At 49.5% G+C, this 121896-nt stretch overlaps 2 protein-coding genes across 5 annotated transcripts; one reads left to right on the top strand and one right to left on the bottom strand.

Annotated features, from left to right (window-relative positions):
- Window positions 1–1866: 1866 nt before the first annotated feature.
- Window positions 1867–7515, bottom strand: LOC144592306 (beta-1,3-galactosyltransferase 5-like). 4 transcript variants are annotated; one of them, XM_078396835.1, is made up of 2 exons: window positions 7412–7515; window positions 1867–4032 (listed from the first exon to the last, which is right to left on the bottom strand). In XM_078396835.1, the coding sequence occupies exon 2, from the start codon at window positions 3064–3066 to the stop codon at window positions 2071–2073; it is 996 nt and encodes a 331-aa protein (XP_078252961.1). In that variant the 5' UTR covers window positions 3067–4032; window positions 7412–7515; the 3' UTR covers window positions 1867–2070. The 4 variants fall into 4 exon arrangements, with proteins under 4 accessions (XP_078252961.1, XP_078252958.1, XP_078252959.1 ...); XM_078396832.1 differs by having other exon boundaries at window positions 7374–7437; XM_078396833.1 differs by lacking the exon at window positions 7412–7515 and adding an exon at window positions 7316–7394.
- Window positions 7516–21251: 13736 nt separating this feature from the next.
- On the top strand, window positions 21252–108369 carry ggt6 (gamma-glutamyltransferase 6). Its single transcript, XM_078396831.1, has 4 exons — window positions 21252–21400; window positions 83422–83636; window positions 101314–101427; window positions 107114–108369. The coding sequence occupies exons 1-4, from the start codon at window positions 21264–21266 to the stop codon at window positions 108367–108369; spliced, it is 1722 nt and encodes a 573-aa protein (XP_078252957.1). The 5' UTR covers window positions 21252–21263.
- The last annotated feature ends 13527 nt before the right edge of the window (window positions 108370–121896 follow it).

Here is a 121896-nt window from a genome sequence, read left to right as displayed (position 1 = left end):
GAGTTTCTGCCTCACAGCGCCAGAGACCCAGGTTTGATCCTGAGTACGGGTGCCGTCTGTATGGAGTTCCCACGTTTTCCCAGTGACGATGTGGGTTTACTCTGGGTGATTCGCTTTCCTCCCATACTTCAAAGACGTACAAGTTTATAATTTAATTGGCTTCCGCAAATTGTAAATCGTCCCCAGCGAGTCGGGTAGAACTCGTGTACAGGGTGATCGCTGGTCGGCCCGGACTCGATGGGCCGGCTTCCACTCGATATCTCTTGTTTAGTTAAGTTTAATATCATTAAACATTGTTTTGCGTCCTTCTCCAAGCAAATCATACCACACAGGATTACATCAGATAGGGCAAGAGAGTACAGAATGTCACGTTACGGCTACTGGGAAAGTTCAGATCAGACGAAAGTGCCAAGGGGCACAATGTGGTACATTGGGAGATCAAGAATTTAGTTCAAAGATAGACACAAAATGCTGGAGTAACTCAGCGGGTCAGGCAGCATCTCTGGAGAGAAGGGATGGGTGACAAGAAATTTAGAAGGATGAGAGATCTTATCGAAACATATACGATTATTAAGGGGTTGGACACGTTAGAGGCAGGAAACATGTTCCCAATGTTGGGGGAGTCCAGAACAAGGGGCAACAGTTTAAGAATAAGGGGTGGGCCATTTAGAACTGTGATGAGAAAAAACTTTTCAATCAGAGAGTTGTAAATCTGTGGAATTCTCTGCCTCAGAGGGCAGTGGAGGCCAATTCTCTGAATGCATTCAAGAGAGAGCTAGATAGAGCTCTTAAGGATAGCGGAGTCAGGGGGTATGGGGAGAAGGCAGGAACGGGGTACTGATTGAGAATGATCAGCCATGATCACATTGAATGGCGGTGCTGGCTCGAAGGGCCGAATGGCCTCCTCCTGCACCTATTGTCTATTGACGTTTCAGGTCGAGACCCTTCTTCAGACTAATGTCAGAAGAACGGGCGGGACAAAGATAGGATGTAGTCAGAGACAGGAAGACCAGTGGGAGAACTGGGAAGGGGAGGGGATAGAGAGGGGAAGCAGGGACTATCTGAAGTTAGAGAAGTCATGTTCATACCGCTGGGGTGTAAACTACCCAAGCAAAATATGAGATGCTGTTCCTCCACTTTGCGCTGGGCCTCACTCTGACAGTGGAGGAGGCCCAGGACAGAAAGGTCAGATTGGGAATGGGAGGGGGAGTTGAAGTGCTGAGCCACCAGGAGATCAGGTTGGTTAAGACAGACTGAGCGGAGGTGTTCAGCGAAAAGATCACTGAGTCTGCACTTGGTCTCTCCGAAGTAGAGAAGTTGACACTTGGAACAGCGGATACAGTAGATGAGGGTGGAGGAGGTGCAGGTGAATCTCTGCCTCACCTAGAAAGACTGTTTGGGATGGAATCGAGGGGGAAGTAAAGGGACAGGTGTTGCATCTCCTGCGGTTGCAGGGGAAGGTACCTGGGGAGGGGTGGTTTGGATGAGAATTTAATTCAGTGTAGTTTATTGTCACGTGTACGAAGATACAGTGAAAAACTTGTGGTTGCGTGCTCTCCAGCGGAAAGATTATACATGACCAAGTGGACCTGTTGTGCCCAAACCTCTCCTGCATTGGTGCAGCACCCTCTCCTCCCCCCTTCCCCCTCCCTCACCCCTCCCTTCCTTGGAGATAGATTTAAACTTTTAAATGTGAATAACTTAAAAAATATAACACCGATTTCAATGAAACTTCTTCCATTAGCACCAAAGGGACGACGGTGAGTAAGGTGGGCCTAAAATTGCCAGGCTATCGTGTACCGTTTTGGTTGTAGTTCAGGAACAAACAAACAAACAAACGAGAGTTTTAGTATATAGATATCTCGAAATGGAACATGTTATAAACAAACAGTAATAGTGCAAAGACAAACGCGATGCCCCCAAGTCAATGTTATTCAGAACCCATTTGGAGATTGTAGTGTTTAATAGCCTGACGTTTGTAAGGAAGAGGCTGCTCCTGAGCTGCTGGGTGACCGACCCGCTGAGTTCCTCCAGCACTTTGCTGGAGGTCCCCAACCTCCGTCTCCGCCCTCAGCGCCAGGTGGTGATGTTGGCGCTGTGCGGGCAGGCGGTCCAAGCCCGCACCATCCTCTGGTGGGCCAGCTGCTGCTGGCTGGGGCTGAGGTGGTGGATGACCATCAGGTACCTATAGTTGCACACCCTCCAGCTCACGTTGTGCTTGGCGAAGCGGGGACTGGCCAGCGGGGCGACGCCGGCCGCTTGGGCCAGGATCCCCACGTAGGCGTCCTCCACGGGAATGGGGCGGGTTGTGGCCGCCTCCTCCAGCAGGGCGTGCGCCACGTCCAGGCTCAGCACGTAGCCCACCCCGCTGGTGTAAGGAGGGTAGACCTCCCGGCCGTAGTCCCGCCAGGGCACGTACCACTTGCTGGACGGGTCGCGGATCACCTGCCTCCGCTCGGCCGGGAAGAGGGAGCCCGCGTAGAGGCCGGTCCGGACTGGGTTGTCCCGGACCAGGAAGCCGGGCAGCCGGTCGGTGTTGACGAAGCAGTCGTCGTCGGTCTTCAGCAGGTAGGCGGGGCGGCAGGCGGCGGCGGCCCACCTTAGGCCGTGCATCACCTTCAGGGTCAGGTTCCTGTAGGTGTCCAGGTAACCCCCCAGCAGCAGGTCACCGAACTCGCCCTGCTCCGCCCGGAGGAGGGCAGCCGCCTCCTCCCCCGCGGGGGGACGTCCGACTAGGAAGACCACCTGCCAGGAGAAGGGGCCGGGCAGCCGGCGTCGAGCCCAGGTGCCGCGGATGGCCTCCCGGCGCCCGGCGTTGGACGGGGCGGAGGTCACCAGCACCATCAGGTCCTGCCCAGGCCGGCAAGGCGGCGCCTCCCCCGCCCCGCTGAGCAGCCCCGCAAAGTCCACCCCCTCGATCTCCCCTCCCCGCCCCGGGGTCTCGACCCTCGCCCGTCCACCGGGCCTCCCAGGATCTCGGAAAACCAGGACGAGGAAGGCAGCAGAAGCCGGGAGCAAGGCCAAGACAAAAGCCTTCAAGCACGTTCTTAGCCTCATCGGTCCCATACCGTGCAATGAGAGGGGGCGACCGGTCACATCACAGTGGCCTGGAAGCTCATTTGAAGAGTTATATCTGGAGGCACAATCTTCAATCCTATCAACGCGGCCCGGGGGGGCCTGTAGTCATAGCACGACGGCTCTTAATAGTTCTTCGAAGAGAGCTGATATCCAGAGACACCGGTTTCAAACACCACCAACGATGGGAGTGGGCGTGGAGTGAGATGTATCCAACAGTGAGAGAGTCCAGGGCCAGAGACGGTAGTCTCAGAATAAAAGGATGCACCTTTCGTACGTGGTTGAGATGAGGAGGAATTTCTTCAGTCAGAGGGTGGCGAATCTGTGGAATTCGTTGCCGCAGGCGGCTGTGGAAGCCGTCATTGGGGATTTCGAATTCGTGATCAGTCCGGGTGTCAGGGGCTGAGGGGAGAAGGCAGGAGAATGGGGTTGAGAAGGAGTGATAGATCGTCCACGAATGAAAATGGCCGGTTAGGCTTGATGGGCCGAATGGCCTAATTCTGCTCCTGTAACCTACGAACAATGCAGCCGAGGAGAATGCATTTTAAGTGGCTGATAATTCAGTCGGAGAGTTCATTTCCAGGGGGTAAATATTTCAGTCCCACCTATGCAGTCACAAGAGGAAGATGCGACATATCTTCACGATCGCGGTTCACTTGAAGAGTTGCAATCCAAGAGGGCTAAGTTTCAGTCCCAAATCAGCTTGGAGGTCCGATCTAAGTAATTTTCGCGAAGGCTGGTAATAATGCATCATCACGAAGTCCTAGCAGGAATACGGAACCTTTGTCCTTGCCGGATAGTTGCCTCCTCAGTGTGGGGGCAAATATGGATGGACATTGAAGATTGAAGTAGCTGTAGCCGTCCAGTCTTTGGTCCGAGCCTCCACTCCAACTCGAGGAACCCCAAACGAGCCCGCATCCGAAGAAAGTTGGTCGACAAAATCCAGAGGAGGGAGCACTTATGCAAAGGAAAGGGAAAGTTTCATTTAGTTTCTAGACACAGTGCGGAAAGAGGCCCTTTCGGCCAAAGGTACTAGAGGAACAAGATGGACCACCCCATTGAAATCGCCTACACTGAAGTGTAGCACGCAAAGGAGCCATTTTAGTAAGCAAACCCAGCCGTTCGCCCTGCCTCTCGCAGTGTAATCAGCGTTGTGGGGGAACAGTATGTGTGATGATACCATTAAGATGCAGAATATATCTCTTCTACCGATTCACAGATTTTTGTCATTTTTCTTTTTAAACGTTTCTGCAAGTTTCTGCCTACCAAAATGGTGTCGTGACATACTACGGTTTTTAGGGTCGAGTGGTCTATCTTGTTCCTCTAGGTTCACCAGATTGATTCCTGGGATGGCAGGACTTTCATATGAAGAAAGACTGGATCGACTCGGCTTGTACTCGCTGGAATTTAGAAGATTGAGGGGGGATCTTATAGAAACTTACAAAATTCTTAAGGGGTTGGACAGGCTAGATGCAGGAAGATTGTTCCCGATGTTGGGGAAGTCCAGAACAAGGGGTCACAGTTTAAGGATAAGGGGGAAGTCTTTTAAGACCGAGATGAGAAAGTTTGTTTTCCACACAGAGAGTGGTGAATCTGTGGAATTCTCTGCCACAGAAGGTAGTTGAGGCCAGTTCATTGGCTATATTTAAGAGGGAGTTAGATGTGGCCCTTGTGGCTAAAGGAGTCAGGGGGTATGGAGAGAAGGCAGGTACAGGTTACTGAGCTGGATGATCAGCCATGGTCATATTGAATGGCGGTGCAGGCTCGAAGGGCCGAATGGCCTACTCCTGCACCTATTTTCTATGTTTCTATCTTTGCTTTCAGCCCATCGAGCCTGCGCCGACCAGCGATCCCCGTAATATTAATTAACACTGTCCCACACACACCAGGGACAATTTTTTTAACATATTTACCAAGCCAATTAACCAACAAAGCTGTACGTCTTTGGAGCGTGGGAGGAAAGCAGAGATCTCGGAGGTCACGGGAAGAACGTACAAACTCCGCACAGACAGCACCCATGGTCGGGATCGAACCCGCGTCTCCGGCGCTGTAAGTGCTGGAAGGCAATACCTTTACGCCACCGTACGGCCAAATAAAAGGTTATTGTTGTCAGCTTACTATTGTCACGATACAGTGAAAAACGTGGTTTTGCGTCCTATCCAGGCAAACCATACCATGCAGGAGAACGTCAGGTAGGGAGAGAGTGCAGAATATAACGTTACAGTTACAGATTTTTTTTTAAAGTGCAAGGGGCGCAATGAGGTAGATTGGGAGATCAGAAATTTAGTTCAGTTTATTGTCAATTGTACTGAGGGACAGCGAAAAACAAACAAACCTCCCTTCCATTGACTCCATTGAATTAACATTTTGTTCAAGATGGCCGCGCCGTTGTGTTTGGCTGCCTGCCACTGTATGTTTCTTTTTTTTCCTAGTCAGATGTGCAGCACTTTGGTCAACGTGGGTTGTTTTTAAATGTGCTATACAAATAAATTGACTTGACTTGACTTGACACCTCACGCTGCCTTGGCAAGGCCAGCAGCATAATCTAGGACCAGTCTCTCCTCTCCCATCAGGCAAGAGGTACAGAAGTGTGAAAACGCACACCTCCAGATTCAGGGGCAGTTTCTTCCCGACTGTTATCAGAGAACTGAACCATCCCATCACCAACTAGAGAGCGGTCCTGAGCTACCATCTACCTCATTGGAGACCCTCGGACTATCTTTGATCGGACTTTGCTGGACTTTATTTTGCACTAAACGTTATTATCCTGCATCTTTACACTGTGGACGGCTCGATTGTAATCATGTATTGTCTTTCCGCTGTTTGAATAATAGGCAACAAAAGCTTTTCTCAGTACCTCGGTACGTGTGACAATAAACTATAACGAAAGTAATGTGCGATCCAGTCCACTCCTGCAGAAGCTGCACTCTCCCAGTACCCTCCCCCACTCTCCCCCAGCACCCCCCCCCCCGCACACTCCCAGTACCCTCCCCACTCTCCCCCAGCACCATTCCCCACTCTCCCAGCACCCTTCCCCCACTCTCCCAGCACAATCCCCCAGCACCCTCCCTCCACACTCCCAGTACCCTCCCCGCACTCTCCCAGCACCCTCCCCGCACACTCCCAGTACCCTCCCCGCACTCTCCCAGCACACTCCCAGTACTCTCCCCGCACACTCCCAGCACCCTCCCCCACTCTCCCAGCACCCTCGCACACCCTCCCAGCACCCTCCCGCACTCTCCCAGTACCCTTCCCGCAGCTCCTTCCAGCAGAATCCGCACTCCCCCAGCACCCTCCCCCACACTCCCAGTACCCTCCCCGCACTCTCCCAGCACCCTCCCCCACTCTCCCAGCACCCTCCCCGCACTCTCCCAGCACCCTCCCCCACTCTCCCAGCACCCTCCCCGCACACTCCCAGTACCCTTCCCCGCTCTCCCAGTACCCTTCCCCGCTCTCCCAGCACCCTCCCCACTCTCCCAGCACCCTCCCCGCACACTCGCACACCCTCCCCCACACTCCCAGCACCCTCCCCCACTCTCCCAGTACCCTTCCCACAGCTCCTTCCAGCAGAATCCGCACTCCCCCAGCACCCTCCCCCCACACTCCCAGTACCCTCCCCCCCCACTCTCCCAGCACCCTCCCCCACACTCCCAGTACCCTCCCCACTCCCCCAATACCCTTCCCACAGCTCCTTCCAGCAGAAACCACACTCCCCCAGCATTGCTCTCACAGAATCCACACCCTCCCAGTGCCGCTCCCCACAGACATAGCAGGGTTTATAGGACGAGCTGCCAGGGGAAGTGGCTCAGGCTGGGACTGTCACAACGTTTACCAAACAGGTAGACGGGTGCGTGGATAGGGCAGGTTTGGAGGGATATGGACCAAACGTGGGCAGGTGGGACTAGTGTAGCTGGGACATTGTTGGGCCGAAGGGCCCGTTTCCACATGTATGACTCCCGCACTTTCCCAGCATCGCGCCCGCAGAACCCGCATATTCCCAGCTCCGCTCCCCGCACACTCCCAGCACCCTCCCCGCACAGTCCCAGCACCCTCCCCGCACCCCTCCTCCTCCCCGCACAGTCCCAGCACCGCTCCCCGCACACTCCCAGCACCCTCCCCGCACTGCTCCCGCAGAACCCGCACATTCCCAGCACCGCTCCCCGCACACTCCCCGCAAAATCCTTACCCTCCCAGCACCCCGCACACTCCCAGCATCGCCCCGCAGACCCACTTGCCCCACCTGCTCCTGCAGGAAGCCGCTGGGGGAGCGGCGACCAGCAACGTCTCCGCAAACTCACCAACTCTCCGCCCTTCCACCAACTCTCCGCAAACTCACCAACTCTCCGCTCTCTTCTCCTCCCCGATCGCAGTAGCTGCAGCCAACCAGTGGACCAGAGGACCGGGGCGGAGGCGGGTTCGCTGCCACCCTGGGCGCTGGGAACACACTGAGTCCACTGAGACCCAGCCTCAACTCACTTCAAATGAAAGTCACGCTCGGATTAAAGAAACCTATTGTCATGTTCCAGTCTCCCACAAAGCTGGGCTTTGACACTCCTGTCGCATACTTGCTTTGAAAGAATGGTGTTAGATTATTTTTTTTTAACTGGAATCTGATCTCAATTCTACACAGGCTGAATATTTTAGATTTGGGTTCGCTTTGTAAATAATCTCAGCACCGCCCTTCCGAAAAAAAAAGTATAACAACGCCAACCCACCGACAAATTCCACCACAAATTCACGAAGAAACCGCACGACAAACTCTGCAAACGCACTCAAACTCAGTTAAAATCGCTCAGGCAAGCCCCTACAAATGCCCAGAAACTCAAAGAAAGAAATAGACAATAGCCAGTCTGAAGAAGGGTCTCGACCCGAAACGTCACCCATTCCTTCTCTCCCGAGATGCTGCCTGACCCGCTGAGTTACTCCAGCATTTTGTGAATAAATCGATTTGTACCAGCATCTGCAGTTATTTTCTTATAAGAAAATATCAAACTCAGTTAAAAGGTTTAATTTCAGGTTTATTACTGTCACGTGTATCGAGGTACAGTGAAAAGCTTTCTTTTGTATGCTGTCCAAACAGATGGCATTCCTTGGCGGCAGTGGTAGAGTTGCTGTCTTGCAGCGCTTGCAGCGTCGGAGACCCGGGTTCGATCCGGACTACGGGTGCTGTCTGTACGGAGTTTGTACGTTCTCCCCGTGACCTGCCTGGGTTTTCTCCGAGATCTTCAGTTTCCTCCCACACTCCAAAGACGTACAGGTATGTAGGTTAATTGGCTCGATATATAAGTAAAAATTGTCCCTAGGATTGTGTGTAAGATAGTGCCTTTGTGCGGGGATCGCTGGTCGGTGCGGACTTGGTGGGCCAAAGGGCCTGTTTCTGCGCTGTAGACTGTGGAACAGCATCCCTCTCCCCATCAGAACTGCCCCCTCCATCGACTCCTTTAAGTCCAGGCACAAAACCTATTTCTACTCCCTAGCGTTTGAGGCCCTCTGAGGGGGTGTTGTGAATTGTTTATGTATGTGCTGTTATGTTTGTGTGCCATTGTATGTTCGTTCTTAGTACCTGAACTGACGTACAGCACTTTGGTCAACGTGGGTTGTTTTTAAATGTGCTGTACAAGTAAAATTAACTTGACTTGACTAAACTAAACTAAAAACTAAGGTCAATATATAATGCATAAATACAATCAAGTCAACCTCAAGTTCAGTAGGTGTAGCAAAGGGGAAGATACAGAGTGCAGAATATAGTTCTCAGCATTGTAGCGCATCAGTTCCACAGACAAAGTCCAATGTCCGCAATGGGGTAGAGGTGAATCGGACAGTACCCCAGCTTATGGAAGGACCGTTCAGAAGCCTGATAACAGAGGGGAGGAAGCTGTTCCTGAGTCTGGTGGTGCGCGCTTTCAAACTTCTGTACCTTCTGATGGACGGGAGCGGGGAGACGAAGGAATTTCCGTCTGAAGAAGGGTGTCCTCCTGAAATGTCGCCTATCCATGTTTTCCAAACATGCTGCCTGACCCGCTCAGTGTCTCCAGCACTTTGTGTCTATCAACATTAAGTTTGCGTTTCCTTCTCTCCACAGAAACTGTCTTGCTGGAACATTTTCTGCATTATTTACTTTAGTCTTTTAGCATTACTTTAGACTTTAGAGGTACAGTGTGGAAACATGACCCTTTGGCCCATCGAGTCCACGCTGACCATCGATCACGATACGATGCGATACGATAGAACTTTCTTTACCCCAGGAGGGAAATTGATCTGCCAACAGTCATAAATACACAGAATACATGAAACATGAAATTAAAGAGACGAGTGGAAAAGATTGGGGATGTGGAAAGATTGGGGGAGCGGGGGAGTCAGTCTCAGTCTCAGTCTATCCCACGACAGAAGGGGGAAGAGTTGTACGGTTTGATAGCCACAGGGTAGAAGGATCTCCTGTGGCGTTCTGTGCTGCATCTCGGTGGGACCAGTCTGTTGCTGAAGGTGCTCCTCAGGTTGACTAGTGTGTCATGGAGGGGGTGAGCTGTATTGTCCAGGATGCTCCGCAGTTTGAGGAGCACCCCCCCCCCTCCAAGACCACCTGTCATGAACCGAACTCCACCCCCAGCACGGCGCCAGCCTTCCTGATGAGTTTGTTGATCCTATTGGCGTCTGGGGCCTTCGCCCTTCTGCCCCAGCGCACGGCAGCGAAGCAGATGGCACTGGCTACCACCGGCTGATAGAACATCTACAGCATCTCACTGCAGACGTTGAAGGAACGGAGCTTTCTCAAAAGGTACAGCCGGCTCTGCTTGTACCGCGCCGACCAGCGATTCCCGTCCACTAACACTGACCTACACACGAGGGACAATGTATATATCTTTTTTACTGAAGCCAAATTAATCTACAATCCTGTACGTCTTTGTTGAGTGTGGGGGAAAACTGGAGCACCCGGAGAAAACCCACGCAGTCACAGGGAGAACGTACAAACTCCGTGCAGACAGCACCCCAGGTCAGGATTGAACCTAGGTCTCTGGCACTGTGAGGCAGCAACTCTACCGCTGCACCACCGTGCCACTGCTGGTAAACTCAGAAAACAAACATCAAACTCAGTTAAAACCCCTCGGGCAAATGTAGCAAATGCTGATAAGCTCAGAAAAAAAAGCTCAGCTGCAAGCAACTGGCAAAAAAACACTTTAGACAAACTTAAAAAAAACCTCTTATGCTTAATTAACGACCTTCAGACAAACCTAAGCAAATGCCCACAAATTCCAGGGAAAAAAAACACAAGCTCTGCAAAAGCACAACAAAAAGCTTCAGACAAACTCAGTAAAAGCTTACAAACTCCTCAGCACATGCCCACAGATTTCAGAAAAATAAAACCGAAAGACAAACTCTGCAAAAAGTCAATAAAAACTCCCCTCGAACTCAACTAAAAACCTGAGAAAAAACAGGAAGCTCCCAGAAGCAAAAAATACTCATGCTCTGTAAATTCCCTGCTAAAAAAACTCTAGACCAGCCAGTGGAAACCCAGAGAAAAGCTCAAGCATAAAGTTTCACACAAACTCTGCATCGACCCAGCTGAAACTACAAGACAAGTCCAGCATGAATTTGCCGACAAGTCCCAACACATTGAATACGTTGATGAAACCAAGCAACGCAGTCAGATAAAGCACAAAGACATTGCCGCACCCTGCCTGACCTGGCACGGAACGAGCGAGATGTTAGCATCAGGAAGGGGCCCCGAGTTGTTACAAAGGGTCAGTTGTACCGGGCCCTGGTGAGACCGCACCTGGAGTACTGTGTGCAGTTTTGGTCTCCAAATTTGAGGAAGGATGTTCTTGCTATGGAGGGCGTGCAGCGTAGGTTCACTAGGTTAATTCCCGGAATGGCGGGACTGTCGTATGTTGAAAGGCTGGAGCGATTGGGCTTGTATACACTGGAATTTAGACGGATGAGGGGGGATCTTATTGAAACATATAAGATAATTAGGGGATTGGACACATTAGAGGCAGATAACATGTTCCCAATGTTGGGGGAGTCCAGAACAAGGGGCCACAGTTTGAGAATAAGGGGTAGGCCATTTAGAACGGAGATGAGGAAGAACTTTTTCAGTCAGAGAGTGGTGAAGGTGTGGAATTCTCTGCCTCAGAGGGCAGTGGAGGCCAGTTCGTTGGATGCTTTCAAGAGAGAGCTGGATAGAGCTCTTAAGGATAGCGGAGTGAGGGGGTATGGGGAGAAGGCAGGAACGGGGTACTGATTGAGAGTGATCAGCCATGATCGCATTGAATGGCGGTGCTGGCTCGAAGGGCTGAATGGCCTACTCCTGCACCTATTGTCTATTGTCTATTGTCTATTGTCCCTACACAGGCAGCAGCGATTTGGTGGGGGGGGAGCAGGGGAGTCAAATGTTGCATTCCTAGGCGAGGACATCTCGGATGAGGCCTCTCGACTGGGGCCCAGCACACAGATATAATCGTGAAGAAGGCTCACCAGTGTCTCTCCGTACTTATCGGCGGCAGGACAATATGTGCAGGAGTAGGCCATTCGGCCCTTCGAGCCAGCACCGCCATTCAATGTGACCATGGCTGATCATTCTCAATCAGTACCCCGTTCCTGCCTTCTCCCCATACCCCCCTGACTCCGCTATCTTTAAGAGCTCTATCTAGACAATAGACAATAGACAATAGGTGCAGGAGTAGGCCATTCAGCCCTTCGAGCCAGCATCGCCATTCAATGCGATCATGGCTGATCACTCTCAATCAGTACCCCGTTCCTGCCTTCTCCCCATACCCCCTCACTCCGCTAGCCTTAAGAGCTCTATCCAGCTCTCTCTTGAAAGCATCCAACGAACTGACCTCCACTGCCTTCTGAGGCAGAGAATTCCACACCTTCACCACTCTACGACTGAAAAAGTTATTCCTCATCTCCGTTCTAAATGGCCTACCCCTTATTCTTAAACTGTGGCCCCTTGTTCTGGACTCCCCCAACATTGGGAACATGTTTCCTGCCTCTAATGTGTCCAATCCCCTAATTATCTTATATGTTTCAATAAGATCCCCCCTCATCCTTCTAAATTCCAGTGTATACAAGCCTAATTGCTCCAGCCTTTCAACATACGACAGTCCCGCCATTCCGGGAATTAACCTAGTGAACCTACGCTGCACGCCCTCAATAGCAAGAATGCTAACTCTTGAAAGCATCCAGAGAATTGGCCTCCACTGCATTCTGAGGCAGAGAATTCCACAGATTTACAACTTTCTGACTGAATTTTTTTCCCCTCATCTCCGTTCTAAATGTCCTACCCCTTATTCTTAAACTGTGGCTCCTGCCTCTGGACTCCCCCAACATTGGGAACATGTTTCCTGCCTCGAACGTGTCCAATCCCTTAATAATCTTATATGTTTCAATAAGATCCCCTCTCATCCTTCTAGATTCCTTTTCTGCATAGATGCTGCCCGACTCGCTGAGTTGCTCCAGCGTTTTGTGTCTATCTTCGGTGTAAACCAGCATCAGCAGTTCTTTCCTACGTATCCCGACTATTGTCGTAAATTGTCGTTACGGAGTTTGCACATTCTCCCTGTGGCTGCGTGGGTTTTCTCCGGGTGCTCCGGTTTCCTCCCACCCTCCAAAGACTTGTAAGTTCATTGGCTTTGGGTTAAAATTGTAAATTGTCCCTCGTGTGTGTAGGTGTGCGGGTATCGCTGGTCGGCATGGACTCGGTGGGCCGAAGGGCCTGTTTCCACGCTGTATCTCTAACGTCTAAAGTCTAAGTGATTCGGTACAGTCAACGAATATTGTATTAAACATCTGCAGATGCAACACGGAAAATACCCTGGCTGGTGGCATCACTGCCTGGTACGGGCAATTCCAACGCAAAGAACGCGAGGCCCGCGGAGGGTGTTGGACTCGGCCCGGTCCATCACGGGCACAGCCCTCCACAGCATCGGCAGCATCTACACCAGGCGCTGCCTCAAGATGGCGGCGTCTACCATCAAGGATCCCCACCACCCGGGCCTGTTAGCCCTCGTCTCACTGCTTCCGTCGGGCAGGAGGTACAGAAGCCTGAGGTTCCTCACCACCAGGTTCAGCAACAGCCGCTTCCCTGCAACCATCAGGTTCCTGAACTGACCCGTACCACCCTAATCCCACCTCAGCAACGGATCCCCACACACCACCTCTCGCACTGCCCCGTGGACAAGGCCGAAACAGGCCATTCAGCCCATCGAGTCCACTCCGCCATTCGATCATGGCTGATTGAACAAACATATAAGATCATTAAGAGATTGGACACATTGGAGACAGGAAACATGTTCCCAATGTTGGGGGAGTCCAGGACCAGGAGCCACAGTTTAAGAATAAGAGGCAGCCAATTGAGAACAGAGATGAGGAAAAAAAAATTCAGTCAGAGAGTTGTAAATCTGTGGAATTCTCTGCCTCAGAAGGCAGTGGAGGCCAATTCTCTGAATGCATTCAAGAGAGAGCTAGATAGAGCTCTTAAGGATAGCGGAGTCAGGGGGTATGGTGAGAAGGCAGGAACGGGGTACTGATTGAGAATGATCAGCCATGATCACATTGAATGGCGGTGCTGGCTCGAAGGGCTGAATGGCCTACTCCTGTATCTATTGTCTATTGTCTATTATCTGGTTTTCCCTCTCAATCCCATTCTCCTGCCTTTTCTGAAATCTTTCACATCCTTACCAATCAGAACCCATCAATCTCCATTTTAAAAATTGCCTGTGGCAATGAATTCCACAGATTCACCACCCCAGAGCTAAATAAATTCCCTCTCCGTTCCATTCTAAAGGTTATTGTTTCCTAATTGTGTTTTTACATTAATGGCCTTATTTTATTTCAGTCTTTTTCGTTTCACTGTCCTAAGTATAATTTATGTGTTCTTGTGTTTGGCTGAGTTTCTGTGCATGTGCCTTGGAATTATAGTCGTATCGTGTAGAAACAGGCCCTTCGGACCAACTTGCCCACGCTGACCACCATGCAATAGACAATAGACAATAGGTGCAGGAGTAGGCCATTCGGCCCTTCGAGCCAGCACCACCATTCAATGTGATCATGGCTGATCATTCTCAATCAGTACCCCGTTCCTGCCTTCTCCCCATACCCCCTGACTCCGCTATCCTTAAGAGCTCTATCTAGTTCTCTCTTGAATGCATTCAGAGACTTGGCCTCCACTGCCTTCTGAGGCAGAGAATTCCACAGATTCACAACTCTCTGACTGAAAACGTTTTTCCTCATCTCCGTTCTAAATGGCCTACCCCTTATTCTTAAAATGTCGCCCCTGGTTCTGGACTCCCCCAACATTGGGAACATGTTTCCTGCCTCTAACGTGTCCAACCCCTTAATAATCTTATATGTTTCGATAAGATCCCCTCTCATCCTTCTAAATTCCAGTGTATACAAGCCTAGCCGCTCCAGTCTTTCAACATACGACAGTCCTGCCATTCCGGGAATTAACCTGGTAAACCTATGCTGCACGCCCTCAATAGCAAGAATGTCCTTCCTCAAATTTGGAGACCAAAACTGCACACAGTACTCCAGTTGCGGTCTCATTATGGCCCTATACAACTGCCTAATCTAAATTATTCTCATCTGCCCGTGCTTAACGTTGTGATAGTACCTGCCCCAACTATCTTCTCTGGCAGCTCGTTCCATGCACCCACCACCCTCTGTGTAATAAAGTTACCTCTCAGGTACCTGCTAAATCTTTCCCCCCTCACCTTAAACCTATGTCCTCTGGTTCTCAATTCCCCTACTCTGGGCAAAAGACTCTGTGCATTTACCCGCTCTATTCCTATCATGATCTTGTACACCTCTATAAGATCATCCCTCATCCAATTCAAGGGTTAAAGTCCGAGGCTGCTCAACCTGTCCCTGTAGCTCAGGTCCTCGAGTCCTGGCAACATCTTCGCAAATCTTCTCTGCACTCTTTCCAGCTTGACAACATCTTTCCTATAACATGGTGACCAAAACTGAACACAATACTCTAAATGTGGCCTCACTCTAAATGTGTCTTATGCAACTGTAACATGACCTCCCAACTTCCATATTTAATACTCTGACTGGTGACAGCCAGTCACCAAAGTGCAGAAATCCTTTTTTGACCACCTGTGATGCCACGTCCAAGGAAATATGTACCTGCACTCCTAGATCTATCTGTTCGACAACACTCTCCAGAGCCCTGCCATTCACTGTGTAGATCCTGCTCTTGTTAGACTATCCACAATGCAACACCTTGCACTTCTCTGTATTAAATCCCATCAACCAATCCTCAGCACACCTGCCCAGGTACATTTTCATTACATACGACAATTAAATACTCTTGACTTCTCACTCTCCTGGCTCAATTCCCCCTCGATCTTTCAAACATTTTATAGGGCGGCACGATGGCTCCCCGATAGTGTTGCTGCCTTACAGCACCAGAGACCCGGGTTCGATCCAGACTCCGGGTGCTGTCTGTGTGAAGTTTGTACGTTCTCCCCGTGACCTGCGTGGGTTTTCTCCAGGTGCTCCGGTTTCCTCTCACACTCCAAAGATGTACAAGTTTAAAAGGTTAATTGGGTTTGTAAAATTGTAAAAATTGTCCCTAGTGTGCGGGGATTGCTGCTCAGCGCTGACTCAGTGGGCCGAAGGGCCTGTCTGCATGCTGTCTCTAAAGTCCGGCTCCTATTTTCCTGAATGACTTTGTCTCTGAGAGTGCACCACTCCCTCCGCACAATCCTGAGTGATCAAGTAACTGCAGATGCTGGTTCAAATTGACAGTATTCACAAAATGCTGGAGTAACTCAGCGGGCCAGGCAGCATCGCAGGAGAGAAGGAATGGGTAACTTTTCGTCACCCATTCCTTCTCTCCTGAGATGCTGCCTGACCCACTGAGTTACTCCAGCATTTTGTGTCTACCTGAGTGATCAAGTGCTCCAGTGCCTGGTGTGAAAGACCTACTGGGCAAGCTTTTACACTTTTTAACAGGTACCAAGGGACTGGAAAGTGACACCTGTTCAGCTTGATATCACAGCGCCACAGATTACATTCCAGGAAGGCTCAAGTCACAGATGGAACTAGACCAAGTGGACCAGTTGGGCCCAAACCTCTCCTGCATTGGTGCAGCACTCTCTCCTACCCCCCTCCCCCCTACCCCCCCTCCCCTCCCCCTCCGCCCCCTCCCCTCCACCCCTCCCCCTCTCTCCCCCTTCCCCTCCCCCTCACTCCAATCCCCTCAACCCCCTTTATCCTCCTCCTCCCTCCCTCCCTCCTCCCTCCCTCCCTCTCCCCCTCCCTCCCACCTTCCTCCCCCCTCCCTCCCTAGGAGATAGATTTACCCTTTAAAATGTGAATAACTTAAAAAATATAACACCGATTTCAATGAAACTTCTTCCATTAGCACCAAACGGACGACGGTGAGTAAGGTGGGCCTAAAATTGTCGTGCTATCGTGTACCGTTTTGGCTGTAGTTCAGGAACAAACAAATAAACAAATGAGAGTTTTAGTATATACATAGGTGAACATTGTGCTAAAGAAACCTATTCAAAATCTTCCATGTATTAAAGGCAATAATTAGTAGGCAGTTCACATGTAAGGAAATCTAGCCGTGACCAGCAAAATGTATTGAATTCTTTAAGCATCTGAGGGACTTAATGGAGAGGATAATGCGTTGGGTGTTGTATATCTTGACTTTCAAAAGCCATTGATAAAATACCTCGCCAGGGACTTGCGGCTAGAGTGGAAGCTGCAGAGATAAAGGGGGCTGTAAATTGGATAATGAATAGGTTAAATAAAAGGCTGCAAAGCCCGGGGATCAATTGCACTTGTTTTAATTGGACAGCTGCAGCTCGAGCAAGCTTTTTGTTGCAGTGGGTAATATGTCACTGCTTGCAGAAATGGCCCTTGCTCTGCCTGAAAACCTCGATAGTGGAGAATGCAGAGAGCCAGATAAAATTCACTGCATTAAAGCAAGCCATGCAGGCCGTTTGGCCCATGCTTCACATTCACCTCCTCCGACGCTTCAATTCTCTTTGATCAATATATCTTTGATATTGGTATGGGTTTAGTACTACTGTTTTACTTGCTTTATAGACTTCTAGAGATATAGTGTGGAAAGAGGCCCTTCGGCCCACTGGGTCCAAGCCGACCAGCAATCACCCCAATCAGGGGTGCGCCGACAACAAATCAGGGTTTCTGGGGAGAAGGCAGGAGAATGGGGTTGAGAGGGAAAGATAGATCAGCGATGATTTGAATGGCGGAGTTGACTTGATGGGCCGAATGGCCTTATTCTGTTCCTAATGAACTTATGAACCTTGTACATTGGCACTATCCTACACACTAGGAACAATTTACAGAAGCCAATTATTAAACCTACAAACCTGTACATCTTGAGTATGGGAGGAAACCAGAGCACCTGGAGAAAACCCACGCGGTCAGAGGAAGAACGTGCAACTCCACCCAGACAGGATCAAACCCGGGTCTCTGGGGCTTTAAGGCGGCAACTCTACCACTGTTGGCATGTTAGTTTTTATTTAGTTTATTGTCACGTGTAATGAGGTACAGTGAAAAGTTCATGTGTACCAAGATACAGTGAGAAACATTGTTTGCACGCCATCCAAACAAATCATACTATATAGATACTTACGTAATAGTTACGTCCCGTGGACCCTTGCGCAAATCAGGTGTTATGTAAGTCAGAAATGGTCGTGTTTCTGCGCACATGTAAATTTACTGTTTGATGAGGAGACCACGGGGGAGCTCCGAGGTGGAGACCAACCACGGGGGAGCTCCGAGGTGGAGACCATGGGGAGCTCCGAAGTGGAGACCAACCACGGGGGAGCTCCGAGGTGGAGACCACGGGGGAGCTCCGAGATGACCACGGGGGAGCTCCGAGATGACCACGGGGGAGCTCAGAGGTGGAGACTAACCACGGGGGAGCTCCGAGGTGGAGACCAACCACGGGGGAGCTCCGAGGTGGAGACCAACCACGGGGGAGCTCTGAGGTGGAGACCACGGGGGAACTGTGACGCTGATACCACGGAGGGATCTCTGACATGGAGACCACGGGGGAGCTCTGATGTGGGGACCACGAGGCAGCTCCGAGGTGGGGTCCTAGTGGCAGCTCCGAGGTGGAGACCATGGGAGAGCTCCAAGATGGAGACCAAATGGACGTCAGTGAGCTTATAGAATTGCTTACATAGGTGCGAGTTTACATAAGTGGCCTAGTACGCAGGTCGGGGAATTCCTGTACATGAGTATAATCAAGCCACATAAAACAAGGAGTGCAAAGAGAAAAAGAATACCAGAGATCGAGAGATCGGGAGATCGGGAGATCGGGACTATCTGACGGGAGGTCCGTTCAGTTGTCCGATAACAGCGGGAAACAAGCTGTTCCTGAACCTGGTGGTGCGCGCTTTGAAGCTTTTCTACCTTCTGCCGACGTGGGAGGGGAGAAGACGGAAATGGCTGACATGGACATGGTGGGCCGAAGGGCCTATTTCTTTGTTGTATGGCCTCTGACAGCCAGCAAAGGTGAAATAATTCAAGTCAGAGACCAGAAGAGGGCAATGCTGAGGTTGCTGGACTTCAGGAATAGAGGGAGATGCTGACGTGTGTTAATTGATGCTTGGGCATTGCACTGTTCATCCCAGACTGTACCAGATATATGTCATCATAATCTGAATGTTCTGGGAAATATTAATCCTGTTATGGTTTAAAAAAAACACCAAAGCACTAGATAGAACCAAGGTCATTTAGCTAGACTGACAAAATTAAAATCACAGAATAGGGAAATTATGTGGGTCATAGTCAAAACATTTGTTCAGGAACAATTGAAAACGTGTTCAGAACTGGTTATTTCATAGACCATAGATGGGTGGCACGGTGGCGCAGCTGTAGAGTTGCTGCCTCACAAAGCCGGAGACCCGGGTTCGATCCTGACTACGGGTGCTGTCTGTACATAGTTTACACGTTCTCCCTGTGACCTGCATGGGTTTTCTCTGAGATCTTCGATTTCCTCTCACACTCCAAAGACGTGCAGGTTTGTAGGTTAATTGGCTTGGTATAAGTGTAAAATGTCCCTAGTGTGTGTAGGGTGGTGTCAATGTGCGGGGTTCGCTGGTCGACGAGGACTCGGTGGGCCGAAGGGTCTGTTTCCACGCTGTATCTCTAAACCTAAACCATTTGCCAATTTGGAGATTGAGCAGTGTGAACAGTAACAAATATATATATATATTAAAATAATTCTATGGTGGTTTAGTTTGGAAGATTAGGATAAGAAGATTCAACTGTTAACTGCTATCATGTTACAGTGTCACTCCAAATGAAAGACACATGACAGGTCTGGAGCAAGCCGAAGAAGGGTTCTGACTCAAACTGATTCCCGTCCATTTTCTTCACAGATGCTGGCAAGCATTTGTGGCGCAGTGGGTAGAGCTGCTGCCTCACAGCGCCAGAGACACAGGTTCAACCCTGACCTTGGGTGCTGTCCAGGTTCAGGAGCAGTTTCTACCCTACAACCATCAGTCTATTAAACACGGCAACGTCCAAATAGGCCCCGAACCACATAGGCTTTCTTGGCATTATTTTTTACTTTGTACCATTATTCTTTATTTATTTGTCTGTTTTTTAAATCGATATATATTGAACTTTTTGTTGTTGTTTATTATAGGTTTCGCAGAGTACCATGTTTATATGTCTGTGATGCTGCTGAAATTACTTACTTACTTACTTACTGCCCATTATGCCCCCTGGCACGTAGGGCAACAACAAAGATCCTCATCAGTAGTGTTGATTCCTTCAGTTGTTGACAACCAGAAAGCACTTGATTTAAGGCGTTGGGAAAAGAACCAAAGCATAATGAGAATTGTGCCTTTAAAAATCAGTCGATGGGATTCACTGCTTGGAAGGGTAGCGGAGTTCCACCCAAAGGAGAATTGGTGATTGATACAAAAAATGTGCTTATTTATACATCTCCGCCATTTCCTCTGGCGCCAGGAATAAAATTCCCTCCTTGAGTGCACCTATGTTGAGTAGTCCAAGGAAGGGTCCCAATGATTCATTTCAATGGTTCTTTATTATCAAAGATAGACTCAAAGTGCTGGAGTGACTTAGCCGGTCAGGCAGCATCTTTGGAAAAAAAGGATGGGTCACGTTTCGGGTCGGGACCCTTCTTCAGACTGAAAGTAAGAAGGTCGGGGTGGGGGGGAGGTGAAGAGCTGGAGGCGAGAAAAGAGAATCACATGTACAGGCATACAGTGAAATTCTTTTCTGCATTAAATAGACAATAGACAATAGGTGCAGGAGGAGGCCATTTGGCCCTTCGAGCCAGCGCCGCCATTCACTGTGATTATGGCTGATCATTCACAATCAGTACCCTGTTCCTGCCCTCTCTCCATTCCCCCTGACTCCGCTATCATTAAGAGCTCTAACTCTCTCTTGAAAGCATCCAGAGAATTGGCCTCCACTGCCTTCTGAGGCAAAGAATTCCACAGATTTACAACTCTCTGAGTGAAAACGTTTTTCCTCATCTCCATTCTAAATGGCCTACCCCTTATTCTTAAACTGAAGAAGGGTCCTGACCCCAAACATCACCAAATCGCGTTCTCCAGAGATGCTGCCTGACCTGCTGAGTTACGCTAGCACTTTGTGTCTTTCTGTGTTCACCAGCGTCTGCAGTTCCTTGTTTCCACAAAAAAAAGTTTTTGTTCACGTTGGTCATCTTGCATAGGGGGGACAGCATATTCAGATTACAGGGCGGGACGTTATCATATATGCAGGTGACGGGGCGTGTTGGGACGGCGGGTGTTGCGTCGTATCCAGGGGGCAAGGCGGGGATAATGCAATATCCAGGTGACGGGGCGGGGCTGCTTAAGAAATGCGCGGGGCGATGAGTTATACAGGTGGCGGGGCGACGATTACTCAACCGCCGGGGGGCGTGCGAGTATTATGCGACATCCATGTTGCGGGGCGTGCGTTAATGCGGTATCCAGAGGATGGGGCGACTTGTCCTGCAGGTGCGGCCTGTGTCACCTGTCGGAGCCTCTCAAAGCCACCACAAAGTTTACTAATCGACAGGAGAGGGCGGAACTAAGCGACAGTGGACCCGAGGGAGAGGGGGGGGAAGAGGGGGGGAAGAGGGGGGGAAGAGAGGGAAGGGAGGGAAGGGAGGGAAGGGAGGGAAGGGGGGAGAGATAAAAGGGCCCAGGCTTTAAATGGCGGCCGGAGCGACGAATTGGGCCTCAGGGGCACGTTATCAAAAGATCCCAGCCAAGGACTGGAGCGAGGAGGAGGAAGAAAACGAAAAAGAAAAGGAACAGGAACAGGAACAGGTGTCCATTTATCTGCACACGTAAGTAGTTGTTGCTGAAATAACCAAACAAAAAAAAATGGTCATGGGCTTTAAATTGTTACAAAAGGGACAAACCTTCCTGGACCTTAAACTTTCACCGCTTCAGTTACTCCCTCTTCTCCCTTCTCCCATCAGGCAAGGGATACAGAAGTCTGAGAATGCACAACTCCCAATACAGGGACAGTTTCTTATCAGGCACCTGATCCATCCAATAGAGAGCAGTCCTGACCTCCCATCACCCTCATTGGAGTTTAGTTTAGAGATACAACGTGGAAGCAGGCCCTTTGGCCCACTGAGTCCGTGTCAGCCATCACTCCCCGCACATTAACACTACCCTACACACGCTAGGGACAATTTTGCATTCATACCAAGCCAATTAACCTATGGAAAAAGCCGGAACGGGGTACTGGTTTTGGATGATCAGCCATGATCATATTGAATGGCGGTGCTGGCTCAAAGGGCCGAATGGCCTACTCCTTCACCTATTTTCTATGTTTCTAAACCTGTACGTCTTTGGAGTGTGGGAGAAAACCGAAGATCTCGGAGAAACCCCGCACAGATCACGGGTAGAATGTACAAACTACATGCAGACAGCTCCCGTAGTCAGGATTGAACCTGGGTCTGGCACTGTAAGGCAGCAACTTGACTGCTGTGCCGCTGGAGACCCTCAGACTATCTTTAATCGGACACTACTGAACTTTATCTTGTGCTAAAGATATTCCCTTTATCCTGTATCTGTATATTTTGGACAGCTTGATTGTAATCATGTATAGTCTTTCCGCTGACTGGATAACATACAACAATAAAGCTTTTCACTGTGCCTTGGTATGTGACAATAAAGTAAAGTAAACTAAAACACTTTGATTTAGAAAGTGAAAATCAAATAAAGCCATGGATTGATTGATTTATGGGACGATACAGCATTGGAGCGTACCCTATGGCTGAGTCTGAGCTGTCCATAGATCTACCATTTATACTAGTTCTATGTTCTCCCATTTTCACGTCCACTCCCTACACATTTGGGGCAATTTGCAGTGGGCAATTAACCTACAAATCCACACATCTTTGGGAAGTGCAAGGAAACTGGAGCACCTGGAAGAAACACACCTGGTCACAGGGTGAATGTGCAAACTCTGCACTAACAGTGCACAAAGTCAGGATTGATTCTGGGTCTTTGGTTCTGCTCTAAATGCTGGAAATCTGAATGCTTGGAATATGTGGCAGGGCAGGCAGCATCTGTGGAGACAGAAACTGATTCAACGTGCCTCTTTCTATGGACGATGACAAATTTGCTGAATGTTTTCTGTTTTTACTTTATTTAGGCAGTGCTTGTGTTCCGCGTGTATTTCTGAAGCATATTATTGTATCTTTCAAGTCGGGTTTATTGTTTTATGCTGAAGTATGGTGAGGTGCACGTACAATGAAAATATTTTGTTTCCACTAGCACCCCAGGCACATAGACTCAAACACACATACAATAAATTATGCAGAAATTGCACAAAATTGCACATTAAGTTATAATCTAAAAACCACAAAGGATGAAAATCTGAAAATGCTAGAAATTCCCAGCATCAAATAGCGCAAAAGTATGGTGAATGTACTTTTGTGGTTGTGCAAAATAATTTCACTGTGCTGAGCATACGTGACAATGAAGAACCATTTATATCCTGTAGATCAGGCAACCTCTACGAAGAGAGAGTTACACAGAAAGAAAGAATGCTGTGCAAAAACAAGACATTTTTGCAAAAACATAATTAGAACACATAAAATAAGTCCATGCAGTGCCAGAGGTGAACCTTGGTGTTCCGTTGACGAGGTAGGATTAGTGTTGTGACTGCTCATTTAGGCTGACCCACTTTTACCACCATTCCTTACTGTTCTAATTCAGGAAATGTGTTAGCCAAGATTAATGAACATCATGGTGCCACAAACAGCAGTGAAGAAAATTACCTGTTTTATTAAGTTATGATCTTAAAAACTACAAAGGATGGAAATCTGAAAAAACCCCAGAAAATGTTGGAAACATCCCGCCGCATATCAGGCAACCTCCAAGAGAGAGAAATGGTGTTAACAATTTTGATATGATGATCCTTTATCAAATTTTCTGTCTAGATTGGGAGAGGCAATGGTTTAAAAATGGCGGTGCAGTAAATACTTTTAGTTTAGTTTAGAGATACAGCATGGAATCAGGCCCTTCGGCCCACCGAGTCCGTTCTGACCAGTGATCCCCACTCATGAACGCTATTCCACACACACTAGGGACAATTTACACTTATACCAAGCCAATTAACCTACAAACCTGTCCGTCTTTGGAGTGTGGGAGGAAACCAAAGATCTTGGAGAAACCCCATGCGGTCACAGGGAGTACGTACAAACTCCATACAGACGGCACCCGTAGTTGGGATCGAACCCGGGTCTCCGGCACTGCAAGCACTGTAAGGCAGCAACTCTACCACTGTTCCATCGTGCTGCCCGTGGATGGACACGAATATGGGTGGCACTAAATGTTATGAATACAAGCCCACCACCCATTTTCTAGCTGCTGGTGGTCCGGTGCCTCCTTTAATCTGGACAACATCATGAGAGTGCACTTGAAATCCCCCCTCGAACTGACCCCGGAAATGCGACGCCTAGGACAGATGAGGTGGTGAGCTCGACCTCATCAACTCTTGGCGAGTCAAATTTGCCTCCTAAGGCCATGGCTCTGAAACTCTGGCCCTGCTGGAGCCGACAGATCCGTTCTCATAGCCGATTTCCGCAGCCGATCGGCGGGTCAGATTTTCTCCCGTGGCCGGGGCTGAGGATCTCTGGTCCGAGCTGGATAGAGCTCTTAAGGATAGCGGAGTGAGGGGGTATGGGGAGAAGGCAGGAACGGGGTACTGATTGAGAGTGATCAGCCATGATCGCATTGAATGGCGGTGCTGGCTCGAAGGGCTGAATGGCCTACTCCTGCACCTATTGTCTATTGTCTATCAGTTCCCTATGGCAGACGTCCAAGGCCGACATTGCCGGCTGGTATCTCGGTCTTTCTTAGGCCTAGGCGGACTGTTCCGGTACCATTGGACTCCTCTTGGAGGCCATGACATCTGTCGATTCGGAATAACGGATAATCTAGAAAGTGTCTGGAACCAAGGATTGGTGGTGGATCTTTATTGGATTTGCAGGTGCCCGGCTCTCTGCTCTTGTCACCGTTAGAAGAGATAGTTCAGACAAATTCTTTAAACTATATCCTCGGTATTCTCCTGGTGGGAATGGGCATAATCTTCAGATTTCTCGGAACATAAACTAAATCTTGATTTTTTTTTTCAGATTTTGCTTTTGGTTTATTTCAGAGATTTGTCTTGGTAATTAACCCTGAAAAGATCAGATATTTGAAATGTCTTTATTCTCACGCAATATTTTTCAGTTAAGAAACTCAAATTCTTGGTTAGTACGGGGGTTATGGCGAGAAGGCAGGAGAATGGGGTTGAGAGGGAAAGATAGATCAGCCATGATTGAATGGCGGAGTAGACTCGATGAGCTGAATAGCCTAATTCTGCTCCTATGACTTATGAAAATGAGTGGCACAATGAAGCATTTGCTGCTCCTACTGTATGGTTTCAGTGACCAATGTTCACTCCTGACCTTAGGGTGTGGAATCGTCATTGTTTCTCTCTGACAGCATGGTTTGCTTGGGTTTCTTCCTGCTTCGTGAAGATGAATTGGTACATTAACTGGTGACTGTAAATTACACTTAGTGCAGATGTGTGTCAGGAGAATCTGGGGATGGGGCGATCGACAGTGGAGTTGAAGGCATCGTGAGAGTGAATAGGTTGCAATGATATAAGAGGAGGAATACGCTTGTGAGGCTGGCATCAATCTATGGGCCAAATGGCCTCTTTTGTTGAATGAAATATGAAATATTGTTAATGACATCCAACAATTACATCCAACAATGACGTTCTCTGCTGCACATTTATGTTAATCTGAGATTCCTTCCTGTCCACGTCCACCTCCCCCCCCCCCCCCACTGACAGTAGGTACTCGATCAAGTCATTGACTAACCTACCCAAAAACCTAAACCTAAAACAAACCTAGAATTGTGGACGCAGCCCAGCCCATCACACATACCAACTTCCCTTCCATTTACTCATTTACACCTCGCGCTGCCTCGGCAAGGTCAGCAGCATAATCAAGGACGAGTCGCACCCTGGCTACTCCCTCTTCTCCCCTCTCCCATCAAGCAAGAGGTACAGAAGTGTGAAAACGCACACCTGCAGATTCGGGGACAGTTTCTTCCCAGCTGTTATCAGGCAACTGAACCATCCTACCAACAACTAGAGAGCCTTCTTGAACTACCATCTACCTCGTGAGACACCCTCAGACTATCTTTAATTGGACTTCAGTGGACTTTATCTCGCACTAAACATTGTTCACGTTATTCCCTTTATCTTGTATCTGTACACTGTGGATGGCTCGATTGTAATCATGTATTGTCTTTCTGCTGGATGGACAGCACGCAACAAAAGCTTTCCACTGTACCTCGGCACACATGACAATAAACTATGGATGGGGGGGGGGGGGGGGGGCGGAGAGAGAGGGAAAGCAAGGATTACTTTGAAGTTCGAGAAATCAATATTCATATCGCTGGGGTGTAAGTTGCCCAAGCGAAATATGTGGTGCTGTTCCTCCAATTTAATTTGGGCCTCACTTTGACAGTGTAGGAGGCCCAGGACAGAAAGGTCAGTGTGGGAATGGGAGAGGGAGTTAAAGTGCTGAGCAACCGGGAGTACTTCTATCAGGTCTCCCCTCAGGCTCCAACACTAGGGGAGTAGCAGAGCAAACAATGTGCAACTTGGCTGCACAAGATTGGAGCAGGGTTTTTTGTTAACGACTGTCTTGCCAAAGAAATTGCCAAGTATTTTGCTACATCCTGCGGGGCTGCACACCAATTCAAGTACTTCTTTCTTTATCAAGGCAGTTGTTCACAAAAAAACCTGCTGCAATCCTGTGCAGCCATGTTCAACAATATTTGCTTCAGAGATATTCTACAATATCTCTACACTTGTGGTGGTTCGAGAAAAGCTAATGCTACATCCAGAAGTGGTTTGCCAGAATACTGCCTGAATTAGGGGGTATTAGCGACAAGGAGAGGCTGCATGAACTTGGGATTGTTTTCACTAGAGTTTTGGAGGCTAAGGGGAGACCTGATCGAAGTATGTAAAATTATTATTATAGGGAAGACAGTCAGAACCTGTTTCCCTGGATGGATATGTCAACGTCTGGAGGACATAGCTTTAGAGTGAGAAGGGAAAAAGGTTTAAAGCAGATTTTAGTTTAGTGATCATCATCATTGGCGGTCACTCGAAGCAATTATGACTGTCCTCTCCATAGGGTCGGACGCCTGTGCGTCACTTTGTCTAACGTGGGGAGACTGGCGCACAGACAGCCACCACATGGTCCTTGACAGATTTGGGTCAGGATCCAGTGGCATGGAGTCCAAGACGACCGGGGGGCCTTTTCTGCTGCAGCCTTCATCCATCCGCCTTCCCAGCCGTTGTGACGTTCCATTAAAGTCAGCCGTCATCCTCCGCTTGTTCCACCGTTGAGGTCTTGGTTGGATCGCTCTTTGTCAGGAACCTCCCCCTCGACCGTACCGCCATGGGTGACCCTACCAGGAGCATAGTTCCAGACGGCATCACTCTCAGGATCTCAGGACCACACAAGCTTCTCCACCACGTCAAGGTGACAATCCACGGAGAAGAGTTTAGAGATAGAGTGCAGAAAAAGGCCCTTCAGCCCAGCAAGTCAGCGCCGACCAGCAATCCCCGTGCACTAACACTATCCTACACACACACACATTAGAGACAATTTACAATTTCACCAGGCCAATTAACCGACAAACCAGTACGACTTTGGAGTGTGGGAGTGAACAGGAGAAAACCCACACATGTCACAGGGAGAACGTACAAACTCCGTACAGACAAACACCCATAGTCAGGATGGAACCCGGGTATCTGGCGCTGTAAGGCAGCAACTCTACTGCTGCGCCACTGTGCTGCCCTGTGTGCAGGGCAAGGTTTTTACACAGTGAATGGTGGGTGCCTGGAAAGTGCTGCAGGAGATGGTGGTGGAGGCAGATATCACGGCGTTTCGGAGGCTTTTAGATACGTGGCACGTGGATATACAGGGAATGGAGAGAAGAAATGGGAAAAAACTGCAGATGCTGGTTGAAATCGAAGGTAGACACAAAATGCTGGAGTAACTCAGCGCGTCAGGCTGCATCTCGGGAGAGAAGGAATGGGTGAAATTTCAGGTCGAGACCCTTCTTCAGACTGATGTCAGGGGAGGGGGCGGGATAAAGATAGGATGTAGTCGGAGACAGGAAGACTAGTGGGAGAACCGGGAAGGGGGAGGTGATAGAGAGGGAAAGCAGGAAATATCTGAAGTTAGAGAAGTCAATGTTCATGCCTCTGGGGTGTAAACTGTCCTATGCATTTTGTGGGCTGACAGGCCTGTTCCTGTGCTCAATTGTTCTATGTACCTCTGTACGGAGCAGTTAATGCTGCACCAATCCTCAAGCCTTCTTTTGCAGCAGCACCTGTATAATTTGGTGCATTGAATAGTCACGTAAATTAACTGCTGCTTCTTCTTCTTTCGTGTCCATCATCCACGTTTCAAATGTTGACATCGCTGTCATCGTCCGTCCTGAAGAGGGCGCAAGCTTCTGGCGGCCATCAGTGGGAGCCATCACTTGTCACAATAGATGATGTTGGTAGCAGAATTAGCTCGGGACACTTCCAGTTTCCAGCCCCGCGACGTGGGTGCTTCTGCTATGGGGCCACTCAAATGAGCTAATTAATTTTAATAAATTTATGCATGACGTCTATCGGAGCATTAATCAAAGGGCATTTTATTAATTATGTTGGGTTGAGGTAATTTATTACCCAGTTCTGAAGGTACTGCGGGATTTTATTAATTTAAATTGGCGTGGAATATGAATTGCCAAAGAAAAGGTCAAGATTAAGTTTATTTTCATATGCATGAATGCAGGGAGGTACAGGCGCAATGAAAAATCTTGCGTGCAGCAGCATCATCGGCACATAAAATTCTAAGAAAAGAATGCAAAAAAGAAAAGACATTAGTGTAAAAACAAGACTGTAGTATTCTTCTTCTTCTGTCGTATGTCTTTTAGATTTAGATTTAGAGATACAGCGCGGAAACAGGCCCTTTGGCCCACCGGGTCCGCGCCGCCCAGCGATCCCCGCACACTAACACTATCCTACACACACTAGGGACAATTTTTACATTTGCCCAGCCAATTAACCTACACACCTGCACGTCTTTGGAGTGTGGGAGGAAACCAAAGGTCTCGGAGAAAACCCACGCAGGTCACGGGGAGAACGTACAAACTCTGTACAGACGGCGCCCGTAGTCAGGATCGAACCTGAGTCTCCGGCGCTGCATTTGCTGTAAGGCAGCAACTCTACCGCTGCGCCACCGTGTCGCCCTTAGACCTGCAGCTCCGTTGAGGCGAGGCGGGCCAACGTGTCATCGTCCAGGTCAATCAGACCTCGTTCACCATTCGGTGGCCGGTATTTGGGGCAACTGGTGACTGGGTTCACCGATGTAGCGGTGTAGCCTAGATGGTTCTGCTGACTTCCACTGGTCTCTCCATCTCGTCTTGACCCAGGCGGCCTTGGAAGTGTCAACCGGTGTTGTTACAGAGCAGCTCGTGGGCTTGCATGGCGAAGGGGCGCTGTGACTTGATGCGAACATGTCGTGGTGTCTCTGTGACGATCTGATGGAGAAGGTGGAATTCACTGTAGTATTGAAAAGGGACGATAGTTTTCTATGGTTGAGGTATGATTAGGCTTAGAAACATAGAAACATAGAAAATAGGTGCAGGAGTAGGCCATTCGGCCCTTCGAGCCTGCACCGCCATTCAATATGATCATGGCTGATCATTCAGCTCAGTAGCCTGTACCTGCCTTCTCTCCATACCCCCTGATCCCTTTAGCAAAAAGGGCCACATCTAACTCCCTCTTAAATATAGCCAATGAACTGGCCTCAACTACCTTCTGTGGCAGAGAATTCCACAGACTCACCACTCTGTGTGAAGAAATGTTTTCTCATCTCGGTCCTAAAAGACTTCCCCCTTATCCTTAAGCTGTGACCCCTGGTTCTGGACTCCCCCAACATCGGGAACAATTTTCCCGCATTTAGCCTCTCCAACCCCTTAAGAATTTTATATGTTTCTATAAGATCCCCCCTCAGTCTTCTAAATTCCAGCGAGTACAAGCCCAGTCTATCTAGTCTTTCCTCATATGTAAGTCCCGCCATCCCAGGGATCAATCTGGTGTAGGTTGCATTAAAAAAACCTGATGGTTGCAGGAAAGTAGCTGTTCCTGCACCTGGTGGTGTGGGACATCAGGCTCCTGTACCTCCTGCCCGACGGCAGCCGTGAGACGAGGGCACGGCCCGGATGGTGGCGATCCTTGATGGTAGACGCCACCTTCTTGAGGCAGTGCCTGGTGCAGATGCTGTTGATAGTGGGGAGGGCTGTGCCTGTGATGGACCGGGCTGAGACCGACACTCTCTACAGCCTCTTGTGTATGCTGATTTATAGCATGTTTATCATTTTGTCCATCTAAACATGAAGCTCGTGAATCTGCTTATGGGTCTATCTTAGTGATCTTTAATGACCGGCGCTATTTTTCTCTCAGTTAGCTTGTATCTCCCAATTTCCATCATGATTCGAGGCCTGTACTGTCAGGCTTGATGCTTAAACCTAAATTGCTGCAATACTGGTCTTTTAGACCCCCTGTCACAAGATGGCGCCGCTGTTACACCACACTCCCAACTTTGTTACACAGAGTGCTGGAGTAACTCAGCGGGTCAGGCAGCATCTCTGGAGAACATCGATAGATGACGTTTCACAGAGTGCTGGAGTAACTCAGCGGGTCAGGCAGCATCTCTGGAGAACATGGATAGGTGACGTTTCACAGAGTGCTGGAGTAACTCAGTGGGTCAGGCAGCGTCTCTGGAGAAACATAGAAACATAGAAAATAGGTGTAGGAGTAGGCCATTCGGCCCTTCGAGCCTGCACCGCCATTCAATATGATCATGGCTGATCATCCAACTCAGTTTCCTGTACCTGCCTTCTCTCCATACCCCCTGATCCCTTTAGCCACAAGGGCCACATCTAACTCCCTCTTAAATATAGCCAATGAACTGGCCTCAACTCCCTTCTGTGGCAAAGAATGCCACAGATTCACCACATGGATGGTGACCTATCCATGATCTCCAGAGATGCTGCCTGACCCGCTGAGTTACTCCAGCACTCTGTCTGCTTCTTTTTGTAAACCAGCAACCGAAGCTACAACATTTGAAACACATTTGGACACGTACATGGATAGGAAAGGTTTAGAGGGATATGGGCCAAATGCAGGCGACTAGTGTAGATGGGACATCTTGGTCAGCATGGGCAAGTTCAGCCGAAGATCCTGTTTCCATGCTGCATGGGCCTGACTCTGACTACACTTCGTATAAGAAAATAACTGCAGATGCGGCACGGTAGCGCAGCGGTAGAGTTGCTGCTTTACAGCGAATGCAGCGCCGGAGACTCAGGTTCGATCCTGACTACGGGTGCTGCACTGTAAGGAGTTTGTACGTTCTCCCCGTGACCTGCGTGGGTTTTCTCCGAGATCTTCGGTTTCCTCCCACACTCCAAAGACGTACAGGTATGTAGGTTAATTGGCTGGGTAAATGTAAAAATTGTCCCTAGTGGGTGTAGGATAGTGTTAATGTGCGGGGATCACTGGGCGGCACGGACTTGGAGGGCCGAAAAGGCCTGTTTCCGGCTGTATATATATGATATGATGATATGCTGGTACAAATCGATTTATTCACAAAATGCTGGAGTAACTCAGCAGGTCATGCAGCATCTCGGGAGAGAAGGAATGGGTGACGTTTCGGGTCGAGACGTCTGAAGAAGGGTCTCGACCCGAAACGTCACCCATTCCTTCTCTCCCGAGATGCTGCCTGACCTGCTGAGTTACTCCAGCATTTTCTGACTACACTTCCCTGTGTCTCCCTGTCTGTTACTCCTGGTAACACCTGGGATTAAGGATTTTAATATTTTAATCCATTATTCATTTTTAAGAAGTAATTATACAAGTACCTGGATTGGACAGTGTTTAAAGGAATATATTGGTTAAACGCTGGCAAGTGGGACTAGTGTAGATGGGGCATGTTGGTCGAAGGGGGCTAGGTGGGCCTGAGTCCGTGCTCTATGACTTTGCGTGCCTCTGTGTGTCTCTGTGTGCCTCGTGATGGAGATGGCAAGAATGCATTAGGCAGTGGATGGTGTCTGCTGTGGTGCGAGTGAGGTGATTGTCCTGAGTTCCTTCAAATCCTTCGCTCGGATGTTGCAGTAATGTGGAAGGTGTAGGTCTTGGGGTTGAATGTGATGGTGTGAGGTCTTGCACTAGACAGTCTCACCGTATTGACCTCAGGAGTTGGGGCGTCATGATACAGCATCTGTTAAGGCCACATTCAGAGCACTGTGTATTTTCCAGTCGCTCTACAATCGGAAAGGATGCAAAAAAAGATTTGCCAGGATTTTATTGGAACTGGATGTTTGTAAGGAGAGGCTGGAAAAGCTGGGCCTTCCCTGGGGGCAGAAGGCCGAGCTTCAGAAGATAATGTGGGGGATTGAGACGATGAACATCCACAGTCCACAGCACCAGAACTATCCTGTGCCTAGCACGTTGCTGGAATCACAAGGAAAGTGATGGGAGTTTGTACGTTTTCCCTGTGACCACGTGGGTTTTCTCCAGGTGCTCCGGTTTCCTCCCACACTCCAAAGACGTACAGGTTTGTAGGTTAAATAGTTGCTGTAATTTGTAAATCCCTAGTGTGTGGGATAGTGCTAGTGTACGGGGTGATGGCTGGTCAGCGCGGACCCCTTGAGCACAAGGGCCTGTTTACGCACTGTATCTCTAAAGTCTAAATCGCTGTGTGGTTCTAGCATTCCACGAGTCTTGCTTGTGCCCTCTGCTTGCTGAGCCCCCTTGCCGCCAGTCCGCCAGTCCACCAGTATTTCTGAATAAAAAAAATTATTAAACTCTGCAGGGATGAAGGGCCTGTTTCTGTGCTGTACGACTTTAACTGGAAATCTGAAATAAAAACAGAAAAACCTGGAAGTGCTCAGCTGGTCGGTCAGTCAGCAGTTAGAATATTTTGCAGGGATGAAGGGCCTGTTTCTGTGCTGTACGACTTTAACTGGAAATCTGAAATAGAAACAGAAAAACCTGAAAATGCTCAGCTGGTCGGTCAGTCAGCAGTTAGAATATTTTAATTCATCTCCCGGAAGTCCTGGCAATGTATTGTCATCCTGAAACTTTAATTCTGTGTTGGAAGGAACTGAGGATAGACGATAGGTGCAGGAGGAGGCCATTCGGCCCTTCGAGCCAGCACCGCCATTCAATGTGATCACGGCTGATCATTCTCAATCAATACCCCGTTCCTGCCTTCTCCCCCATACCCCCTGACTCTGCTATCCTTAAGAGCTCTATCTAGCTCTCTCTTGAATGCATTCAGAGAATTGGCCTCCACTGCCTTCGGAGGTAGAGAATTCCACAGATTCACAACTCTCTGACTGAAAAAGTTTTTCCTCATCTCAGTTCTAAATGGCCTACCCCTTATTCCTAAACTGTGGCCCCTTGTTCTGGACTCCCCCAACATTGGGAAAATGTTTCCTGCCTCTAACGTGTCCAACCCCTTAATAATCTTATACGTTTCGATAAGATCTCCTCTCATCCTTCTAAATTCCAGTACAAGCCTAGTCGCTCCAGTCTTTCCAGGAACTGAGGATGTTGGTTTACACCGAAGATAGATGCAAAGTGCTAAAGTAACACAGTGGGTCAGGCAGCATCTCTGGAGAACATGAATGATTTTTTTTTCTCCAGAGATGCTGCCTGACCCTCTGAGTTACTCCAGCACTTTGTGTCTATCCTCATTAACTCTGTGTTTCCGTCTCTCCACATAAGCTGCCTTACCTGAGCAATTTCTGCGCTCTTTTCTTTAGTCTTTAGACTTTACTTTAGACTTTTGAGACACATTGTGGAATCGGCCCCTTCAGATTACCGGGTCCGTGTTGACCAGAAGAGATCGTTCCGTACACTAGCATTATCCGACACACTAGGGACAATTTTCAATTTTACTGAAGCCAATTAACCTACAAACCTGCACATCTTTGGAGTGTAGGAGGAAACCCACGTGGTGACAGGGAGAACGTGCAAACTCTGTAACGCCAGTACCCGTAGTCAGGATCTCAGGCGCTGCATGGCAGCAGATCTATAGCTATGCCTCTATGCCACGCTCTTACCTTCAACTTTAAACGTTATCTGTGCTTAAATCCCTTCGTTGTCTAGCTGCCTCCAAGGTCTGTAATCTCCTCCAGCTCCTGAGATCTCGTTATCTTTCATCTGGTTCTCGGCCAATTATTTTAAATTGGCGTCCTTGTGTACACCTTTTTTGCTTTAACCTCGACTCTTGGAAATAATAAGCGGAAATAATAAGCTGAACCCTTTGAATACTAAGCAAACATTAAGTCAAGAAATGTAAATTGGAGGAACGCGCTAATTGAAGGAACGGCACCTCGTATTTCGCTTGGGCAGCTTGCAGCCCAGCGGTAAGACTTGATTTTCTAATTCCAACTAACACCTGCATTCGGTCTCTCACCGCCCCTCCCCCACCCTGGTTGTCCTGCTAGTTCCACTCTTCAGATCCATGTTTCCCTTCTTTGTCACCTCTTCCGCAGCCAACAATGGACCATTGTGAGCTCCACATTTCCTTGGTCGGAAAAACTTTTTCAGTCAGAGAGTTGTGAATTTGTGGAATTCTCTGCCTCAGAAGGCAGTGGAGGCCAATTCTCTGAATGCATTCAAGAGAGAGCTAGATAGGGCTCTTAAGGATAGCAGAGTCAGGGGGTATGGGGAGAAGGCTGGAATGGGGTACTGATTGAGAATGATCAGCCATGATCACATTGAATGGCGGTGCTGGCTCGAAGGGCCGAATGGCCTACTCCTGCACCTATTGTCTATTGTCATCAGTGCCGGCTCTGATTTGTTCCGAACCTTTTCACATCTCTAGTTTCCCTCCCCACCCCCCCGAATCTCAGTTTGAAGAAGGGTCTCGACCCGATACGCACCTGTTCCATTTTTCCAGAGATGCTGCCGAGTTACTCTGAGTTACTCAAGCATTTTGTGTCTCTCGTCAATGTAAACAAAATAAGGTTTTACAATTCTGTGAGTCACAAATTCTGCTAGCAACTGAGTCTCGTTGCACATTAAAACACTGGAGGGGACGGCATTTGTAAACTGCAATATTTCAGCCTGGCCGGTTTATAGGATTATCTAAACCACTCAATTGGATTACTGCCTTGTAATTCACCGAGATCCCCCTAGTCCTTTACACAATGACATTTTGATTAATGCTGTTGCCTGTTTGCCAATATTTGCATACCCCGAGCGTGTCTCAGTATCACTGCGACGTTGAGGATTAAGGTATGCGCTTGCTGTCTCCCTGAACATTTGCTGGCAGCTTCTCAGCTTGGCCGGTGTGGTTAGGAGAGACATGGTGCTTTAGCCAAAGCTGCCACCTCCATCGTCATTGGTGGTCACTTGAAGCCAGTTATGTATGTTCTCCTGAAAACGACACGGTTTTTAGTTTAGTTTAGAGATACAGTTTGGAAACAGGCCCTTCGGCCCACCGAGTCCGTGCCGACCAGCAATGCCCCCCCTCCCCTCCGGGATAGGCGGACATGGACAGGTGATATTTTACACACTAGAGTGGTGGGTGGCTGGAACGTGCTTCTAGGGGTGGCGGTGGAGGCAGCTACAATAGTGGCATGGGGTAAGATTCAGCGAGCCGTATACAGAATACAGAATACAGAGCCTTTATTTGTCATTCGGTACCGAGGTACCGAACAAAATTACGTTACCAGCAGTCACACAAAAAAAGAAACACAAGACACATGACCCCAACACAAACATCCATCACAGTGACTCCAAACACCCCCTCACTGTGATGGAGGCAACAAAACTTCCGCTCTCTTCCCCACGCCCAAGTCCCCGCGGCCGAGCCACACCGGGCGCTGAAACATCCCACGGCCGAGCCGGGCGATGGAAGGCCCCGCGGCCGAGCCGCACCAGCGATGTAAAGTCCCGCGGCCGAGCCGCGCCGGGCGATGTTAGGTCCCGCGGCCGAGCCGCACCGGGCGATGGAAGGCCCCGCGGGCGATGGAAGGCCCCGCGTTTTTTTCCCAGCGCAAACGGAGATACGACCCGGAAAGGGTCGCATCTCCGTTGAGGAAGAGATTTTTAAAGGTTTCCCCCACCCCCCCACCACCCCCCACATATACACAGCTAAAGATAGACTATTTCATACATCTAACATCTAACACTAACAAATAGACAAGAAAAGAAGAAAGACAAACAGACTGCCGGCGAGCCACAGCTGCAGGGCAGCGCCGCCACTTCCGGTATCTGTTGAACAGCTGGACATCTCAGTGTACCATAGATGCAAGGAACTGCAGATGCTGGTTTACAGAAAGGACACAAAGTTCCGGAGAAACAGCTGACCGGGCAGCATCTGTGGAGGGATTGGATTCTCAGTCTTCATTCTCTCCCCAATTACTGCTGCCGAAGACCGAGAGTGCAGACCGGACTAGATTTTCAAGATTTGCCAAAACCTAACGACTTTTGTATGCTGTCTCCGTGGGTTATTTCTATACACTTTGGACTTAATCGGGGACTGTGCTTGGGTATGGTAACACTTTATTGAACTGAACCAGGGGCCACAGTTGAAGAATAAGGGGTAGGCCATTTAGAACGGAGATGAGGAAAAACTTCTTCAGTCAGAGAGTTGTAAATCTGTGGAATTCTCTGCCTCAGAAGGCAGTGGAGGCCAATTTTCTGGATGCTTTCAAGAGAGAGCTAGATAGAGCTCTTAAGGATAGAGGAGTCGGGGTATGGGGAGAAGGCAGGAACGGGGTACTGATTGAGAATGATCAGCCATGATCACATTGAATGGTGGTGCTGGCTCGAAGGGCCGAATGGCCTTCTCCTGCACCTATTGTCTATAGTCCATTGTGACATTTAAGGATAGGTACATGGATATGCTGGGAATGGAGGGATGTGGATCATATGCAGACAGATCAGATTGATTTAACTTGGCATCATGTTCAGCATAGACATTGTGGGCCGAGGGGCCTGTTCCTGTGTTGTACCGAACGGTGTGACTTGGAGAGACTGAGTGAATGGGCAGCCGGAACTTGGTCCTTGATGGAGACACACCCAGATGCAAAGGCATGGACTCTACCATGGTTGGGTGTCTCTCCCTACTGCAACCATCGTCCCCCTTCTCAGCCGCGGTGGTGCCCCCATCCTCTGCCCATTGCACCATGGAGGTCCTAGGTTCACAAGTCATAGGAGCACAATTAGACCATATTTGGCCCATGGAGTCTACTCTGCCATTCAATCATCTTTCCATCTCAACCCCATTCTCCTGCCTCCGCCCCGTAACCCCTGACACCTGTACTAATCACGAATCTGTCAACTTCCACCTTACAGTGGCGGCCTTGAAAGCGATCGCGTGGCAGGTCTTTCTCTTGGGCCACTCTTAGAAACATAGAAAATAGGTGCAGGAGTAGGCCATTCGGCCCTTCGAGCCTGCACCGCCATTCAATACGATCATGGCTGATCAGCCAACTCAGTATCCCGTATCTGCCTTCTCTCCATACCCCCTGATCCCTTTAGCCACAAGGGCCACATCTAACTCCCTCTTAAATATAGCTAATGAACTGGCCTCAACTACCTTCTGTGGCAGAGAATTCCACAGATTCACCACGCTCTGTGTGAATCTTTGTCTTAACCTGCCCGCTCTGGGTGACCCTGCCGGGAGCTAGCTCCAGAGTGTTCAGCTCACAGGGCCGTGGGCACATGTGAGCTGTTCCACTGCCACGTGGTGGCCACCCTTGGAGAAGAGCCAAGGTTGGTCCTCCTAACCCATCCCTTTTTGGTTTCTAACTTCCATTCGCCATCTGCATGTCTCCAGCAAGCCCAGCGGTTATTCCCCAGCCCAAAATTCTCTTGAACAGTTCAGAGGGCATTTATGTATCACTGTGTTTGTTGGTGGTTCTCCAGTCATTTGGGCCAGGCCAGTTAAAGAGAGCAAACTGAAGGGCACAGGGTTCAAGGATTATGGGGGGAAGGCAGGAGAATGGGGTTGAGAGGGAAAGATAGATCAGCCTTGATTGGATGGTGGAGTAGACTCGATGGGCTGAACGTCCCAATTCTACTCCTGTGAGTTATGAACTAAGTGAATCTTGAGAAGCTTTACGACAATCAAGGTTTGGATGGATATGGTTTAGTTCAGAGATACAGCGCGGAAACAGGCCCTTTCGGCCCACCGGGTCCACGCCGACTTGCGATCCCCGCATATTAACAGTATCCCACACCCACTAGGGACAATTTTTACATTTACCAAGCCAATTTATCTACATATCTGAAAATCTTTGGAGTGTGGGAGGAAACGGAAGGTTTCGGAGAAAACCCACGCAGGTCACGGGGAGAACGTACAAACTCCGTACAGACGGCGCCCGTAGTCGGGACGGAACCCGGGTCTCCGGCGCTGCGTTCGCTGTAAGGCAGCAACTCTACCGCTGCGCCACCGTGCCGCCCGAAGTGTTGGGGATTTGTGAAAAGTGCTGCCAGCCTCTGTGATTGGGGCACAAGCCACCCATATTCAAGAGAGATGGATGAAGAGGATTTATGAGGGTAGGTCATTGATTGTTGGATGCATGGACTTCAGTAAAGCTTTTGACAAGTTCTGTCATGGTGGGTTGATCCAGAAGATTGGGGCATGTCTGATCCATTGGTGGCATTGAATTCATAATTGGGTTGACCTGAGAAAACAGAGAGTAATGGTGCAGGGATGAAGTCTGACAAGAGCTCTGTAATCTGTGGTGTTTCGCGAGGAATTAGTTTAGTTTAGAGATACAGTGCAGAAACAGGCCCTTCGGCCCACCGGGTCTGCGCCGACCAGCGATCTCTGCACATTAACACTATCCTACACACACCGGGGACAATTTGTACATTTACCAAGCCAATTAACCTACAAACCTGTACGTCTTTGGAGTGTGGGAGGGAACTGAAGATCTCAGGGAGAACGTACAAACTTTACAGACAGCACCCGTAGTCGGGATGGAACCCGGGTCGACGGCGCTGCATTCGCTGTAAGGCAGCAACTCTACTGCTGCACCACCATGACTGCCCAAGTGTGGGACTTTTAGATTTTTTAGATTTTTTTTAGATTTTAGATTTAGAGATACAATGCGGAAACAGGCCCTTCGGCCCACCGAGTCCACGCCGCCGAACGATCCCCGCACATTAACACTATCCTACACACACTAGGGACAATTTTTACATTTTACCCAGTTAATTAACCTACATACCTGCTGTTTGTGATGTAAATAAATTACTTGGATGAAATTGGAGGTGGTCTTACTAGAGGTTTGGAGATGCCCCAAAAATTTGCTGAGCCTTGGATAGTGAGGATGCCCGCTAAAGGAATCGGCAACATTGTGAGCATTTGTAAACCTGGGAAGAGAAATGGCAGATGGACATGGGCAATATGACCAGCTTGGATGGGCATTTGGGTTAGCATGGATGAGGTGGGCTGAAGGGCTTGTTTCTGCGCTGTATGACAATGATTCTCGTGCTTCGTTGCAACTAAGCCAAGCTATTTAAAATTAAATTCTAAATTATTAGCTGAATATAAATTCCTCAGCTGTCCAGCTGTCATGATGGGATTTGAGATCAAGGGCTTTAGGTTGTTTGCCTACCCCTCTATGTTAGTCCTAACTTAACTGTTGCACCACCAATATACTCCTCACTAAAGCAGTGACTGACATTGTGTGTGTAGCCTCCTTGGGCCTGATGCAACAATGGCCGCTCCCCCCTCTGTGATTCCTCCTTCCCTCTGACTCTACGATTACGTCTTCACCCAGACCCGTTACCACAGCCACGTTTGTCTTCTCAGGACTTGCCTGCGCATCCATTGCGGCACGGTGGCGCTGCGGTAGAGTTGCTGCCTTACAGCGAATGCAGCGCCGGAAACTCAGGTTCGATCCTGACTACGGGCGCCGTCTGTACGAAATTTGTACGTTCTCCCCGTGAGCTGCGTGGGTTTTCTCCGAGATCTTCGGTTTCCTCCCACACTCCAAAGACGTACAGGTATATAGGTTAATTGACTGGGTAATATGTCGAAATTGTCCCTAGTGTGTGTAGGATAGTGTTAATGTGCGGGGATCGCTGGGCGGCACGAAGGGCCTGTTTCCGCACTGTATCTCTAAATCTAAAAAAAAATCTAAAATCTTTCATCTCGTAGATTAACTTCAGATAGCCCTTGCTTTCCCCCTCTATCCCCTCCCCTCCCCCTTCCCAGTTCCCCCACTCGTGTTCCTGTCTCCGACTGCATTCCATCTTTGTCCCGACCCCCTCCCCTGACATCAGTCTGAAGAAGGGTCTCGACCCGAAACGTCACCCATTCCTTCTCTCCCGAGATGCTGCCTGACCCGCTGAGTTACTCCAGCATTTTGTGCCTACCTACAGCAAAGGTGCTATTTAACATGGAGTGGGGGGAGTCATATTGTAGGTTGCCGTTTGTTTTTATGAAAAGATTACAGAAGTGCTGGAGTAACTCGGCGGGTCAGGCAGCATCTCTGGAGAACATGGCGAGGTGATGTTTTTGGTTGGGACCCTTCTTCAGACTGAAAGTAGAGGGGAGGGAACTGGAGGTAGGAAAAGACCAGCAGTGTCGGCAACAGATGACTAAAGAAGGGTGGTGATAATTCTGGCCCATTGTTGACTGTGGAAGAGGTGATAATGAAGGGAGACAAGAATGGGAACTAGTTGGACCTAGTCGGACAACAAGGGTGGGGGAGACAGGGAGTGCAAGGGGTTACTTGAAATTAACGAAATCAATAGACAATAGGTGCAGGAGGAGGCCATTCGGCCCTTCGAGCCAGCATCGCCATTCAATGTGATCATGGCTGATCACTCTCAACCAGTACCCCGTTCCTGCCTTCTCCCCATACCCCCTGACTCCGCTATCCTTAAGAGCCCTATCTAGCTCTCTCTTGAATGCATTCAGAGAATTGGCCTCCACTGCCTTCTGAGGCATTGAATTCCACAGATTCACAACTCTCTGACTGAAAAAGTTTTTCCTCATCTAAGTTCTAAATGGCCTACCCCTTATTCTTAAACTGTGGCCCCTTGTTCTGGACTCCCCCAACATTGGGAACATGTTTCCTGCCTGTAACGTGCCCAACCCCTTAATAATCTTATATGTTTCGATAAGATCCCCTCTCATCATCTAAATTCCAGTGTATACAAGCCCAGTCGCTCCAGTCATTCAACATAGGACAGTCCCGCCATTCCGGGAATTAACCTAGTAAACCTACGCTGCACGCCCTCAATAGCAAGAATATCCTTCCTCACATTTGGAGACCAAAACTGCACACAGTTCTCCAGGTACGGTCTCACTAGGGCCCTGTACAACTGCAGGACCTCTTTGCTCCTATACTCAACTCCTCTTGTTATGAAGGCCAACAATTCCATTGGCTTTCTTCACTGCCTGCTGTACCTGCATGCTTCCTTTCAGTGACTGATGCACTAGGAAACCCAGATCTCGTTGTACGTCCCCTTTTCCTAACTTGACACCATTCAGATAATAATCTGCCTTCCTATTCTTACCACCAAAGTGGATAACCTCACACTTATCCACATTAAACTGCATCTGCCATGCATCCGCCCACTCACATAACCTGTCTAAGTCACCCTGCAACCTCATAGCATCTTCCTCACAGTTCACGCTACCACCCAGCTTTGCATCATATGCAAATTTGCTAATGGTACTTTTAATCCCTTCATCCAAGTCATTGATGTATATTGTAAATAGCTGCGGTCCCAGCACCGAGCCTTGCGGTACCCCACTAGTCACTGCCTGCCATTCTGCCTTCAATCTGCTGGGTTGTAAGCTGCCCAAGCGAAATGTGGGATGCTGTTCCTCCTGTTTGTGTGTGGCCTCACTCGGGCAATGGAGGAGTCCCAGTTCAGAATGGTCAGCACGGGAATTGGAATAGGAGTTAAAATGGTGGCAAACGGGAGAATCAGTCGGCATGTGTTTGACGAAACAGTCGACTCGTCTACAATTGATCCTCCCGATGTACTGGAGACTGGTTGAGTTAGGAAATTGAACAGGTGTTTTTACCACCTTAGAAAATAAGCACCTGTTTTATTAAATTACAGAATTGTAAACCTGGAATATAAGTGCCTGCGTGGGTTTTCTCCGAGATCTTCGGAAATTGGAGTGTGGGAGGAAACCGGAGCACCCGGAAATTACGCGGTCACAGGGAGAACGTGCAAACTCCATACAGTCAGCATCTGTAGTCAGGATTGAACCCAGGTCTCTGGGGCTCTAAGCAGCAACTCTACTGCTGCACCACCGTGCCACCGCCAGTCAAGTCAAGAGTGTTTAATTCTCATAGGTACTAACAACAGAACTACGAAAATTTTACTTGCAGCAGCATAATTGGCCTGTTAACACAGTACTCATAAATAACATAGTAAACAAAAAAAAACAATAAATTACAAACTCCGGTATTATTGCCAGAATCCCAATGTGGTTAAACATGTGATTTTAAAAAAAAATTACAAATCTCAAATTGTGGAGTACAGAGGCAAATAAATAAATGATGGGTTCCTAACATTTTGGCGGGCACTGTGGACAGATTCTTGATTGGTACAGGTGTCAGAGGTTATGGGTAGAAGACAGGAGAATGGGGTTAAGAGGGAGAGAGAGATCAGCCATGACTGAATGGCAGAGTAGACTTGATGGGCCGAATGGCCTAATTCTACTCCTAATCCTTATGAGTTTATGACCAGTTGCTGGAAAATCGATGGTGGACCTGTGCTGCATTTTGAAAGTGTGATGTCTTCCTTCTCCTCCTTCGTCAAACCTACATTTAAACTAGACATTTAAAAATTAAAATAACAACACGGCATTTAGATTTTAGATTTAGATTTAGAGATACAGCGCGGAAACAGGCCCTTCGGCCCACCGGGTCCGCGCCGCCCAGCGATCCCCGCACATTAATACTATCCTACACACACTAGGGACAATTTAAAAAAAACACATTTTACCCAGTCAATTAACCTACAAACATGTACGTCTTTGGAGTGTGGGGGGAAACCGAAGATCTCGGAGAAAACCCGCGCAGGTCACGGGGAGAACGTACAAACTCCGTACAGACAGCACCCGTAGTCAGGATCGAACCTGAGTCTCCGGCGCTCCATTCGCTGTAAGGCAGCAACTCTACCGCTGCGCCACCGTGCCGCATGTTGAGGGGTGGGATAAGCCCTGCCGGCCTGGCAAGAGAACAGTTAACGTTTCACGTCTGGGACATTCATTTTCCAATTCAAGCTCCTTTTTTTTTTTTTTGGCTCCGTGACCGGATCACTAGCTGTACAGATTTAATCTGGCTGTCAAACACGAAGATATCCTCCATGACATTTCCAGCCAGTGATGGATTCCTGGCTCTGCTTGCCAGCCAAAGCCGGAGTTTGCTGGCGCAGTTTCGGGCTGTTCCTCAGGCTCGGTGCCTGTCGAGGCTCCCAGATACTGAAGTAATGTTAGGCAAAGTCAGAGTGTGACCCCCCCCCGGAGCCGGTTCGGAGAAATTGAGGGCGAGACGGCGTTCCCAGAAAATTGACATCAAACAGAAGAGTAATATCAACACAAAATGCTGGATGGAGTAACACAGCGGGTCAGGCAACTCCTCTGGAGAAAAGGAACAGGTGACGTTTCGGGTCGAGACCCTTCATCAGACTCCTCTCTGAATCCCCAACATCCCCCCCTCCCCCCACAGAGGACCTGGCCGTAACCTCCGTCCAATCCCCTGCCCCCCTCTGTCCCAACCCCCACCCTTGTCATGTTTTCACCATCCCTCGACACACCCCCCTTTCCAATACAGGACGGTCTGTCCTCAACAGAGGCCTCCCCTTTGTTCCCCTCCGCTCCCCACCTCAACGGGTTCCAGGTCCGCCAAGACGTGGAGCTTTTCAAAGCAGTCTGATGTGAAGGGTCTCGACCCGAAACGCCACCTGTTCCTTTTCTCCGGAGATGCTGCTCTACCCGCGGAGTTCCTCCAGCTTTTTGTGTCTATCTTCGGTTTAAACCAGTATCTGCAGTTCCTTCCTGCACACCATGCATGGAGATTCACTGATTGAGTTTTTCATTCCACTGGCAGCTGGTCTTAGTCATCTTAGGCCATCAACCTATGTGGTCTTGGGCCATAGTATTGTGTCTTTCCAGCTCGAGATGGAGACTGTCTATCTTCCGTGTAAACCAGCATCTGCAGTTCCTTCGTACGCAGAAGAGTAAAATGCTGGCTTTCAACAGGAAGGCTTGGGAATAAAAGGTCTTTTGACACCATATAAGAGATGACAATAGACAATAGGTGCAGGAGGAGGCCATTCGGCCCTTCGAGCCAGCACCACCATTCAATGTGATCGTGGCTGATCATTCTCAATCAGTACCCTGTTCCTGCCTTCTCCCCATACCCCCTGACTCCGCTATCCTTAAGAGCTCTATCTAGCTCTCCCTTGAATGCATTCAGAGAATTGGCCTCCACTGCCTTCTGAGGCAGAGAATTCCAGAGATTTACTACTCTCTGACTGAAAAAGATGTAACAAGGATGTGAGAGAATCATTTTTACACAGCAGGTCAAAGAAAACGTACTGATGGAGGAGACACACGCAACTGCAACGCTGGAATCTTCAGTGAAAAACAAAGTGCTGGAGAAACGCAGTTAGAACTAAGAGTTCCTCGAAAATAGACACAAAGTGGTTGAGGAACTCAGCGGGTCAGGCAGCATCTCTGGAGACAAAGGATGGCTGACATTTTGGGTCGGAGCCCTTCTTCAGACTGAAAGTACAGTAGGGGAGGGTGGTGTGAGGAGGTGGGGGCGAGAAAAGGCCAGGGCTACAAATGTCCTCGGGCTATTGTCCCCAGGTGCCTGGTGGGCCCACTGTTGGCTAGGGAAAGCGTGATCTCAATGTGGAGGACTGTGGAACTGCTAAAACGACCAGGGTGGAGACGGAGTCTTTTCTCTCTTTCAGCGAGCCGTATCTGTTCAACAGCTGGACATCACAGTGTTACCGTAGAGGCAAGGAACTGCAGATGCTGGTTTACAGAAAAGGACACAAAGTTCTGGAGGAACAGCTGGTCGGGCAGCATCTGTGGAGGAATTGGACCGATGACCTATCAGTCTTCATTCTCCCCAATTACTGCTGCGAAGACCGAGAGTGCAGACCAGACTAGATTTTCAAGGTTTGCCAAAACCTAGCGACTTTTGTATGCTGTCTCCGTGGGTTATTTCTATACACTTTATACTTAATCGGGGACTGTGCTTGGGTATGGTAAAACTTTATTGAACTGAACCAGGGGCCACAGTTGAAGAATAAGGGGTAGGCCATTTAGAACGGAGATAAGGAAAAACCTTTTTACTCAGAGTTGTAAATCTGTGGAATTCTCTGCCTCAGAAGGCAGTGGTGGCCAATTCTCTGAATGCATTCAAGCGAGAGTTAGATAGAGCTCTTAATGATAGCGGAGTCAGGGGCTATGGGGAGAAGGCAGGAACGGGGTACTGATTGAGAATGATCAGCCATGATCACATTGAATGGCGGTGCTGGCTCAAAGGGCCGAATGGCCTACTCCTGCACCTATTGTCTGCAGAAAAGAATTTCACTGTATGCCTGTACATGTGATTCTCTTTTCTCGCCTCCAGCTCTTCACTTCCCCCCCACCCTGACCTTCTTACTTTCAGTCTGAAGAAGGGTCCCGACCCGAAACGTGACCCATCCTTTTTTTCCAGAGATGCTGCCTGACCCGCTGAGTCACTCCAGCACTTTGAGTCTATCTTTGATAATAAAAAACCATTGAAATGAACCATTGGGACCCTTCTTCGGACAACTCAACTTAGGTGCACTCAAAGAGGGAATTTTATTCCTGGCGCCAGAGGAAATGGCGGAGATGTATAAATAAGCACATTTTTCCTATCAATCACCAATTCTCCTTTGGGTGGAACTCCGCTACCCTTCCAAGCAGTGAATCCCATCGACTGATTTTTAAAGTCACAATTCTCATTATGCTTTGGTTATTTTCCCAGAGCCTTAAATCAAGTGCTTTCTGGTTGTCAAACTCCTTGCCCCTCTGCAGTCTGTCATGTGCGCTCTGCATTGTCGACACGAGGAACTGGGGACCTGGGTGAGCGAGATAGTAAAGTGTCAGTCGGGGAAATGATAAGCCGGCTGTGGCAGGAGGGGATTCAGAGTACAACTCCGAGGGAAAATCAGCCGACAAGGTCTGAGGATTACCACATAATCACAAGGACGAACTAAAGGCTCTGTGGCTGCATGCCGAGGGCATTTCAATCAAAGCGGCAGGACTGAACCTCGATCGAAATAAGTAGGCGTGGTCGGAGAGCCCCTTCACCGACACAAAATTAGGATTAACATTCAGGAAGAACAGGGAACTAGTTTAGATTACAGATGGCGCGGTGGCACAGCGGTAGAGTTGCCGCCTTACAGCGAATGCAGCGCCTGAGAGTCAGGTTCGATCCTGACTACGGGCGCCGTCTGTACGGAGTTTGTACGTTCTCCCCGTGACCTGCGTGGGTTTTCTCCGAGATCTTCGGTTCGGTTTCCTCACACACTCCAAAGACGTGCAGGTTTGTAGGTTAATTGACTGGGTAAATGTAAAAAAAAATAAAAAATTGTCCCTAGTGTGTGTAGGATAGTGTTAATGTGTGGGGATCGCTGGGCAGTGCGGACTCGGTGGGCCGAAGGGCCTGTTTCCGCGCTGTATCTCTAAATCTAAAAAAAAGAAACCAGGCACATCAAGTCTGCGCTGACCAGCGATCACCCTTGCACTAGTTCTTTCCTACATTCTACGAACAAGGGCCAGTTTCACCCCGAGGCTAAACAAAAAATGCTGGAGTAACTCAGCGGGTCAGGCAGCATCTCGGGAGAGAAGGAATGGGTGGCGTTTCGGGTCAAGACCGATTCCTTCTCTCCCGAGATGCTGCCCGACCCGCTGAGTTACTTCAGCATTTTGTGTCTACCTTCGATTTAAACCAGCATCTGCAGTTGTTTTTTTTCCTACCAGTCTCACCCCGGTCACTCCCTCTTCTCCCCTCTCCTATCAGGCAAGAGGTACAGAAGTGTGAAAATGCACACCTCCAGATTCAGGGACAGTTTCTTCCCGGCTGTTATCAGGCAACTGACCCATCCCATCACCAACTAGAGAGCGGTCCTGACCTCCCATCTACCTCATTGGAGACCCTCGGACTATCTTTAATCAGACTCTACTGGACTTTACCTTGCACTAAATGTTATTCCCTTTATCCTGTATTTACACATTGTGGACGGCTTGATCTTAATCATGTATTGTCTTTCTGCTGACTGGTTAGCACACAACGAGGATGTGCTAATGTTTCAATAAGATCCCCTCTCATCCTTCTAAATTCCAGTGTATACAAGCCTAGCCGCTCCAGTCTTTCAACATAGGACAGTCCCGCCATTCCGGGAATTAACCTGGTGAACCTACGCTGCACGCCCTCAATAGCATGAATGTCCTTCCTCAAATCTGGAGACCCAGGTCTTCCTTCGTCCGGCTCCACGGCACATCTGGTGATGTTGTCTGGATTGCACTGGCCCATGAAGCATTCCCATGGTAGAGAGAGCATGTGTAAGATACAGAGTAAAACTCCTCTGCACCATCCCATTAAGTACTCCCAAGACAGGGGCAGCAAAGATTAGATGCGATGGACTGTTCTTTTTACAGACTCGCTGTAAATACTTCCAATGCACATTAATGGTATTAGCTGTAAAGAAAATTTTGACAAACCTGGATGATTTTTCTCTCTGGAGAGCCAGAGTCCGAGGGGGTTACCTAATCGAAGAGTATGAAGTTATGAGAGATAGATGGGGTTGATAGTCAGAGTCCTTTTATCAAAAGGTGAAAATGTCAATTACTAAAGGGCATAGCTCGAAGGTGAGAGAGAAAGTGTAAAGGAGTTTTTATTTACCGATAGTGGTTGGCGTAACATTGAAGTGGCAAGTACATGAACAGGCAGGGAACTGAAGGAGAGAAACCATGCAGGCAGATGGCCGTTTAAAATGGTATCATATTTGCCACAGTCATCATGGGCCAAAGGGTTCTGTTCTTGGTAGACACAAAACGCTGGAGTAACTCAGTGGACAGGCAGCCTCTCTGGATAGAACGAATGGGTGACGTTTCGGTCCGAGACCATTCTTTAGACTGAGAGTCAGGGGAGGGGGAGACACAGAGATATGGAAGGCTGAGACGTGCAAACAGGGCATCAAAGGGGACAAAGCTCAAGGAAAATGTAGAATAGATCGTTGTTAGCCAGGGGAAGGTGACAGCGAAACGTACAAAGATAACGTTTAATCAGGAGCACAGTCAGACTACCGGAGAACCAGGATGGGGGAGGGATGGAGAGAGAGGGAATGCAAGGGTTACTTGAATTTAGAGAAATCAATGTTCATACAGCTGGGTTGTAAGCTGCCTGAGTGAAATATGAGGTGCTGTTCCTGTTCTTGTGTTGTACTGTTCCATGTTCTGTTCTGAAGCTCCCTCTCGCTCTTACAATGTCACATCATATTATGTCCAAATCCAGCTTTCTCTTCAAACACTCTCTACAGCACATTCCATAGTACAGATGGCAAGTGCTGTAAATGAAATAAAATCTCCTCTGCACTGGCCCATGAAGCACTCCCATGGCAGAGAGAGCATGGGTAAGATACACAGTAAAACTACCTTTACACCATCCCATTAAGTACTCCCAAGACAGGGACAGCAAAGATTAGATTAGATGCGATGGACTGTTCTTTTTACAGACTCGCAATAAAGACTTCTAATGCACATTAATGGTGGGCAGCAGTAGAGTTGCTGCCTCCCAACGCCAGGGACCCGGGTTCGATCCTGACTACGAGTACTGTCTGCACGGAGTTTGTACGTTCTGCCCGTGACCTGTGTGGGTTTTCTCCGGGATCTCGGGTTTCCTCCCACACTCCAAAGGCGTACATGTTTGTAGGTTAATTGGCTTTGGTAAAATTGTAAATTGTCCCTGGTGTGTATGATCGTGCTAGTGTGTGGGGTGTGGTCTCAGTGGACCGAAGGGTCTGTTTCTGCTCTCTATCTCTGAAGTCTAAATTCCAAACTCAAATTCATCAATATTATATTTCCCATTATAACCAACAATGCATGAAGATCACGGTGCCTAACACGAACTCCCTCCCCTTCCCAGTCCCACACTGACCTTTCTGTCCTTGGCCTCCTCCATTGTCAGAGTGAGGCCAAATGCAAATTGGAGGAACAGCACCTCATATTTTCCATCACAGGTTACAACCCAGCAGTATGAATATTGATTTCTCTAACTTCAAGTAAACCATGCATCCCCCCTCTCTCCGCCCCCCCCCCCCCCCCCCCCCCCCCGCCTGAGTGGTCGCACTAGTTTTGCTCATCCTGTTGAGTTTCACTGTCTGCATAACTTATTATCACCTAGCTCAAGCCAACAATTGACCATTGTGGGCTCCATCTGTCGTTGAGCCACGTTATTTTTTCTGCATATCTTCCACTAATTTGTTCTATATATCACCCTCTCTTTATCACCGTCTATATCAATAGACAATAGGTGCAGTAGGAGGCCATTCGGCCCTTCAATGTGATCATTCTCAATCAGTATCCCTCGTTTCCCTTTCCCCTAACTCAGAATGAAGAAGGGTCTCGACCCGAAACGTCACCTATCCCTTTTCTCCAGAGATGTTCTCCTGACCCTCTGAGTTACTCTAGCTTTTTATATCTATCTTCGGTTTAAAGCACCACCTTCCTTCCTACACACAATGCATAGAGATTCAGGGATTGAGTTTTTCAGTCCACTGGCAGCTTGTTTTAGTAATCTTAGGCCATAGTATTGGCTTTGAAGGCCTCGATGGAGATTGACCAGCTAATTTCACATTGGTATCTCTTCTGAGATGCTGTGAAGATCCAGAGTCACAGCACAGTAACAGGTTCGTCAGCCCACCTTATCCATATGCTGACCAAGTTGGCATTCCGGGCAAATCCCATCTGCCCGTATTTGGCCCATAGCCCTCTAAACCCATCCTATCTATATATCTGATGAAATATTTATTTATGAACATTATGACCACTGACAGGCGAAATGAATAACTTTGATTATCTTGTTGCAATGGCACCTGTCAAGGGGTGGGATATATTAGGCAGCAAGTGAACAGTCAGTTCTTGAAGTTGATGTGTTGGATGCAGGAGATCTTCGTTTTCCTCCCACACTTGAAAGGCGTACAGGTTAATTGGTTTGGTAAATGTAAAAAGAATTGTCCCTAGTTTGTGTAGGATAGTGTTAATGTGCGGGGATCGCTGGTCGGCGCGGACCCAGTGGACTGAAGGGCCTGTTTCCATGCTGTATCTCTAAACTAAATTAAACCAAGGGTCCCAATCCTTAAACGGTTTATAGACAATAGACAATAGGTGCAGGAGGAGGCCATTTGGCCCCTCAAGTAGCACCACCATTCAATGTGATCATGGCTGATCATTCACAATCAGTACCCCGTTCCTGCCTTCTCCCCATATCCCCTGACTCCGCTATCGTTAAGAGCTCTATCTAGCTCTCACTTGAATGCATTCAGAGAACTGGCCTCCACTGCCTTCTGAGGCAGAGAATTCCACAGATTCACAACTTTTTGACTGAAAAAGTTTTTCCTCATCTCCGTTCTAAATGGCCTACCCCTTATTCTTAAACTGTGGCCCCTGATTCTGGACTCCCCAAACATTGGGAACATGTTTCCTGCCTCTAACGTGTCCAACCCCTTAATAATCTTACATGTTTCGATAAGATCCCCTCTCATCCTTCTAAATTGTATACAAACCTAGCCGCTCCAGTCTTTCATAGTTTAAATAGTTTATAGGAGGACAATCTGCCATAGACACCAACAGCAAGAAAATGGAAGGATTTTACTGGAACCAGCGGGGCATTTCTTTCACACGGGAACAAACTTGATTAGTAAGGGTGTCAAAGGTTATAGGAGAATGTGTTTGAGAGGGAACGATAGATCTGCCATGGTTGAATGCAGAGCAGACTACATGGCGTGAATGGCCTAATTCTTCTCCGACCACGTGAATCTATGGCAAGAAATTATATGCGCAAGGTTGGTTGTGGTCGGCAGCAAAAGCATTGCCAATGCTTCACTCTGGAATAGGCCATCTCAGATTGTTTTACAGTATCTACAATCGGTGTAAACGATTATTGTTGCCTTTGTGTCTGATGTTTCACTGTGAGACGAGAGGCAATTAACAGGAATACTACAAGGATGCCTTTCTCAATGCTGTGATATATCGCCTGAGGTAAGAACACAGAGTTCTGATTAAAAATAATTCGCTGTACGTGCTTACTTTTGCTCTCCTCACGGTTGGTGTTTAACCCGCTGAGTATTTGCAGAACCCAAGGCTTTTAAAGGGGGCGGCAGAGTGGTAGAGTTGCTGCCTTACGGCACCGTTCTCCAGGTGCTCCAGTTCCCCACCACGCTCCGAAGCCGTGTGGGTTTGTAGGTTCATTGGCTTCGGTACAGTTGTAAATTGCCCCCTGGTGTGTGGGATAGCGCTAGTGCACGGAGCGATCGTTAGTCGGCGCGGACTCGAAGGGCCTGTCTCTGTGCTGTGTCTCTAAACTCAACTCAACTAAGCGGCAGCACAGTGGCACGGCTGATAGAGCCGCTGCCTCACAGAGCCAGAGAACCAGGTTCGATCCTGACCTCGGGAGCTTTGTGTGGAGTTTGCACACTCTCCCTGTGACGGCGTGGGTTTCCTCCGGGTGCTCCGGCTTCCTCCCACTTTCCGGGATTCAGGATATTCAGGATATCTATTTGTCATCCAAAAAACAAGTCTTTTGGATGAGATTTCGTCACCCACAGTCCAACAATAGAGCAATAAAATAAGCAAATTACACAACCCCAACCAACACAAAACACAAAACAAAAAGAAACATCCATCACAGTGAGTCTCCTCCAGTCCCCTCCTCACTGTGATGGAAGGCCAGAATGTCTTTTCTCTTCCTCTGCCGTCTTCTCCGGCGGTCAGGTTGTTGTACTTGCCACGTTCCAGGCCGCGCCGGACGGTGAAAGGTCCGCAGTGGGCCAACCCCCGCTGTTCCACATGTTCCAAAGACATGTGGAGCACTGGTCGCCCAATATCCCTCTGCACATCAGTACAATACAATACAATATATCTTTATTGTCATTGTACAGGGGTACAATGAGATTGGGAATGCGCCTCCCATACGATGCAATAAATTAATTAGCTAGTCAGTATTAATTTAAACAACCCAATTAAACAAATTAGAACAGTTTTAAAACAGAATAAAGTGCAAGTAGATCTGTGCCGGATCACTGTGCGATGTGACCATCCGGCTCAGCAGGACCGGTTCATGGCAGCTATGGCCCTGGGGATGCAGCTGTTCCTGAGTCTGGAGGTGCGGGCGTAGAAGGCCTTGTATCGTCTGCCCGATGGTAGAAGTTCGAACAGACTGTTGCAGGGGTGTGAGGAGTCTTTGTGGATTCTGGTGGCTTTTCTGAGGCATCGTATGTTGTAGATGCCCTCCAAGGCTGGTAGCTGTGTTCCGATAGTCTTCTGAGCTCTATGGACTACCCGCTGAAGAGCTTTCCTCTCTGCCTCCGTGCAGCTGAGGTACCACACAGGGATGCCATGTGTTAGGATGCTCTCTATGGTGCAGCGGTAGAAGGTCGTCAGCAGCTGTTGGGGTAGATCAGACTTTTTCAGTGTTCTCAGGTAGAGGTTAGCTAAGGGCCTTGCCTTTAACTGTATATTCCTCTTATCGTGCCTCCCATAGTGCAGCATCTCACGCTTAGTTTTAGTTTGAGATACAGCGTGGAAACTGGCCCTTTGCCCACCAAGTCAGCGCCGATCAGCGAGCACCAGTACACTAGTTCTACCTGACACACGAAGGACAATTTTCAGAGGCCAAACAATCTACAAACCTGCACGTCTCTGGGTTGTGTCAGGAAGCCAGAGGACCCGGAGAAAGAATCCAGAGGGCGGCGCGGTGGCACAGCGGTAGAGTTGCTGCCTTACAGCGAATGCAGCGCCCGAGACTCGGGTTCGATCCTGACTACGGGCGCCATCTGTACGGAGTTTGTACGTTCTTCCCGTGACCTGCGTGGGTTTTCTCCGAGATCTTCGGTTTCCTCCCACACTCCAAAGACGTACAGGTTTGTAGGTTAATTGGCTGGGCAAATGTAAAAATTGTCCCTAGTGGGTTTAGGATGGTGTTAGTGTGCGAGGATCGCTGGGCTGTACGGACCCGGTGGGCCGAAGGGCCTGTTTCTGCGCTGTATCTCTAAATCTAAAAAAAAAATCTAAAAACCCACGCGGTCACGGACAGAACATGCAAGCTCCGTGCGCACATTCACACTAGTTCTATGTTATCCACTTTCGATGTTAACCCACTTCCGTACGGACAGCACCCGTAGTCCGGATCGAACCTGCGTCTCTGACGCTGCGAGGCAGCAACTTTACCGCTGCCCCACTGTGCCGACCTTTGTTTGGATTAAAGGTGGACACAAAATGCTGGAGTAACTCAGCGGCTCAGGCAGCATCTCGGGAGGGAAGGAATGGGTGACGTTTCGGCGAGACCCTTCTTCAGACTGAAGGGTCTCGAGCCGAAACGTCACCCATTCCTCCTCTCCCGAGATGCTCCCTGACCCGCTGAGTTACTCCAGCATTTTGTGTCTCCCTTCGATTTTAAACCAGCATCTGCAGTTCTTTCCTACACTTGTTTGGATTAATTTCCATCTGCCATTTCACTGGCCATTTCTGTAGTTTTCTCGGCGATCGCTTCGCTCAACACCTGCGCTCGGTCCGCGTTAACCAATCTGATCTCCCGGTGACCGAGCACTTCAACTCCCCCTCCCACTCCCAGTTTGACCTTCTGTCATGGGCCTCCTCCAGTGCCATAGTGAGGCCCACCGGAAAGTGGAGGAACAGCACCTCATTTTTCTCCTGGGCAGCTTGCAGCCCAGCGGTATGAACATTGACTTCTCCAATTTTAGATAGTTCCTCTGTCCCTCTCTTCCCCTCCTCCTTCCCAGATCTCCCACTGTCTTCCTGTCTCCACCTATATCCTTCCTTTGTCCCGCCCCCTTGACATCAGTCTGAAGAAGGGTCTCGACCCGAAACGTCGCCCATTCCTTCTCTCCTGAGATGCTGCCTGACCTGCTGAGTTACTCCAGCATTTTGTGAATAAATACCTTCGATTTGTACCAGCATCTGCAGTTATTTTCTTATACTATATATCCAGCTGTATACTTTGATAGCCTTCCTCATAGTCTGCGACCCCGGCAATGAGTTTGATGGGATACAAGAAGAAAATTGGGATTGAATTTAAATGGGTAGTTGATGGTCGCCATGGACCTGATGGGCCGAAGGGCCTGTTTATGCTTTGCGACTGTAAATCAATGCTGCCGTTTCCTATTTGCCGAGTGCCCTGTTATTACTTGGAATTATAGATTGCAGAGCAAAGATCTTTTCCTCAGCTACCCTGATGTATTACATTAATCTTCTAAACATTATATACTCAAACAAACACACCAAGTTTATGAAACCTACCCTGATAAATGAGCTCTCCAAGCTGCAGTTCTCTCCAGCTCCACTTCCCAGAATATATCTTGCACTAAATGTCATACCCTTTATCGGTACACTGTGGACGGCCAGATTGTGTTCGTGTATAGTCCTATCTTTGTGTGGAAAGGAACTGCAGACACTGCCTTACACCAAAGATAGACGCAAAATGCTGGAGTAACTCAGCGGGTCAGGCAGCAACTCTGGAGAAAAAGGATGGCTGACCCACCAACTAGAGTATAGTTCCTCTTCCTAATTTGCAATGCAGAATGTTCCCCAACCATGAAATCTGAGCAGCCACTGATCACAGTAATTAGTTTCACAAAATGCTGGAGTAACTCAGGGTAACTCAAGGTCAGTTCAAGTTTAATTCTCTCATTATTTGTTCTTTTTCACCTTTCTGTAAAATAAGGCATTAATTACACTCTAATGTTGCATACTTGTATCGGGACCCTTACTTTGGGTCGGGACCCTTCTTCAGACTCAGACCCGACGCGAAACGTCACCCATCCATGTTCTCCAGAGATGCTGCCTGACCCGCTGAGTTACTGCAGCACTTTGTGTCTACCTTTCGTCTTTTCTTTGACTGGATAGCATGCAAACAGCAAGGGTTTTCACTGTAGCTCGGTACACGTGACACTTATAAGCTAAACTAATTACTGTAGTATAAGAAAATAACTGCGGATGCTGGTACAAATCGAAGGTATTTATTCACAAAATGCTGGAGTAACTCAGCAGGTCAGGCAGCATCTCAGGAGAGAAGGAATGGGCGACGTTTCGGGTCGAGACCCTTCTTCAGACTGATCTGACTTCAGATCTGAAGAAGGCTCTCGACCTGAAACGTCGCCCATTCCTTCTCTCCTGAGATGCTGCCTGACCTGCTGAGTTACTCCAGCATTTTGTGAAACTAATTACTGTGATCAGTGGCTGCTCAGATTTCATGGTTGGGGAACATTCTGCATTGCAAATTAGGAAGAGGAACTATACTCTAGTTGGTGGGTGGGATGTATTTCTCCATCGATCACCCCCCCCCCCCCCCCGAGAGGGAATGGGTGAGTTACCAGACTCACAACCCAGGTTCCTGCACTAATATAGTTTAGAGTTTACTCTAGAAATACAGCATGGAAACTGGCCCTTCACTGACCAGTGATCACCCCTGCAGTAATTTATCCTACACACTGGGGACAATTTACCGAACCCAGTTAACCTGCAAACTTGCACGTCCTTGGAATGTGAGAGAAAACCCACGCAGGTCACGGGGGGGGAACGTACAAACTCCGTACAGACAGCACCCGTAGTCAGGATTGATCCCGGGTCTCTGGCGCTGTGAGGTAGCACCTCTACCACTGTGACCATGAGGGTTTCAATAGACAATAGGTGCAGGAGTAGGCCATTCGGCCCTTCGAGCCAGCACCACCATTCAATGTGATCATGGCTGATCATTCTCAATCAGTACCCCGTTCCTGCCTTCTCCCCATACCCCCTGACTCCGCTATCCTTAAGAGCTCTATCTAGCTCTCTCTTTAATGCAATCAGAGAATTGGCCTCCACTGCCTTCTGAGGCAGAGAATTCCACAGATTTACAACTCTCTGACTGAAAGTTTCCTCCGGGTGCTCCGGTTTCCTCTAAAGATGTGCAGGTTTGTAAGTGAATTGGCTTCTCTGTAAATTGTCCCCAAGTGCATAGGATAGAACTAGTGCATGGGTGATAATTGGCTCGTGCGAACCTGGTGGACCGAGGGGCCTGTTTCCACGCAGTATTTCTAAACTAAACTAAAAGTTTAAAATTTATTAATTGAATAAGCCTGGAAGAAAAAATAAAGCCCATTGGGGTGGAAATCAGATGACGTTCTGGTTATGGATTCTTGTGTGATTCATAAGTTCTTGGAGCAGAATTAGGCCATTTGGCCCATCAAGTCCAGTCCGCCATTGAATCACGGCTGATCTATCTCTCCCTCTCAATCCCATTCTCCTGCCTTCTCCCCATAACCCCTGTCCCTCTAACTAGTCAAGAATCTGTCAATCTCCGCCTTAAAAATATCCACTGACTTGGCCTCCGCAGCCGCCTATGGCCATGAATTCCATAGATTCACCACCCTCCCTCCGACTAAGGAAATTCCTCCTCGTCTCCTGTCCAAAGGTACGTCCTTTTATTCTGAGGCTGTGACCTTCGGTCCTCGACTCTCCCACTAGTGGAAACATGCTCTCCGCATTCACTCGATCCAGGCCTTCTGTGCCAGGATTCTGTGCCCCCTGGGAAAAAAAGGACCACTTGTCTAGTCCCTTAACTGAGCGATAAATATCTTGCCCTGCCAGCAAAAAAATAAAGCAAGAAGTCATTAAACCCTGCTATCTGGGGCAATAGTGGAGGGTTGCCCAAGCTAGGAGCTTGTGGATACTCTAATCTTCGCAGAACACGAGCGACTGGAAGATTCTGCAATCTTATCGGCACAAGACGATGAACAAATGGTGCTGTGTTGTCGCAGAGGTGATAAAAATGAACTTAGCATTTGCGGCGTGAGGCTCTGAGGCAATCTGTTTGCAGAGTGATAAGGATTTTAAACTGCTCTCTCTCTGAGTAATGGCAACAATAAACTTCATGTATGATTGCAGTCAGCGCAGTTTAATTTGATTTTGCTCACTAATTCATGGGATGGAGGCAGGGTGGGGGCCGATAACATACTGTGCGCTGTCAGAGTCAAAATGCAGACCTGTAAATATACGATTTTCCTCTCGTAATGCAATATCTTTCCCTGCATCTCTCCGGTGGCCTGGCTTATGAGTTTTGGAAGAGAAATAATGACTTTCTTTTTCCGGGCAGTGTTGGTATCGCTGGCGAGGTCAGCAGTCATCCTTCACCTACCTTCATCTCAAATACCGGGCTGGTTTAAAGTCACACGGCATGGAAACAGGCAATCTCCCGGATGCTAACCATTTTAACTCTCCTTCCCATTCTTGTACTGACCTTTCCATCTAAGGCCTCTTCCACTGTCACACTGTAACGCCACAGCAAATTGGAGGAACAGCACCTCATATTTCACTTGGCTAGCACGCACCCCAATGGTATAAATTTTGATTTCTCTAGAAACATAGGAAATAGGTGCAGGAGTAGGCCATTCGGCCCTTCGAGCCTGCACCGCCATTCAATATGATCATGGCTGATCATCCAACTCAGTATCCCGTACCTGCCTTTTCCCCATACCCCCTGATACCTTTAGCCACAAGGGCCACATCTAACTCCCTCTTAAATATAGCCAATGAACTGGCCTCAACTACCTTCTGTGGCAGAGAATTCCACAGATTCACTACTCTCTGTGTGAAAAAAAACGTTCTCACATCTCGGTCCTAAAAGTCTTCCCCCTTATCCTTAAACTGTGACCCCTCTAACTTCAAGTAACCCTTGCATTCCCTCCCCCTCCTTCCCTACCCCATCCCAGTCATCCTGCTAGTTTTACTGTTTGTGTCCCCCTGCTATGATCACATTGAATGGCGGTGCTGGCTCGAAGGGCCGGATGGCCTATTTTTTTAGATTTTAGATTTAGAGATACAGCGCGGAAACAGGCCCTTCGGCCCACCGAGTCCGCGCCGCCCGGCGATCCCCACACACTAACACTGTCCTACACACACTAGGGACAATTTTTACATTTTACCCAGTCAATTAACCTACATACCTGTACGTCTTTGGAGTGTGGGAGGAAACCGAAGATCTCGGAGAAAACCCACGCAGGTCACGGGGAGAACGTACAAACTCCGTACAGACGGCGCCCGTAGTCAGGATCGAACCTGAGTCTCAGGCGCTGCATTCGCTGCAAGGCAGCAACTCTACCGCTGTGCCACCGTGCTGCCTACTCCGGCACCTATTGTCTATTGTCTTATCACCCCTTCTACAGCAAACAATGGATCATTGTGGGCTCTTTGGCCATCAGTACGGGCTGTGATTTGTTCTGTATCTTTTCATTCCTCTGGCTTCCCTCTCTCCTGACTCTCATCTGAAGAAGGGTCTGGACACGAAATGTCACCTCTTCCTTTTTTCCCCAGAGTTGCAGCCTGACCCACTGAGTTATTCCAGCATTTTGTGGCGACCTTCGACGGAAGCAAGGTGCACCATCTTAGTTCCATTTGCCCTAGTTTGGTCCATATCCCTTTAAAGCTTTCCTTCTTGCTAATATAAGAGTTGGTATGTACCAGAATCAACCTCGCAAATCACTTTGTCACCAAGGATGGTGGTACCTCTGGTCGGTAACCACTGAGGCATGCCCCTTTCTTCTACTTGGGCACCTGTATTGTTCCTGCCCTTTTAAAGCAGGTGAGAAACATCCATGCACCTGTCCAAGTGTCTTTTAAATGCTGTTAGAGTACCTGCCTCAACTACCTCCTCTTTGTCCCGCCCCCTCCCCTGACATCAGTCTGAAGAAGGGTCTCGACCCGAAACGTCACCCATTCCTTCTCTCCTGAGATGCTGCCTGACCTGCTGAGTTACTCCAGCTTTTTGTGATTCCCTCATTTTGTACCAGCATCTGCAGTTATTTTCCTACACCTCCGCTGGCGGCTCGTTTCCATTTAGCCACCACACTCCGAGTGAAAAAGTTGCCCTTCAGGTTCCTATTAAATTTTTCCTCGCTCACATTAAACCCCTGCCCTTTGGTTCTTGATTCCCCAACTCTTGGTTAAAAAGAAAATGGGTGAAAGCATTCACCCTCCCTATTTCCCACATGACTTTATTCACCTCAGTAAGATCGCCTCTCATCTTCCTCCACTCTGAGGAATAAAGTCCTAGCCTCCCCAGCCTCACCTTTAGCTCAGGCCCTCGAGTCCTGGCAACATCATCATGAATCTTCTCTGCTCTAATGACATTCTGCCTATAGCAGGATTACTCCACTCAAGTGCAGCCTCACCAACATCTTGTACAACTTTAATGTGATGTCCCAACTTCAACACTCAGTACCCTAAGGCCAATGGGAGGTTCAAGTGCCTATCCAAAGATTTCTCAAATACCACCATCGTATCTGCCTCCACCACCAGACCTAGCGGTGTGTTCCAGGCACTCACTGCCCTCTGTGTGAAAACAAAACTGGCCCCTTTCACAAAGTCATAGAGTGATACAGTGTGGAAACAGGCCCTTCGGCCCAACTTGCCCACATCGGCCAACAATGTCCCAGCTACACTAGTCCTACCTGCCTGCATTTGCTCCATATTAATAGACAATAGACAATAGGTGCAGGAGGAGGCCATACGGGCCTTCTAGCCAGCACCACCATTCAACGTGACCATGGCTGATCATTCTCAATCAGTACCCCGTTCCTGTCTTCTCCCCATACCCCCTGACTCCGCTATCCTTAAGAGCTCTATCTAGCTCTCTCTTGAATGCATTCAGAGAATTGGCCTCCACTGCCTTCTGAGGTAGAGAATTCTACAGATTCACAACTCTCTGACTGAAAAAGTTTTTCCTCATCTCAGTTCTAAATGGCCTACCCCTTATTCTTAAACTGTGGCCCCTTGTTCTGGACTCCCCCAACATTGGGAACATGTTTCCTGCCTCTAACGTGTCCAACCCCTTAATAATCTTATACGTTTCAATAAGATCTCCTCTCATCCTTCTAAATTCCAGTGTATACAAGCCTAGTAAACCTACGCTGCACGCCCTCAATAGCAAGAATATCCTTCCTCAAATTTGGAGACCAAAACTGCATACAGTACTCCAGGTGAGGTCTCACTAGGGTCCTGTACAACTGTAGAAGGACCTCTTTGCTCCTATACTCAACTCCTCTTGTCATAAAGGCCAACATTCCATTGGCTTTCTTCACTGCCTGCTGTACCTGCATGCTTCTTTTCAGTGACTGATGCACTAGGACACCCAGATCTCGTTGTACGTCCCCTTTTCCTAACTTGACACCATTTAGAAAATACTCTGCCTTCCTATTCTTACCACCAAAGTGGATTACCTCACACTTATCCACATTAAACTGCATCTGCCAGTTTGTCACACAACTTGTCCAACTTGTCCAAGTCACCCTGCAACCTCATAGCATCTTCCTCACAGTTCACACTACCACCCAGCTTTGTATCATCTGCAAATTTGCTAATGGTACTTTTAATCCCTTCATCCAAGTCATTAATGTATATTGTAAATAGCTGCGGTCCCAGCACCGAGCCTTGCGGTACCCCACTAGTTACTGCCTGCCATTCTGAAAGGGACCCATTTATCCCCACTCTCTGCATTCTGTCTGTCAACCAATTTTCTATCCATGTCAGTACCCTACCTCCAATACCATGTGCTCTAATTTTGCCCACTAATCTCCTATGTGGAACCTTGTCAAAGGCTTTCTGAAAGTCAAGGTACACCACATCCACCGGCTCTCCCCTGTCAATTTTCCTAGTTGCATCCTCAAAGAATTCCAGAAGATTAGTCAAGCATGATTTCCCCTTCGTAAATCCATGCTGACTCGGAACAATCCTGTTACTACTATCCAAATGCTGCGCAATTTCATCTTTTATAATTGACTCCAGCATCTTCCCCACCACTGATGTAAGACTAGTCTATAATTTTCCGTTTTCTCTCTCCCTCCTTTCTTAAAAAGTGGGACAACATTAGCTACCCTCCAATCCACAGGAACTGATCCTGAATCTATAGAACATTGGAAAATGATCACCAATGCATCCGCAATTTCTAGCGCCACCTCCTTAAGTACTCTGGGATGTAGACCATCAGGCCCTGGGGATTTATCAGCCTTCAGTCCCATCAGTCTACCCAACACCATTTCCTGCCTAATGCGGATTTCCTTAAGTTCCTCCGTCACCCTAGGATCTCTGGCCACTAGAACATCTGGGAGATTGCTTAGTGAAGACAGATCCAAAGTACCGGTTCAACTCGTCTGCCATTTCCTTGTTCCCCATACTAAATTCCCCCGCTTCTGTCTTCAAGGGACCCACATTTGCCTTAACTATTATTTTCCTCTTTACATAATAATAATAATAATAATACATTTTATTTATATAGCGCTTTTCATATACTCAAAGATGCTTTACAGAGATTTTGAGAACATAGGGAAATGAATAAATAGATAAATAAGTAAATAAATAAATGAACAGAGAAAGGAGACAGAAGGTGAGGTGACCTTCAGTGGTTGAAGGCAGTACTGAACAGGTGAGACTTCAGCGATGTTTTGAATGTGGTGAGTGTGGGGGAGTCTCTAACGGTTTGGGGTAGTGAGTTCCATAGGGTGGGAGCAGCGATGGAGAAAGCCCTGTCCCCCCAGGATCTGAGTTTAGTCCGGATGTGGGGGGATAGGAGATTGGCAGCGGCAGAGCGGAGGGTGCAGGTGGGAGTGTGCCTGTGGAGGAGGTCGGTCAGGTAGGATGGGGCCAGGTTATGGAGGGCTTTGTAGGTTATGAGGAGGATTTTGTACTGGATTCTCTGGGGGATGGGGAGCCAGTGGAGTTTATAAAGGACGGGGGTGATATGGTCACGGATCGAGGTGTGTGTGAGTAGACGGGCAGCGGAGTTTTGAATGTATTGAAGTTTATTGATGATTTTTGAGGGTGCGCCATAGAGGAGGCTGTTGCAGTAGTCCAGACGGGAGGTGATGAAGGCGTGGATGAGGGTTTCTGCAGCTGTGGAGGAGAGGGATGGACGGAGACGGGCAATGTTTTTGAGGTGGAAGAAGGCTGTCTTTGTGATGTGTTTGATGTGTTTGTCGAAGGAGAGGGTTTGATCAAGGATGATTCCAAGATTCCGGATGTGAGGTGAGGTGACCTAAAAAAGCTTTTACTATCCTCCTTTATATTATTGGCTAGTTTACCCTCGTACCTCATCTTTTCTCCCCGTATTGCCTTCTTAGTCATCTTCTGTTGCTCTTTAAAAGAGTCCCAATCCTCTGGCTTCCCAGTTGTACCTCTTCTCTTTTATTTTTATGCTGTCCTTGACTTCCCTTGTCAGCCACGGGTGCCTCTTACTCCCCTTGGAATCTTTCCTCCTCTTTGGGATAAATTGATCCTGCAACATCTGCATTATTCTCAGGAATACCTGCCATTGCTGTTCCACCATCTTCCCTGCTAGGGCCTCCTTCCAGTCAATTCTGGCCAGCTCCTGCCTCATGCCTCTGTAATCCCCTTCCCTCAAAACCTATCCATGTACCTGTCTAACTGTTTCTTAAACGATGGTATAGTCCCAGCCTCAACTACTTCCTACCTCCTCTGGCAGCTTGTTCCATACACCCACCATCCTCTGTGTGAAAAAGTTACCTCTCAGATTCCTATTAAATCTTTTCCCCTTCACCTTGAACCTATGTCCTCTGGTCCTCGATTCCCCTACGTCTGCATCTACCCGATCTATTCCTCTCATGATTTTGTTCACCTCTATAAGATCTCCCCTCATCCTCCTGCGCTCCAGGGAATAGAGATCATGCCTACTCAACCTCTCCCTGTAGCTCACACCGTCTGGTCCTGGCAACATCCTTGTAAATCGTTTCTGAACCCCTTTCAAACTTGACAATATCTTTCCTATAACATGGTTCCCTTAAAAATGGCCCAGCACATTAAAGGGGCTCAGTGGCGCGGTGCCAAACTTGCAGCTTACAGTGCCAGAGATCTGACCATAGGTGCAGTCCTTGTACATTCTCCCTGTGACCATGTGGGTTTTCTCCGTGTGCTCCAGTTTCCTCCCACACTTCAAGGACATACTGGTTAGTAGGTTATTGACTTTGGTAGGAAATGTAGACTGTCCTTAGTGTTTAGGACAGTACTAGTCTTCGGGGATTGCAGGTCGGCGCGGACTCAGTGGGCCGAAGGGCCTGTTTTCCCGCTCTATCTCTAAACTAAGCTAAACCACACTGCAAAGACGTGCAGGTTTGTAAGTTAATTGGCTTCTGTTAATTGTAAATTGCCCCTCGTGTGTAGGACAGGGCTAGTTAGTGCAGGGGGGTGAACTCATGTCGGCACTGGTTGACTCGGTGGGCTGAGGGGCCTGTTTCCACACTGTGGCTCCGAAGTCAAAAGTAAAGTAGTTCTTGTGAAGACAGCATTGATTGTATCTCTTCGGTGCTTTGAAGGGGTCTCCTGTGGCTCGTGAGCCTCAGAAGCGTGGAGGCAGAGGAGGCGATTTCAGTGCGTGAATGTTAGCTTTGTGCTGCATCTGAGTTTTCAGTCCATCGGCACCTTTTGCTGACACGGCCAAAGCCTGTGGTGACTTCCGGAAGATGTGTAGGAAAATAACTGCAGATCTCTGGAGAACATGGATAGGTGACATTTCACAGAGTGCTGGAGTAACTCAGCGGGTCAGTCAGCATCTCTGGAGAAAATGTATGGGTGACGTTTCACAGAGTGCTGGGGTAACTCAGCGGGTCAGGCAGCATCTCTGGAGAACATGGATAGGTGACGTTTCACAGAGTGCTGGGGTAACTCAGCGGGTCAGGCAGCATCTCTGGAGAACATGGATAGGTGACGTTTCACAGAGTGCTGGAGTAACTCAGCGGGTAAGTCAGCATCTCTGGAGAAAATGTATGGGTGACGCTTCGGGTCAGTGCCCTTCTTCAGACTCTGAACTGCAAATCAAAGGTATCATAAAATGCTTGAGTAACTCAGCGGGTCAGGCAGCATCTCTTCACCCATTCCTGCTCTCCAGAGATACCGCCTGACCTGCTGAGTTACTCCAGCATTTTGTGAAACCTTCCAGAAGGTTCCATGAGGGTGAATTTCATCTCTGATGTCTCCCTTTCCTGAGAGGCATCTTCCAAGACGTTTAGATTACTTTAGTTTAGAGACACAGCATGGAAACGGACCCATTGGCTCACCGAATCCATCGATCACCCATTCGCACTAATTCTATGTTATTCCATTTTCGCATCCACTCCCGACGCCCCTCCGAAGAAGGGCACCGACCCGAAGCGGCACCCATACTTTTTCTCCAGAGATGCTGCCTGACCCGCTGAGTTACTCCAGCACTCTGTGAAACGTCACCTATCCATGTTCTCCTGAGATGCTGCCTGACCCGCTGAGTTACTTCAGCACTCTGCGTCTGTCTCTACACACCGGGGATAATTTACAGAGGCCTATTAACCTTGACACCCGCACATCTTGGCAATCTTTGGGGAGGAAACCAGAGCACCCGGGGGAAATCCGAACGGTCACGGGGAGAACGTGCAAACTCCGCACAGACAGCAGCTGAGGTCAGGATTGAACACTGGTCTCTAGCGCTGTGAGGCAGCAGCTCTACCAGCTGCGCCTCTGTGCTGCCCATTTGTGAAGTGATCCACTTTTCTTAGGGCCCTCTGAGAGACGGTATGATTATGACTGACTCTCCCGCTGAGCCACCTTTGATTGGTCATAAGCTCATAAGTGATAGGAGCAGAATTAGGCCATTCAGCCCATCTAGTCTGCCATTCAATCATGGCTGATCTATCTCTCCCTCCTAACCCCATTCTTCTGCCTTCTCTCCAAAACCCCTGACTCCTGTACTAATTAAGAATCTATCTATCTCTGCCTTAAAAATATCCACTAACTTGGCCTACACAGCCTTCAGTGGCAAAGAATTCCACAGATTCACCGCCCTCTGGCGACACGGTGGCGCAGCGGTAGAGTTGCTGCCTTACAGCGAACACAGCGCCGGAGACTCAGGTTCGATCCTGACTATGGGCGCCGTCTGTACGGAGTTTGTACGTTCTCCCCGTGACCTGCAAGGGTTTTCTCCGAGATCTTCGGTTTCCTCCCACACTCCAAAGACATACAGGTTTGTAGGTTAATTGACTGGGTAAATGTAAAAATTGTCCCTAGTGTGTGTAGGATAGTGTTAATGTGCGGGGATCGCTGGGCGGCGCGGACTTGGTGGGCCGAAGGGCCTGTTTCCACGCTGTATCTCTAAAATCTAAATTTCTGACTAAAGAAGTTCCTCCTCATCTCCTTACTAAAGGAACATCCTATAATTCTGAGTCTTTGACCTCTAGTCCTGGACTCTCCCACTAGTGGAAACATCCTCTCCACATCCACTCTATTCAAGCCTTTCACTCTTCGGTAAGTTTCAATAATGAGGTTCCACTCCCCCCCACCCCCCACCCCCTCCCATCCTTCTAAACTCCAGCGATTACAGGCCCAGTGCCGTCAAATGCTCATCATACGTTAACCCACTCATTCCTGGGATCATTCTTGTAAACCTCCTCTGAGCCTGAAAACTGTAACATCCAATTTCAGGAGCAGGTTCTTCCCTACAGCCATTAGGCTGTGAAACACTACAACCTCAAATAAGCTCTAAACTACATACACCATTATTGGCCTATTATTGTTTGTTTGTTTGTTTGTTATGTGTACGTATGTGTGTGTGTGCGTGTATATATAAACACACACTGGACTTTTTTTCTCATTTATTATATTGTTCACAGTGTACTATGTTTACATATTCTGTTGTGCTGGTGCAAGTAAGAATTGTTTTATCTGGGACACACGACAATAAAACACTCTTGACTCTCTCTTGAACTCTCTCCAGAGCCAGCACGTCCTTCCTCAGATGTGATGCCCAAAATTGCTCACAATGCTCCAAATGCAGCCTGACCAGCCCCTTATAGAGCCTCAGCATCGCATCCCTGTTTTTGTATATAAGCCCCCTTGAAATAAATCATTGCTTTTGAAAGTTGAACACGTTGTTGTGGGATGAGTGTTGCACAGAAGCTGAACTGAAGAAGGCAGCAGGGAAAGTTAACAGGGAAAGCAAGCAGATCTGTTCATTACGACTCTAGGAATTTAGGTTTATAAATAAATTAATGAAAAATTTGGAAATGGTATGAATGACCACGAAACTTAGTTTTTGGAGATCTTGCATGGAAACAGGCACCTCAGCCCACCAAGTTCATGCTGACCATCGATCACCTGTTGACAATTGTTTTTACAACAGGATTTGCTGCAACTTAAAGGCCTGTCCCACTTAGGTGATTTTTTTTAGGCGACTGCTGGCGGCTGTCATAGTCGTAACAGGTCGACGCAGTGGGAAAATTGGGAAGGGAGAGGGGATAGAGAGGGAAAGCAGGGACAATCTGAAGTTAGAGAAGTCAATGTTCATACCGCCGGGGTGTAAGCTACCCAAGCGAAATATGAGGTGCTGTTCCTCCAATTTGCGCTGGGCCTCACTCTGACAATGGAGGAGGCCCAGGACAGAAAGGTCAGTCTGGGAGGGGGAGTTGAAGTGCTGAGCCACCGGGAGATCAGGTTGGTTAAGGCAGACTGAGCGAAGGTGTTGAGTGAAACGATCGCCGAGCCTACGCTTGGTCTCGCCGATGTAGAGAAGTTGACATCTGGAACAGCGGATGCAGTAGATTAGTTTGGATGGAGTACTTTCAGTGGCAAGGATGAGTTGGGCCGAAGGGCCTGTTTCCATGCTTTGTTACTCCATGGGTCACTGTGAATGGACACATTGACCACAGTCCTACCTCTGACCATGGTCTACAATCTAGATGTGTTTGTTTGCCATATGTACTGACCACGTAACCGAAATACTGGTGCAAAAACCGGAAGTCCTGTGTGCAAGCAAGGACCGTCTAAATAAGCTCACAGCTGATGTTGGCGTTGTGTCGTGTGTTCAAGAGCCTGATGGTTGTTGCTTGAAAGCTGATCTTGGAACTGGAGGTTACAGTGCACCCTAAGTGGAGCCCACAATAATAATGGAAATCCCTGTGAGAAACAGAGTCGCACATTCAGCCGAAATCCTAACGTGTAGATATAGACAATAGACAATAGGTGCAGGAGGAGGCCATTCGGCCCTTCGGGCCAGCACCGCCATTCAATGTGATCATGGCTGATCATTCTCAATCAGTACCCCGTTCCTGCCTTCTCCCCATACCCCCTGACTCCGCTATCCTTAAGAGCTCTATCTAGCTCTCTCTTGAATGCATTCAGAGAAATGGCCTCCAATGCCTTCTGAGGCAGAGAATTCCACAGATTCACAACTCTATGACTGAAAAAGTTTTTCCTCATCTCAGTTCTAAATGGCCTACCCCTTATTCTTAAACTGTGGCCCCTTGTTCTGGACTCCACCAACATTGGGAACATGTTTCCTGCCTCTAACGTGTCCAACCTCTTAATAATCTTATACATTTCGATAAGATCCCCTCTCATTGTTCTAAATTCCAGTGTATACAAGCCTAGTTGCTCCAGTCTTTCAACATATGACAGTCCCGCCATTCCGGGAATTAACCTAGTAAACCTACGCTGCACGCCCTCAATAGCAAGAATATCCTTCTTGCTATTGAGGGCGTGCAGCGTAGGTTTACTAGGTTAATTCCCTATTTAGAGTGGGGTTTTTTTGTTGCTTTATTTCAGAATTACAACATTTGCACTTATTTCCCACTGCATTATTTAAACATATTCTCGACCAAGGGATACTGATATCGTGCTCAGGAAACCTAGTGACCTGAGGTGATTTAAAGGCTGTGAAATGGAATCATAAAGCTGCCTGATTGCTGTTGAATCTTTGTCAGCACAGACTGAGGTGATTAAAGTTTGTTGATCAGTGAAGGCTGGGCCTTTAATAGTGCAGGCAAACACAATTAAATTGTTTGATCGTGTGCTGCCAACTGGTGAAGGGTGGCAAAGAAAGTTAAGCCTTTTGATAAACAAACAGGTGATCCAGCGACAGAACCTTGAATGCACAGTTCCTGCACAGCGGAATGATGCAGGGCAACAGATAAAAGGTGTGCCTGAACCAATCATCACAGGACGCAGTGGTAGTGTTGCTGCCTCACAGCGCCAGAGACCCAAGTTCGATCCTGACTACGGGTGCTGTCTGTACGGAGTTTGTACATTCTCCCCGTGACCTGCGTGGGTTTTCTCCGTGTGCCCGGGTTTCATCCCACATTCCAAAAACGTACAGGTTTGTAGGTTAATTGGCTTTGGTAAAAAAATTGTAAATTTTCGCTGGTGTGTTGGACCGGTAGAGTGGACGGGGTGATCACTGAGTGGCGTGGACTGTTTGTGCGCTGTCTAAAGACAGTGAGGAAAAAAGCAGGGTCTCCCATAATTTGCAACTCTTCAGTCCTTCCGCATCATAACCTTCTGCTTTAATGCCTTTGTCCCAACCACCCGCCTATCAACCCCCCCCTCCTCTTTCCCAGCTTTCTTTCTCCTCCCCTCCCACCCACAATCAATCTGAAGAGTCCCGACCCAAAATGTCACCTATCCATGATCTCCAGAGATGCTGCCTGACCCGCTGAGTTACTCCAGCACTCTGTGAAACGTCACCTATCCATGTTCTCCAGAGACGCTGCCTGACCCGCTGAGTTACTCCAGCACTCTGTGAAACGTCAACCATCCATGTTCTCCAGAGATGCTGCCTGACCTGCTGAGTTACTCCAGCACTCTGTGAAACGTCACCTATCCATGTTCTCCAGAGATGCTGCCAGACCCGCTGAGTTACTCCAGCACTCTGTGAAACGTCACCTATCCATGTTCTCCAGAGATGCTGCCAGACCTGCTGAGTTACTCCAGCACTCTGTGAAATGTCACCCATCCATGTTCTCCAGAGATGCTGCCTGACCCGCTGAGTTCCTCCAGCACTTTGTGTCTATCTCCAGTATAAAACAGCATCTGCAGTTCTTTCCTACACAAAGTGCTGGAGTAGCTCAGCGGGTCAGGCAGCATCTCTGGAGAAAAAGGATGGGTGATGTTTTGGGTCGGAACCCTTCTTCAGACCGAAAATAGGGGTAGGGGGGAGTACTATGACTTGTCACCCATCCCTTTGCTCCAGAGATGCTGCCTGACCCTCTGAGTTACTCCAACACTTTGTCTTTTTGTGTAAACCGGCATCTGCATTTCCTCGTTTCTACAAATCTTTCGCTGTCACTTTTCTCTTCCGTATTCAGATTCAAGTGAGGTTATTGTCATGCATATCATGTTGCAAAGAAATTCCTTGTTCACACGAAGTTCTGAGTAAACAGCGTGCACACAGAATAATAAATACAATGATGAACTAATGGAACATAAGGATGATCTCACTCCTTCTGATGCAGAGTGCTGCAAGATTGTAATGCAATCTGATGCAGTGCCAAAATAAATTTAACAACAATGATAGGATAACCGATTGATATAAAATTCAACGTAAGACTACTTGGCAGCACCTTCAGCGAGTTGCGGAGAGTTGTGGACGCAGCCCGGAACATTCCACAAACCACCCTCCCTTCCATTGACTCCATTTACACCTCGTGCTGCCTCCTGAATAATCAAGGACCAGTCTCACCCCGGCCACTCCCTCTTCTCTCCTCTCCCATCAGGCAAGAGGTACAGAAGTGCGAAAACGCACACCTCCAGATTCAGGGACAGTTTCTTCCCAGCTGTTATCAGGCAACTGAACCATCCTACCACCAATTAGAGAGCGGTCCTGACCTCCCATCTACCTGATTGAAGACCCTCAGACTATCTTTAAACAGACTTTACTGGACTTTATAGAAACATAGAAAATAGGTGCAGGAGGAAGCCATTTGGCCCTTCAAGCCATTCATTGTGATCATGGCTGATCATCCACAATCAGTAACCTGTGCCGAACTTCTCCCCATATCCCTTGATTCCACTATCCCCTAGAGCTCCATCTAGGGCAGCACGGTGGCGCAGCGGTAGAGTTGCTGCCTTACAGTGAATGCAGCGCCGGAGACTCAGGTTCCATCCTGACTACAGGCGCCGTCTGTACGGAGTTTGTACGTTCTCCCCGTGACCTGCGTGGGTTTTCGCCGAGATCTTCGGTTTCCTCCCACACTCCAAAGACGTACAGGTTTGTAGGTTAATTGGCTGGGCAAATGTTAAAATTGTCCCTAGTGGGTGTAGGATAGTGTTAATGTGCGGGGATCGCTGGGCGGCGCGGACCCGGTGGGCCGAAGGGCCTGTTTCTGCGCTGTATCTCTATCTCTAAATCTAAATCTAAATCTAACTCTCTCTTAAATTCATCCAGTGATTTGGCCTCCGCTGCCTTCTGTGGCAGAGAATTCCACAAATTCACAACGCTGGGTGAAAAAGTTCCTTCTCACATCAGTTTTAAATGGCCTCCCCTTTATTCTAAGAATCTTGCACTAAACGTTATTCACGTTATTCCTTTTTATGTATCTGTGGATGGTTGGATTGTAATCGTGTATCGCCTTTCCGCGCACTGGTTAGCACACAACAAAAGCTTTTCACTGCACATCAACACACGTGGCAATAAACTAAACGGAGCAAGTGGGTGTGAGAGATGATTAATTCAGGAATCTGTTAGTAGTGGAAAAGAAGCTGTTCTTAAGTCTGGACAATGGGGCTTTCAAACTCCTGTATATTCTCCAAGAAAATGGAAGAAAGGAAAGGGAATGGCCTGGGTCCTTGAGGATACTTCCAGCCTTCCTATTGCAACACACCGTCATACAGAGTGGAAACAGGCCATTCGGCCCAACCTGCCCACACCGACCAACATGCCCCATTACACTGGTCCCATCTGCCCACCTTTGGCCCATCTATATACTAAAACTCTCGTTTGTTTGTTTGTTTGTTTGTTTGTTTGTTTGTTCCTGAACAACAGCCAAAATGGTACACGATAGCGTGACAATTTTAGGCCCACCTTACTCACCGTCGTCCCTTTGGTGCTAATGGAAGAAGTTTCATTGCAATCGGTGTTATATTTTTAAAGTTATTCACATTTTAAAGTTTAAATCTATATCCTGGGGAGGGAGGGTGCGGCAGGGAGGGAGGGAGGGGGGAGGATAAGGGGGTTGGAGTGGGGGGGAGGGGGAGGGAGGGGGGAGGAGGGAGGGAGGGGGGAGGTGAGGGTGCTGCACCAATGCAGGAGAGGTTTGGGCCCAACGGGTCCACTTGGTCTAGTATTTTTATATATCTCAAGTCTGCCTGAAGAGGGGTCCTGACCCGAAACGTCGCCTATTCCTTTTCTCCAGCGATGCAGCCTGACCCGCTGAGTTACTGCAGCACTTTGTGTCTATCTTCGCTCTCTGTCAGTCAGATCTGATGTTGTCTCTCATCTTTCACATCCCTTGTGATGTCCTAACCATCTACAGGAAGAAGCGCTTTGCTGTTCATCAGACAAGTCGGTCTGTTTCCTGATGACGTTAGATAACTTATTTCAGTGAAAGGATTAACAGAAATTGCTTGGAGCAAGCTTGAAAGGGTTCAGAAAAGATTTACGAGGATGTTGCCAGGACTAGAGGGTGTGAGCTATAGGGAGAGGTTGAGTAGGCTGGGTCTCTATTCCATGGAGCGCAGAAGGATCAGGGATGATCTCATAGAGGTGTATAAAATCATGAGAGGAATTGATCGGGTAGATGCACAGAGTCTTTTACCCAGAGTAGGGGAATCGTGGACCAGAGGACACAGGTTCAAAGTGAAGGGGAAAAGATTTAATAGTAATTCGAGGGGTAACATTTTCACACAGAGGGCGGTGGGTGTATGGAACAAGGAGGTAATTGAGGCTAGGACGATCCCATCGTTTAAGAAACAGTTGGACAGGTACATGGATAGGACAGGTTTGGAGGGTTATGGACCAAACGCAGGCAAGTGGGACTAGGGTAGCTGGGACATTGTTGGCCGGTGTGGGCAAGTTGGGCCAAAGAGCCTGTTTCCACACTGTATCACTCTATGACTCTAATATTTTGCACAAGTTTCTACAAAGAGCTCCTCTCTCCATGTCGTTCCAACCGACGCTGTGAACTTTCCTCAGTACACCCACTGTTTGCTCTGTCTTGTTGTTGCTTATCCTTGATGTTTAAGTTCAGGTTTAGGTATATTATTGTCACCTGTTCCGAGGAAGAGTGAAAAGCTTTGTTTTGCATCCTATCTAATCAGATAAGATGTCTGAAGTAGGGTCTCGACCCGAAACGTTACCCATTCCCTCTCTCCCAGATGCTGCCTGACCTGCTGAGTTACTCCAGCATTTTGTGATACCTTTAATCAGATGAGATGATACATAAACACAACCAAGTCAAACTCACATACAATGGATGGAGCAAACACCTCCATAGTTCTCAGCATTGTAGCGCATCAGTTCCACAGACAAAGTCCAATGTCCGCAATGGGGCAGAGGTGAATCGGACAGTGTCCTAGCTTATGGAAGGGCCGTTCAGAAGCCTGATTACAGAGGGGAAGAAGCTGTTCCTGAGTCTGGTGGTGCGCGCTTTCAACCTTCTGCCATGTGGGAGCAGGTAGGAGGAATGACCAGGGTGGGACAAGTCTTTGATTATGTGTAAGAAGGAACTGCAGATGTGTAGGAAAGAAAACTGCAGATGCTGGTTTAAATCGAAGGTAGACACAAAATGCTGGAGTAACTCAGCGGGTCAGGCAGCATCACTGGAGAGAAGGAATGGGTGACGTTTCGGGTCGAGACCCTTCTTCAGACTGATGTCAGACAAAGATAGGATATAGTCAGAGACAGGAAGACTGGTGGGAGAACTGGGAAGGGGAAGGGGAAAGAGAGGGAAAGCAGGGACTATCTAAAGGTAGAGAGGTCAATGTTCATACCGCTGGGGTGTAAACTACCCAAGCGAAATATGAGGTGCTGTTCCTCCAATTTGCACTGGGCCTCACTCTGACAATGGAGGAGGCCCAGGACAGAAATGTCAGATTGGGAATGGGAGGGGGAGTTGAAGTGCTGAGCAACCGGGAGATCAGGTTGGTTGAGACGGGCTGAGCAGAGGTGTTGAGCGAAACGATCGCCGAGCCTGCGCTTGGTCTGGCCGATGTAGAGAAGTTGACACCTGGAACAGCGGATACAATAGATGAGGTTGGAGGAGGTGCAGGTGAACCTCTGCCTCACCTGGAAAGACTGTTTGGGTCCTTGGATGGAGTCGAGGGGGGAGGTAAAGGGACAGGTGTTGCATCTCCGGCGGTTGCAGGGGAAAGTACTTGGGGAGGGGGTGGTTTGGGTGGGAAGGGACGAGTGGACTAGGGAATAACAGAGGGAACGGTCTCTGCGGAAAGCGGAAAGGGGTGGAGAAAGGAAGATGTGACTAGTGGGATCCCGTTGGAGGTGCCGAAAATGTCAGAGGGTTACGTGCTGTGTGCGACGGCTGATGGGGTGGAAGGTGAGGACTAGGGGGGACACTGTACCTGTCGTGACTAGGGGAAGGGAGAACAAGGGCGGAGCTGCGGGGTACAGAGGAGACACGTGTGAGGTCCTCATCTATGATGGGAGAGGGGAACCCCCGTCCCCTAAAGAATGAGGACATCACAGATGCCCTGGTATGGAACACCTCATCCTGGGTGCAGATGCGGCGTAGACGGAGGAATTGGGAGCAGGGGATAGAGCCTTTGCAGGAAGCAGGGTGGGAAGAAGTGTAGTCAAGATAGATGGAATGGAATAGAATGGAATACTTTACTTTATTGTCACATGTGACAAGGCACAGTGAGATTCTTTGCTTGCTTACCCAATGTATACAAAATGGCAGCCACATACGGCACTGACAAAGTTACAAAGCACGCCGGCTCTTCCTTTTGTCCTACTCCCCCTCCCCACATCGGTCCCCCCCATGCCGCGTCCTCCATTGTACTTCCCCTCTCCCCTCACGGAGGTCCCTCCACACACCCATTGACCGCGGGTCGACCCGCGAGGCATCACCGCCGCCACCGCGAGGCGTCACCACCGCAGGGGCCCCATCGTCGCGAGGCTTCACCACCGCAGGGGCAACATCGTCGCGAGGCTTCACCACCGCCGAGGCCCCATCGTCACGAGGCTTCACCACCGCCGAGGCCCCATCGTCGCGAGGCTTCACCACCGCCAAGGCCCCATCGTCACCAGGCTTCACCACCGCAGGGGTCCCATCGTCGTGAGGCCTCACCACCGCAGGGGCCCTATCGTCGCGAGGCTTCACCACCGCAGGGGCCCTATCGTCGCGAGGCTTCACCACCGCAGGGGCCCTATCGTCGCGAGGCTTCACCACCGCAGGGGCCCTATCGTCGCGAGGCTTCACCACCGCAGGGGCCCTATCGTCGCGAGGCTTCACCACCGCAGGGGCCCTATCGTCGCGAGGCTTCACCACCGCAGGGGTCCTATCGTCGCGAGGCCTCACCACCGCAGGGGCCCTATCGTCGCGAGGCTTCACCACCGCAGGGGCCCTATCGTCGCGAGGCTTCACCACCGCAGGGGTCCTATCGTCGCGAGGCCTCACCACCACAGGGGCCCTATCGTCGCGAGGCCTCACCACCACAGGGGCCCCATCGTCGAGAGGCTTCACCGCCGCCGGGGCCTCACCGCTGCCGACACCCCACTCCACGCCTCCGCGGTGCCGACGCAGGCTCCATCGGCTGCTCCGCCGACATGGACTCCGACCCGCGAGACCCCAGCTCCTCCAACTGACCCGTACGGCCCCGACCCGGGCTTCCACACGGCGATCCGGGAGGCATCTACACCGTGGCTCCTCGATAAAGGCCTCCGACAGCGTTCCCAGTCCACCGGCGCAGCCCCACCAGCGGGAATCCTTCTGGCCGCGCCTGTGGACTGGCAACGTGGAGTCAGTGGTCACCGCCCTCCTGGCTGCGCGATGTGGGAGTCAGTGGGTCTGTCTTCGATGATGTCGGCTGCTTTCCCGAGGCAGCGTGAAGTGTACACGAAGTCGATGCAGGAGTCTGGTCTGCGTGATCGACTGGGCTACATCCACAACTCTCTGCAACCTCTTGCAGTCCTGGGCAGAGCAGTTCCCAACAGCGATGTGATAATAGACAATAGACAATAGGTGCAGGAGGAGGCCATTCGGCCCTTCGAGCCAGCACCACCATTCAATGTGATCATGGCTGATCATTCTCAATCAGTACCCCGTTCCTGCCTTCTCCCCATACCCCCTGACTCCGCTATCCTTAAGAGCTCTATCCAGCTCTCTCTTGAATGCATTCAGAGAATTGGCCTCCACTGCCTTCTGAGGCAGACAATTTACCACAGATTCACAACTCTCTGACTGAAAAGGTTTTTCCTCATCTCCGTTCTAAATGGCCTACCCCTTATTCTTAAACTGTGGCCCCTTGTTCTGGACTCCCCCAATATTGGGAACATGTTTCCTGCCTCTAACATGTCCAACCCCTTAATAATCTTATACGTTTCAATAAGATCTCCTCTCATGCTTCTAAATTCCAGTGTATACAAGTCTAGTCGCTCCAGTTTTTCAACATATGATAGTCCCGCCATTCGGGGAATTAACCTAGTAAACCTACGCTGCACGCCCTCAATAGCAAGAATATCCTTCCTCAAATTTGGAGACCAAAACTGCACACAGTACTCCAGGTGCGGTCCCACTAGGGCCCTGTACAACTGCAGAAGGACCTCTTTGCCTCTATACTCAACTCCTCTTGTTATGAAGGCCAACATTCCATTGGCTTTCTTCACTGCCTGCTGTACCTGCATCTCGACAGTATTGCTTGGCAGAGTGGCACAGCGGTAGAGTTGCTGCCTTACAGCACCAGAGACCCGGGTTTGATCCTGACTACGGGTACTGTCTGTACAGAGTTTCTCCATGACTGCGTGGGTTTTCTCCTGGTGCTCCAGTTTCCTCCAACGCTCCAAAGACATGCAGGTGTGTAGGTTAATTGGCTTCGATAAAAATTATAAATTGTCCCTATTGTGTGGGATAATGCTAGTGTACGAGGTGATCGCTGGTCGGTGCGGACTCGGTGGGCCGAAGACCCTGTTTACACGCTGTATTTCTAAAGTCTATCCTTGGAGTATTGCGTACAGTTTTGGTCTCCTAATCTGAGGAAAAACTTTCTTGCCATAGAGGGAGTACAGAGAAGGTTCACCAGATTGATTCCTGGGATGGCAGGACTTTCATATGAAGAAAGACTGGATAGACTCGGCTTGTACTCGCTGGAATTTAGAAGATTGAGGGGGGATCTTATAGAAACTTACAAAATTCTTAAGGGGCTGGACAGGCTAGATGCAGGAAGATTGTTCCCGATGTTGGGGAAGTCCAGAACAAGGGGTCACAGTTTAAGGATTAGGGGAAAGTCTTTTAGGACCGAGATGAGAACGTTTTTTTTCACACAGAGAGTGGTGAATCTGTGGAATTCTCTGCCACAGAAGGTAGTTGAGGCCAGTTCATTGGCTATATTTAAGAGGGAGTTAGATGTGGCCCTTGTGGCTAAAGGGATCAGGGGGTATGGAGAGAAGGCAGGTATGGGATACTGAGTTGGATGATCAGCCATGATCATATTGAATGGCGGTGCAGGCTCGAAGGGCCGAATGGCCTACTCCTGCACCTACTTTCTATGTTTCTATGTTTCTGCGGTAGATCGATGCGAGTTCGTAAGAGTCTTCGGAAACGTACTGTATTTCCTCAGTCTCCTCTGGAAGTAGAGGTGTTGCTGTGTCCTCTTTGCCATCACATGCTGGCACTTCGGGGAGAGCACTTCCTCACCAGATTATAATCTGGGGTCTTTTCAAAGGCCTGGATAGAGTGGATGCGGAGAGGATGTTTCCACCAGTGGCAGAGTCTAGGACCAGAGGCCACAGCCTCAGAGTATCAGGGCGTACCTTTAGACAGGAGATGAGGAGGGTGGTGGAACTGTGGAATTCATTGCCACAGACGATGGGTCAACGGGTATTTTTAAGGTGGAGATTGACTGATTCTTGATTATTGCGGGTGTCAGGGGTTATGGGGAGCAGGCAGGGGAATGGGATTAGGAGGGAGAGATAGATCAGCCATGATTGAATGGCGGAGTAGACTTGATGGGCCGATTGGCCTAAATCTGCTCCTGTAACTTACGGACTTTTTTGCATCCATCTACAGCGGGTCAATGACTGATCCAAAGGACATCACCTCCATCGGTGTCGGACGGAACTGCAGATGCTGGTTTAAATTCCCAGTTAGACACAAAAAGCTGGAGTAACTCAGCGGGTCAGGCAGCATCTCTGGAGAGAAGGAATGGGCGACGTTTTGGGTTGAGACCCTTCTTCAGACTGAGACCCTGACTCTCAGTTCCCAACCCAAAATGTCATCTAATCATTTTCCCCACAGACGCTGTCTGACCCGCTGAGTTACTCCAGCTTTTTGTGTCTTATCTTTACCTCCAATTATAGACAATAGACAATAGGTGCAGGAGTAGGCCATTCGGCCCTTCGCGCCAGCACCGCCATTCAATGTGATCATGGCTGATCATTCTCAATCAGTACCCCGTTCCTGCCTTCTCCCCATACCCCCTGACTCCGCTATCCTTAAGAGCTCTATCTATGAGGAAAATGGCGGCGCTGCCATAGCAGCTGCGGCTTACCTGCGGTCCATTTGTCTTTGTGTTTTTTTGTCTTAATTGTAGTTGTGATGTCGTGTTTTTGTGTTTGTGTACTGTGTGTGTATGTGGGGGGGAGGGGGGGAACTGTAAAATTGTAAATATGTGTCCCTTCCGAACAGAGACCCGACCTTTGTTTTCTGGGCCGTGTCTCCGTTCCTGCTGCGGCCTACCATCGGCCCAACTCCTCGAGCTGGCGGCCCCCAGGGCTCCGGTTCGCTGAGCCCGCGGACCGGACTTACCGTCACTGGAGCCGGCCGTCTTCGGAGGCTGCGGGAGCGGCTGCGACTCGCCTTAGGCTCGGGCCACGTGGATGCCGACATCGGGAGCTCCGGCAGCGGCAGCGTGTTCGCCCGCCCCGGATCGCGGGGCTTGGGTCGAGGACATTTCACCGTCTGGTGCGGCCTAAGATAGGCCGCGGGATATTTCTCTGCTGGGCGGGGGCTTCAATGTCGGGAGCCACGACCGCCCCGACGTGCAGCAACAGCAACAGCAGCAGCGTGTTCGCCCGCCCCGGATCGGACTTATCATCGGCGGAGCCGGCCGTCTTCGGAGGCTGCGGGAGCGGCTGGGACTCGCCTTAGGCTCGGCCGCTGCGGACCGTCCGGCGCGGCCTGCAACCACAACAACCTGACCGCGGGAGAGGACGGCAGGAGAAGGGAAAGACATTGTGGTCTTCCATCGCAGTGAGGAGAGGACTGGAGGAGACTCACTGTGATGGATGTTTCTTTGATGGATGTTTCTTTGATGGATGTTTCTTTTTTTTTGGTGTGTTTTTGGGGTTGTGTAATTTTAATGCCTATTTAATGCTTTTATTGTTGGACTGTGGGTGACTGAATTTCGTCCAATATTGGATGACAAATAAAGCTATCTTGAATCTTGAATCTTAACTCTCTCTTGAATGCATTCAGAGAATTGGCCTCCACTGCCTTCGGAGGCAGAGAATTCCACAGATTCACAACTCTCTGACTGAAAACGTTTTTCCTCATCTCAGTTCTAAATGGCCTACCCCTTATTCCTAAACTGTGGCCCCTAGTTCTGGACTCCCCCAACATTGGGAACATGTTTCCTGCCTCTAACGTGTCCAACCCCTTAATAATCTTATACGTTTCGATAAGATCCCCTCTCATCCTTCTAAATTCCAGTGTATACAAGCCTAGTCGCCCCAGTCTTTCAACATATGACAGTCCCGCCATTCCGGGAATTAACCTAGTAAATCTACGCTGCACGCCCTCAATAGCAAGAATATCCTTCCTCAAATTTGGAGACCAAAACTGCACACAGTACACACTGCAATTGTACTACTACACACCTGTTCACATGGATTTGCACGGCTATCTGCTCTTGAAACAGTGGAGTTTTGCACAGAGGCCTTCATCCTGGAACATAGAGCAGTACAGCACATGAAGTGTCCCTTCGGCCCACAATGCCTGTGCTGGACATGATGCAGAGACCAACTCTGATCTATCTGCACATAATCCATATCCCTCCAATTCCCTGCTTTGACCCAAGGATACTGCCTCAATAAAGAAGGAAAATTATTAGACAGTCATACATCAAAAATTTACCTTCCACGACATATCAATTGGCAAGTGAAGTTTCATTCGGTTAACGTTCTCTACACTCAAATTAATATTTGTAAACAGCTTGACCTTTTCTGTCTCATTTAATCAACTCATCAAACATGTTTTAAGGAGATTAATGTTCAGCAGTTCACCAAACCTCATTGTATATTGCCTGGTTGGGAACAGGAGCTAGATATCATAGTCCTACAGTGCGGAAACAAGCTGTTCGGCCCAAATTGTCCATGTCGACCGAGATACCCCACCAAGCTAGTCCAATTTAAAAGTATACATTTATACTACAATTAACCTACAGACCTGTATGCCTTTGGAGTGTGGGAAGAAACCGAAGATCTCAGTGAAAAGGGGAAGTACAACGAGATCTGTGTGTCCTAGTTCATCAGTCACTGAAAGGAAGCACGCAGGTACAGCAGGCAGTGAAGAAAGCCAATGGAATGTTGGCCTATATTAACAAGAGGAGTTGAGTGTAGGAGCAAAGAGGACCTTCTGCAGTTGTACAGGGCCCTGGTGAGACCACACCTGGAGTGTTGTGTGCAGTTTTGGTCTCCAAATTTGAGGAAGAACATTCTTGCTATTGAGGGAGTGCAGTGTAGGCTCACGAGGTTAATTCCCGGGGTGGCAGGACTGTCGTATGTTGAAAGAATGGAGCGACTGGGCTTGTATACACTGGAATTTAGAAGGATGAGAGGGGATCTTATTGAAACATATAAGATTATTAAGGGGTTGGACACGCTAGAGGCTTCTCTGGATGCTTTCAAGAGAGTTAGATAGAGCTCTTTAAGATAGCGGAATCAGGGGGTATGGGGAGAAGGCAGGAACGGGGTACTGATTCAGCCATGATCATGCTGAATGGCGTTGCTGGCTCGAATGGCCGAATGGCCTACTCCTGCACCTATTGTCTATTGTCTATTCGTCAACATTTAGATCCTGAAAATAACCAACATAAAACTGATTAGGAATCTTGAACGCAGAAAGGGGAGGAGATGGGAAGATGTGGCCAGTAGTGGGGTCCCGTTGGACACCCAGATCTCGTTGTACTTCACCTTTTGCTAACTTGACACCATTCATGTAATAATCTGCCTTCCTGTTCTTGCCACCAAAGAACAGGAAGGCAGCTATGAGAATGAGCCAGTATTTTTTGCCCATCGCGATTGACTCTTGAGAAGGTAGTAATGAATCAATGCTTTGAACAGCTGCCGCTTTGTTTTAGTGATACACCACAGACACATAGACCCCCGCGGCCCACCGAGTCCACACCGATCATCAGTCACCCGTTCCCACTAGCTCCACATTATCCCACTTTCTTATCCACTTTTTTGCTGAAAAATTGCATTACGCGCCATATTATGAATTTTGATGTAAAATTTTGAATTATAGACATCAAAATTATGAATTTGTAAAAACAAATGTTGGGAGTGCCTGTGTGTACCCCCAACTTGGTGAAGGTTGTTCATTTGAACATTCATAGAACATAGAACAGCAAAACAAGGTGCCGTGCAAATCTTGTTTAAACTTTTCTCTTTTCATCTCAAAACTATGCACAATGGTATACGACGTTTCCACTCTGGGATAAAGGTTCTGACTGTCTATCTTATCCAAGCCTCTCTTAATTTTACATAATACCCAGCGCAATCTTCGTAGAGCAACTTATGTAGGAAAATAACTGAAGATGCTGGTGCAAATCGAAGGTATCACAATTTTTTTTTGGAGGCTCTCACTAGGGCCTCCTCTGTATCCCGCAGCTCCGCTCTTGCTCCCCCACCCCCCCCATTCGTAACAAGGACAGAATCCTCCTCGTCCTCACCTTCCACCCCACCAGCCAGCGTATCCAACAAATCATCCTCCAACATTTCCGTCACCTTCAACGAGACCCCACCACTGGCCACATCTTCCGATCCCCTTCCCTTTCTGCGTTCCACAGAGACCGTTCCCTCCGTATCTCCCTGGTCCACTCGTCCCTTCCCACCCAAACCACCCCCTCCCCAGGCACTTTCCCCTGCAACCACAGGAGATGCAACACCTGTCCCTTTACCTCCCCCCTCAACTCTATCCAAGGTCCCAAACAAGTCTTTGCAAGTGAGACAGAGGTTCACCTGCACCTCCTCCAATCTCATCTGTTGTATCCGCTGTTCCAGATGTCAACTTCTCTACATCGGCGAGACCAAACGCAGGCTCGGCGATCATTTCACTCAACACCTTCACTCAGTCCACCTTAACCAACCTGATCTCCCGGTGGCTGAGCACTTCAACTCCCCCTCCCACTCCCAGTCTGACCTTTCTGTCATGGGCCTCCTCCAGTGCCATAGTGAGGCCCACCGCAAGTTGGAGGGACAGCACCTCATATTTCGCTTAGGCAGCTTGCTCCCCAGCGGTATGAACATTGACTTCTCCAACTTTAGATAGTTCCTCTGTCCCTCTCTTCCCCTCCCCTTTCCCAGTTCTCCCACTGTCTTCATGTCTCCACCTATAGCCTTTCTTTGTCCCGCCCCCCCCCCGACATCAGTCTGAAGAAGGGTCTCGACCCGAAACGTCACCCATTCCTTCTCTCCTGGGATGCCGCCTGACCCACTGAGTTGCTCCAGCATTTTGTGATATCTTCGTAGAGCAAAGTCAGTAGTGGACGGTGGCTGAGGCAGGGTTGTGCCCGGTGGTTCAAGAGCCTGATGGTTGGCACGAAGAAGCTGTTCGTGAACCTGGGGGTCACGGTTCTCGGGCTCCCGTACCTTCATCCCGATGGTGGGAGCAAAACGAGTGCGTGGCCAGGGAGGTGCGCGATGACATTGGTGCATTTTCGACGTGTGTACGACTCCACTCATTACATGGTGTCAGAAGTGGGATCCTTCCAATGAAGGAACCACATCCTGCGACTCCATATCCAGAGGACTCGAGTTTTGCGTACCCTCCCACTACCGGGCCGGCTGCTCCACTACCGGAGACTGGGTCCCCCGCCTCCTCTCCAAGGCGTTTGGCGCCCAACTCGACTACTTCACCGCCTCCACCTGACGGGTCTCCGGTGCCGTCCCCAGTCACACCCCCGGTCCCCTCCCCATTCACTTCACCCCTGAAGGGAGGAGATGCGGATTCGGGTCAGCAGGCCACCCATTAGATACGGCGATTTTGTGTAACCATCTATCTTCCCCATATGCGATATTAACGTTTCGGCTATTATAGTGTTTAGCCACCATGTTTCCACGTATCTAAGCTTTATTTGTTTCTACAAGGAAAGATGTAGATTGGTTATTTCCTACTAACCAATGGTAGCGCTTGTTAGTAGTTGCTGCGCCTAATATGCGATATATATTACCAAGAGCTTACTTACGTAGAGCAGTTGGAGTAGCTGTTAGTGGCTGTGATGTCTTGCAGATCTATGCTGTAAGTGCACTTTAACAAATGTGTGTTGCATTTTCGACGTGTGTACGACTCCAGTCATTACAGTACCCGCCTCCAACACCACCCCTGGCAGCGCGTTCCAGGCACCCGCCACCCTCTGTGTAAAACATGTCCCGTACATCTCATTGGAAAAGGCTCTGACTGTCTACCCTATCCATGCCTCGCATAGTTTTAAATACTTCTAATCAGGTCTCCCCACAGCCTCGGGCATTCCAGAGAAAATAATCCAAGTTTGTTCATAAGGTCATAAGTGATAGGAGCAGAATTAGGCCATTCGGCCCATCAAGTCTGCTCCGCCATTCAATCGTGGCTGATCTATCTCTCCCTCCTAACCCCATTCTCCTGCCTTCTCCCCATGACCCCTGACACCCGTACTAATCAAGAATCTCTGCCTTAAAAATATCCATAAAGAAACAATTGGGCAGGTACATGGATAGGATAGGTTTAGAGGGATATGGGCCATACACGGGCAGATGGGACTGGTGTAGAAGGGACATGTTGGTCAGTGTGGGCAAGTAGGATTGGCCATTCTCTCCCAATAGCTAATACCCCTAATCCAGGCACTTTCAATCTTTAGATTGATTAGTAGGACTGGATGTTACAATCCCTAGGGTTTGCACTACAATTGACTGGTGTTGTTCTTGGGGATGACCACTAGGTGATACCATTCAGACACATCTTCAGTTGTGTACCTCAACGTCACTGGGTGTTTCAGCCTTTTATCACAAGACACCCTCAGTCGAGGCAGGCCCCACAGAGACGTCTCTAGTCTCCCTCTCCCCTGAGTCTGAAGAAGGGTCTCGATCCGATAAGCCACCCATTTATCCCTTCTCTCCAGAGATGCTGCCTGTCTCGCTGAGTTACTCCAGCCTTTTGTTTACTGTGGACGGACATGGTTGCCATCTTGGATAGACTTTCCACTAACGGGATAGCACGCTTTCGCTGTGGCAATAAAATGGAGCCAAACTCAACCTGCGCCTGTTCTCTTTTTTCTTGTAGGCCCTCAGCGCGAGTCATGCTTTCACGCCAGAAGCGCAATTCCTGCCTTCGTGTCGCTGCCTCCTTGACCCTTCTCGGAGTGGGCCTCTTCTTTGGGTTCCACGCCTTGTGGCTCAGCGACCTGGAGTCTCCGGCAGCCGGAGAAGTGGAGGGGCACCACCATCACCACCACGAACACGGGGTTTACCATCAGGCAGCGGTGATTACCGATTCAGGTCAGTGCCTAGATTCCACCCCCATCCCTCTAAAACATACTCGGCCCTCCCCTCCCCACCCCTCCCTGAGCTGTCACGTTGACTCTGACACCCAGGGGCACTGGCAGGCTGGGGGTCAACCAGTTGACGTGCGGACCTGTGGTCCAGCCTGCTTTCTCTTGTAGGAGAATAACTGCAGATGCTGGTTCAAATCGAAGGTCGACACAAAATGCCGGAGTAACTCGGCGGTTCAGGCAGCATCTCAGGAGAGAAGGAATGGGTGACGTTTCGGTTCGAGTCTGAAGAAGGGTCTCGACCCGCAACGTCGCCCATTCCTTCTCTCCAGAGATGCTGCCTGACCCGCCGAGTTACTCTGGCATTTTGTGTCCACCGGCTTTCTCTTGGGTGCGTGGGATAGACACCACTACTTCGAAGAAACGCTGGGAAGATGTCCGCTGTTCCTCTGTTGCAAAAATCTCTCCCCACCAGTCGGCACGGTGGCGCAACCGGTGGCGCAGCCGGTGGAGCCGCTGTCCTACAGCGCCAGAGACCCGGGTTCGATCCTGTCCTCAAGTGCTGCCTGTGTGGAGTTTGCACGTCCCCCCTGTGACCATGTGGGCCTCCTGCAGATGCTCCGGTTTCCTCCCACATCCTCACGATGTGCAAGTTAATCGGCTTGCGTAAGTTGTGCCTAGTACGTAGGGACTAGGCTTATACTCGGTGGGATTTAGAAGACTGAGGGGGGATCTTATTGAAACATATAAAATTCTTAAGGGGTTGGAGAGGCTAGATGCAGGAAGATTGTTCCCGATGTTGGGGAAGTCCAGAACCAGGGGTCACAGCTTAAGGATAAGGGGGAAGTCTTTTAGGACCGAGATGAGAAAACATTTCTTCACACAGAGAATGGTGAGTCTGTGGAATTCTCTGCCACAGAAGGTAGTTGAGGCCAGTTCATTGGCTATATTTAAGAGGGAGTTAGATGTGGTCCTTGTGGCTAAAGGGATCAGGGGGTATGGAGAGAAGGCAGGTACGGGATACTGAGTTGGATGATCAGCCATGATCATATTGAATGGCGGTGCAGGCTCGAAGGGCCGAATGGCCTCCTCCTGCATCTATGTTTCTATGTTTCTATGTTTCTATGTAGGATTGAACTAGTGTGCGGGTGATTGTTGGTCGGCACGGACTCAGTGGGCTGAAGTGGCCTGCTTCCACGCTGTGTCTATAAACTAAACTAAACGGGTAAGGCACAGTGGCACAGCCGGTAGAGCTGCTGTCTAACAGTGCGCGAGACCCAGGTTCAATCCTGACCTCGGGTGCGCTGTGTGGAGTTTGCACGTTCTCTCTGTAACTGCATGGGCTTCCCCCCAGTGCTCCGGTTTCCTCCCACATTCCAAAGACGTGCGGGTTTGTAGGTTAATTCGCCCTCTGTAAATTGCCCCCTAAACGGGCTTGCCCCCCACCCCCCCCCATATCAAAAATCTTCTAACCCACCACTCTATCTCCAGGTCCCTCAGGTCGGCCGACTTGGGGCTACTCACTATCCCACGGTCTAGGCTTAAGCTCAGGGGTGACCGCGCTTTTGCGGTTGCAGCTCCTAGACTGTGGAACAGCATCCCTCTCCCCATCAGAACTGCCCCCTCCATCAACTCCTTTAAGTCCAGGCTCTAAACCTATTTCTACTCCCTAGCGTTTGAGGCCCTCTGAGGGGGCGCTGTGAACTGTTTATGTATGTGCTGTTATGTTTGTGTGCCATTGTATGTTTGTTTCTTAGTACCTGAACTGATGTACAGCACTTTGGTCGAAGTGTGTTGTGTTTAAATGTGCTATACAAATAAAATTGACTTGACTTGGCACGGTAGCGCAGCGGTAGAGTTGCTGCTTTACAGCGAATGCAGCGCCGGAGACTCAGGTTCGATCTTGACTACGGGTGCTGCACTGTAAGGAGTTTGTACGTTCTCCCCGTGACCTGCGTGGGTTTTCTCCGAGATCTTCGGTTTCCTCCCACACTCCAAAGACGTACAGGTACGTAGGTTAATTGGCTGGGTAAATGTAAAAATTGTCCCTAGTGGGTGTAGGATAGTGTTAATGTACGGGGATCGCTGGGCGGCACGGACTTGGTGGGCCGAAAAGGCCTGTTTCCGGCTGTATATATATGATATGACTTGACTAGTGTGTAGGGAGTGGATGAGAAAGTTGGATAACATGGAACTAGTGTGAAAGGGTGATCGATGGTCGGTGTGGACTCGGTGGGTCAAGGGGTCTCAGTTACTCTGCTGTATCTTTAAACAAAGACTGCAGTGGTTCAGTTGACTCATTACCCACCTTCTCGAACAATTCGCGATGGGCAATAAAAAGGGGCAGAATTAGGCCATTCAGCCCATCAAGTCTACTCCGCCATTCAATCATGGCTGACCTATCTTTCCCTCTCAACCTCGTTCTCCTGCCTTCGCCCCATAGCCCCTGACACCCGCACTAATCAAAAACCCTTCAATCTCCACTTTAAAAACACCCATTGACTCGGCCTCCACAGCCGTCTGTGGCAGTGAATTCCACAGATTCACCTCTCTCTGACAAAAAGAAATTCCTCCTCATCTCCTTCCTAAAGGTACGTCCTTTTATCCAGAGGCTGTGTCCTCTGGTCCTAGACTCTCCCACTAGTGGAAACATCCTCTCCACATCCACTCTATCCAGGCCGTTCACAATTCGGTGAGTTTCAATGAGGTCCCCCCTCATTCTTCTAAACTCCAGCGAGTACAGGCCCAGTGCCGACAAACGCTCATCACATGTGAACTCAGTGATTCCCGGGATCATTGTCATAAACCTCCTCTGGACCCTCTCCAACGCTACCACATCGCTCCTCAGATACGGGGCCCAAAACCTGTTCACAATTTTGCCAGGATTTGAGGACCTGAGTTAGAAAGAGAGGTTGGGCAGGCTAGGATTTTATTCCTTAGCGCGCAGGCTGAAGGGTGATCTTATCGAGTTGTATAAAATCATGAGCAGAATAGATAGAGTGAATGCACAGTAGTTTAACTCAGAGGAGGGGGAAATCAAGAACCAGAGAACATAGGTTTAAGGTGAGAGGTGAAAAATTCAATAGGAACCTGAGGGGCAACCTTTTCACTCAGAGGGTGGTGGGTGTATGGAACGAGCTGCCTGAGGGTGCAGCAGTAGAATTGCTGCCTTACAGCATGAGATACCCGTGTTCGATCCTGACTATGGGTGCTGTCTGCACAGGGTTTGTAGGCTCTCCCTGTGACTGCGTGGGATTTCTCCGGGTGCTCCGGTTTCCTCCCACATTCCAAAGACGTACAGGTTTTTAGGTCAATTACCTTCGGTAAGTGGTAACATTGTCCATAGTGTGTAGGATAGTGTTAGTGTATGAGGTGATTGCTGGTCGGCACGGACTCGGTGGGCCGAAGGATCTGTTTCCGTGCTGTATCTCCAATGTCTAAAGTCTAAGAGGAGGTAGTTGAGGCAGGTACTATAACTGCCTCGAAAATAGATACTTGCACAGGCATATGGATAGCAAAGGTTTAGAGAGATACTAGACCAAGTGGAACCGTTGGGCCCAAACCTCTCCTACATTGGTGCAGCACCCTCTCTTCCCCCCTCCCTTCTCCCCCCTTCTCCCCCCTCCACCCCTCTCCCCTCCACCCCCTCCCTCCCCCCCATCCCCCTCCACCTCCCCCTCCACCTCTTCCCTCCCCTCCCCCTCTCCTCCCCCTTCCCTGTCCCCTCCCCACCTCCCCTCCCCCCCACTCCATCCCCCTCAACCCCCCCTTATCCTCCCCCTCCCTCCCTCCCCCCATCCTCCCAAGGAGATAGATTTAAACTTTAAAATGTGAATAACGTTTAAAAATATAACACCGATTTCAATTAAACTTCTTCCATTAGCACCAAAGGGACGACGGTGAGTAAGGTGGGCCTAAAATTGTCGCGCTATCGTGTGCCGTTTGGCTGTGCCAAAATGTGCCGTTTTGTCAGGAACAAACAAACAAACAAACAAACGAGTGTTTTAGTGTATAGATGGGCCAGATGTGGGCAAATGGGACGAGGCTAGATGGGGCATCTTGGTCAGCGTGGGCAAGTTGGGCCGGAAGGGTCTGTTTCCGTGCTGTGTACCCTCCATGACTCTGCAACAGATCTGTATAACGAATAACCAGGAGTTATACAGTCTGAAGAAGGGTCTCGACCCGAAACGTCACCCATTCCTTCTCTCCTGACCTGCTGAGTTACTCCAGCATTTTGTGAATAAATACCAGGAGTTACAAAGTCATCAAGAGTTCTTGATTAAACTCATTAAGCAATAGAAGCTTCAGTAATTAATCTGCACAACCATGAAATTAAATCACTTCCAGGCAAAAATATACTGTCAGTTAACGGCTCGATTCCTTTAGTTTTCTGAAATAAACTTGCTCATTTGACTTGCAGTGCAAGAAGCAAAGATGTGTATTGCACAATATTTTGTTTTATTTAATTTCCTTTGCAGATTTCTTTGCAGATTTACAAAGTAATCTCTCTGGTTTTGTTTTAGTTTCGAGATACACTGTGGAAACAGGCCCTTCAGCCCCCTGAGTCCGTGCCGACCAGCGATTCCCGGGGAATTAGCACCATCCTACACACAATAATGACAATTTACATTTTTTACCGAAGCCAATTAAACGACAAACCTGTGCGTCTTTGGATTGTGAGAGGAAACCAGAGCACCTGAGGAAAACCCACAAGATCACATGGAGAACGTACAAACTCTGTACAGGGTGAGGGGGGGGGGAGGGAGGAGAGGGTGCTGCACCAATGCAGGAGAGGTTTGGGCCCAACGGGTCCACTTAGCCTAGTATCTAGAGGATGTAACTAGGAAAATTGACTGGGGAGAGCCGCTGGATGTGGTGTACCTCGACTTTCAGAAAGCCTTCGACAAGGTCCCACATAGGAGATTGGTGGGCAAAATTAGAGCACATGGTATTGGAGGTAGAGTACTGACATGGATAGAAAATTGGTTGACAGACAGAAAGCAAAGAGTGGGGATAAATGGGTCCCTTTCAGAATGGCAGGCAGTGACTAGTGGGGTACCGCAAGGCTCGGTGTTGGGACCGCAGCTATTTACAATATACATCAATGACTTGGATGAAGGGATTAAAAGTACCATTAGCAAATTTGCCGATGATACAAAGCTAGGTGGCACTGTGAACTGTGAGGAAGATGCTATGAGGTTGCAGGGTGACTTGGACAGGTTGTGTGAGTGGGCGGATGCATGGCAGATGCAGTTTAATGTAGATAAGTGTGAGGTTATCCACTTTGGTGGTAAGAATAGGAAGGTAGATTATTATTTGAATGGTGTCAAGTTAGGAAAAGGGGACGTACAACGTGATCTGGGTGTCTTAGTGCATCAGTCACTGAAAGGAAGCATGCAGGTACAGCAGGCAGTGAAGAAAGCCATGGAATGTTGGCCTTCATAACAAGAGTTGAGTATAGGAGCAAAGAGGTCCTTCTGCAGTTGTACAGGACCCTAGTGAGACCGCACCTGGAGTACTGTGTGCAGTTTTGGTCTCCAAATTTGAGGAAGGATATTCTTGCTATTGAGGGCGTGCAGCGTAGGTTTACTAGGTTAATTCCCGGAATGGCGGGACTGTCATATGTTGAAAGACTGGAGCGACTAGGTTTGTATACACTGGAATTTAGAAGGATGAGAGGGGATCTTATCGAAACGTTTAAAATTATTAAGGGGTTGGACATGTTAGAGGCAGGAAACATGTTCCCAATGTTGGGGGAGTCCAGAACCAGGGGCCACAGTTTAAGAATAAGGGGTAGGCCATTTAGAACAGAGATGAGGAAAATCTTTTTTAGTCAGAGAGTTGTGAATCTGTGGAATTCTCTGCCTCAGAGGGCAGTGGAGGCCAATTCTCTGAATACATTCAAGAGAGAGCTAGATAGAGCTCTTAAGGATAGCGGAGTCAGGGGGTATGGGGAGAAAGCAGGAACGGGGTACTGATTGATCAGCCATGGTCACATTGAATGGCGGTGCTGGCTCGAAGGGCTGAATGGCCTACTCCTGCACCTATTGTCTATTGTCTATTGTCTATTATCCCTCTATCCATGTACCCAACCAAATGTCTCTCAAATGCTGTTTAAAATAGTACCTGCCTGGCCTACCTCCTCTGGCAGCTCATCCATATACCCACCACCCTCCGAGTGAGAAAGTCACCCCTCAGAAGTGTATTAAATCTTGTCCCTCTCACCTGGTTTCCGCACGGACCTGAGGTCACCCTGTACACTAGCAGTATCCTACACATTAGGGATAATTAACAATTAACAGAAGCCAATTAACCTACATAAACCTGTACGTCTGTGGAGTGTGGGAGGAAACGCATGCGATCACACTGCAAACACCGCACACACCTCACCCGAGGTCAGGATTGAACCTGGGTCTCTGGCATTGTGAGGCTCTACCAGCTGCACAACACACTGCCGACCCCCTAAAATGCAACGCCTAAACGTAGACTTGAACACTGGACCCTTGGATCACAAGTCTGATGCTCTACCGGCTGAGCTATCTGGGCACCCAATGGCTCCTGGGATTTTCCTGGCCCATGACAGATGTAAGGGGGAGAAGGAGCATTGGTGGACGGCAGCGAGAATCTCGAGGACACTCATTGGGAGCAGATGGAAGCCCTGCACAAGAAGCAAATGAGGCCGCACCGCCTTCCACACTACCCAAACCACCCTCCCAGTCGGTCATCTCCCGCTCCAGGAGTGTCAGGCTCCTACACCACAATCCCCTTCCAGTCTTTTTGATTTTTCTTTTAAATTTTAGAGATACAGCGCGGAAGCAGGCCCTTCGGCCCACTGGGTCCCTGCCGACCAGCGATCCCCGCACATTGACACTATCCTACACACACGAGGGACAATTTTTAAAAAACATTTGCCCAGCCATTTAACCTACATACCTGTACGCCTTTGGAGTGTTGGAGGAAACCGAAGATCTTGGAGAAAACCCACACAGGTCACGGGGAGAATGTACAAACTCCGTACAGACGGCGCCCGTCGTCAGGATCGAACCTGAGTCTCCGGCGCTGCATTCGCTGTAAGGCAGCAACTCTACCGCTGCGCCACCGTGCCGCCCATAACAGTCCCCACGGAACAAGACCCCCACCCCCCCACCCCCCCCAACTTCTGTGGTAAGGATTGCAAGCCATTGCACTGTGGCATTATAAATGGTAACGACTGCCTGCGGCAATCACTGGAGAATTACTTTGATTTTGCTTTCGCACATACAAGCCTTAAAAAAAAAGCTAAGTTATGATAACTAGTCTCAAGGGTTCGTTTTACCTGCCGCCAAGAAGATTAGTGGACGAGCTGAGGTTTGTTTAAAGTATTTGAAAGGATAACTGGTATCAACAAATTCTGCTGGGAATGCCCAGGATAAAGAACGATAGACAGCCTCAAAGTTACAGCTTGATCGTTCAGGAGAAGCACTTGGACAGCACAGCACAGAAGCAGGCCCTTCGGCCCAACTTGTCCATGCAGACTAAGATGCCCCACCTAAGCTAGTCCCTTTTAAGTAACTTCTTCTTACACCCCTCCCCCATTTGCCCCTTTCCTCCACCTTAGTCATTTTACCAGTTCCACCGGTCTCCATATTGTATCCCTCTTGAGATCACATTTTCCCTAGCCAAAAATGGGCCTACCAGGCACCGCCCTGCCTGGTAGGGTTGGCAACTGTCCCGTATTAGCCGGGACATCCCGTATTTTGGGCTAAATTGTTTTGTCCCGTATGGGACCGCCGTTGACCGGTATTAGGCCCGGGGGGCGCTGTAGGTCCGGACACTGTAGGCCCGGACACTGTAGGTCCGGACACTGTAGGCTCGGACACTGTAGGCCCGGACACTGTAGGCTCGGACACTGTAGGCCCGGACACTGTAGGACCGGTCAGTGTAGGCCCGGGCATCCCCTGACGGAGGTTGCGTAGCAACCCGCCTCCCAGCCCTGGCGGCCGCCGCCGTTGGTGGAGCGGGAGCACGTGGCCGCTGGCTGGGTGAGGCCACTTGGGGTGCGGGGCGGTGACATCACCTTGTCCCTTATTTGGGAGTGAGATAGCTGGCACCCCTATTTGTGGCTGACCCTGATTGGTCCTGGTCTTATTTCGTCAGCTTTTCACCCCCACCCCCCACCTACTTTCAGTCTTACATCCTTTTTTTCCTAATGCTTTCTGATCCGCTGAGTTACTCCTGCACTTATTAGTTAATCTATATATCTATCTATATTATTATACTACTAGAACGCAGATCTTGTAAATATATATATATATATATAATCCGCATGTATCTATCTATGTATTTCTGTGATTTCACCAAAACGGTAAACCATAGTGCCATAGTTTTTGCACCACCTTAATCACCACTCTCGCAGCAACTCTTTATGAACTTTCATTTAAATCGGTCATATTTTTAAAGTTACAGACATTTTAAAGTTCAAAAATCTCCTTTCTAAACACATTTTTCCAAGGGCTACTGTGCGTCTGACGTCACCATAGGGCACGCACGGACTCTCTCTTCACTCGCACAAACAAGATGGACGCCGTTAGCGGAGCCGCCCGCAATCAGTGGCTCTCCTCCTCTCTCCCCTCGCTTCTCTCCTCTCTTCCCTCGCTTCTCTCTTCTCTCCCCTCGCTTCTCTATCCCCTCTCCCCTCTCCTCTCTCCCCTCTCGGGTAATCCCAGCTCGGCTAGGCCACAGCCGCCGCCGCGCTGCCCGTCTCCAGTAGTCCGCCGCTCCGGGAGAGTTAGAGTGGGGGGGACGGGGAGGGTGGGAGGAGGAGAGAGTGGGGGTGGGAGGGAGAGTGCGACTGGGGAGGGGGACAGCAGGAGTGGGGGGAGGGGGGGTTGGAGGTGGGGGGAAGAGAGTGTGGGGGAACGGGCGGGGTGGGGGAGAGTAAGAGTGGGGCTGGGGGAGGAGAGAATGGGGGGGTGGGGGAATGGGTCCAACTTTGACCACTTTGTCTAGTATATTACTAAAACTCTTTCTGAAAACTAATTTCAGTCTGAAGTAGGGTCTCGACCCGAAATGTTGCCCATTCCTTCTCTCCTGAGATGCTGCCTGACCAGCTGAGTTACTCCAGCATTTTGTGAATAAATACCTTCGATTTGTACCAGCATCTGCAGTTATTTTCTTATATTATTAAAACTCTCATCTTGTTTGTTTGTGCGTTTGTTCGTTCGTAAATATATTTATACCCGAAATACAGCCAAAACGGTACATGATAGCGCAACAATTTTAGGCCCACCTTTCTCACCATTGGCCTGTGGTTCAAATGGTTGTTATATTTTAAAAGTTATTCATTTTTTAAACTTTAAAAATCACTTTTTAAACTTTAATAAATCCCTTTGCCACTTGTCCTTCCCGTCAGCCGCGCCTGCGCAGTAATACCTCCATGATTGACGTCACAATGGGATCCCAACGGAAACCCAACGGGTCCGCGCCTGTGCAGTTGCGGCCCGTTGATCTAATACTTACGTAAGATGGCCGCCGGATGTGCGGGTGCTCTCAAAGCGCGCTGGTTGTCCACCGGGGCTACTTCCCGCTCAAAGCAACGGCCGTCCCCATCGAGGTGCCGCTGCAGGAGAGGTTTGCACCCAACGGGTCCACCGGTCGCTCTGGACGAAGCCCCGTGGCCGGGGCGAGTGGCTCCCTCTCCCCTTTCCTCGTTTTGTGCAAGGTAACGTTCGTGCAAGGTAAAACCAATAAAGACCAGTATAGGTAGTCCTATATTTGACAGTAGCTCAGGACTGCTCTCAGGTTACGATAGGATGCTTCAGTTGCCTGATAGCAGCAATGTTGTTGTCGTCCCTGCCTCCACTGCCTCCTCTGACAGCTCGTTCCATACATCCCTCTTGAGATCACATTTTCCCTAGCCAAAAATGGGCCTACCAGGCACCGCCCTGCCTGGTAGTGTTGCCAACTATCCCGTATTAGCCGGGACATCCCGTATTTTGGGCTAAATTGGTTTGTCCCGCCCTTGTCCCGTATTAGGCCCGGGGGGCGTTGTAGGCCTGGATGCTGTAGGCCTGGAATCTGTAGGCCCGGACGCTGTAGGCCTGGACGCTGTAGGCCCGGATGCAATAGGTCTGGACAGTGTAGGCTCAGACACTGTAGGCCCGGGCACCGCGTAACAGACGTTTCGTAGTAACCCACCTCCCAGCCTGGGCAGCCGCCCATTGGTGGAGCGGGAGCACGTGGCTGCTGGCTGGGTGAGGTCAGATGGGGCGCGGGGTGGTGACGTTACCTTGTCCCTTATTTGGGAGTGAGATAGTTGGCAACCCTAATAAAGCCGTAGCTCTAATGTGACCTGGATGGATGAATCCCTCGTCAACTCCTGCGCCGAGTTCTGTCACAGGGTCAAATGAACTCAGGGAAACGCCCAGAGAAACGGTTGAAAGACGGTATCCAGGATCACCTCCAGCACACAGGCCGAGCCGCAAAAGAACTGTGACAGGACTGGCTGGCATAAACCACTCGGAAGGCGGTCAGCGGTTTTGAGGACAATCGCCGAAGCCGACTCGTTAGCGCCAGAGGCAGGAGGAAGGCGGCAACCCTAAATCCCCCCCCACACAGTGGCCTTCATGAGTCCCACCTGTGTGGCGCAAACATCGTGAGCCACCCTCGATCCCACAAGACGAGAGACAGCACAACCGTGCTATCGTGGTCTACGACTGGCCACCACCAACACCATTGTCCCTGGTGTGTAGGGAGTGGGCGAGTAAGTGGGATAATGTAGAACTAATGCGAACAGGTGATAAATGGTCGACGTGGACTCAGTGGGCCGAAGGGCCCGTTTCCACGCCGTATCTGCGTGTCATTCTGGTCGCCCCATTACAGGAAAGGTGTGGGGGCTCTGGAGAGGTTGCAGATAGAGTTTGCACAATGCTGCCTGGATTAGCGGGTATTAGCTATCGGGAGAGGTTGGACAGACTTGGATTGTTTATCTGGAATGCCGGAGGTTGCGATGAGATCTTATAGAAGGATAAAAACATTTATGTGGCATAGATGGAGTAGACAGTCAGAACATTTTTTCCCCAGAGTGGAGACATCAGAGGGCATGGCTCTAAGGTTAGAGGGGCAAAGTTTAAAGGAGACCGGACGACCCGTTGGGTTCCCGTTGTGACAGCGGTCGATGGAAAAAAAAGACATACAATTTTAATATTATTGAGTGGCCAAACTTTAACTTGAAGAAAATTTGAGCATTTACCTCAGGAGTCATGGATCAACGAAGCAGGCGTTTAATGACAACATTGAACGCGGAAGTATTAGATCAAAATGGCGATGTTTATTTTATGGGGTATGTGTTCAAAATACAACCAAAACGGTGCACGATAGCGCAACAATTTGAACGAAACTTGATACTGCACACCGCAGGGGAATGGTGAGTAAGGTGGGCCTAGAATTGTTGCGCTATCGTGTACCGTTTTGGCTGTATTTCGGGAACATACAAACATGCTTATATATATAATAATAAGATGAGATTTTTTTGTAATATACAGATGTGCAGGGCCAGTTTTTTACACAGAGAGTGGTGGGTGCCTGGAATGTACTGCCAGGGATGATGGTGGAGACAGTTACAATAAATGGCATTCACAAGGCTTTTGTGTAGACCGAGAATGGTGGGATATGGATTATGTGTAGGTTGATAGGGTCTGGTCTTGTTCGGCATAGACATTGTGGGCTGAAGGGCGTGCACTTGTGCATTCACTTGTTCCATGTACTATCTCTAAACTAAATCACAATCACAGTCACAATCATACTTTATCAGCCAAGTATGTTTTGCAACACACGAGGAACTTAATTTGCCGCACAGTCATAACAGTAAAAAGTAACAGGACACAGAAAATACATTTTAACATGAACATCCACCACAGTGACACCTCCACATTCCTCACTGTGATGGAAGGTGAAAAATCGTTCAATCTCTTCCCTTCTTTGTCCTCCCGCGGTCGGGGGCCTCGAGCCTTCGGTTGACGGGACGATCTTGACTCCCGTAGCGGGCGGCATGTCTTCCTCTTCGGTGCGATCAAGCTCCTGCATCGGTGGGGGGGGGGGGAATCTCAGCTCCCCCACGCCGGGCGATCTACCCCGGGTCGGGACCACTAAACTGAACCGAATTGATGGATTTATTGGGTGAGGCTTCTAAGGAATAAATCTGGTAAATTAGTTGAGGTGAAGATCGGTCAGGGGTCTAATTAAATGGCACGGATGGCTCACAGTAGCTGATGTGTCTGTGTGGGGGTGCGGGAGTAGATTTATGGGCGTGTGTGTGAGTGTGTGAGAGAGGACAAACCGTCACATTATATGATATGTGTGCGTGCATGCGCATGTATAACACCATATCTGATCGATGATTATGTGCTTCATTTCCCGACTTAGAGCTATCAGCACAATGTATCACCAAACAAGAGCAAATAATTAGGATAAATAAATGCTGAAAACACAAGTGCCCGGCAACAGTCTCCATCCTTGCAACAAAAATAATTGCCTTACTTTTTTCTAAAAACCCTCTGTAAATGTCCTCAATAACATTTACGTTGGATAAGTCAAACACTGCATCTGCAGTTGACACTATTTCTTGGCGGGTGATGTAAAGGTGCAGGAAATGATTCTTCCATTTTAGTTTAGTTTAGAGATGCAGTGCTGAGACAGGCCCTTCGGCCCACCGAGTCAGTGCCGACCAGCGATCACACCGTACGTACACCAGCACATTCGGGACAATTTAAATCTTCACCGAAGGCAATTAACCTACAAACCTGCAAGTCTTTGGAGTGTGGGAGGAAACCGGAGCACCCGGAGAAAACCCACGCGGTCGCAGGGAGAACATACAAAGTCCGTACAGACAGCACCCGTAGTCAGGATAGAACCCGGGGCCAGGGCACAGTAAGGCACCATCTCTACCACTACGCCACTGTGCTACCCATGTTTAGTTTGGTTTCCTTTATTGTCAGGTGTACCGAGGTACAGTGAAAAGCTATTTTGTTGTGTGCTCTCCAGTTATCTGGAGGTGTGCGTTTTCACACTTCTGCACCTCTTGCCTGATGGGACAGGGAGAAGGGGGAGTAACCAGGGTGAGACTGGTCCTTGATTACGCTGCTGGCCTTGCCGAGGAAGCGTGAGGTGTAGATGGAGTCAATGGAAGGGAGGTTGGTTTGTGTGACGGTCTGGGCTGCGTCCACAATTCTGTGCAGTTTCTTGCCATCTTGGATGGAGCTGTTCCCAAACCGAGCTGTGATGCATCCCGATGAAATGCTTTCTACACAGTCCTTAGTGCAACCAAAGACAGTCCATTGTTCATAGATGAGGTGGGTTTCGTGTCATGTTCAAGAGGCTGACGGCTGTTGTGAGGAAGCAGTTTGTGAACCTGGAAGTCAGGCTTCTCAGGCTCCTGTAGCTTCTTCTTCTTGATGGTCGGAGTGAAATGAGAGGGTGGTGTGGGTCTCTGATGATGCTGGCTGCCTTTTTGAGACAGCGCCTCTTATTGATCCCTTCGATGGTGCGGAGGTCCAGAGGGTATTTAGGAAAAGTCTTTGTATCATAAAATGCCTCGAGCATCGAGAATCTTTTTAAAGACACCGTGATGACAACGGAAAAACCAGGAGGGACAACGGCCTTCAACCCAACATAAAGACTCTCAAAGGGAAAAAGTCCTGAAAAAAATAAGAGGCTGCATACCCTTCTTATGAGGCCTCCTATTTTAAAACTTAGCTTGGCTTCCAAAGATTGGCGTATCCAACAACAAACTCATCGGTGGGCCAAAGCCTATGGAGCAGAGGGAGGAAATAGAATTGGGGCAGGATAGCAGATAAATCAGGCAGTGGCTTGCTATCGTAACCTCTTTGGATCGTTCACCTTGTCGCGGTGAAGAGGCGCCCATGATTCCGAGAGCGATGCCGTAGGACGCACGAGCTTCTGGTAGGGCTACCCACGGCGGTGAGGTGGAGGATCAGGGTCCAGACTAAAAAATGTTCCAACCTACAAGACCTCAACGGCAGACCAGGCGGACAAAGTCATCTTGAACTCAACGGCTATGAAGGCGGATGAAGGCTGCAGCGGATCCATCATCTCCAAACGTCTCGGCTCCCTTGCCATTGGAATGAGTTGACTGATTTGTGAAGGACCGCGTGCTTCTTGGAGTGCAACATCGAGAGCGCGTCAAACAAACGCACGCACGGGCGTCTTCGTTCTGCGAGGAGCGCAACACTTCACTCGAGACTTTTGGCGATGGGGGAAGGGCGACGGGAGCCAGCGAAGTGATGGCTGGAAGGTCCTGGTCAAGAACACGTACGGAAACGGTGAACGCTTGACCCAATCGCTGCAGCGGAACGTAGACCATCATCCTGGACCGCGAGGGGAAGCCATGACGGCTATCGTAAAGAGAGAGCCAAGAATGCCGCTGCAGAAATATTCACAGATGATAAATGAGACCGGGGGTCGGTAATGAGTTACGAAGTGTTAGAGACACTGTCTCGGGTTACAATAGTACTCCTGAATGTTGCTGCTCTCCGTCTGTAAAACGCTGTGCGGTGATACGTCCAGCACTGAAGTCCAAGAACAAGTCTTGATACTTTCCAGTGCAACGTTGTGGTGCGAGGTGAATGGGATTTAAAAGTCTTCAGTGTAGTTTAGTGTGGAGATACAGCCTGGAAACAGGCCCTCCAGTCCACGTGGCCATCGATTCAGCCAACCGCAAAGGATGTTTCTGAAGATTTTTTTGAGTTTGGAGATACGGCGTTGAAAGAGGACCCTCGGCCCACCGAGTTCACGCCGACCAGCGATCACCCCGTACACCAAAGATACTAGAGGAACAAGATGGACCACTCCGTTGAAATCGCCTATACTGGTGTAGTACGCAAAGGAACCATTTTAGTAAGCAAACAATAGACAATAGACAATAGGTGCAGGAGGAGGCCATTCGGCCCTTCGAGCCAGCACCGCCATTCAATGTGATCATGGCTGATCATTCTCAATCAGTACCCCGTTCCTGCCTTCTCCCCATACCCCCTGACTCCGCTATCCTTAAGAGCTCTATCTAGCTCTCTCTTGAATGCATTCAGAGGATTGGCCTCCACTGCCTTCTGAGGCAGAGAATTCCACAGATTCACAACTCTCTGACTGAAAAAGTTTTTCCTCATCTCAGTTCTAAATGGCCTACCCCTTATTCTTAAACTGTGGCCCCTTGTTCTGGACTCCCTCAACATTGGGAACATGTTCCCTGCCTCTAACGTGTCCAACCCCTTAATAATCTTATATGTTTCGATAAGATCTCCTCTCATCCTTCTAAATTCCAGTGTATACAAGCCTAGCCGCTCCAGTCTTTCAACATACGACAGTCCTGCCATTCCGGGAATTAACCTAGTAAACCTACGCTGCACGCCTTCAATAGCAAGAATATCCTTCCTTTGCAAAACCCGCCGTTCGCTATGCCTCCTGTAGTGTAATCAGTGTTGTGGGGGAACAGTATGTGTGATGATACCATTAAAATGCAGAATATATCTCATCTATCAACTCACAGGTTTTTGTTATTTTTCTTTTTAAATGTTTCTGCAAGTTTCTGCCTACTAAAATGGCGCCGTGACCTACTGTGGTTTTTAGGGTCGAGCGGTCTATCTTGTTCCTCTAGTATCTTTGCCGTACACTAGCACAAGGGACAATTTACAGATGCTAATTAACCTGCAGATCTGTACATATTTGGAGTGCGGGAGGAAACCAAAGCACCCAGAGAAAACCCACACAGTCACAGGGAGAACGTGCAAACCCCACATAGACCGCACCCGAGGTCAGGATTGAACCCGGGTCTCTGGCACTGTAAGGCAGCAACTCTAACTGTGCTGCCCCTTTTCAAAACCATTTAGTAATGGAGTTATAAATAAGTTCTATGTTATTCCACTTTCTCATCCACTTCTTACACACTAAGAGCAATTTGCAGAGGCCGACTAGCCTACAAACCGACACGTCTTTCGGTTGTGGGAGGAAATCGGAGTACCCAGAGCAAATCCATGTTTCGGAGCGAGAGCCTTCTTCATTCTGATTGTCATGACCCAGAAAGTCACCTATCCATGTTCTCCAGAGATGCTGCCTGACCCGCTGAGTTACTCCAGCACTCTGTGAAACGTCACCTATCCATGTTCCTCAGAGATGCTGCCTGACCCGCTGAGTTACTCCAGCACTCTGTGAAATGTCACCTATCCATGTTCTCCAGAGATGCTGCCTGACCCGCTGAGTTACTCCAGCACTCTGAAACGTCACCTATCCATGTTCTCCAGAGATGCTGCCTGACCCGCTGAGTTACTCCAGCACTCTGTGAAACGTCACCTACCCATGTTCTCCAGAGATGCTGCCTGACCCGCTGAATTACTCCAGTACTTTTGTCCTTTTATGAAGGTTTAGCAGGCTCGATATCTTTCATTAATGAAGTTGCGTTGTTATTATTTGTAATACCATTTCATTCATTCAGCTTTGGTATATTCAAGAAGCGCACATCAGTAATCTAACTGTAAAGGGTGCAGAGAAGATGTGCGAGGATGTTGCCAGGACTCGAGGACCTGAGCTCTAGGGAGAGGTGTGGCAGACTAGGCTATTCCTTGGAGCGCAGGAGGATGAGGGGTGATCTTATTGAGGTGTACAAAATCATAAGAGGAATAGACTGGGTAAACGCTAGAGTAGGCAAATTGAAATTCAGAGAACATAGGTTTAAGGTGATGGGGAAAAAATTTACTGGGAACCTGAGGGGTGATTTTTTTTACACAAAGGGTGATGGGTGTATGGAATGAGCTGCCGGAGGATGTTGCCAGGACCTCTGGGGCCTGAGGAATAGGGAGAGGATGGACAGGCTAAAACTATTCCTTGGAGCACTAGGGGTGATATGAGAGAGGTGTATAAATGATAAAGCAGAGGGGAGGGACAAAATTCACCACAATTCTAAGGGGCAACTTTTTCCATTCAGAAGGTGGTGGTTGAAACATAGAAACATAGAAAATAGGTGCAGGAGTAGGCCATTCGGCCCTTCGAGCCTGCACCGCCATTCAATATGATCATGGCTGATCATCCAACTCAGTATCCCGTATCTGCCTTCTCTCCATACCCCCTGTTCCCTTTAGCCACAAGGGCCACATCTAACTCCCTCTTAAATATAGCCAATGAACTGGCCTCAACTACCTTCTGTGGCAGAGAATTCCACAGATTCACCACTCTCTGTGTGAAAAAAAACGTTCTCATCTCGGTCCTAAAAGACTTCCCCCTTATCCTTAAACTGTGACCCGTTGTTCTGGACTTCCCCAACATTGGGAACAATCTTCCTGCATCTAGCCTGTCCAACCCCTTAAGAATTTTGTAAGTTTCTATAAGATCCCCCCTCAATCTTCTAAATTCCAGCGAGTACAAGCCGAGTCTATCCAATCTTTCTTCATATGAAAGTCCTGCCATCCCAGGAATCAATGGACCAACTGCTGGAGGAGGTAGTTGAGGCAGGGACTACCACAATGTTTAAGAAACATTTGGACAGATATATGGATAGGACAGGTTTAGAGGGATGTGGCTCACGTGCAAGCAGGTGGGATGCGTGTACAGGAGACATGTTGGTCGACGTGGGGAAGTTGAGCCGAAGGGCCTGTTTCGACACCGTATGACTATGAATCTAATGCCTGCTCTTTGCCATTTAGAGATCTGCTCCGCCTTTGCGAAGGAAATTCTGCTTGAAGGCGGCAACGCGGTGGATGCTGGGGTGGTGGCGATGATGTGTTTGGGAGTGGTGCATCCGCACAGCACCGGCATAGGTAGGTGGCGTTAAAGTGTAGTTTAGTTTAGAGATACAGCATGGAAACAGGCCCTTTGGCCCACTGAGTCCGCGCCGACCATCGATCACCCGCTCACACAAGCTCTGTTATCCCACTTTCACTCCCTACGCACTAGGGACAATCTGCAGGAGCCAATTCGCCTACAAACCTGAACTTTTTTAGCGCGTGGGAGGAAACCGGAGCACCCGGAGAAAAAACACGCAGGTCGAGGGGAGAAAGTTTCAACTCCGTACAGACAGCAGTCAGGATCGAAGCTGGGTCTCTGACGCTGCCAGGCAGCAACTCTACCACAGCGAGGAGTTGACAGTGGCGATGCTGCTGGCTTATATTCAAACTCATCTGTGTCAGGGAGAGGGTAAAGGGCCTGTCCCACTTAGGCGATTGTTTAGGCGACTGCCGGCGACCATCATCGTCGTAGCAGGTCGCCGACCCCCCTACCATAATGTCTACGACAAGCTACAACAACCTACCTCCTAGTCGACGTCAAGCTACGGCAAGCAACCGACAACCAGCGACCCAATCGTCGCGAGTAGGACGTCCACCTACGACCGCGCCTACGACAACCTACGACCACGCAGGCGGCAATCTACGACAACCGAAGTCAACCTACGACAAGCTACGACCCTGTCGGCGACAACTGAAGACAATTCACATCAATTTGGCTTCTGGTTTTGATGCCGGTACCTGTTGCCGGTTGACGTAGGCAGTCGCCAATGGAATTCACAAGAAGTCAGCACCGGCGACAACCTACGTCACCTGGCGACAACCTACGACAGCGCCCCCGTCAGGAGACGTCAAGCTACGATCATTGGCGTCAAACTAACAGTCGCCGAATATTTATAAACATTTCAAAATCCAGCGGCGGCCAGAAAGATGCTACGACTCTTTGGAGACGACTCACGACTGTACAGGCGACACCCCGGCAACCGTGTGGCCTAGTCACCTAGAAAACCGCCTACGTGGGACAGGGGTTTCTGGGGGCTCACTGTCAATAGACTGACCATGGAGTGACTGAACGCAAGTGCTAGAACTGCATTTTAAAAGCATTTGGACAGATACATGGTTCCCGAGAATTCTCTGAATGCATTCAAGAGAGAGCTAGATAAAGCTCTTAAGGATAGCGGAGTCAGGGGGTATGGGGAGAAGGCAGGAATGGGGTACTGATTGAGAGTGATCAGCCATGATCACATTGAATGGCGGTGCTGGCTCGAAGGGCCGAATGGCCTCCTCCTGTCTATTGTCTAATGTTCCTGGGAATGATTGGGTCAACAGATGATGAGCGTTTGACGGGTCTGTGCCTGCCATCGCTGCAGTTTAGAAGGATGAGGACTTCATTGAAAGTTGCCATATAGTTAAAGACCTGGATAGAGTTGATGTGGAGAGGATATTTCCACTATTGGGACAGTCTGTTCCCAGAGGGCGCAGCCTAAGAATTAAAAGGGACGTACCATTAGAAAGGAGTTGAGGAGGATTTTTTTTTTAGCCAGAGGCTGCTGACACTGTGGAATTCATTGCCACAGACGGCCGTGGATGCAAAGTCATTGGGCAATTTTAATGCAGAGATTGGCAGGTTCTTAATTAGTGTGGGTGTCAAAGGTCATGGGGAGAAGGCAGGAAAATGGGGTTAAAAGGGAAAGATAGATCAGCCATGATTGGCCTAATTACGCTCCCATGATTTATGAACTAATTAACATAGATAGGAAAGCATTAGAGGGATACTAGATCGAGTGGACTCGTTGGACCCAAAGCTCCCCTGCATTGGTGTAGCACCCTCCCCTCCCCAACTCCCCCCTTTCCCCCTTCCCCGCCCCTCCCCCTCCCCGCCCCTCCCCCTCCCCGCCCCTCCCCCTCCCCGCCCCTCCCCCTCCCCCTCCCCGGCCCCCTTTTTTGCATATCTTTCATTCATTGTTCTATATCTCTACATCATCGTCCATATCTCTCGTTTCCCTAATCCCTAACTAGTCTGAAGAAGGGTCTCAACCCAAAACATCACCAATTCCTTCCCTCCAGAGATGCTGCCTGACCCGCTGAGTTACTCCAGCACTCTGTGAAACGTCACCTATCTGTGTTCTCCAGAGATGCTGCCTGACCCGCTGAGTTACTCCAGCACTTTGTGTCTTTAAAAAAAACAAAAACCATCTGCAGTTCCTTGGGGTCCACACTGCCTCTCGTGGCGTGTCACTGTGTCTTGGATCGGTGACCTTTTTAGTGAGGGTCCCTTCTTCAGACTGAAGACTTCCGAAGAAAGGCTTTCGACCTGAAATGTCACCGATCCACGTCTCCAGAGATGCTGCCTGACCCGCTGAGTTACTCCAGCACTCTGTGAAACGTCACCTATCCATGTTCTCCAGAGATGCTGCCTGACCCGCTGAGTTACTCCAGCACTTTGGGTCTTTTTCTTTTCACCCAAAGAGTGTCGGCTTATTGACTCAAAAGCCAGGTCTCGCCACGGTAGACAGCTAGTACAACTGATAGGTCACTCTTTGAAGCAGTGAAAGGAATTATCTTGGTGTCCTCGTGAATATTTAATGCAGACCTCCGCCAGAGCTGGGGAAAGAGACTTATTTATGGAGTACTATTATTAGGATCAACACACGCAATTTACAGATTGAATACCTACGAGACAAGTGTCAGCTTGCTCATCTGGAATGCGTTCTCTGCAGGTCACAGGGTGCATGGGATTGAATGATTAATTAACCTGGATATTCTGGACCAGCTGCGAGCCGGAGAATCAAAAGAACAAGAAATCATGCTGAAGTTACAAAGGGCAGCAGAAGTTGCAATCTTGACCAAGAAACAAAGGGGCGGAGTAACTCAGCGGGACGTATAGAACAGTGCAGCACAGGAACGGGCCCTTCGGCCCACAATGCCTCTGCTGAACATAACGCCAAACCTAAAGGCCTGGGTAGAGTGGATGTGGAGAGGATGTTTCCAGTAGTGGGGGAGTCTAGGACCAGAGGGCACAGCCTCACAATAAATGGGCATACCTTTAGAATGGAGATGAGGAGGAGTTTCTTTAGCTGGAGGGTGGTGAATCTGTGGGATTCATTGCTGCAGACGGTTATGGAGGTCAAGTTATTGGGCATTAGTAAAGTGGAGATTGACGGGTACTTGATTAGTGAGGGCAGGAGAATGGGCTTTAGAGGGAGAGATAGATCAGCCACTAACAAATGCTGGGGCCAACTCCATGGGCCAAATGGCCTAATTTTTCTTGTGGACCTATCCTATCCATGTCCCTGACGTTGGGATAGATAGTGTCTCAAACATTGGGATCGATAGTGTGGGAGATTGGCATTCCATCATGCTATCAGACAGTCCAGACTCCAGGTATACTGCACGCTGCCTCAGGAAAGGTTGGGAGAGGATGTAGAGAGGATAGGGTTCGAGAGATATGGGGCCAATACAGGCAAGTAGGATTAGTTTGGATGGGCCGTCATGGACAGGTCGGGCCGAAGGGCCTGTTTTCTTGGTGTGTGACTCCTCGACTACTTTCTGACTGATCGATAGGAAAGGTTTAGAGGGTCACGGGTCCAACACGAGCCAATGGGATTACTTAAATGGAGCATCCTGGTTGGCATGAATGAGTCGGGCTGAAGGGCCTGTTTCCTTGCTGTGTAACTCTACATCTCCATGACTAGGGGTGCCAACTATCTCACTCCCAAATACGGGACAAGGTGACGTCACCACCCCGCGCCCCACGTGACCTCACCCAGCCAACGGCCACGTGCTCCCGCTCCACCAATGGAGGCCGCCCAGATTGCTACGCAACCTCCATTAGGCGGCACCCGGGCCTCCGGACCTAGACTGTTCCGGAGCTAAAATGTCAGAAACCTAGAGTGTCGGGACCTACAGAACTGGGACCTACAGCATCGGGACCCACAGCGTCCAGGCCTACAGCTTCCAGGCCTACATCGTCCAGGCCTACAACGTCCAGGCCTACAGTATCGGGATCTACAGCTTCGGGACCCACAGCATCCAGGCCTGCAGCTTCCAGGCCTACAGCATCCAGGCCTACAGCGTCCAGGCCTACAGTGTCGGGACCTACAGCGTCCAGGCCTACAGTGTCGGGACCTACAGCATCGGGATCTACAGCGTCCAGGCCTACAGTGTCCGGGCCTACAGCATCGGGACCTACAGCGTCCAGGCCTACAGTGTCCGGGCCTACAGTATCGGGACCTACAGCATCCAGGCCTACAGTGTCCGGGCCTACAGCATCGGGACCTACAGCGTCCAGGCCTACAGTGTCCGGGCCTACAGCATCGGGACCTACAGCGACCAGGCCTACAGTGTCCGGGCCTACAGCATCAGGACCTACAGCATCCAGGCCTACAGCGTCGGGACCTCGTGCCTACAGGCCTACAGTGTCGGAACCTACAGCATCGGTGCCAACAGCATCGGGACCTACAGCGTCGAGGCCTACGGTGTCCGAGCCTACAGCGTCCAGGCCTACAGTGTCGGGACCTACAGCGTCCAGGCCTACAGTGTCAGGACCTACAGTGTCCAGACCTACAGCGTCCAGGCCTACAGTGTCGGGACCTACAGCGTCCAGGCCTACATTGTCGGGACCACAGTGTCCAGGCCTACAGCGTCCAGGCTTACAGTGTCGGGACCTACAGCGTCCAGGCCTACAGTGTCAGGACCTACAGTGTCCAGGCCTACAGCGTCCAGGCCTACAGTGTCGGGACCTACAGCGTCCAGGCCTACAGCGTCCAGGCCTACAGCGTCCAGGCCTACAGCGTCCAGGCCTACAGTGTCGGGACCTACAGCATCCAGGCCTACAGCGTCCAGGCCTACAGTGTCCGGGCCTACAGAATCGGGACCTACGGCGTCCAGGCCTACAGCGTCCAGGCCTACATCGTCCACGCCTACAGCGTCCAGGCCTACAGTGTCGGGACCTACAGCATCCAGGCCTACAGCGTCCGGGCCTACGGCATCCAGGCATACAGTGTCCGGGCCTACTGTGTCCGGGCCTACAGCGACCCCTGGGCCTAATACGGGACAAGGTGGCCCTGTACGGGACAATCCAATTTAGCCGAAAATACGGGATGTCCCGGCTAATACGGGACAGTTGGCAACCCTATCTATGACAGCCTTCAGACTGATGGATAGGAAAGGTTTGGAGGGATATGGGCCCAAGTGGGCAAATGGGATTATCTTCGATAAGGCATCTTGTTGGGCATTGACGAGTCGGGCCGAAGGGCTTGTTTCTGTCCTTTCTGACTATGACTTCCTTCTGACTGATGGATGGTGAAGGTTTAGAGGGACACTAGACCAAGTAGACCCGTTGGGCCCAAACCTCTCCTGTATTGGTGCAGCACCCTCTCCTCTCCCCCTCCCCCTCCCCTCTCCCCCCTGATGAGCACAAGTGGGCAATTGGGATTAGCTGAGATGGGGAATCTTGTTATTTTTATGACTGTTGGCAGACCAATTTCCCTCCTGGGATAAATAAAGTTCTATCATATCATCTCGTACCTTGGTTGAGTTGTGCCGAAGGGCCTGTTTCCCTGCTGTGTCACTCTACGGCTGTCTTCTGACTGGTGGACAGGGAAGGTTTAGAGGGACGTGGGCCCAACGTGGACGATTGGGATGAGCTGAGACGGGTCAGCAGGGAGGGGCCGGTTTCTGTGCAGTGTGACTCCCGTGACTGTGCGGTGTTTTATTCCAGGTGGAGTTCTGACCGCCATCTTTCACAACGGGACGTCGGGAGCGACCAGGGCCCTGAACGCGCTGCCGACGGAGGGGCTGAAGCCGGGCGTCGGAGCTCCGCTCTCGCTGCAGGGCCTGAGGCTGTTGCACCGCCAGCACGGCATCCTGCCGTGGGCCCGGCTGCCGGGGCGCCCGGCCAAGCTAGCGAGGGAAGGCTTCGCCGTGGACGAGGCCCTGGCAAGGGCGGTGGCAGCAGAGGCTGCGGGAGGGGCGGCCGCCGGGCTGTGCCCGCTGCTCTGTGACCCGGGGCAGGGGCAAGGGCAAGGGCGAGCGCCGAAAGGGGTGGGCGCCCGAGTCGTCAACGGGAGACTGGCCGCGGTCCTGGAGCAGGTGGGGCGGGAGATGGAGGGAGACTCGTTCCCGGAGACCCTCGCCCGGGGTCTGGCCCGTGACTTGGGATTGGACCCCCGATCGTTGGCGGAGACCCTCGGGCATCAGGGGGCGGCCCTGACCGGCCCTTTGGTCACCGAGTTGGACGGCTTCTCCTTGGCCGTGCCACCACTTCCCACCGCGGGACAGGTCCTGATCCAGCTGGTGGGACGGGCCAGGCAGCTGGGTCTCTCTTGGGCCAGCCTTGCCAACGCCGTCAACACCTCCAGCACCTACCGGGATCTTCTCACCGCCGCCCAGCAGGTCTACCGGAAGCTCCTGGGTCACCGGGACGGAGGCTCCCCGGAGACGGCCCCCGGCGGGAGTCACGTCCTGGTGGTCGACGGCAGCGACAACATCCTGGCAATGGTGGGCTCCCTCAACAGCACCTTCGGGGCCAAGACATTCTCGCCGTCCACCGGCTCCTTCCTCAGCGACTTCACGGGCAGTCGGGGCTCCGGCCTCGTGTACTGGGCCTGCCCGGGGCTGCTGCGGTCCAAGGCGGCAGAGGACTACGTGGCCCTGGTGAGCTCGGGGGGAGCCGACGCCCCCTTCGTTTCCGCCCAGGCCGTGCTCGGTGTGGTTTACTTCGAGCGGTCGGCCGGCGATGCCCTGGCCGGCCCGCGCTTGTACCTGCGCGCTGGAGCGCGGGGGGACCCGCACAAGGCCGTCTCGGGGCTCGAGAGCGACTCCGAGATATTCGCCCGCCTGTCCCGGGAGGTCCCGGGCTTGGAACTGGTCAACGGGACGGCGGAGGGTGTGACCAGCACCCTGGTCGAATCCCACCTGGGACACAAGAGAGCGTATGCCCACCCACGGGCACGCGCCTTCATCGATGGTTACTGATCACAGCACAGCACAGGAACAGGCCCTTCGGCCCCACACTGTCCGTGCCGACTATGGTCCCAAAGTCTCGACTGCAAGAGATCCACATCCCTTCATTCGCTGGACAAAGAACATAGAACAGTACAGCACAGGAACAGGCCCTTCGGCCCACACTGGTCATGCCAGCCGTGGTGACGCCTGGTTAATCTCCTGTGCCTGCACGTGATCCAAGTCCCTCCATTCTCTGCATACGGAGCAGCGCAGCACAGGACCGGCCCCTTCGGCCCACAGTGTCCGTGCCGAACATGATGGCAAGTTAAACTGATCTCCACCTGCACATGGACCATCTCCCTCCCTTCCCTGCATATCCGCGTGCCTATCAAAAAGTCTCTTAAATGCCACAATCGTATCTGCCTCCACCGTCACCTCAGGCAGCACGTTCCAGGCACCCACCACCCTCTGTGTAAAAAAAAACTTGGCCCGCACATCTCCTTTAAACTTTGCCCCTGTCACCTGAAGTGCTGGAGTAACTCAGCAGGTCAGACAGCAGCTCTGGAGAGAAGGAATGGGTGATGTTTCGGGTCGAGACCCTTCTTCAGTCTGAAGTGCCGGAGTAACTCAGCGGGTCAGGCAGCATCTCTGGAGAAAAAAAGGTGGGTGACGTGTTAGGTCAGGACCCTTCTTCAGACTTCAAACTCAGCGGGTCAGACTTCAAAGTTCCAACCCGAAAGGTCAACCCATTCCTTTTTTCCAGAGATGCTGCCTGACCCGCTGAGTTACTCCGGCATTTTGTGTCTATAATTCTGGTGAACCTCCTCTGCATCCTCTCCAAAGCCTGTACAATATGTCCTCCATGCATTACGCAACCAGAACTGCGTTCAACGCTCCAAATGTAGCCTTTATTGGTCTTTTTCTCCAGAGGCCTACTGGAAATTGGAGGAACAGCACCTCATATTTCGCTTGGGCAGCTTGCAGCCCAGCGGTATGAACATTGACTTCTCCAACTTTAGATAGTTCCTCTGTCCCTCTTTTAGAAACATAGAAACATAGAAAATAGGTGCAGGAGTAGGCCATTCGGCCCTTCGAGCCTGCACCACCATTCAATATGATCATGGCTGATCATTCAGCTCAGTAGCCTGTACCTGCCTTCTCTCCATACCCCCTGATCCCTTTAGCAAAAAGGGCCACATCTAACTCCCTCTTAAATATAGCCAATGAACTGGCCTCAACTACCTACTGTGGCAGAGAATTCCACAGACTCACCCCTCCCCCTTCCCAGTTCTCCCTCTGTCTTCCTGTCTCCACCTATATCCTTCCTTTGTCCCGCCCCCCTGACATCAGTCTGAAGAAGGGTCTCGACCCGAAATGTCACCCATTCCTTCTATCGCTGCCTGACCCGCTGAGTTACCAGCATTTTGTGAATAAATACCTTCGATTTGTACCAGCATCTGCAGTTATTTTCTTCCTCTATTCTGCACGTGATCCATATCCCTCCATATCCATCTGCCTATCCAAAATTCTCTTAAATGCCACGATCGAATCTGCTTCCACCACCACCTCTGGCAGTGTGTTCCAGGCACCCACCACCCTCTGTGTGAAAAATCTGTCCCACACATCTCCTTTAAACTTTACCCTTCTCACCTTCAAAGTTACGCCTTCTAGTCTTTGACATTTCCACCCTGGGCAAAAGGACTATCAATCCAGTTTATACCTCTCATAATATCATTTCCTTCTACCATATCTCCCTGCAATAGACAATAGATGCAGGAGGAGGCCATTCGGCCCTTCGAGCCAGCACCGCCATTCAATGTGATCATGGCTGATCATCCTCAATCAGTACCCCGTTCCTGCCTTCTCCCCATACCCCCTGACTCAGCTATCCTTAAGAGCTCTATCTAACTCTCTCTTGAAAGCATCCAGAGAATTGGCCTCCATGGCCTTCTGAGGCAGAAAATTCCACAGATTTACATCTATCTGAGTGAAAATGTTTTTCCTCATCTCCGGTCTAAATGGCCTACCCCTTATTCTTAAACTGTGGCCCCTGGTTCTGGACTCCCCCAACATTGGGAACATATTTCCTGCTTCTAGCGTGTCCAATCCCTTAATAATCATATATGTTTTAATAAGATCCACTCTCATCCTTCTAAATTCCTGTGTATACAAGCCTAGTCGCTCCAGTCTTTCAACATACGACAGTCCCGCCATTCCAGGAATTAACCTAGTGAACCTACGATGCCCGCCCTCAATAGCAAGAATGTCCTTCCTCAAATTTGGAGACCAAAGCTGCACACAGTACTCCAAGTGCGGTCTCACCAGGGCCCTGTACAACTGCAGAAGGACCTCTTTGCTTCTATACTCAACTCCTCTTGTCATGAAGGCCAACATGCCATCAGCCACATGCAACCTCTTGTGTTCCACAGAAAACAACCCTGTTCAACCTCTCCCCACAGCTAGTGCCCTCTAATCCAAGCAATCATAGAACAGAACTGTGCAGCACTGTTACAGGACATTCGGCCCACGATGTCCATTCTGAACATGATGCCAAGCTAAACTAATCTCCTCTGCCTGCACATGATCCAGATCCCTCAGCTTCCTGACATACCCATGTGCCTGTCTAAATGCCTTTTAAATGCCACTATCGTGTCTGCCTCCATCACCACCATCTGTTTCAACTTATTTAAAAAGGTCGGGAGGGAGGGAGGGATTATTGGAGACACAGAGGAACTGCAGATGCTGGAATCTCGAGCAAAACACAAAGCGCTGGAGGAACTCAATGGATCAGACAGCATCTGTGGAGGGATTAGGCAGACAGCATTTCAGATCGGGACTCCTCTTCCGACTGTCCCGACCCGAAATATCGGGTGTCCATCCCCTGCCTGACCGCTGCTATCCTCCCGCCCTTTGTGTTCTCAGCAGGGATTATAGAAACACAGACAATAGGTGCAGGAGGAGGCCATTTGGCCCTTCGAGCCAGCGCCGCCATTCATTGTGATCATGGCTGATCGTCCACATTCATTAACCCGTGCCTGCCTTCTCCCCATATCCCTTGATTCCACTAGCCCCTAGAGCTCTATCTAATTCTCTTTTAAATTAATCCAGCGAATTGGCTCCACTGCCCTCTGTGGCACAGAATTCCACAAATTCACAACTTTCTGGGTGAAAAAGTTTCTTCTCACCTCAGTTTTAAACGGCCTCCCCTTTATTCTAAGAATGTGGCCTCTGGTTCTGGACTCCCCCCAACATTGGGAACATTTTTTCCTGCATCTAGCTTGCCCAGTCCTTTTATAATTTTATACATCTCTATAAGATCCCCTCTCATCCTTCTAAACTCCGGTGAATACAAGCCCAGTCTTTCCCAATCTTTCCTCATATGACAGTCCCGCCATCCCGGGGATTAACCTGATGAACCTACGCTGCACTGCCTCAATAGCAAGGACGTCCTTCCTCGAATTATTAATGTAATTGCCTGCAATGATAGGGTTTCAATCCTTCGACAAAGCATGGCTGGTGCATATATTGAAAGGACAAACTGGCGTTTGTACAGCACCGTTCACACTATCAGAAAACCCCACGGAATTTGAAAGTCACCCAAAGTGTTTTGGTTTGCTATTGGAATATGGGAAATTTGGCAGCTAATTGGCACATGGATAATCTGTACAAACCAAATGGAATGCAAACCAGATGAAGTTTCTCTGCCTCATCAGGACTTTTGGTTAGGCTGCATTTCGAGTGTTGCGTGCAGTTCTGGTGGCGGAAAGGGTGAAGCCCACAATGGTTCATTGTGGGCCGTGGAAGAGGCGACAACGAAGGGAAATATATGGATGTAAAACTAGCCAGATGCCAGGGTGGGGGAGGGAGTGAGAGAAAGGCAGAGCAAGTGTTACTTGAAGTTAGAGAAATCAATACTCGTAGCGCTGGGGTGTAAGCTGCCCAAGCGAAATATGTTCCTCCAATTTGCCCTGGGCCTCACTCTGACAATGGAGGAGCCCCAGGACAGAGAGGTCAGTGTGGGAATGGGAAGGGGAGTTAAAATGATCAGTTTGGAGGGCATCTGTTTGCCTTTTAACTGCGTCCTTATTCTATTATCCCCACCGCCGGTGTTGAAGACGGGATTTGAATTACTTTGTTCAGGATTGCCTTCTCTGGGGATAGGTTTTAATGAACATATGAATGAAGGAATCCTGGTCAAGTTTCCTCTGGCAGTGATTTGAAAATTAAATTGCAGTTGCATTTCTGTTGCCTCCTAATCTGTTTTGATTGCATTTGTCCAAAATATTCTTCTCCCCCCCCACCCCCGCAATCTCCCCCCCCACCCCGCTGTCTCCCCCCCACCCCCGCTGTCTCCCCCCCACCCCCGCTGTCTCCCCCCCCCACCCCCGCTGTCTCCCCCCCACCCCCGCTGTCTCCCCCCCACCCCCGCTGTCTCCCCCCCCACCCCCGCTGTCTCCCCCCCCACCCTCGCTGTCTCCCCCCCACCCCTGCTGTCTCCCCCCCACCCCCGCTGTGTCCCCCCCCACCCCCGCTGTCTCCCCCCCACCCCCGCTGTCTCCCCCCCCACCCCCGCTGTCTCCCCCCCACCCCAGCTGTCTCCCCCCCACCCCTGCTGACTCCCCATCCCCTTCCACCTTTCTCCTTTCCTCTGACTTTACATTACATTACATTTCAATGGTTTACTGCCACGTTTTGGTCACATGTACCGAGGTACAGTGAAATTCATTTTTGCATACAGTTCAGGCAGCACTCTACTGCAGCACATCTGAGATACAGTACGTGTGGGAAACAAATACTGCAGGTGCGGGTTTAAATCGAAGGTAGACTACAAAATGCTGGTGTAACTCAGCGGGTCAGGCAGCATCTCGGGAGAGACGGAATGGGTGACGTTTTGGGACGAGACCCTTCTTCATACTGACGTCAGGGGAGGGGGCGGGACAAAGATAGGATGCACTAGGAGACTTGTAAGACTGGTGGGAGAAATATAAGAAAATAACTGCAGATGCTGGTACAAATCGAAGGTATTTATTCACAAAATGCTGGAGTAACTCAGCAGGTCAGGCAGCATCTCGGGAGAGAAGGAATGGGTGACGTTTCGGGTCGAGACCCTTCTTCAGACTGATGTCAGGGGGGGCGGGACAAAGGAAAGATATAGGTGGAGACAGGAAGACAGTGGGAGATCTGGGAAGGAGGAGGGGAAGAGAGGACTAAATAAAAGACTGGTGGGAGATACAGTATGTGTTTAGCAGTTGTACACAGAGACAGTATACAAGAGTAGCCAGTTTGGCACCATTTTCAAGTCCCAGTTGTAGGTGCAGGTTTGTTTGTTTTATAGTTTTGTTTTTTAAAATAATAATAATAATTTATTTATTATTATTTTATATTCAAAATTAATTTATTCAATTACGGTACAAAACAAAACCGTGGCAACACACCTGCCACCATAGTACAAAATCACCAAATTATCTAAGACACTAAACTTTCATACATTCCCCCCGCGGTGCCCAGTGGTACCGGAAATCCCCCAGGGTGCCCGTGGGCAGCGCGTGGTCCCTCTCTAACCCCACCCGGGCGCAGACGGACGTGACCCCGCAAAAGGGGGCAGGCAGCCGGCTCGAGCCCTCTTCCGCTGGGCGCCGTGACTCGCGGACGGCCAGCTTGGCCAGGCCCAGGAGCAACCCAACCAGGGCATCCTCGGCCCCCCCACCCTCTCCCCTACGCACAGGGTGTCCAGAGATGAGGATGGTGGGTGTGAAGTGCCCACATGGCTCCAGGGTGACCAAGGCCTGGATAAGTTTATTGGCCCCGCTCTTCAAGCTTTCTCCCTCCACCACAATCAGACTGAAGAAGGGCCCTGATCCGAAACGTCACCTATCCATGTTCTCCAGAGATGCTGCCTGACCTGCTGAGTTACTCCAGCACTCTGTGAAACGGCAGCTATCCATGTTCTCCAGAGATGCTGCCTGACCCGCTGAGTTACTCCAGCACTCTGTGAAACGTCACCTATCCATGTTCCCCAGAGACGCTGCCTGACCCGCTGAGTTACTCCAGCACTCTGTGAAACGTCACCTATCCATGTTCTCCAGAGATGCTGCCTGACCCGCTGAGTTACTCCAGCACTCTGAAACGTCACCTATCCATGTTCTCCAGAGATGCTGCCTGACCCGCTGAGTTACTCCAGCACTCTGTGAAACGTCACCTATCCATGTTCTCCAGAGATGCTGCCCGACCCGCTGAGTTACTCCAGCACTCTGTGAAACGTCACCTGTCCATGTTCTCCAGAGATGCTGCCTGACCCGCTGAGTTACTCCAGCACTCTGTGAAACGGCAGCTATCCATGTTCTCCAGAGATGCTGCCTGACCCGCTGAGTTACTCCAGCACTCTGTGAAACGTCACCTATCCATGTTCCCCAGAGACGCTGCCTGACCCTCTGAGTTACTCCAGCACTCTGTGAAACGTCATCTGTCCAGGTTCCCCAGAGATGCTGCCTTACCCGCTGAGTTACTCCAGCACGCACTTTTTAATTGAACCACCAGCCTCATTCCTGGTTGATAGCAAACTGTGGACCAGTGTGTATTCATCATTTATATAACCCAGTGTTAAAACCGAGCTCAATATTTAATGTTCGTGCCTATTATCTGGAGCTTTTATCAGGAGCAAGATCAACCAACAAGAACTTTCACTTATTTTTACTATTAAGAATTTATAAATGAATAAATAACATCTCTTAAAAACGTAGAAGGGTAGAAGTTTACAGAAAGTTCATGTGCGTAAGGCAAGGAAGGTTGGTTTAATATCTCCAAGCCTTAGAGTCACGCAGCATGGAGACAGGCCCTTCGGCCCTGCACATCTATGCTGACCAATGTTGGTATGTATGTTCCCGATGTCGGGGGAGTCCAGAACCAGGGGTCACAGTTTAAGAATGTGGGGTAGGCTATTTAGATCGAAATGAGGAAAGACCTTTTCACCCAGAGAGTTGTGAATCTGTGGAAGTCTCTGCCACAGAAGGCAGTGGAGGCCAATTCACTGGATGTTTTCAAGAGAGATTTAGAGATAGCTTTTAGGGCTAATGGAATCAAGGGGTATGGGGAGAGGCGGTGCTGGCTCGAAGGGCCGAATGGCCTACTCCTGAACTTATTTTCTACGTTTCTATGACCAAGAGGAGCATCACTCAGTTTATCCAATGCTGATTTAACTCTGGTAAAAAAATGAAGTTTGAGTTTAAGTTTAAGGTGAGGGTTGGGAATTTACTGAGGCATGAGTTTATATTTACACAGAGAGTTGTTGATAACTGGTCGTGTGGAAAGGAACTGCAGATGCTGGTTGATACCAAAGATAGACACAAAGTGCTAGAATAACTCAACAGGTCAAGCAACAACTCTGGAGAAAGAGGATGGGTGACGATTTGGGTCAGGACCCTTCTTCAGACTGAATGATGGGTCGTTACCTGAAACATCACCCATCCTTTTTGTCCCAAGATGCTGCCTGGCCTGCTGAGTTATTCCAGCACTTTGTGACTATGTTGATATCTGGAACATAGGCGATGGTGGACTAAGAGACATTTAGACGAACACTTAAATAGGCAAGACATAGGATGCTATTCTGATGGGATCAGTGTAGATAGGCAACAAGGTCGGCACCATTGTGGTGGGCCGAAGGGCCTGTTTCTGTGCCGTATAACACTCTATGACTCAGTAAAAACAAAACAAGGTAAGACTGAGGAAGATAGAAACAAAAAGCTGGAGTAACTCAGCGGGTCAGGCAGCATCTTTGGGGAAAAGGAATGGGTGACGTTTCGGGTCGAGACCCTCCTTCAGACTGGTTAGGGATAAGGGAAACGAGAGATATAGACGGTGATGTGGAGAGATAAAGAACAATGAATAAAAGATAATGCAGAAAAGTAACGATGATAAAGGAAACAGGCCATTGTTAGCTGTTTGCTGGGTGAAAATGAGAAGCTAGTGCGACTTGGGTGGGGGAGGGATAGAGAGTGAGGGAATGCCTGGGCTACCTGAAGTGAGAGAAATCAATGTTCATACCACTGGGCTGTAAGCTGCCCAATGAAATATGAGATGCTGTTCTTCCAATTTGCGTTTAGCCTGACGAAGGGTCGTAATCCGAAACGTCACCTATCCATGTTCTCCAGTGATGCTGTCTGACCCACTGAGTTACTCCAGCACTCTGTGAAACGTCACCTGTCACTGTTCTCCAGAGATGCTGTCTGACCCGCTGAGTTACTCCAGCACTTTGTGCCTTTTTTCTGTAAACCAGTGTCTGCAGTTCCTTGTGTCACCAAGGAAAGACTTGTGCCTGCAACATATTTCACCTAGCTCTAGGTGTGTCCTTCATCGAGAGTGGACCGAGCAGGAGGCAAGGCTCACCCGCCCAGAGAGGAGGGAGTCCGTCAACATCCTCCAGAGATGCTGCCTGACCCCGCTGAGTTACTCCAGTACTTTACGTTCTACAAGTGATAGGTGGATACAGGTGAGGTTGAGGGGGGGGGGGGGTCAGTGATTGGTAGATGGGTCGACAAATGCTAGAGATGATGAGGAGACACAAGGGTGTAGGATGAGGGGAGTTGAGAAGAGAAAGATCCTGGAAAGCTGTGCGGGCAGAAGGCTCCCGGCAGGCCATGGGCACACGCCAACATCAGGCCTGCCTCGGCCGCCGCAGAACCAGAACCAGCCTGGAGAGGGAGCCACCGAGCACGGACCTGTGTTCACCTCGTGGACCGGAGGATGGAGGAGTTGGGACAGAGGGCCGTTAACCAGGCCGGCTGAGGGAGGCAGTGCAAGGCCTCGACGGGGGAATGGGCCACTGGAGGCCCTTCAGCAGCCTGGGGCTGGGCTGGACCGGGTGCCGCTGCAAGAGGCCGAGCACGTGGACCCGACATGGCCTACAGCGGCGGAGGAAGCCACGGCCACGCTTGGCCAGGCCGACCCTGCAACGTCGCCATGACAACGGGCCTTCACGGCTAGGTCAAGATCCCTGCACTTACACCAACTGGGCCTTGAAAATGGCCCTTCATAACAAGAGGAGTTGAGTATAGGAGCAAAGAGGTCCTTCTGCAGTTGTACAGGGCCCTAGTGAGACCGCACCTGGAGTACTGTGTGCAGTTTTGGTCTCCAAATTTGAGGAAGGATATTCTTGCTATTGAGGGCGTGCAGCGTAGGTTTACTAGGTTAATTCCCGGAATGGCGGGACTGTCATATGTTGAAAGACTGGAGCGACTAGGCTTGTATACACTGGAATTTAGAAGGATGAGAGGGGATCTTATTGAAACATATAAGATTATTAAGGGGTTGGACACGTTAGAGGCAGGAAACGTTCCCGACGTTGGGGGAGTCCAGAACAAGGGGCCACAGTTTAAGAATAAGGGGTAGGCCATTTAGAACGGAGACGAGGGAAAACTTTTCCAGTAAGAGAATTGTGAATCTGTGGAATTTTCTGCCTCGGAAGGCAGTGGAGGACAGTTCGTTGGATGCTTTCAAGAAAGAGCTGGATAGAGCTCTTAAGGATAGCGGAGTGAGGGGGTATGGGGAGAAGGCAGGAACGGGGTACTGATTGAGAGTGATCAGCCATGATCGCATTGAATGGCGGTGCTGGCTCGAAGGGCTGAATGGCCTACTCCTGCACCTATTGTGTATTGTCTATTGCCTCCTCCTGCACCTATTGTCTATTGTCCATTGAAAATGGCGCCAAACTGGCGACTCTGTACACTGTCTCAGTGTGCTACTGCTGTACACGTACTGTATCTGAGATGCCTATCTAAGATGTATTAAGTCGTGATACTTGGACTGAACTATATACAAAAATAAATTTCACTGTACCTCGGCACACGTGACACCATTGATCGAATAAAAGACCTTGTGAGTTGTAGACCGTGTATTAAGCTGTGAATTTGTACCTGCGCACAGCAATGTGGTGACTTTGACTGGGACAACTATTGACCAGAGCACTGGGAAATTTCCTCTTACTTTGTTGCACAAATGAAATAAATATAAGAAGTGTGTAAAATATGAATGTAGCACAATATGCACACGGAGCGAGCTGCTCGGGGAGGTGTATGTGGCAGGTACAGTAGCAACATTTAAAAGACACTTGGACAAGTAGAATCAAGAGCCAGAGGTTTAAATCAAATCAAATCAAATCAAATTGCTTTTATTGACATTCAAAAATAGATTTGAATGAAATTGTCGTTACCATGCAGTCATAAACAATAAAGAGCACAAGACATACATTTACATAAGTTTAACATAGACAACCATCACAGTGATTCCTCCAGGCACACCCTCACTGTGATGGAAGGCAAAGAAAAGTCTTATCTCCTCCTCTGTTCTTCCCCCACGGTCAGGCGAGAGAGGTCAGGTGAGAGAGGTAAGATTTAACAAACCGGAGGAGTAGCTTTTTCACATAGTGGTGGGTGAGTGGAACGAGCTGCCAGAAGAGGTAGTTTGAGGCAGGGTCTATCCCAACGTTTAAAAGACATTTGGACGTACATGGATGGGAAAAGTTTAGACGGATACGAGACAAATGCAAACAAATAGCACTAGGTATGAAAACGCTGTGGAAACGGAGAGGGTGAGACGGAGTTTATTCCCACAGGCCATCAGGACTGTTAACTTTTATAACTCCAGGGACTAAATTTTGTCTTCTCTATATTAACTTTATTAACTTTATTTATATGCTGTAACTGTAATTCTTTTTAGTGCACAATCCGCAGGCATTGCCACTTTCATTTCACTGCACATCGTGTATGTATATGTGACAAATAAACTTGACTTGACTGGACAAGCACAGATTGGCAGGACTAATGTAGATGAAGCATGCCAGAGTGAGAAGGTTGGCCAAAAGGTCTGTTTCCGCGCTGCATGACTGTAAACAAGTCACGTTGGTCACTTTGAGGCTGTGACTTCACCAGCGTAGATGGGCTTATTGGTCAGCAGATGGGTCAAATGCAGGCAAATGGATAGGGCATCTTGGTCGGCATGGACAAGTGGGCCAAAGGGCCTGTTTCCACGCTGTATAACGCTATGAATTATTTACCACTTCCTGCAGCCCTGCTCCCAAGCTTTATTTAGTTACACATTGAAGTAGGCTTATGGCACATTGGCCATCAGTCAGAGTATTGAATATAGAAGTTGGGAGGTTACACTACAAATGTACAAGACATTGGTGAGGCCACGTTTGGAATATTGTGTTCAGTTGCGATCATCATACTTTGAGAAAGATGGTGTTAAGTTGGAAAGAGTGCAGAGAAGGTTTACGAGGATGTTGCCAGGACTCAAGGGCCTGAGCAACAGGGGGAGATTGGACAAGCTTGGACTTTATACATTGGAGCACAGGAGGATAACAGGTGACCATTGGAGGTGCATAAGATCACGAGGAGAATAGGCAGGTTAAATGCACAGTCTGTTACCCAAAGAAGGGGAATCAAGAACCAGAGGACCTGGGTTTGAGGTGGAAGGGGAAAGATTCAATAGGAACCTGACGGGCAATGTTTTCACACAAAGGATGGTGGGTAGATGGAAAGGGCTGCCAGATGAGGTAGTTGAGGAAGGAACTCTAACAGCATTTAAAAGGCATTTTGACATTTATATATGGATAGGCAAGATTTAGGATACTAGACCAAGTGGACCCGTTGGGCCCAAACCACTCCTACATTGGTGCAGCACCCTCTCCTCCTCCCTTCCCCGTCCCCACCCTCCCTCCTCTCTCCCTCCACCCTCCTCCCCCTCCCACCTCCTCCCCCCTCCCTCCTCCTCCCCCCTCACCCCTTCCCTCCACCCCCTCCCTCCCAGCTCCCTCCCTTCCCCCTTTCCCATCCGCTCCCCCTCCCACCCACCTCCTCCCTCCACTCACCCCCTCACCCCTCTTCACCTCCCATCACCCCCTTCCCCTCCCCCCACTCCATCCCCCTCAACCCCCCTTATCCTCCCTCCTCCCCCACCCTCCCTCCCCCCTCCCTTCACCCTCCCTCCCTCCACCCCCTCCCTCCCCGCTCCCTCCCTAGGAGATAGATTTAAACTTTAAAATGTGAATAACTATAAAAATATAACACCGATTTCAATGAAACCTCCTACATTTAGCACCAAAGGGACGACGGTGAGTAAGGTGGGCCTAAAATTGTCGCGCTATCGTGTACCGTTTCGGCTGTAGTTCAAGAACAAACAAACAAACAAACAAACAAACGAGAGTTTTAGTGTATAGATGGGCCAAATGCAGGCAGGTTGCATTAGTGGAGGTGGGGCATCTTGGTCAGTCTGGGCAAATTGGGCCGAAGGGCCTCTTTCCACGCTGTGTGACTCCATGACTTTACAATGGGAAGTATTTTTGCACAGGGTTTGGTTATGATTTTCCTTAGCGTGTGAATCAAACAGTGTTTTATAATTAAGCAATGCTCCTCTGCTGCTGGCTTCATCCAGGTTCAATGGTATGCCAGGCTGACCGCTGGGAGCAGTAGGATGAAGGAATGGGAATACGTTACTGTCACATGTGACACTAGGCACAGTGAAATTCTTTGCTTGCATACCCAATGTATGCAAATAGAGTATACACCGATCAGCCAAAACATTATGACCTGATGAGCCAAAACATTATGACCGCCTGCCTAATATGCTGTTGGTCCTCCGTGTGCAGCCCCATACACAGCAGGGTGCGATGCACTGTGTATAGTGACACATTCCTCCCGTGACCACCATTAACATTTTCTGTGACTTGTGCCACAGTCGACCTTCTGTCGGTTCGTACCAGACGGGATAGCCTTCGTTGCCCTCGCGCATCGATGAGCCTTGGGCGCCCAACACCCTGTCTGTCGCCGGTTTGTGGTTTGTCCCTCCTCGGACCACTGTCGGTAGGTACTCACCACTGTTGCCTGGGAGCACCCCACAAGCCTTGCCGTTTCAGAGATGCTCTGACCCAGTCGTCTGGCCATAACAATTTGGCCCTTGTCAAAGTCGCTCAGGTCTTTACTCCTGCCCATTTCTCCTGCATCCAACACATCAACTTCAAGGACTGACTGTTCACTTGCTGCCTAATGTATCCCACCCCTTGACAGGTGCCATTGTAACAAGGTAATCAATGTTATTCACTTCGCCTGTCAGTGGTCATAATGTTTTGGCTGATCGGTGTACGAGCAATCGCACATCTTGTTCAATTTATGCTTGGAGGATAAAGATCTGATAAACCAAGTTTTAATTATTTAATGGGTTGCAATAGGGGCATTGATTTTTTTTCCCCTCTCCTGTTGCCCAGTTGCAGAAACGGACAATTGATCAACCCAGTCTGAAGAAAGGTCTCGACCCGAAACGTCACCCATTCCTTCTCTCCAGAGATGCTGCCTGTCCCGCTGAGTTACTCCAGCTTTTTGTGTCTATCTTCGGTTTAAGCCAGCAGCTGCAGTTCCTTCTTACATCAGTTACCTGATCACAGAATCGCACAGCAGGGAAACTGGCCCATCGGCCCACCGAATCCATGCTAACCTTTGGGGACAGAACAGTGGCGCAGCTGGTAGAGCCGCCGCCTCACAGTGTTTCAGAGACCCGGGTTCAATCCTG

The sequence above is a fragment of the Rhinoraja longicauda genome, chromosome 3 (genome assembly GCF_053455715.1).
Source record: "Rhinoraja longicauda isolate Sanriku21f chromosome 3, sRhiLon1.1, whole genome shotgun sequence".
Taxonomy (NCBI): Eukaryota; Metazoa; Chordata; class Chondrichthyes; order Rajiformes; family Arhynchobatidae; genus Rhinoraja; species Rhinoraja longicauda.
Note: the sequence above shows the minus strand (reverse complement) of the source record. Positions and strands in the feature narration are given on the sequence as shown.

Bases quoted from the DNA above. Each gene is read 5' to 3' on its own strand.
- LOC144592306 (XM_078396835.1), bottom strand. From the start codon at position 3,066: ATGGGACCGATGAGGCTAAGAACGTGCTTGAAGGCTTTTGTCTTGGCC.
- ggt6 (XM_078396831.1), top strand. From the start codon at position 21,264: ATGGCGGCCGGAGCGACGAATTGGGCCTCAGGGGCACGTTATCAAAAG. The intron at 21,401-83,421 runs GTAAGTAGTTGT...TTTTTCTTGTAG, and splicing joins GTGTCCATTTATCTGCACAC to GCCCTCAGCGCGAGTCATGC. The intron at 83,637-101,313 runs GTCAGTGCCTAG...TTTGCCATTTAG, and splicing joins AGCGGTGATTACCGATTCAG to AGATCTGCTCCGCCTTTGCG.